We start from the raw sequence: 144,179 nt of genomic DNA on the forward strand, positions 1-144,179 counted from the left end.
TCACCTGGGCTTGGGCTCTCCCACAGGTGAAAATCTACATACAGCAGCTGGTGGAGGGGCTGCAGTACCTGCACACGCACGGCATCCTCCACCTGGACATAAAGGTGCTTGGCACAGGTGCCCCCTCCAGCTTTCCTGACAAGCTCACTCCCCTCCAGGGTGGGGGGGGGGTGTCACTGCCCTTAAACAGCCCCAGCAGGTGGGGTGTGGCTCTGACCAAGCCTAGCTCTCCCCAGATGGCATGACATCAGCCCCTGGACTCTTATCACCCCCATGGGGCCTCACAGGCCCTGGGTGATGCCCTTCGGATCCCAGGTGCACTCTTGCAGGCCTGGACCTTCACTTATGAACACCCCCCCCCCAACTCTGCCGACAGCCTGCCAACATTCTGATGGTGCACCCTGCTCGGGAAGACATCAAAATTTGTGACTTTGGCTTTGCCCAAAAAATCACCCCGTCAGAGCCACAGTACAGCAAGTACGGCTCCCCAGAGTTTGTGCCCCCTGAGGTCATCGAGCAGACCCCTGTGAGCGAGGGTTCTGACATCTGGTGAGTGGATCCTAGGCTGGACAGACCTTCCACCCCCAAGGACCGGAGGCTCTCACTATCACCCACACCCTGCCCACCTCCTCCCCCATCACACATACCACATGCAGACACACACATATACATATATACACACACATGCACATAAACATGCACGCAGTCATCCCTCAGGTCCACAGCTCCCACTCTTCCCGCATCCCCCTCCCCTGCCCCCCGCCTTGTCTGCAGTCCAGGCCTGAAAACTCAATTTGTGGTTTTGTTGCCCACAGGCCCATGGGAGTCATCTCTTACCTCAGGTAAGCAGCTCTGGTGCCACTCCACGTCTTTCAAAAGCTGAGCCTAGTCCGTCCCCACCAGCCACCCTGCAGCCAGGCCCAAGCAGAAAGCCCAGCTTCCCAGATTGGTGGCCTGAGCCGAGAGCTGGCCGCTATCTTGGGCACAGGTAGTCATGCCAGCTCTGATAAGGAGTTCTTGCTCAGGCTTTCTCACATGCACCCTGTGATCAGGCACAGCTCCGCAAGGTCACAGGGTAGAAAACACTGTGCAGTGCTTTCCCCCAAAGGATTCTGGGGTGGCTCCGCCCAAAGTCATTCCTAACAGTTCTGGCTCTGAGGAACTCTGGCAGTGTAGGCTGAGTCCGGATCCCCACCCCAGACTGAGCCCTGAGCCTCACCCCAGGCTGAGCCTTGCTCCCTGTATGAAGGAGCACCTACAACCCTCTGCATAAGTGGAGACACTTGCTAAGTAAGAATGTTGCTAACAGTTCAAGCCCAGTCTGGGCTGAGACACCCAGCTCCCAACATCTCTGTCTGAGACAGCCCATTCTTCCTGGCCATGAAATGGTTCCCGGAGGACCCCAGAGTCCAGGGTACCTAAGGGCCAGAGCCCCTTTCTGGTTTTCAGCCTGACCTGCTCATCCCCATTTGCCGGGGAAAGTGACCGGGCAACGCTGCTGAACGTGCAGGAGGGGCGGATATCCTGGAGCAGTCCCGTGACTGCCCACCTCAGTGAGGACGCCAAGGACTTCATCAGGGCTGCCCTGCAGAGGGCCCCGGAGTGAGTGCCCTGGCCTGCCCCCCTCCACCTGGCGTCCTGCTCAGTCCTGCCTTGGGACTGGCCTCCCCCCTGCTCTGATCTGGGCCCCCTGCCTGCCTCTCATCCTAGGGCCCGGCCCAGTGCCTCCCAGTGCCTCACCCACCCTTGGTTCCTGGTGAGTAGACTGAGCCAGGCCTGGCCAATAAATAGTGCCCCATGGTGCTAGGAGGGAAACTGAGGTCACGGGAGGCTGGGGTCGTGCTTGGGGTGTGTTCGCCACAGAATTGTGGCTGGTGGCTAGAGGACTTGTCTGCAGTGGATTGGGGTGAGGACTGCTGAGATGGCCTCAGTGCTCCATGTTCCCCAGCCCTAGCATGACTGGATCATAGCGTCCCCTCAGCCTTCCTTCTCCATGACCCACCACTGGGACTAACTTGGAAGCACTCATCAGGGAAGGGACGAGGCCATAACCTCTGATCGGCCTCATCCCCCTGCATGGGACCCCCTGCCCCGGCTGGGCTTCCATCCAGGGAGGTGTTCTGACCAGGACTCTAGGGCTCAGTGCCCGCAGCTGGGCCCAGGGTTCCTCCTGGCCTCAGCCCCTCTTTCCCATGCCTGCAGAAGTCCATGCCCGCGGAGGAGGCCCACTTCATCAGCACCAAGCAGCTCAAGTTCCTGCTGGCCCGGAGCCGCTGGCAGGTGGGCGGTGCTGGCTGCCATGCTGGGGAGAGTGGGGGGCTGCATGAGGAGACCCGGGCCTGAGCAGGATCCCACTTCCCGACTGCTGCGCTGGGGCTCTCTGTTCGGCACTGGGTCAAGAGCACATTGTCAGGGATCCCCTCATACACACACACACACACACACACACACACACACAGGACATAGGGTGGGGCCAGTGCACTTGGAAGAGGAGGAAGGGGCCAGGTGGAGGCCTGAGCTTGACACGTGCCCTCTGGCTCCCCAGCGCTCTCTGATGAGCTACAAATCCATTCTGGTGATGCGATCCATCCCGGAGCTGCTCCAGGGCCCACCGGACAGCCCATCCCTCGGGGTGTCCCGGCACCTCCTCCGGGATGCCAGTGGATCCTCCAGCAGCTCCTCCTCGGACAACGAGATTGCCCCATACGCCCGGGCCAAGTCGCTGCCGCCCTCCCCTGTGTCCCACTCTCCACTGCTGCACCCCAGGGGCTTCCTAAGGCCCTCTGCCAGCCTGCCTGAGGAGGCCGAGGTCTGCGTGGCCCCGCCAGCCCCCTTCCTGTCTGCAGAAGCCCCGGTGGCACCGGCGGCTGCTGCGGGGGCCCAAGGCTGCGTGCCCCGCCAGAGCGTCATCCGGAGCCTGTTCTACCAGCAGGCGGGGGAAGGCTCTGAGCGGGGGAGCCCAGCCTCGCCCTCTGTCTCCAGCAGCAGGAAGCACCTGGTGCGGGCCCGGCGGCACCTGCTGAAGGGTGGCTACATCGCCGGAGTGCTGCCTGGCCTGCGGGAGCCCTTGATGGAGCACCGCGCGCTGGAGGAGGAGGCCGCGCGGGAGGAGCAGGCTGCCCTCATGACCAAGGCTCCCTCCTTTGAGACAGCCCTGCGGTTGCCCAGCTCAACAGCCCGTGTGGTCCCGGGCCGCAGCCGCTCCCTGGATCAGGACAGGCTGCGCACCAACAGCCCCTTCCCTGAGGAACAGGGCACATTACTGGAGGAGGCCAGTGTTGGGGGTCAGAGTCCCCATCCAACGCCCTGGGGGCCCGGGACGCCCTCAGGGGACAGCTCTGTGCTGGATCCAAGTCACTTGCTGCTCAGGGAACCCACGACGCCAGCCTCTCTGCACCCCGAGGCCTGGGCTCCAGGCACCAAGGCCCCTGCCCAGGCAACCCCAGAAACAGCCCCAGGCCCTGAGGAGGGGTCCTCGCAGGGCTTGAGACCATTTCCATCGACAGACGGTGACACAGGTTCCAAGGTTCCCCGGGACAGCTCCCAGAAGCAGCCTGCCTCTTCTTTTCACCGTGACTGGGGCTCTGCCCCGCAGGAGGGTTGTGGCCCCCCTGCCACTGCGGCTGCCCCACACCTTCCCTCCTTCCCTCCAGGATCCAGCACAGAGGACTCGCTGGCACCCAGAAGCCCCTTCCTCTCCTCCTCCTCCTCAGCCCCAGTTCCCTCCATGCCAGGCCCTAAGGAAGGAGTAGAGCCCAGCCCCTCTGGTTCCAGAGGGCAGGATCTGTCTCCCCAGGAAGCCGAGCTTCCCTCCCCAGCAGGCACAGAGCCTGAGGCCTCGTTGGATGCTGAGGACACGTCCCCGGAGACTCCTAGGCCTCAGGAACAGGCGACCACTCGGAAGTTCTCCATGGGATACCGTGGGGGCTATGCGGGGGTGGCAGGCTATGGCACTTTCGCCTTTGGTGGGGATGCGGGTGGCATGCTAGGGCAGGGCCCCCTGTGGGCCAGGGTGGCCTGGGCCCAATCCCAGTCCTCAGAGGATCAGGAAGAATCAGTGGCCGAGAGCCCCCTGCCCCCAGCTGATGCAGCCCCTGAGCCTGAAGGGACCAGGTCTTCCCTGAGGGTCTCCCCAGAGTTTACCACGTCATGGGAAGACTTTGGCCAAGGCTCTCAGGTCTCCCTAGTGCAGATCCAGGACCTCTCGGGCGATGCGGAGGCGGCTGACAGGCTGTCCCTGGACATCTCGGAGATAGAACCAGCCTATCTCAATCTCTCCAGACTGTACGACATCAAGTACCTCCCCTTCGAGTTCATGATCTTCAGGAAGGTCCCCAAGCCTCCGGTGGAACAGAAGCCGCCATCCACTCCAACCGAGGCCCCAGAGGAGCTGGAAGAGCTCCCAGGAGCAGAGTGGCCTTGGCTGAGCGAGCTTGGCTCCCCTGCCAGCCTGGCCCCCCGCCCTCGAGTTGGCCTGCAGATCACGGAGGAGGAGCCAGATGGCATGGAGGCCCTGCTGGCCGAGGCTGGCCTGGGCCGGAAGCGGAAGGCATCGCCCTCCTCCAGAGGCCTCTTCCAGCTCTCAGGCGGGTGCTTGCCCCTGGAGGAGCCTGCAGAGCACAGCCTGCGCAAGAGGGTGAAGGCGTCGGTCGCCCACATCTCCCGGATCCTGACAGGCAGGATGGAAGGTGACTCTCCTCCTGTCCCCCTGCCACCTTTTCTGGGCATACCCAAGTGCCCCTAACATCCTACCCTTAGGGGTCACCATGACCTCTCACTCCACCCCCCCACCATGATAACAGATCAGGACCCGGCTCAGCACCATCAGGAAGCCCCCTGTGGGCTTTGGACCTGCAGTGGGGTCTCTGTGCAGTCCTGATTTCCCGTGCCCCCATGGCCCCACGCTGGACATCTCTGATTCATTCCCACAGGGATCCCCAGCCCGGGGTGGACCCCGATGGTCAGGCATGGAGGGGAGAGGGATCAGCAGCAGCAAACTTAGCTCCAGGTTTCAACACAACCAGTCCCCAGAGCTCGGCAGTGCAGTGTGAGGCAGCTCGTGCCACACAAAGAAGCCGTGGCCTCCTGGGCCTTGGCTTTTGTGAACCCGCCCCCCCCCCTTCTCTCTGCAGACCCAGAGAGGGAGGGTCTCTCGAATAAGAAGTCAGGTCTGGCTTCCTTCCGGCGGAAGGGCAAGGACCGAGGTGAGTCCTTGGGTCTCAAGAGGAGACCTCCTTTCAAGATCTGGTGGGTGGCATGGTGTGTGTGGGGGGACAGAAGCAGTGGTCTCTGCCCTCCACGGCACCCCCATCGGTTAGACAAGGTTACAGCCCCGGGCTAGACCCAGGCCAGCGGCCCCAGCCCCGTGGGCCTCAGGAACCACAATATAGAGAGCTGGGCAGTCAGCCTGGCTCCCTGGAGTTAGCGGAGGGGCAAGAGGTGAATCCTGGATGAGCCAGGAGGGGGCAGGCTCCCCACTGCACTCCCGCCTCTGAGGCCACTCTCCCTGGGGAGGACATCTCCTTAAACTCCATCTTCTCACTCTCCCTTTCAGCCCCATCATTCCTAAAGGAACTCTCTGATGAGACTGTGGTCCTTGGCCAGTCGGTGACACTCGCCTGCCAGGTGTCAGCCCAGCCCGCAGGGCAGGCCACCTGGAGTAAAGGTAACCCACCCTCCAGACTCTGTCAGTCAGAGCAAAGCCAGTTCCACACGGAGCCTGGGCCCACTGGGACAGCAGGGATCTGGTTAGACCTCGGTCCCATCTTGGGGCCACATGGCTGGGTGTGTGGTGCTGGTGCTGGTGGAGTAGCCGCCCTGTGCCCGTGCTGATTTGTCCTTCGGCAGACGGGGTGCCCCTGGAGAGCAGCAGCCGACTCCTCATCTCCTCCACGCTCAAACACTTCCAGCTCTTGACCATCCTGGTGGTGAGCGCCGAGGACCTGGGCACGTACACCTGCATTGTGCGCAACGCACTGGGTTCGGCGGCCACCACGGGCGTGCTCCGCAGGGCAGGTAGGAGTGCCACACAGCTCAGCTCTTGGCAGGGAGGGGGTGGCCAGCCATGCCACTGCCTCCTCCTTGAAGCCTCTGCCTGGGCCAGGGACCTGGTCTCTGGTCTCAAGCTGGCTCTTACACGGACTAGGGCCGGAAACCATGGGCCCCCGTGTGGTGACCCTGGACATCCTCCAGGTGTGTGGCCTGGGATGTCTCTGTCCGGTGACCCCAATGGGGAGGAGGAATGAGCCTTCTCCCTGATCTTCTCTTGCCCAGCTTCACATTCCACATGAGCCACTTAAAAACCACACAGCCAGGCGAGGGAGGTGAAGAAACTGAGGACAGGGACATGGACCTTGGGAGCAAGAGACCTAATGGGAAGGGGGAAGAAGTGTCCAGAGGGGCTGCACGGAGCTCTCCATGGACCCCAAGCTGGTCTGTGGCAGAAGCTGTGTGTTCGGCAGAGGGAGCAGGGAGAGGGGAGTCACAGAGGAGGGGACGTCAGTCAGAGAGGAGACACCGAAAAGAGAGGAGGCAGGAGGGAGCTAGGACTGGTTCCAAGAAACCACCACGGGCAAAGCCTCTCAGTTCATACCACTCTCCCAAGAGAAGGTGCACCCCATGTGGGGGACAGAATTAAACACCCCCAGGCACTTGGGTCCATCTCTCGGTCCCCCAGGCCCGCCAGCAAAGGTGCAGGCAGGCTCATGCACTCTTGGTTGCCCCATCAAAACGGAGGCCCCGATCCCAAGAAGGGTGTGGGAGAGCGAGGACAGGGCAAGGACAACCCTCAGACACCTGGCCCAAGCCTGGCCTTGGCAGGCCTCCCAGCATCCTGTGGACCCCAGCAGAGAGGAGGACCACTCCAGAACACAGCCTGCAGCCAGACCTGGGGAGACACGGGGCCTCTTGGCCAGTCCACACTGTAGCAGGACCCCCAAATGACCAGGGCCAGGGAAGGGTGGGCTCTGAGCCTGGGCAGTAGCAGCGGGAGGTTGTGGGGCGGAAGGGGGAGATGCAGCAGCCGGCAGGCAGCCACTTGGGGCCATTATGGTTTCTGAGCTGCTGCCTGCCCTCCCCCCACAGAGGTCCCCTCGTCCTCCCCACGCCCGGAAATTGGGGAGGTGTATGCGGACGGGGTGCTCCTGGTCTGGAAGCCTGTAGAGACCTGTGGCCCCGTGACCTACATTGTCCAGTGCTGCCTGGAAGGTATCTGCTGGACCATCGTGGGGAGCCCCACCCGGGTTCCAGTGGGGGAGGCCATGGAGGCACCAGGGAGCAGGCCGTCCTCTCCACGCCATCAGTGAGCTGGCCTCTCCCTCCCTCCCGCTGGCCCAGGTGGAAGCTGGAGCACTCTGGCCTCAGACATCTTTGACTGCTGCTACCAAACCAGCAAACTCCCGCGGTCAGGCACCTACGCCTTCCGGACGGCCTGCGTCAGCAAGGCGGGCATGGGCCCCTACAGCAGCCCCTCAGAGCAAGTCCTTCTCGGAGGGCCCTGCCACACCGGTGAGACCCCACCTCGGGCCTCCTCACAGCCCCCTGCCTTCGCCTAGGGCAGAGAGCCCGTCTTAAGTGCCGCATGGACAGCACAGACTGCCCACCCCCTTCTTCTACACCCTGCCCTCCTGAAGGCAAATAGGTCCATCCGAGGGTCTCCACTGAGCCCGGGGAGGGGGGGAGGGGCCTAGGGGCCTGCCTCCCGGGGCTGTGCGGAGGGCTCTGGCTGTCTGCTCCGAATCGTGAATGTTAGTCTCTGCTGTGGATCCGGGAAGGGTGGCTGGCGTGTCTGTTAGCTGTGGTCCCACAGGGGCTGCCCCCATTCTGTAGTGGATCCTGCAAAGTCACCGCCTAGACATGCACCCCCCTCCAGGTTTTTCTGCCTGCTCTTCCCCGCCCCCTTAGGGCTGAGCTCTGACGGGCCCAGAAGGGTGTCCCATGAGTTCAGAGGGGGTCCATGCCCGGGAGGGGAGATGGGAGGAAAGGGGAGGGCCTCCCCTACACCAGCTCCTCTTTCCACAGCCTCTGAGGAGGGGCGCGGCCCCGCACTGCCAGCCCAGCCCCTCTCCAGCACTCAGACTTTCGCCTTCCAGACACAGATCAGGAGGTGCTGAGGCTGTGGACGGGGACAATGCTACGCCGATCCCTCAGACACCCAGCCTGGCCTCCCCCACTCCCCCTCCATAGCCCACCCCACCTGAATGTGACTCAAAGCTTCTCCCCACTGCTTCTCCTGGCCACTAGTCCCACCCCTGGGAGCTTCTGTCACCTCCTTGCTGAGTCCCCGCATTTCCACCTGCTGCCCTGAGTGTGTGGGGGAGGGGCGGAGGGCTAAGGGGGTGGAGGGTTACATGGGGAAGAGCCTTGCCAACCTGGTGGTGCTCCCCCTTGCCCAGGGGCCGCTTCAGTGTGGTGCGGCAGTGCCGGGAGAAGGCCACCGGGAGGGCGTTGGCAGCCAAGATCATTCCCTACCGCATGGAGGACAAGACGGCCGTGCTGGGGGAATACGAGGCCCTCAAGGGCCTGCGCCACCCACACCTGGCGCAGCTGCACGGCGCCTACCTCAGCCCGAGGCACCTGGTGCTCATCCTGGAACTGTGTTCTGGACCAGAGCTGCTCCCCTGCCTGGCAGAGAGGTGAGGCGGCGGCTGCTGCGGGGCCTGGCTGCGCAGCCAGAATCAGGGTCCTCCGGAAGGAGGGTGCCTGTGGCCCACTGCCCTCCTCCCTGCTGCCCGGCCCAACCCCCAGGGCCCCGGTGGTCTCAGGGTCCTTTCCCCAACCTGCAGGGCCTCCTACTCGGAGTCCGAAGTGAAGGACTACCTGTGGCAGATGCTTAGTGCTGCACAGTACCTGCACGCCCAGCAGATCCTGCACCTAGACCTCAGGTCCGAGAACTTGATCGTCACGGAGTACAACCTGCTCAAGGTGCTCGACTTTGGAAACGCCCAGAGCCTCACCCAGGAGAAGGTCCTGCCCTCGGAGAAGTTCAAGGATTACGTGGAGACCATGGGTGCGGTTGCGGGAAAGTCCCATCAGAGGCCTGAGCTGGGGGAGATGGAGACCCAGTGGGGAGGGGGGAGGGGGCAGTAGAGCCCTGTCGTCCCTGGCTGCTCACTCCCCTTTGCCGAGTCCTCCCTTTGATGCTCCTCCCTCCCATGTTTATCATGTGTGCCCTGTCCCCAAGACCCTCACCTGTGTCACCCACCGACACCCAGCCTCTCCCCCATGCATGCCTACCCTCCGCTGTGCCCCTCCTCAGCTCCGGAGCTTCTGGAGGGCCAGGGGGCCGTCCCGCAGACCGACGTCTGGGCCATAGGAGTGACAGCCTTCATCATGTGAGTTTTGGCACCTGAGTGTGCGTAGTGCTTTATTGTCTCATTTGGGATCCATTTGAAAGTGACCTCCAGGCTGCTAGTGCCCCCTTTGCCCCGGGATTCCATTCGGGGATGGCCTCAGAGTCCGAGGGTCTCCCCCACACTGCAGGCTGAGCGCCGAGTACCCTGTGAGCAGCGAGGGGGCTCGAGACTTGCAGAAAGGCCTGCGCAAAGGACTCATTCGGCTGAGTCGCTGCTACGCGGGGCTGTCTGGGGGCGCAGTGGCCTTCCTCCGGAGCACGCTGTGTGCCCACCCCTGGTAAGCATAAGCAAGGGCCCCACACCAGTCGTGCCTGCCCTGCCCTGGCTCTGGGCAGAGGCATCTGACCCGCTCTTCCCTGCACCAGGGGCCGGCCCTGCGCGTCCAGCTGCCTGCAATGTCCCTGGCTGACAGAGGAGGGTCCAGCCGGTTGCCGGCCCGCGGGCGTGACCTTCTCCACAGCGCGCCTGCGGGCCTTCATGCGGGAGCGAGAGAAGAAGCGGGCGATGCTGTACAAGAAGCACAACCTGGCGCAGGTGCACTGAGCACCTGTGGAAACGGGAGGGGACTGGGGAGGCCCCTCTGTGTATGTGTGACACCCCAATAAAGAAGTAGAACCCTGTGAGATGCTTTCTGCTTTATTGTCTTGTTTGGAGAGGTGGACCAGGCTTGTCACCAGGCTGCCCCATACATTGTCATTAGGCACAGTTCCATAGGACCTTTGGCTCCTTCTGCAGTGTGCTGGGATGTTGCCATACTCCGACGTGGATTTCCCCGTAACTGCTACATGTAGTTTTACTTTGTCATCTGAACACACTGCTCTTTTTAGCTTGTCATTTCTCGTACACAGCTCCCCAAGCAAGTGGCAGGAGCTGAGATTCTCAATTTAATGCCCCTCCTCCCCTTCCTGGCTACACTCTGGATGGCTCTCTGCTGCCCCTGTGCCTGGCTGGAGTCTATCTGCGTCTCCACCATCGTGCTGGGGTGGACAGTAGTTCTTATATTGGGCATCAGCAGGCAAGTCCATCATAACCTTGACAACTGCTTCTCTATGTTCATTCTTGCCTGCACCAAGTAAACTCACTGCTCTCGAGTCGATGTCTGGCGCTAGCGACCCTGTAGGGCAAGGTCGAACTGCTCAGGTGGGTTTCTGAGAGTGTTGATGGAAGTAGACAGCCTTGTCTTTCCTCCTGAGCGGCTGGCTGGTGGTTTCAAACTGCCGACCTTGTAGTTGGCAGCCCAGTGCAGACGTGCTGTGGGGAAGGTCACGCCCGTGGGCCTGGAACCAGCTGGACCCTCCTCCATCAGCCAGGGACACTGCAGGCAGCTGGACGCGCAGGGCCGGCCCCCTTTTCCACGAGGGTTCCATTCTTGCCCTAAGGAAATTTAAAATAGAAGAGGCAGGGAGAGACGGAGGACTAGGAGGAGTGGAAGGAGCAGGAGGGAGGAGGCAGGAAGCAGAAGAGATGCAGCCCCTGGCACTCCATGGCTGCTCTGCCACAGCTGTGCTGGTCCCCTTCCATAGGGCAGTCTCTGACCAGGTTACGCCGAGGTCACGATAGAAACAAACAAAAGTTCACTGCCACTGCGTCAGTTCCGACTCAGCAGCCCCATAGGACAGAGTAGAACAAGGCCGTAGGGAAGCAGAACGCATCATCTTTCTCTCTCAGAGCAGCCGGTGGGTTTGAACGGCTAATCTTGTGGTTAGCAGCCCAAGACATTACCCACTAGACTCCCAGGATTCCCAAGACTACAACCAAGTGAGGCAAAGCACGGGGATTTGTAATTGCGTCTAAGCACCAAAAAGAAGCCGGGAGGCAAGCTGCCCAACGCTGTCTCTCGTTGCTAAATCTCATTGACCAATCATAGCATAGCTTCATCCTGGATATTCATACAGATGTCCAATCATAAAGTGCTTTCTGTTAGTATCCAATCGAGATTCAATCGTGGTCTCCCTCTATCCTCCCCCAAGTCACCCAATGAAAGCCCAAACTGTCTCTTTCTAAAACCCTCCTTGTGAGATGCCCCACTCACTGTTTCCAGGATGCACATGTATCCTCCATCCCTGCACTGAGTAGCCAACCCAGCATGTTCAATGACAGCTGTGTTCCCAGGGGGTCTTTGGCCAAAGGAAACAAGGGTTAGTTTCTGCCCACTGCTGTCTGGTCCTCCGAGAACCACAGGGCAGAGGACCTGTGTGCTGAAGAATCCAGGCGGCCCTCTTTCTTCTCCAGCCCATTGCTTACATACTGGACACCTCCCCTTGAATATTCATTCAACACGGGATACTTCACCTAAAAATGAAACCTCTCGAAAAATGAGCTGTCCCCTGAGTCCTCCCCTCCCCCCATCCCAAACACCTGCTTGCCAATCTCAGTCAATGGCATCTGCGACCACCTTCATCTCTGGCGTCATGCTCTCTACAGGGCTGGCCGCGCTGACCAGGGTGAAAGGGACATACGAGAGAAGGCAGTGTTCTCTGCAGGAAGACTGGGTCTTGGTGGTCAGAGAGGCACCTTTGATAGCTCATACTCTCCTTCCTATCTCCCTCTCATTTACCCCACCATGTGAGTGGGCTATGATCCGCCTGGTCGTCAGTTCGAAGCCACCAAACCCACAGAGGTCGCCAAGAGTCAGCACTGACTCGAGGGCACTGAGTAAGCCTGGCCTTGGATGCATCAGCAAGGGGCCACCACTGGCCACTTCCTTCTAGGGCATTGAGAGGCTGGGTCAGAGTTGGGGCAAGAAGCTCAGATACCAAGCTGGGACTGAAGTCTTGCTTTCTATCCAAACCTAGTGATCTCATGCCTTTGCCCTTGCCCCAAATCTCCACACAAAGGAGTACATGTAATCATCTCAGTGAAATCAACTTGAATGGATGCCCCCTTTTTAAGATATTCCCTTGACACTCACCCCAGGGGGCGGGGGTGTCCTGTTTCAGCAACAGAGAAGGAGAGAGCAACCCGTGGACCTCAGAGCCACCTCCCCAGACAGGCTCCGAGACCACAACCATGACTTACAAAGGTGTTCCTGATGCTTCATCATGAAAAGTCTCAAATATACCGGAAAAAAATGAAAGAAGTTTACAATGGCTGCCGTTTACCCACAATTCACATCATGAACCCCCGGTGTATCACACATCTAAGTACCCTCTCTATCCATCCATCTTCTTTTCCATGCGCTGCAAGCTTCACGGGTATCAGTCCACTTCATCCATAAACACAACCACACACACTGTGTTAACCATGGTTGGTCCACCGTTGTGTCTCGCAAAGAAAGTCTCACGGAGAATGTCAAAGTGTGGAGCTGGTAAGTGGAATGGAGCCAGAGCATGGCAGGTCACTGCACCTGGGGTGCCACACTTGTCTCTGCTTAAAACAGGCATCCTCCTCAGTCCCGGACAAACCAGGATAGTGGCAAGCCCTGCCTTACCCTATACTAACCCCTTTTGTGCCTCTGCTAGGGCCTGGTGTAGCTCTGAGGGCAGAGTGTGAAAACCAGTAGCCTGTCTTCTACGTTCAGTTCCTGATTGTCTTGGCCTGATGTCTGTCAAGGCAACCCTTTCCAATTCTGAAGCCAAAGACAGTTAGCAAGTAAGTGGTCAGGTAGATTGAAAAGAAGGAGATGGCAGATGGACCAACCCCCTGACTATCTATGGGCAGGAAGTGCCGTGAAAGTTGCTGAACTAACCTGAACCAAAGTCCTGCTTCTCCGCCCAGCCAACTCCTGCCTGTTCCTCCAGCCACTCGAGTATGGTCTGCCTCATCAGAAGAACATTTGGGGAACGTGTGTGCTTCTAAAGTGCATGAACACAGGCTGCTTTGTTCAATCTGGATCGACTGTAATTCTGACATCTGCATCGGGATCCACCTCTCCCTAGCCATCACGCTCACCAAGCCGACGTCAGCCATGTCCGTATCCAGATAAGATGTATGCATATGGGTCTAGGGGAGACTTTCAGCATCCAGCCTTTGGACGCTGGATTTATTTGGTGACCTCCTCTGAACTTGGATGATAGCTATGTTTTGGATCACATGTTTCAGGTTGAATCTGGACAGGCTGTGACTGACCCAGCTGAGGTTCTGATGGGCTTGGGAATACCTGCTGTGGCCCCACCGAGGCAAACACAGTAGAGAGACAGTACCTTACCTTAGAGCAGTGACTCCTTTGGGGTTGAGACAGTTAAAGTTTATTGTGCCAACCTGGCCAATAAGCACATGTGGGATTAATTGAAGGGCGGAGAGATAAATGGCTCCATGAGCCTCGCCTTTCTAGTTCTCGGGTCTCTAGATTTGTGATGGTCAGACCAGGGTGCAGCTGCTTTAGCCAGTTCCCTGCTTCAGCTGGCAAAGCTCACTTCCTGCAAGACATCCCCAAGGAGAAGCCGCATGGACCTACCCCAATACAGACCTGGGTGCTGGAGCAGCTGTGTGGAGACCCCTGCCAGTGCTGAGATGCTTACACGTTTACTGATTCGGCTTTCCTCCTGCAGTCAGCATCATAGTGTGTTATGTGAGATGGAGGAGGGCTTTGTGGATTGGTGTTGGACATATGGGTTAATGGGTTAATGTTGGACTTGTGGACTTGGGCAGCACTGGGTTAGAATGTTTTCTTGATGTGCCCTTAACCTTTATACAAAACTTTCTTTTATACATGAGTTTCTGTGGATTTGTTTCTCTAAAGTAACCAGAGTAACACAGGGGTCACGACCCCTTTGGGGGTCAAACAACCCTTTCACAGGGGTCTCCTGATTCATAACAGTAGCAAAATTACAGGCATGAAGTAGCAAAGAAAATAATTTTGTGGTTGGAGGGGGATCGCCACACATGAGGAACTGTACTAAAGGCTCACGGCATTAGGAAGGTTGAGAATCACTGCTTTAGAGCAATGTTTTCCAAAGTGGGAGACACCATCTCCTGGGGGGTATCGAGGCTACCCAAGAGGACTGCAGAAGCAGATAACTACACTTTATCAGAGAAGCTGGGTTATAGGAAGAAGAATATGCATTGGGATTGGAGGAAGGCTTATTAACACCCTGCAACACTCAGATGTTACAACCTTGCTTGCTGAAAGTGAGAAGAACTTGAACCCCTTGCTGATGAAAATCAAGGACTGCAGCCTTCAGTGTGCATTACAACTCAGTAAGGAAAACATCTTCACAACTGGGCCAGTAAGTAACATCATGGTAAATGGAGAAAAGGTTGACGTTGTCGAGGATTTAATCTTGCTTGGATTCACAATCAATGCTCATGGAAACAGTAGTCAAAAGACGCATTTCATTGGGTGTGTCAGTTCAGGTGGACTACAAAAATAAATTCATATAAATGCATATATGTATAAGAATGAGCTTATATAAAAGAGAAATTGTATATTAAGAAAGCATCCCACCCCAGTACAGATCAATCCAAAGGTCTGATGTGAATTCATATGTCTGATACCAGTCTATAAATTCCTCTTCAGGCACATGAAAACATGCAGTGACACAGAATGCAGGAAGATCAAGGGCCATTGGATGGAAGGTCTTGTGGATCCAGTGGCAGTGGAAGCATCTCAGCACTGGCAGGAGTCTCCACATGGCTCCTCCAGCTCCAGGGCTCTAGCGTAGCTCCATGTGTCTTGTCAGCAGGAAACCCAAGCAGAGAAAGAGAGTAGTGTGTTTCCTGCCTCCAGGAGGAATACAGGAGTTCCCAGAATCCTCAGGAGAAATCCCTGCCCACACGGAGGCCCCATTGGCTATGACCTGATTGACAGGCTAGACTCTACCCCTTTGTAAGTTGGAAGGAGATTATGTAACTGTCACAGACCACTGCTTGTCAGCTTCACTTTCACACAACTCTAGCCATATATAATATTTCAAACAAACGATAATAAAATAATATCTGTAGCTAACAGGATAAAACTAAAATGAATACAATTAAAAATGTGACACCCCTAACCCACCCAAGGAGAGGATATAGTTTATATCTCCACAGGAGATGGGGAGAAGGACCAGACTTCAACCCCATGTGCCAAGACATGAATGAAACATACCAGTATGAAGTAGGGAACCACAGAGAAGTCTGCAGGGCCGGTCCTAATCCCAACTACATGGACCGCCCCCCACCACCCCCGAAGAATGCACTTCAGAAGACAGCACTGACCTGCAGCTCAGGGAGAGGGGTGCTTCTGATCAGGAGCCAATGAAGAGGGAAGGAGAGAGAATGGAACACATTCTGGCCCACCAAGCCCTGAGGACTATATTCCGGCTTGGAGCAGCCAATGCACAGAGAGGACCATAGAGCTGGCCCCACCATGAGACATGACGTCCCTCACTGATCCTTAGTGTTACAGGGGACAACATTGGAGACACAGTGCAGGAATTGTGCCTGTTCTGACCCCACCACACCAGGGAAAAACACTGAGGGCGTGCAACAGAGCCACAAGGGGAGCAAAACAATGAAGTCCCAGAGGAATACAAAAATAGACACTGGGGCCAAGGCTTGGCACTCCATCAGACTCTATTGGAAAACACTCATAAAGGTCAACAGACAGACCTGGAACTATTTATAGGCTTTTCTTGCTGTTGGTTTTTCTTGTTTTTATTTTGTTTTCTTTTGTTGGTATGTTTTTCTTTGCTTATTTTTGTCTCTGCATGTCTATCTAGATAAGATAGGCGGGATAAACAATCCAGAGGAGAAAACAATGGGATAGACAGTTCCAGGGTCACATGGGAGAGTGGGAAGTGGGGGGAAAGGATGCCAACAAACCCAGGGACAAGGGAAGAACAAGTGATTTAAAATTGATGGCTAGGAGGGTGTAGGATACCTAGGGAGCGGCGGGGTGGGTGGGGAGGCTTGATCAAGGGCAATGTAACAGGGAGGAGTTACAGAAACCAGAATGAAGGCCAAACATGGTAGTAGGACAAGAGGAAAGTAAAAGGAAATAGAGGAAATAACTAGGCAAAGGACATTTATAGAGGTTTAAATACAGGCGTGTACATATGTAAATACTTTTATATATAATGATAGGGAAATAGATCTGTGTACATAATTTGTTAAGTATTAAGCAGCAGATGGACATTGTGCCTCCACTCAAGTACTCCCTCAATGCAATGGCACTTTGTTCTAATAACCCGGCTCTATGAGATGCTCACCTTCCCTGACACAATCACTGAAGACAAAATGGGTGCATAAGCAAATGTGGTGAAGAAAGCGGAGGGTGCACGGCTATCAAAAGAGATAGTGACTGGGGTCTTAAAAGGTTGAAGATAAACAAGCAGCCATCTTGCTGAGAAGCAACAAACTCCACATGGAAGAAGCACACTAGCCTGTGTGGTGTTGATGGGATCAGGTATCAGGTATCAAAGACCCAAAACAAAAAGTAATATCAATGTGAATGAGGGGGCGGGTGGAATGGAGATTCAAAGCCCATCTGTAGTCAATTGGACATCTCCTTTCAGAAGGGTCACAAGGAAGAGACGAGCCGGTCAGGATGCAGTATAGCACTGACAGAACACACAACTTTCCTCTAGTTCTTTAATGTTTCCTCCCCCTCCCCCACTACCATGACCCCAATTCTACCTTACAAATCTGGCTAGACCAGAGCATGCACACTGATACAGACAATAGCTAGCAACACAGGGAATTCAGGACAGATACGCCCCTCAGGACCAATATGGAGAGTAGTGATACCAGGAAGGTAAGGGGAATGTGGGGGGAGTAAAGGGGAACCGATCACATTGATCGTTATATAACCCCTCCAGGGGGACAGACAACAGAAAAGTGGGTGAAGGGAGACAGTGGTCAGTGTAAGACATAAAAAAGTAATAATTTATAAATGATCAGTGGTTCATGATGGAGGTAGAGTGGGAGAGGGAGGAAAAAATGAGGAGCTGATACCAAGGGCTCAAGTAGAATTAAAATGTTTTGAAAGTGATGATGGCAACATATATACAAATGTGCCTGACACATGGATATTTGCATGTATTGTAATAAAAACTTTAGGAGCCCCCAATAAAATTATTTTTTAAGTGCCACAATCATTTAAACATAACATTCTATAAGTGAACAAAACAAAAATATTCTATACTTACGTGAACACCTACACCTTAATCCTATAGTCCTGTGGATATATTCCCCCACCTATTAAAGTTTGTAAGCCAGCCACTTCATGTCTTTATACTCCCAATTTTGGGTATCCAATTTACATACTGCCCACTTATATTAACCCAGTGGTCTGAGGAGACTATCTGTTAGGTTTCTCTCTCCGGCCTAAATCTCAGCCTCGGTCCTTGGCTCTGCTGGAGAAAGATTTCACGCTGAAGCCGGGCTCGTGATCCAAGTGAATTTAATGAAAGTTCAAAGAAGCTTCAGGGTTTACGCGGCACCCATAGGATTCCTTTGACCATGCGGCCTGGCAGAGTCTGCCCCAGGTCACCCAAGGATCTCTCCCGTCCCATGAAGACGACCAGACCGCACAAGCAAGCCGAGACCAAGAGCCCTCTCCCTCTCGGTCCCTGCCTTTTCAAGGGTTCCCAGGGGAAGCGTGGTGAACGACCCCAGGTCCATCCCATTGGCTAAATTGCAATCACCCAGCCCAGGTGGGCTGCTCCAGGTGTAACACCCATCCGAGCCCACCGGCGGGAAAATCCAGCTTTTGTCTTTTGCTGGCTCTCCTGGGCATGCGTAAATGGACTTCAATTCCCTAGGCTAAGCTACCTAACATATCCTAATCTTTGTTGCGAAGAATCTTCATTCCAGTTGGAACCTTGTGAAGTCTGCATCCATAAACCAAGTCACGTCAGGACAGGCCATCCATAAAGTCAGCAACAATATGCACCAGTTCACAGGCTCAAAACTCTCTTCACCTGGTTGGGTTCTGGTTAACTCAATGTGGGTTGCCTTACTTATCCTCACCAGGGTGCCCATTGGTCTTCTTGCCTTTAGACCAGCGGTTCTCAATCTGTGGGTTGCGGCCCCTTTGGGGATTGAACGACCCTTTCATAGGGGTTACCTAATTCATAACAGTAGCAAAATTACAGTTATGAAGTAGCCATGAAATACTAACCATAAAAGGGGTCACCACAACATGAGGAACTGTATTAAAGGCTCACGGCATAAGGAAGGAGGAGAACCACTGCTTTAGACCATGGGCACTGTCACAAATTCTCAACACTACCCTCCTTGTGTTAGTTCATGAACTTCAGAGCAGTTAACTGCTCTCATCTTCTCCTCTAGTCCCTGTGAGCCATGTCCACCGGTGTCAGGGGCCAGACTCAACCTGTCTGTTTACTGCTTCATCTCTCCCAGTTTCAATTAACAAGTGCATCCAGGTGGTCACCCAGCAAGCATTTTAGCCTGCCCACAGGCTCCCTTTAACGCTCAGTCCTAGAGTGGAGAGTTTCTCCATCGTTCCAGATTTTACTTTCCTCAAGCACAAACCACTAGTTCAAAATTTTAAAATCTGAAGAGTTCCTTTCTTTCTTTCTCTCTTTTTTTTTTTCAATCTGTCAACAGGCCCCTAGGCAAGTGTTTTCACCTTAGAATGTCCTGAGCACTCAAGATACTGGGTGGAGCTTAGCTTTTCAGATTCTTGTTTGCAGGAATGTCCTCAACCCATTTAAAGATAAAATTGTAATGGCTCAAGGCAAGTGGGCTTACAAGCTCTCTATGTTCATACTTCCCAATAATCTTCTCTATCAATTATTATGTCAATAATAATAAGCAGAAGAAATACATATGAACAAAGTAGAATCAGATACTTAATTCTTAAATAGTCAAGTTCAATCTTTATCTAACTTATCTTAATCCTTATCTGAACTATTCGATTGAGATGAAGTATGGCCTTAGGCCTTTGGCTGCATTGCCTCAAGCCAGAGTCAGGCATTCAGCCATTTTGACCTTCTGTCAGCCATTTTTGCAGGTAGCATGGTCTCTGGGAAACTCAAATGGCTATTTCGTTCCCTGAGCTCAAAATATACATTAATCACATTCACTTTTGCCATTTCAGAGAGGAATAATCAAAGACAACAACCAAACCAAATAATAAAAATTTTAACTTCCCATATTCTTTCCAGAAAACAACCCAGTAAACTCCATGGCCATATCTGACCTCTGGCTAGCCAGAGAAGAAAAACGACCATGAGGCAGAGGTCGAACAAGCATCCACCCTCCATCTTCATGATTTGTTTCTCTAGTGCTGCCACTCCCCAAATAAATGTTTATTTCAGAGGACAGCACTAAAGCTGCAGCTCAGGGAGAGGGATATGTCTGATCAGAGCACACGGGAGCAAATGAAGGGGGAGGAAGAGAGAGTGGAGCACATCCTGGACCACCAAACGTTGAGGATGATATTCCCGCTCAGAGCAGCCAATCCAGAGAAGACCATATGGCTGGCCCCACTATGAGACACGACATCCCTCACTGACCCATAGCCCTACAGGGGACAACACTGGAGACACAGTGTGGGAATTCCACCTGATCTGATCCCACCACACCAAGGCAAAACACTAAGGGCATGTAACAGAACAGCAAGGGGAGCAGAGCAACAAAGTCCCCAGGTAATACCAAAAATAGACTCTGGGGCCAGGACTTGGCACCCCAACAAACTCGACCAGAAAACATTCCTAAAGGCCAACAAACAGTCCTTGAACTAACTACAAGCTTTTCTTTCTTGTTGTTATTGTTGTGTGTGTGTGTGTGTGTTTGTTTGTCATTGGCTTGTTGGTGTTGTTTTGTTTTATTCTGTTGTTTGGTTTTGCTCTGTCTTGTTTTTGTGCATGTTATTATCTCTACAGGTCTGTCTAAATAAGATAGACTGGATGAACAATCTGGAGGAGAAAACAACAGGAACAACAGTTCTGGGGCGACATGGGAAAGGGGGAGGTGGGGGAAAGGAAGTGGTGTTAACAAACCCAGGAACAAGGGAACAAGTAATCCAAATAAGTGGTAAGGAGGATGTAGGAGGTCTGGTAGGGCATAATCAAGGGTAATGTAACCAAGAGGAATTACTGTAACCCAAATGAAGGCTGAACATGATAATAGGACAAGAGGAAAGTAAAAGGAAATAGAGGGAAGAGCTAGGAAGCAAAGGGCATTTATAGAGGTCTAAATAAAGGCATTTACATATGTAAATATATTTATATATGAGGACAGGGAAATAGATTTATGTGTTTATGTTGATAAGTTTAGTATTAAGGTAGCAGATGGACATTGGGCCTCCACCCAAGTACTCCCTCAATGCAAGAATACTTTGTTCTATTAAACTGGCATTCCATGATGCTCACCTTCCCGACATGATCACTGAAGACAAAGCGGACGCATAAGCAAATGTGGTGAAGAAAGGTTATGGAACCCGGCTATCAAAAGATAAAGCATCTAGAGTCTTAAAGAATTGAAGGTAAGCAAACAGCTATCTAGCTCAGAAGCAACAAAGCCCACATGGAAGAAGCACATCAGCCTGTGTGATCACGAGGTGCTGAAGAGATCAGTTATCAGGTATCAAAGAACAAAAAATCATATCATTGTGTGCTCACCTCCCTGATGTGGTCACTGAAGACAAAGGGGTGTATAAACAAATGTGGTGAAGAAAACTGATGGTGCCCGGCTATCAAAAGATACAGCATCTTGGGTCTTAAGAGCTTGAAAGTTAAACAAACGGCCATGTAGCTTGGAAGCAACAAAGCCCACATGGAAGAAGCACATCAGCCTGTGTGATTGCGAGGTGTTGAAGGGATCAGGTATCAGGCATCAAAGAATAAAAATCATATCATTGTGAATGGGGGGAGTGTGGAGTGGGGACTCAAAGCCCATCTGTTGGCAACTGGACATCCTCTTACAGAAGGTCTTGGGGAGGAGATGAGCCAGTCAGAGTCCAGTGTAGCAATGATGAAACATACAACTTTCCTCTAGTTCCTAAATGCTTCCTCCCACCCACTCTCATGATCCCAATTCTACCTTACAAATCTGGCTAGATCAGAGGATGTACACTGGTACAGATAGGAAATGGAAACACAGGGAATCCAGAGCGGATGATCCCTTCAGGACCAGTGGTGCGAGTGGTGATACTGGGAAGGTGGAGGGAGGGTGGGGTAGAGAGGGGGAACCGATTATAAGGATCTACATGTGACCTCCTCCCTGGGAGACGGGCAACAGAAAAGTGGGTGAAGGGAGACATTGGAGAGTGTAAGAGATGACAAAATAATAATTTATAAATTATCAAGGGTTCATGAGGGAGGAGGGAGTGGCGAGGGAGGGGGGGAATGCGGAGCTGATGCCAGGGTCTTACGTGGAGAACAAATGTTTTGAGAATGATGAGGGCAATGAATGTATAAATGTGCTTTACACAATTGATGTATGTGTGGATTGTGATAAGAGTTGTATGAGTCCCCAATAAAATGATTTTTTTAAAGAAAAGAAAAAAAATTACACAGATTACAATGAGTACCAGAAAGAAGAAAATGTTCTCAAATTGACTGTGATGATGATGTGCAACTTCCCTTGACATGATTGTGCTATGGAATCGTATGACGTATGGATGAAGTGCAAAGAAACCCTGTAAAAATGAAAACACAGTGATTACACAGCAGGCTTACAATGACACTGTATACGAGGGGGGTACCAAAAAAACCAGAATTTTTTTCTAAGGTATGTATTTAAATTTTTTTACAAAGCAGCCTTATCACCTTCAAAGTACTCTCCATTACACTTAATACATTTGTCAAATCGGTGATTCCATTCTTGGAAACATTTTTCAAATTCATTTTTTTCCTTCACCTCTTCTGTGTTGTCAAAGCGCTGTCCTTCCGTGTCCCTCTGCATTTTCAGAAACACAAAGAAATGTGCGGGGCAAGAGAGGCAGGTGCATTGTCGTGGTGGCAAAACAGTCCCTCATCTGCCACAAATCAGGCCTTTTTGGTTGCACACTGTTATGCCATTTTTTTAGAACCTCTACAGAAAACTTGATTAACAGTCTGACCTGGTGGAAAGAACTCCATTTGGGAAGTCTAGAATGAGGTTTGTCATCAATTGACATTTCAACCTTTTTGAAACAAGAAAACCACCCACTGATACACTTGAGTTTGTTCCATAGCGCTGTCCTTACAAGCTGTGTTCAACGTCACAACAGGCATTTTTCCTGAGCAGGAAAATAAAATTACACAGCCGCAGGCTGTTGTCTTAAATTGGCCATCACCAAAAAAATGAGGTTCGAACAAAACTGCTTTTATGAAAAAATTCACTGTGACCAGAGAGATCCTTCCCAGGGGACACCACTGAGTGAGTTACGGACGCTGGCCTAGAGGGAAAATGCATGCTGGGAAGAGTGTGACTGGCATCCAACTTGCTACATGGAGAGCTCAATCCCTGGAAAAAGACTTGGGTTAAGTGTAAGGCAGCAAAGAAGACGACGACTCTTAATGAGAGTTACTGGTATAGCGGCCACAACAATGGTGCAAACATGAGAATGACTGTGAGGAAGGAACGGGACGAAACAAGGCATCGTTTGTTCTGTTTACATAGGATCCCTGTGAATTTTAATGGACCTCATGGTGGCTATCAACAGGTTAGTTTCCTACGTTACTTACTGGCTCCCGTGGGAACCCAGGGATTGACGTTTGAAACCTTCTCTTAGCTTAACATTGAAGCACAAATCCTGAGAGAATGTTGGTAGGTAAAAAGCTCCCAAAAAGACAACAAAATACTGTCCAGAATGATGAAAATCAATAAAACAGAAGCCTCTTGACTCAGGCATGAAGGTTTACGTTGAGACCTTTTTATAAAAAAACAAAAAACAAAAAAACTTTTATTGAGAGCTCTTACAGCTCTTATCACAATCCATCCATCCATTATGTCAATCACTTTTACACATATGCTGCCATCATCATTTTCAAAACATTTTCTTTCAACTTGAGCCCTTGGTATCAGTTCATTTTTGGCCCCTCCTCTCCCCACCTCTCATGAACCCTTGATAATCTATAAATTATTTTTTTCTTCATGTCTTACACCAACCGCTGTCTCCCTTCCCCCACTTTTCTGTTGTCTGTCCCCCTGGGAGGGGGTTATATGTAGATCCTTGTGATCGGTTCCCCTCTTTCCTCCCACCTTCCCCTTCCCCTCCTGGTATTGCTATTCTCATTATTGGTTCTGAAGGGGTTATCAGTCCTGCATTCCCTGTGTTTCCACCTCTGATCTGTTATGTTGAGACCTTTCGAAGACTAACAGTATCAAGGAAGTAATCTGTTCTCCCTAATACCATCAACCTGGTTTGTGTTACTTGATCCTGATGGTGTTGGTAAGGGTGTGCCCTTTAGATAATAGGACAGATGGGATTATCAATAGCATAAAAAGAGACCCCATCAAGAAGTGCTTTTCAGTATCCAGAGGGCTAAACTCTGCACTCACCACTGCGGCCTCAGCATCTTCCACTGAGGCTTCACTCCTTCGGATGTCCATCTGTTTGGGTTCTGGTAAGTCCTAGAGAGAACTTTAACCAGAAGGGACATGCCTCCTTCATTTGATAAATCAGTAAGTGCTTTGTTAAATATTTGTTTAATAAGGCTGTCGGCACTTGGGGTCAGGCCATCTGAGGAAAAAAGGACATGAAGTTCCTCTGGATTTGTCATTCCTTTCTTTCACTGCCAGCTCACAAGTTCTGACTCATCATAAGCCTGCAAGACAGCGTAGAACTGCTCCTTTGGGTTTCCAAGAGGGCAAATCTTCACAGAAATACAGAGACTCCTCTTTCCTCCACGGAACAGCTCGTGGGTTCAAAGGCTAAACTGTGGTCACAAATTGTGTTTGTCTGGTTGGGTACCTTGACACCCAAACTGGGGGGTGGGGGGAAGAAAAGAAACAAAAAGACACTACTCAAAGGGTCCCGGGGGGGAAGTGAGCAGAACCCACCAACAGCCCCATGGCAGAACGATGAGGGTTTCTACTCCCGGGAAGATGTACAGTCTCAGAGACCAAAGGGGCAGCTCTTCCCGCTCCTGTAAGGTTGTTGGAGTCAGTGCTGATTCCAGGACAGTGAGGCGTTGTCTTGGCCTTCTAGTACTTCTTCCCCTTACCTCTTGTAGCCTTTGTTTTAATACTTACTGTGTTTTTTAATATTAATTTTTATTGACTTGATTTCTCCTTAAATCACATAAATTCACCATGATAGTACTAAAAGAAACACATATGCATGTTGTGGAAGAAAGAAAATCTTTTAACTTAAAGGGAAGTTGCTTAACACAGGGCTTTGGGGAAAGCTTACATAAACTGATTGGCACTAACCATTTGCTGAGAAACATCAGCACCTGGGGAACTTACTGTATTTCTGAATTCTCTTTTATTCAGCAATCTCTCTTTGTAGACATGGGCACAGCACAGAGATATTCTACTCACAGGCGTGTACCCGTTACATGCATGCTGGGCTCGCCGGATATTACACGGGCTACCCTCACCAAGCTCAATGCCACTGAGCCAATGCGGACTCATAGAAAACCCACAGGACGGAGTAGAACTACTCTTATGGGGAACTGAGGCTGTAACTCATTTTTTTCCTTTAAAAAATCATTTTATTAGGGGTTCATGCAACTCCTTTCCCAATCCATACATACATCAATTGTGTAAAGCGCAGTTGTACATTCATTGCTCTCACCAGTCTCAAAATATTTGCTCTCCACTTAAGCCCCTGGCATCAGGTCATTTTCCCCCTCCCTCCACGCCCCCTCCCTCATGAACCCTTGATAATTTATAAATTATTATTTTGTCATATCTTACACTGTCCAATGTCTCCCTTCACCAACTTTTCTGTTGTCCGTCCCCCAGGGAGGAGGTTATATGTAGATCTTTACCATTGGTTCCCCCTTTCCACCCCACCTTACCTCCACCTTCCCAGTATCACCACTCTCACCACTGGTCCTGAAGGGATCATCTGTCCTGGATTCCCTGTGTTTCCATTTCCTACCTGTACCAGGGTACATCCTGTGGTCTAGCCAGATTTGTAAGGTAGGACTGGGATCGTGATAGTGGGTGGGGGAGGAAGCATTTAGGAACTAGAGGAAGGTTGCATGTTTCATCACTGCTACCCTGCTGCACCCTGACTGACTCGTCTCCTCCCTCTGACCCTTCTGTAAGGGGATGGCTATAACTCTTTAGAGGAGCAGAAAGCCTCATCCTTCTCCAGAGGAGCCACTGATGGTTTCGAACTGCTGACCTTGAGGGACTCTCTAGATATAAAATAGGAGTATATCATTTTAGAATTCTGGTTACTTCCTTAATAGTATGATTCTAGAAGTGGCTGCAGCAATGGGATCGAGCAGAAAAATCATGGTGAGGATGCCGCAGGATGAAGCAGTGTTTCCTTCTGTTGGCGGGAGTTCTAGGAGTTGGAACCAGCTTGGTGACATCTAACAACAATAGCAGTGAAAGACAAGTTTCCTTCCGAATTCCTCTTGAAGTACAAACAAGACGTAATTGCATTACTAAAGCCCTGTTCATTTTCTTAGAGTTTTCTTTTCTCTCCTGGTGTGCTCCTGTGTTCTAGAAAACTCAATCAATAGATCCAATGTACTGAGCATCTGTTGAATATTATGAGCTGTTCTGAAAGCTGGCTACTTTTATCCAGTTAGCAGATTGTTAGATTAATTCTGCCTCCTCTTGTTTAGAGCAGATGGAAAGCACTTTCCCCGTGTTGGCGTGACAGTGGAAACTAGGAAGAAACAGTGTCCAGAACCAAGCACCGGCCTTTCTACCGATTCTCCAGTTCCGCAGACTTCTCCACTCACCATAGAAGGAAGGGATCCAGATTGTTTGTCAGAAAACATGAGCACGGAGGGTGGAGGGCAGAACCTGGCGCCTCTCTTGGCACTGCCAGTGTGTGTGATGCTGAAGATACTCTCCTTCCTCTGCATACAAGAGAGAATTCGAAGTTCAAGGTATGGACCAATATCCAGGGGGAGGGTGTTCCCACTACTTTGGGAAGGATAGACATTTCAGTGCTCAGAGGAGTGGCATGTATTCAAAGGGCTTTATAGTAGGTCTATGGCCCAGATCAAGTAATCTCAGAGAAACACTTGACATAAGAACTCAGGACAGGTTTGGAGCAGGGCATCCAACCACTTTGCAGGTCTTAAGACCACAAGTGAGGAGGAATAGCATCATCAGGTAAACCTTTTCTCTAGTGACATTTGAAGACTCAATTTCCTTCCCTTAACAGGGTTTGCAAGCTTTGGAAGATGCTGGTTGAGGACTTTTCGTTGTGGAGACACATGGACCTGACTCCTCTCAAGGTACAGATGGACTCCATCTGTGAGAGTGGGTGTGGCTTTCTGGGATGGCAGTTGTCCCCTAAGCCCAGACTGCTCTCCTGGGTAGACTATGTCTCACAGTTCGGGGAAACTTTGGGCTTGATCCAGGGCCCAGACTCACCTGGGTGCCAGGTAATTTTAGGCCTTTGATCATCTCCCACGTTTGGCCATTGCAGGTGGAAGTTCCTGTTGTGAAGCAGCTATGCCAAAGACACATGGGACCAGGGCTCCGGTCACTGAGTGTAGGAAGTTCTGAAATCATCCCAGCTTTAATCAAGGAGGTCCGGAAGAGGTGCCCCAACCTGACTACGCTGAAGATACATGTAGCATGCCTGAAGAAACTCCCAATCAGCAAACTACCCCAATCCCTGACAAGTCTGGAACTGCACAATTGTGAAATTTCAAAATCGTGGTTCCTCAGAGAAAGCCGCTTCGCTCCACTACCTTTCCTCCAGCACCTTGTCCTGGACCATGTTCCTGCCTTCAATGACAAGCAATTGAGATCTTTGTCCAAGCTGAAAACTCTGTGTTCCCTGGAGCTGGCGGACATTCCCTCCGTGACTAAGGGGGGGCTCCTGATCGCCCTCTCTGAAATGGAAGGCCTCCACAGCCTACAACTGGTGAATGGCTCCTTCTCAGTTGATGGGCTGCTACAGGCAGTTAGCCGGCGACTCCACAAGTTGCAGAAGCTCCTTCACAGGTTGAGTGGCCTCTCACCCAAAGGCCTGTCTCTTCTACTTGACGTGGATTCCCTGCAGTGCTGGCAATTATGTGGTCTTCACCCGGCTCCAAACTTTAAATCTGCTCATACCCTCTCGGTTGTTCTCAAGGTGCCCAAACTCCAAGCGCTCAAATTCCTGACTGTCCCCATTAGAAGCTTGAACGATCCCGATGCTCTTCTACGTGAAGTGATGCTCCACTGCATGGTCACCGTCAGCTTCCACCAAGATTCACCCACAGCCTGGTAGAAGTGATGCCCCAACAGAATCAGACCCATTCCTCACTCTTCTGCCCACCACAAACTCTTTCATGGTCTTCCTGTAATTTTGTGCCAAATCAACATGGTCCTGGAGTTCCTATTGCCGGGTCATGTGGATCAATGGGAGGGTAAAACACAACAGACTGTGCGTGGTCCAGGTACCGGCTTTTGAGTCATCACGTGATCACGGAAGGTTTCCCTCAATTACACATTACGGATGTGGTTTGATGCAAAGAAAGAGAAATCCTACACACCGTGGTTCCATCAGAGGAAAATGAAGATCGTGGGAATGGGCTTGAGGTTCCAAGTTTTCTGTAGTTGACACGTGTCTACAAATAAATGCATTGTGATTTTTAAACCATTTAGGTGTTTAGTTTTAAACCATTTTGGTGTTTTTAGTTTTGCTGCGCCAGCTTCTGACTAGCAGTTGGATTTGTAAGAGAACAACATGTTTCCATGTCCTATTTCATCCTCACCATCAGGTCTGCTTGAACCTGGTGTTGTAGGCACAGGGTCAATTCACCTTGGGGATGCCCCCTTTCATGCAGACCCGCTACGTTACTAAGCACATGCCCTTCTCTTGTTACTGGTCACTGTGGCAGCTACACAATCTCATGTCAACTTGAGGGTATTATGAGTGAAGGAATCTAGCCTGTCAATCAGATGGTACCTCTTTGTGGGAATGACCTTATAAGGAGGATCTTGGGAACTTCCTTTCACTCTCTGCCTTCACCTTCCTGCGGAGGAACCATGCAGAGGCCTCCGAAGCGTCATCCACCGCCATTAGAGCCTCAAGATTTTGCACCCACTGGCCTGTGATCATCCTGCAAGCTGCATCTTTGTATGTGGCTTCTGAAGAGGGACTTATGGACTAGTACCGGATCTAAGGACTTTATGTGGACTGGGCTCGAATGTGTTCCTGATATATAATTTTTTTTATATTTTATTTTTTTAAACAATTTATTAGGGGCTCATACAACTCTTATCACAGTCCATACATATACATACATCAATTGTATAAAGCACATCTGTACATTCTTTGCCCTAATCATTTTCTTTTTCTCCTCTTTTCTTTTTTTACATTTTATTAGGGACTCATACAACTCTTATCACAATCCACACATATACACACATCAATTGTATAAAGCACACCCATACCTGATATATAATTTTTAATGTAAAGTTCTCTCTTATATATATGAGCTTCTCTGGATTTGTTTCTCTAGTCAACCTGGCCTAACACAAAGGATTTTATTCAGTATTTTCCAATTCAATGTTCAGTAGGTGAACAATTTATTGACAGAAATTATATTAATAGGCAATGCAACCTAACCCTTTGTTTAAAGCTTAAATTCTGTCATCCATATGAAATGAAACATAAAGATCAATATACTAGACATTAATGGGCTGAAATTGACTAGTATTGACCATTTTGGATAAAAAAATCAGGGCTTACTTTGCCACGGATGACACAATTAAGAGGAGTGACGTTACATTCGTTGCCAAATTTTTTCTCAAGGTCTATCTTGAAGTACAGTGTTGTCTGTGATGATAGGATTATACCTATTGAATCTAAGGTAATCTAATCAGTACAGCTATTATTCATATTTATGTACCTACCACTAAAGCAAGCAATGAAGAAATTAAAGAAATCTAATGTCTTTTAGTCCGAGATTGATCAAACATACAGTCAAGAAGCATCGGTAATTATTGGCAATCAGAATATAAAAGTTGGAAACAGAGGAAGCACGGCTGCTGTAAAACGGTCTTGGTGAAAGAAATGAAGCTGCAGCTAGCATGGTAGAACTTTGCAAGACCAACTCTTTGTTCTTAGCAAGTACCTTTTTCAACAACACAAAGGCAACTACAGACACGGACTTTTCCAGATGGCACACACAGAAATCAAATGGACCCTACCTCTGGAAAGAGAGTATGGAGAAGCTCAATATCAGCAGCTAAAACTAGGCCCATAGATGACTGTGGATCAGATCATGAATTTCTCATTTGCAAATTCAGGTAGAAGCTGAAGAAAATAAACAAATCCATAGGGATCTAATTTTGACAGCATCAAGAACAGATTGGCTGTATTGAACACTCATGACAGACAGGACAGTAAGAACATGGTATGTGAAGAATGCAAACTCACTACCATCGAGCTGGTTCTTACTCATAGCTACATTTTAGGACAGGGTAGAACTGTCCTGTGAGTAGAAAGCCTCATCTTTCTTACTTGGAGTGGTTGGTGGTTTTGAACTGCTGGCCTTGTGGTTAACAGCCTGAAACATAACCACGACACCACCAGGGATCCCAAGGAGGCAAAAGGTCATTGGGAAAGACAGGAGAGAAAGAAAGATCAGTGTGCATGTAACAAGAGGCCATGAAACTTGCTATTAATCTGAGAATAGTTAAAGCACATTTAAGAAATAATGAAGTCAATGAACTGATCCGAAAATACCAGAGGCCAGCTTGAGAAGACAAAGCCAAATATTAGAATGAAACATATAAAGACTTAGATAACAAAGGAAGAAGATGCTCAGCATATCTTAAATCGAAAGAACTCACGAATAAATCAAGCCTCGAGTTGCAATCTTGAAAGACTCTGTGGGTAAACTATTGGATGACACAGGAAGCACCAAAAGAAATGGAAAGAAGCCATTACGGTACCAAAAAGACCTAGCGGCTTGAACCATTTCCAGAGGTAGCATATGAACAAGAACCAATTCTACCGAATGAAGAAGTCCAAGCGGAACTGAAGGCATTAGCCTAAAAGACAAGTTTCCAGGAATTGATGGAATATCAATTAACATGTTTCAATTCTTCGATGCCAAGAAATTTGGAAGACAGCTATTTGGTAAGTGACTGGAAGAGATACATATTGGTACACATTCCCAAAAAAGCTGACAAAAAGAATTATAAAAGGATATGGTTAATGTCACTAGTAAAATCTTGCTGAAGATTATACAATAAGAGTTACACGATACATTGACAGGCTGATGCTAGAAAATCAACCCAGATTCAGAAGATGTGGAAAAGGGATATCATTGTGGTGTCAGATGGAGCTTGCTTGAAAGCCAAGAATACGAAAAAGATGTTTGTTGTCAGGTGCCATCTGTGGGTTCAGACTCACGGCAGCCCCGTGTACAGCGGACACTCATTGGTCCTGAGCTACCTCCTGTGTTCGAACCCATTGCTGCAGCCACGGTGTCAGTTCATCTTATCTCCGCCCTTCTACTGGACCAAGCATGCTGTTCTACTCCAGAGGCTGGTCTCCCCTGCTCACATGTCCAAGTATGTCCAAGTGTCTGCATCCTTGCCACTAAGGAACGTTCTGCCTGTACTTCTTCCAAGACAGATCTGTTTGTTCTTTGGGCAGACCATAGTCCTCTTAATATTCTTTGCCAGCACCATAATTCAGGCGCATAGATTCTTTTCAGTCTTCCTTATTCAATGTCCACCTTTTACATGCGCATGAGGCAACTGAAAACCCCATGGCTTGGGTCAGGTGCATCTACTTCTCAAGGAATCCTCCTTACTTGGCAGCACTTTAAAGAGGTCGTGTGCAGTAGATGTAACCAATGCAATACATCTGTTGACCCCTTGACTGCGGCTTCCTTGAGCATTGACAATGGACCCAAGCAAGACCAAATCCTGGACAACTTCAATCTTTTCTGTTTACCTTGAAGTTACCTGTTGGTCCAGTTGTGAGGATTTTGGTTTCTTTACTTTGAGTTGTAATACATACTGAGGCTGCAATTTTTTTTATCTTCATTAGCAAGTACTCTAAGTCCTCCTTACTTTCAGCAAGCAAGGATATGTCATCTTCATATCACAGTTGTTAATAAGCCTTCCTTCAATTCCAATAATGTATTCTTCTTCATATAATCTGCTTCTCTGATTATTTTCTTAGCATAAAAATTCAGTAAGTATGGTGAGAGGATACAACTCTGATACTCACTTTTCCTGATATGAAACCATGCAATAGTCCCTTGTTCTGTTCACACAACTGCCTCTTGATCCAGGTACAGATTCTGCATCAGCACAATGAGATTATCTGGAATTTCCTTTTTCTCAAGGCTAAGCATAGTTTGGTACTAGCCACATAGTTAAATGTCTTTACATAGTTAATAAAAACACAGGTACACATCTGTAGTAGTTATATAATCTGGTGTCAATTTGAGGATTAAGAGTCTAGAGCTGGAGTCTAGCCATCAATCAGGATATAGCCAATGAGGCTCTGTGTGGGCATGGCCTTCTCCTGAGGACTCTGGGAACCCCTGCATTTCCTCCTTGGAAGCGGGAGACACTGTTTCTCTCTTGGCTCACTCCCTGAGAGATGCTCTACTGACAAGAAAAGACACATGGCACTATGCTGATAGACCCAGTGCCCTGGGAACTGGAGAAGCCACGTGGAGACCCCTGCCAGCGCTGAGATTCTTCTCCTGCTACTGGATCCATAAGACTTTGCACCCACTGGCCTGTGATCTTCCTGAATTCAGAGTCATTGCATGTGTTTCATGAGTCTGAAGAGGACTTTATAGATTGGTATCAGACATATAGGCTAATATCAGACTTATGGACTTGATCTGGACTGGGCTGGAATGTTTTCTCAATGTTCAGTTGCTCTTATATATAAACCCTTTTCTTATACACACATTTGAGTGGCTCTGGATTTGTTTCTCTAGTCAACCCAGACTGACACAACATCTCTCTGGTATTCTCTGCTTTCAGTCAATATCTATTTGACATAAGCAAAGATAACCTGCCTGCTGAAAGCCACTTGAAGCATTTACTAATGAAGATCAAAGATGACACAGTCTTTAGTATGGGTTACTAGACATCATGATAAACAGGAAAATATTGAAATTGTCAAGGATTTCATTTTACTCAGATTCACCATACTCTAAAAAGCAGCAGTCAAGAAGTCAGAGACATTGAATAAGCAATTATTGTACTGGCAAAGCTCCTGAAAACTTGTACATGGCTCGAGAGGGAGTTGTGTGGATCAGACAGAGTAATAAATCAGCATGGCTTAAAATCCACAAAGGATGCATTAGTGTTGCATCCTCTAGCCATACTTATTAAATCTGTATGCTGAGCAAATAATCAGAGAAGCTGGATCATGAAGAATTGGAGGAAGGCTTATTCACAACCTGAAATACACAGATGAAACAACGTTGTTTACTCAAAGGGAAGAGTATTTCATCTTGCTTGGCTCCACAATCAATGCTCAAGAAAGCAGCAGTCAAGAGATCAAATGACACATTGCGTTGGATAAATCTGAAGATCAAGTGTTGCAGCCTTCAGTATGGATTATAACTCCATGTAAAGAAGAACAAAATCCTCACAGCTGGACCAATAGTCAACATCATGATAAATGGAGAAAAGATTGAAGTTGTCATGGACTTGTTCTTGTGGATCCACAACCAATGCTCAAGGAAGTAGCAAGAGATGAAGCAATGCACTTCATTGGGTACATCTGCTGCCTCTTTAAAATCGTGAAAATCCAAAGATCTTACAGGTGGGGTTTGGGTCTCCACTTTGGCTACAATCCTTCACGTCAATTTGATTGGTTGGTTTAGAACTTTTGCTACCTATCCCCATCTGACACTTCATGATCACACAGGCTGGTGTGCTTCTTCCATGTGGGCTTTGTTGCTTTCCTGATAAATGGCTGCTTGTTTAACTTCAAGCCTTTAAGAACCCAGATGCTACATCTTTTTTTAAAAAAACCATTTTATTGGGGGCTCATATAGCTCTTATCACAATCCATACATACATCCGTTATGTCAAGCACATAACAACATCACTTGGATGCTGTGATCTGAATGGCTTAGTTAATTTTGTTATGGTAATCAGAATATTATAGTCAATTTTGGAATTGTTTCTTTTATGATAAGAAATGTACCTTGTAATGCATGCTTACTCTTCTTGAAATTACAGTAATCCATAAATTTTGCTTTCTGCTTCTGTTCATGCTTGATTGAACCCTATACAAGTGAGCTTTTTGGCCTTAAAGATGGACTGAAATGTCGAATCGGGACTGCAGTCAAAGAATCGCTTTTAGATTCCAGCAGTCCAGTTATAACCTAATAAAGACTCTTCTACATTATCAAGACATTATAGTGGCTGTCGTGTATCGAATCCGCAACAACTAATCTCCCTGAAGTTACAGATCTGATGAGCACATGGCTACATTTATATAACAATCTTAAAATGGCAAAATTACAGAAATGGAAAAAGATTTATGGCGGTGGAAAAAATGAGAATATGTCACTATAAAGACCATGAGGAAAATGTTTGCAGAAATAATTCTGTATGTATCGCTCTTTCAATGGTGGCTATACAAAAATGTGCATATATGGTAACATGACATAAAACTATGCACCCTGTTAAATAAATGTCCAGGGACATTTTTCACCAGACCAGAATGACGTTAACTTGAGTCTTATTGACTATGATAAGGCATTAATTAGACAGTGTGAACCATAACAAACTATGAACAGTCTTGAAAAGAATGGGTGTCTCAGAACACTCCATGTGCTCATTCGGAACCTACTCATGCATCAGCAGGCAGTTGTGGGAACAGTACAAGGTTTCACATCAGGAAAGGTGCACGTCAGGGTTGCATCCTTTTATCCTATCTAGTCAATCTGTGTGCCGAGTAAACACAGAAGCTGGCTTATCTGCAGATGGATGTGGCGCCAGGATTGGAGGAAGACTTGCTATCAGCCTGCACTTGGCAGAAGGCAGCCTTTCTTGCTGCAGGTGAGGAGGACTTGAAGCACTTTCTGAGGAAGATCAAGGAGTGCAACTTTCAGTATGGATTTCAACACAATGTGAGACAAACCTAAATCCTCACAACCGCACCACGTACGTAACACTACTAATAATAAACAGAAAATATTAAAGTTGTCAAGGATTTTTGTCTTGCTTGGATCCACAATCAATGCTCATGGAAGCAGCAGTCAAGAGATCAAGTGACACAGCATTGGGTAATTCTGCAGCACAAACCTCTTTAAACTGTTGACAAGCAAGGAGATGACTTTGAGGACGAAGGTGCACCTGATCCAAGACATAGTATTTTCTTTTTCTTTTGTAAAAATCATTTTATTAGGGGCTCATACAACTCTTATCACAACCCACACATATATCAATTGTGCAAAACACATTTGTACATTCATTGTCCTTATCATTCTGAAAACACTTGCTCTCCACTTAAGCCCCCAGCATCAGCTCATTTTCCCCTCCCTCCCTGCTGCCCCTCCCTCATGAACCCTTGATAATTTATAAATTATTATTTTGTCATATCTTACACTGACCAACGTCTCTCTTCTGTTGTCCATCCCCCAGGGAGGAGGTTACATGTAGATCCTTGTAATGGGTTCCCCCTTTCCAACCCACCCTCCCTCGACCCTCCCAGCATTGCCACTCTCACCTCTGGTCCGGAAGGGATCATCCGTCCTGGATTCCCTGTGTTTCCAGTTCCTAAGTGTACCAGTGTACATCCTCTGGTCTAGCCAGATTTGTAAGGTAGAATTGGGATCATGATAGTGGGGTTGGGGGGAGGAAGCATTTAGGAACTAGAGGAAAGTTGTATGTTTGACCGTTGCTACACTGCACCCTGACTGGCTCATCTACTCCCGAGACCCTTCTGTAAGGGGATGTTCAAATGCCTACAGATAGACTTTGGGTCCCCACTCCGCACTCCCCCTCATTCACAATGATATGATTTTTTGTTCTGATGATGCCTGATACCTGATCCCTTCAACACCTCGTGTTCGCACAGGCTGGTGTGCTTCTTCCATGTGAGCTTTGTTGCTTCTGAGCTAGATGGCCGCTTCTTTACCTTCAAGCCTTTAAGACCCCACATGCTATATCTTTTGATAGCCAGGCACCATCAGCTTTCTTCACCACATTTGCTTATGCACCACTTTGTCTTCGGTGATCGTGTCGGGAAGGTGAGCATCATGGAATGTCATTTTAATATAACAAGGTATTCTTTCATTGAGGGAGTACTTGAGTGGATGCCCAATGTCCATCTGCTACCTTAATCTATATCTATACATATGTACACATAGATCTAGTTCCACATCATCATATATAAATATATTTATATACGTACATGCCTTTATTTAGACCTCTATAAATTCCCTTTGCCTCCTAGCTCTTTCTCCTATTTCCTTTTACTTTCCTCTTGTCCCACTTCATGTTCAGCCTTCATTTGGGTTTCAGTACTTCCTCTTGGTTACATTACCCTTGATCAAGCCCTACCAGGCCTCCTACACCCTCCTCACCAATGATTTGGATCACTTGTTGTTCCCTTGACCTGGTATTTTCAATTGCTTCACATGCTGATGAAAAGTGGACCTTCCTTCAAAAAGGATGACTGAAAAGGGTTAATACATTGAATTGTGGTGCTGGCGAGGAGTACTGAGAGTATCATGGACTGCCAAAAAACCAAACAGATCTATTTGGAAGAAGTACAGCCTGAATGCTCCTTAGAGACTGAGATGATGAGACTTCGTTTCGTGTACTGTGGGCATGGTGGGAGAGACCGGTCCCTGGAGAAGGGCATCATGCCTGGGAAAGTAGCAGGGCAGCAAAAAAGAGGAAGACCTTTGACAGATAAACTGACACAATGGCATCAGGGAGGATTAATACAGTAGCTTCATCGATGGGCTCAAACCTAAGAACAAGTGTGCTGTGGACGGCACCAGATGGAGCAGTGTTTTGCTCTCTTGTACATAGCGTCCCTGTGAGTTGGAACGGACTCAGGGCCCCTGACATCCACAGACCACATTTTGAGTATCCAAGCACTAGATGGCAGCATAGCCCAGATCACAAGGTCCGCCAGAAAACCAACTTCCCTGCAGTTCAAGTCTACCCCAGTCACCATGTGCTGTGTATCTTGATGGGAGCAGGAACCCCTAGGTTGGAATCGCCGACCTTGTGGTTAGTAGCCAATGCTTAATTCAACGTGCCTCCAGGGCTCCTTTATGAAGAGCCGGCATTCCCAAATCGCCCACATTAATTGGTGCTGCAGAAGAGGAGCACGCAGGGCAGGCCCCTTCAGTGCTTCTCCTTCAGTGCCACCAGGATTGGGGGTGCTGCAGGAATGTTTTTGGGCACCCGATTTCCCTGATCTCTAGAGTCACCCATGCCCCTGAGCGTAAGCCCCATTCTCACACCACTTAAAACGCAGTCACCCGCAGGGGCAAACCAGAGCTGAGCAGCTCACAAGCAATACCTTTACAGGAGGAAGGCAGTTTTCCAAGACTCCAACCCACAGCATAGTCCAGAAAATTCGTTTTTCTATGATAACTTAAGGGGTATACAGTAAATCTGCTCTTGTTTAGAAAAGGAAGTAGAAAACCCTGGGAAAGAAGCGAGAGGAAGAAGTTCGTTGTTTTGTCTGGGGCATCCGTCGATGGATGCGTGTCAGAGTAACACAGTGCGGTGCCCATGGATTGGCAGTGCAGCCGGGATGGCAGCGTGTGCTGGCACTCTGCTGGCTCCTGTAGCCAGCAGCGCCCGTCCCTGTGAGGCCGCAGCCCGACTCTCTGCTGCCCTTTCCTCCCCCTCAGGATACACCTTCAACCACCCTGAGGGTCTTTGTGCTTCCACACTGTCTCTGAGTCCTCAGAAGCCCCAACTCTGAGATGCGGGGACACACGGTCCAGAGGGGTGTAGCCCCACCTCTGATAAGCAGGAATCTCAACCTTACCAGGCCTGGGGGTGGGCGAGGAGGGCTCCCTGTCCAACCCCACTCCTCCCACCCCCTGTTCTCCTCCTTCCCCCAGACCTCCAGGGCTTCCTCCTTCCCTTCTTTTTGCATTTCAGTAAATTTACTGAAATCTAGGTCCCTTAATAGGAAAGCATAATGTTAGTTTATTATCTCACCTCCGCCAAAGGAAAATTAACATGGAAAGTGTTCAAATATTGAACTATATCAGCTCTTCAGGAAAATGGAACAATTATCCACAAAACGTAGTTTATCAGAAGTAAATATAAGACGAGGTATATGTGGCTCACTGCCTTATGTTTTTCAGTGCATGCATATCCATAAATACCCATGAGAGGTCCAAAGTAAATCTGAATCGGTTCCGACCATCTGGGTGGTCTCAGGCTGCACTGCACCGCACCGCACCGCAGTGAGTAACTGGGCATGATGCTTTTACACAGTCCTTCGCCTCACGTTCGCTGACTTACATGGAAAATTCCAAGTACCTCCGCCACGTTATCATTGTTAAGGTACCTACTTACTTTCTGTAAGACTTTATTTGGGCACAATAGGGGCATCTAATGAAAGTATATTCTGTTCCACTTAAACAAAATTCTAAATTAGAGGTAGCGGCAGTGATATATTTTTTAAAAAAGAAAACTTTCAGGGTCCTTAATAAAAAGTTCCAGATTGTTAAACCTAACCTGAACTTGAGGTAATGGGATAAAGCAAGTTTACAGGATGGATTTATTTCGAGTTTCTAACATATAGAGAAAGAGCCCTGGTGAGGTAGTGGTTACTCACTGGGCTATGGTCCACATGGTTGACAGTTCAAAACCACCAGCTGCTCTTCAAGAGAAAGACTAGGCTTTCTACTCCAACAGTTACAGTCTCAGGACCCCCCAGGGGCTGGCTATGAGTCAGCGTGGCCTGGATGGCAGTGAGTTTGGTTTTGTAACATATAGAGAAAACCATTTTCTCAGCGGGGCAGAATCTCTGGCTCTCACCTGAGACTGCTCGCCCCATCCTTTGGCACCTATCTGTTCCATGTGCAGGCCAGTAGGAGTGTGTCAGCTCAGATTGCCTATCTCTGATCTACAGGTTTAGGTTTATGGTCTAGTGTAAATCAGCCACCTCCACCCTTGCAAGGGTTGGCAATTGGAACTCACTAGCTCTGTAGGGAACCCTGTTAGTGTAATGGATTACATGTTAGGCTGCTAACCACAGTCAGGGGTTCAAAACCGCCAGCCACGCCAAGGGAGAAAAGGGAGGTTTTCTACTCCCATACAGATTAACAGTCTTGGGAACCCACAGGGGCAGTTCTACTCTGTCTATGGAGTCCCAGTGACTCGCACTCAACTCAATGGCAGTGAGTGAGACCCACTCCATGGAAGAAAGAGGGGGCTCTGCTTCCCTAGAGATTGTGCCTTGGACTGTGGAGCTGACAGACTCCTACATGGTCAGCATGAGTCAGAATTGACTCAAATGGACTTGGAACAGTGCTACTACTCGGGGGGTACAGGGAGGTGGACTGAACCAGGTGACACTGTCAGAGGAGGTGACACCATATGATTGCCTATGAAATTTTTGTACAGTGTCTCAGCAGAAATTTACTACAAAAAAACAGTAGTTAGTTACAACAAAAACAAGTTTTGCAAGCCTAGTTGAAATGTATCAATGTACCTACAGGCCAAAGCTCTATGCAATTTGCTTTTGGAACCTACCAATGTGCTGTGTTCCAGTCAGAGTTGTCATGACTCCCCAATCACAGGGACGCTGGGAACTGAGTGGCTTCCTCTGCACTGGCTACATGCTGGGCTATCGTTTTCATTACTTCCAATATTTTTACAGCCACTGATTTAATAAAATGTTCTGGCGTTCAAGCTACAATAGAGTGACCATTCGTGCTTGTGAACCCATATAAATAGCCTTTAAATGGTTGAGGTCGTCATTAAAGGAAAAGGAGACTTTTAAAAATCGTTCTATTAGGGGCTCATCCAACTCTTATCACAACCCATGCAGACATCAATCGTGTCAAGCACACCTGTACATGCATTGCCCTCATCATTCTCAAAGCATTTGCTCTCCACTTAAGCCCCTGGCATCGGCTTATTTTCCCCCTCTCTCCCCACTCCCCCCTCCTCATGAACCCTTGATAATTTATAAATTATTATTTTGTCATCTCTTACATTGTCCAACATCTCCCTTCACCCACTTTTTTGTTGTTATTCCCTCAGGTAGAAGGTTATATGTAGATCCTTGTAATCAGTTCCCCGTTTCTTCCCCCACCCTCTCTCCACCCTCCCAGTATCACCACTCTCACCACTGGCCCTGAAGGGATCATCTGCCCTGGGTTCCCTGTGTTTCCAGTTCCTATCTGTACCAGTGTACATCCATCCTCTGGGCTAGCCAGATTTGTAAGGTAGAATGGGATCATGATAGTGACTGGCTCTTCTCCTCCTGTGACCCTCCCATAAGGAGATGTCCAGTTGCCTACAGATGGGTTTTCTTTGGGTCCCCACTCTGCACAGCCCCTTATTCACAATTATATGATTTTTTGCTCTTTGATGCCTGATACCTGATCCCTTTGACACCTCGTGGTCACACAGACTGGTGTGCTTCCTCCGTGTAGGCTTTATTGCTTCTCAGCTAGATGGCCACTATTTTACCTTCAAGCCTTTAAGACCCCAGATGCTATATCTTTTAATAGCCAGGGACTATCAGCTTTCATCACCACATTTGCTCTGCACCCACTTTGTCTTCAGCGATTGTGTTGGGAAGGTGAGCATCATGGAATGCCATTTTAATTGAACAAAGTGTTCTTGTATTGAGGGAGTACTTGAGTGGAGGCTCAATGGGAGACTTTTTTTAAAAAAGGCTTCTGCCCGATTACTAATAATGTCACTAACAACGTTGTGACTCAGTATAGAAAGATTTTACAAAACAATTGAGTTGTTGGTATTCATACAATCTAAGAAAAATCACATTTAAGCAATTTCCCATGGCATTGGTCACATACAAAGGGGCTTCAGAAAGTTCATGAAAACTGGTCTCAAAAATAATAGAATTTTCCCACCAATTAAAACATTTGCCTCGTGTTATTCTAAGATTACAACTTGTTTTAAAATGACTAACGATAGTATAGGTGGCCCATGGGGGAGAGGGGAAGGTGACCTACTGAGTTTATCACACTGGGTGGCAAAAACCCCAGAGGCACCACTGGTTCTGTGCTAGGTTGATCACAATGACAGGAACTCATCTTGTTGGGTCCAGTTTCTATGTCAGGGTGAGCCGTTTCAGATCCCAAGTGTGGGGCCCAGCTATTTGGAAGACAAGGAAGCCCCGCCCTGCTGGTATGAAAAGATCCAGAAGTATGAGGGGTACCCCCCAAAACAGGATTTTTTTTCAAAGCTATGCATTTAAATTTTTTATTTACAAACTAACCCTATCACCTTCAAAGTAGTCTCCAGTTACACTTAACACGTTTGTCAAATCTGCAATTCTATTTTTAAAAACATTTTTCAAACTCATTTTCAAAATCTGTTTGGATGGCTGATGGCACCTCCCTTCTTTTTCTTTTCACCTCTTCTAAGTCATCAAATCCCTGTCCTTTCATGTCCCTCTTCACTTTCAGAAACAAAAACAAGTCACTCGAGCGAGGTCAGGTGAGTCAGGTGCGTGGGGCAAGAGAGGCATGCTGCAACAAGCCCACATGGAAGAAGCACAGGCGCGTCCTGAGGTGTCACCAGGCATCAGAAGATCCACAACAAACAAACAAACAAACAAATGCATTGGTGAGAATGAGGGATGGGGTGGAATGGAGACCCAAACCCCATCTGTGGACAGTGGAACATCCCCCCACAGAGGGGTCACAGGAAGGCGATGAGTCAATCAGGGTGTAGTAGAGCACCGATGGATCACCCAATATACCTCTGATCCCCTGAGGCCTCCTCGCCTCACCCCCACTACCATTACCCCAGTGCCGCTTCCCATTCTGGACTAGACGGGAGCATGTACACAGGTATAGGCAAGACATAAAATTCATGACACATGGAAGCCAGGAACAGGAATGGGAATGCCGATACCAAAAATATAGGGGGAAGGAGGGAGAGATGGGGATGGAGGAGGGGACCCATCACAATGAGTGGCACATGACCACACACCCCCATCCAGGGGGAAGAACAACTGAAACCAGAGGGGAAAGGGGGGCAGCAGTTGGTGTGAGATTTTAAAATAATTAACCATTTACAATCTATCAAGGGGCCATGAGGGTTGGGGGATGGGGGTGGGGAGAAATAAAAAAGAGGAGCTGATCCCAAGGGCTCAATGGAAAGTAAATGTCTAGAAAAGAATGATGGCAACACATGTACTAATATGTCACATACAATTGATGTATGGATTTTAACAAGAGTTATACGAGCACCCAATAAAATGATCGAAAAAATGAATTAAGAGAGAGAGAGGGGCATGCTTTTTTTTGGCCAAAAATTGGCGCACTGAGACGGCTGCATGAGTACGTACATTGTCGTGGTGACAGAACCAGTCTCCCCGGACAACAGAAAAGGGGGTGAAGGGAGACGTCAGACAGGGAAAGATATGACAAAATAGTAATTTATAAATTATCAAGGATTCATGAGGAGTGGGGAGCGGGGAGGGAGGGGAAAAATGAGGAGCTGATGCTAGGGGCTTCAGTGGAGAGCAAATGTTTTGAGAATGATGAGGGCAACAAATGTTCAAATGTGCTTTACACAATTGATGTCTGTATAGTGTATTGTGATAAGAGTTGTTTATGAGCCCCTAACACTAAAATGATTAAAAAAATAAAAGGAACATGAGCTGAATGTAAAAAAAAGCAAAAACAAAACCAGTCCTTCATCTGCCATAAATCAGGCATTTTTTTCCGCACACTTTTAGGCAATCTTTTCAGAACCTCTAAAGAGAAAGCTTGATTAACAGTGTGACTTGGGGGAAAGAACTCCAACTGCACTGAGTTGACATGTCCCTTTGTTTGGAAAGTTGACGGGCATTTCACCCTTTTCAGAACGAGAAAACCACTAGTAACTTGAGTTTTCCCCCATAGCACTGTCCCTGTAAACTGTGTTCAACACCACAAGTCTCCCCTGCCTTCCCCCCCACCCCCCCCACCCCTGCCCAGCAGGAAGGAAGGAGGGAGGGTGTCCTCCAGCGAGAACCAGGACTTTTCCAGGACTCATTTGGGGAGGGAGGGGTCGTCTGTAAGCCGATGACTCGTGGATTTTCCAAATTGGCCCCCAGGAGGTCAGAGATGCTACTTGCGAGGACCGCACCTGCGGACAGGTGAGAATCTCGCGCTTTGGTGGCAACCACCAGACGCCTATAAAGATAAATGAATGGATCTCTAGTGGCGATCCTGCCGGAGGCGCTTTCCACCTCCCGGCCCTCCAGCCCCATCCCCTGCCCTCGCCAGGGCGCGCGCGGAGCCCGCTGCAGTGGCGCGAAAGGTCAAGTGCAGACCCCGCGCGCCGGTTTCCCAAGAGGTTGGCCCCCGCGGGCGGGCAGCGCAGGGGGCGGCGCCTCGCGGACGGCTGCTCCGCTGGGTCACCGCGGGGAAGAGGCTCCGTGCCCCGCGCTGGTCGAAGAGCACGGGACCCCGGGGCTGGGGACCCTAAGTCCTGTCCCTGAGCCTGAGCCCGCACCTTCTAGGAGAGGCGGCCCAGCCTGGTCCGCGCGGGCGGCCCCACCTTCTCCACGTCGACGGCGCCGGGACCCCGCCCCGCGGTGGGGCCCAGAGGGCCGGCGGCCGGCCGGAGGGTGCGATGCTGTCCTCCGGGGGCCCTTACGCCGGCAAGAAGAGGAAGAAGCCGATGCGGAAGAGGTACGGCCGACAACGCCTGTGGCACCGGAGAGGCGTGGGGGGCAACGCAGCCCCAAGACCCTCCGTGCGGTGGGGCTGGGTGCTTCCACCCGCCCTGGGCGAGGGGGTGGCCCCCCAGGTGGGGGCGAGAGGAGCCCCAGCTTCTCTGAGGGTTCCCCACCCTTCCAAGCTTCCCGGATGGGGGGCAAGGGGAATCCTGAGGTCCCGGCGGGAACAGCCGGCCTGTGCTTGTGTTTAATGGCTGGGAGGATGATTTCATGGAAAAGATCTTTTCCACCTGCCCCCTCAACCTGCTGCTGCAGTGTCTTAACCCTTGGCCATTCCCGGCCTCGCTTTCCGGGAAGGAAGGGCGTGCCAGGGTCTCCAAGGTTAATGTAATCCCCTGCAGCTCTGGTGTCCAGGTGCTGCGACCCCGCCCAGGGCTGAGTTTACTGGGTGCAGACGAGGGTGGAGTCAGTCGGGCTCCCCATCACAAGCATGGGAGTGGCAGAAGTGGGGTGGTGGCGGTAAGCCTATAGTGTGGGGCGGCCCCACCCTGTTTACAAATGTGAATGCCTAGGCCCTGTGCTAGTGGAGAACCCACTGAGGATGTGCACCCACGCTGGGACTCACTCGGGTACTGGGTGGGCTCCTTCCTGGGTTGCCTCCCACGGAGGGCGTGATCAAATAGCCCCGCCTGCCGAACTCCTTTTCCTGGCGACAAGTAATTTGGAAGTTCAGAATCTGGAGCACCCGAGTTGGTGCTCTGTACCCACTGCGGGGAGCGACGGGCGTGGGCTCCAGGAGGGACCTCAAGGAGCGGAACCAGGACACCTCACGTCTGCAGGGGGCTGTGTTCAGGGCTCCTGGGGGAAACCTGGGCAGCATAAGCCTGATGTCTGCCAGGTTGGCTTGCTTGAATGCAAAGTAGAGGAACAGTGACGGGGTTGGGGGAGGGGAGGTAAAGAACGACTGTTAATAGATTGCTGGGTCTCTTTGTAAGTCAAACCAAATCAAACCCCTGCCACCCTAAAGGACAGGGTAGAGCTGCTCCTGTGGGACTTTGGTCTTTGAATCGTTAGGAGCGTAGAGAGCCCCATCTTTCTCCTGCGCAGCGGCTGGTAGCTTAGAATTGCTGACCCTTGCGATGAGCCTAGCGCGTTTACTCACTAAGCCACCGGTACTTCTTGCATTCCATAGCTGCGGCGATTGCCTAATACCGTGCGTGCGCTTAATGACAATGAACTGTCCACTTTAAGATAGTAAGTTGTACATTAAATTTGTGTTACCAATAAAGCAAAGCAATGAAACCTTATCACTAGAGAAGCAGCTATCCCAGAATGGAGCTGCTCTCCCATAGCAGTGGAACCCATCATCATAGGTTCATGGGGAAACAACGTTTAAGATGGGGAATTGTTAAGTGCTACTTAGGCATTAAGTTTTTGGTTTTGACTGAGAGCGTGAGTGTCTCTCAGTTTTCCCGTGTTTGGATGCAGGGCTAAGGCTTTAGGTGTTGATGTTCAAATTTATTGCATAAATCGCACCCACAATGGACTATCTACTCGTTCAACACCAACTCTAGCTCGGACCCTCCAGAAGGAAGCTATTATCTCCACCCCCAGCATCGCTCTCAGAAAAACAACCCCGTGTCTTCCTGCTCACTTCATATATCTCCACGGAGTCTAACAAACGAAGCTGACATTACAAGGTGGGGGTGGGGGGTCACTCTCTCAGTGTCTCTTGGTTAGCCTGCAGCTTACCTGTCTACTCCTGGACTCTGTGAGCGTAGGTCAGAGTGGGCAGATGGAATGGCCATCTCGAGATGATAGGGGGGGGGGCGGGGGGCTGAGTCAAGTAGTTGGCAGTCAGTTGACTCATCTAGTGTCATATAACCACCCTTCTCGATCGGCACAGGTTGTGCACGCTCCTTTTCAGAATGATGCCAAGGTTATTGCTGTATTAGATCCTCATGGACGTGGGGACTTCTATTATTCTGTCCATTTTACAGATTAGTAACTGTGAGATGCAGCTGATGCCCCTCGTGGTACTGATTCAGAGAATTTTGCATTTAGACAAGCTTCCCCCAGGGTACATGGTCCTTCAGGAAGAATCAGGGTTGTTTCAGCTTCTGTCCAGGCATCTACTTGTGGAATCGGTCACATCCGTAATTGAAGTGCTCAGGGACACGGGCCTTCTCTTTTGCTTGGGTGCAAACAAGGTGGGAGGTCCTGTTAATGGGATAAGGAGGTACCTGCCAGGTTTGTGTGACAGGGGTGGGCTCGAATGCACCTCAGGTTTTCACCTCCCAGGGCACCAGTTCCACTACACTCTTCAGTGCCCTGCCCAGGCTGAGGGTCACTGAGATCATCAGACCTTAAAAACTGGTCCTTCTCCTTTAACTCCACTTAACTCCCTACCCCCTGCCCCCCTGTGTTAAGCCAGACTGACTAGAGAAACAAATCCAGGGACACTCATATATGTATAAGAAAGTGCTTTATCAAAAGGTCAATATATATTAAGAAAACATCCCAGCCCAGTCTAACTCAAGTCCATAAGTCCAACACTGGTCCATAAGTCTGATCCTAGTCCATCAGACCCTCTTTAGACTCATGAAACCACATGCAATGATGCAGAATGCAGGAAAATCACAGCCCGGCGGGTACAAAGTCTTATGGATCCAATGGTCATAGACGCATCTCCAGGGTTCTGGCAGGTCTCAGTGTGGCTCATCAACAGGAAGGTGAAGGCAGAGAGTTAGATAGGGGAGGTTTCCAGGACTTTCCTTATGAGAAGGTCATGCCCACAAGCAGGCACTGTCAGGCTGTTACCTGATTGACAGACTAGACTCCACCCCTACACTTCTATATCTTCAAGTTGACAGAAACCCACAGGGGGGTTGCCATGAGCCAGCATTGACTCGATGGCAGAGTTTCGTTTGGGGAAGGCATAGTGAAGGTGAGAGCAGGTGGGGCAGTGAGCTCTGTTAGGGACTTCCCCCAGGGGCTCAGCCATCCTTGACACAAATAGCCCAATTAAAAAATGGGCAAGAGGACATCCAGGTGGGCAACAATTTTATGAGGAAATGTTTGTGGTCATTAGCAAGAAGAGAATTACAAATTAAAATAACAATGAGATTTCACCTCATACCAACACTTTTGCCAAAATTCAATAAAAGAGAAAATAATAATTGCTGGAGAGGATAGGAATGCTTGGGCTGCAGAGCTGTACAACCACTATGGAAATCAGTATGGCACCTCCTTAAACATATGCAAGTACAAGTCCCTTGTCATACAGTGGCCTCTCTATTACATATGTGTGTGTTTATGTATACATTATATATGTATGTGTATATAATACAACATGAACAGACTTATGTACACCTATGTTTATTACAGCAATTTCCATAATAGCCAAAACATGGAAATAACTAAAATCCCCAATTACAGAGGAATGAATAGACAAACTCTGGTTTATTCTTTCTATGGAATATTATGTATCAATCAAAAACCATGCCAACTCTTGGGATTTAGTCTGGCTGGTGTTCTATCAGCCTCTTGAATGGTTGCCTGATTTTCATTTATTAAGCTCTAAGAGTTCCCTTGTTATTTTCTCTGTTAACTTCTTTGTTGTTTCTTGTTCCGGTAGTCCAATTATTCTAATATTGTTTCTTTTCATAGCATCAGACATGACTCTCAAGTTTTCTTCAGCTTCTTTGATTGTCTTATTTGGCTGCTTTTCCTGTTTGCTGAGGTCTGCTTGGTTGTCCTCTAGGTCACTGGTGCGATTCTCTGCCTCCTCAAGCCCATTCTAAAAGTCTGTCAATTTGTCACTGGATTTTGATATTTCATCCCTTAACTCTTGTATTTCCATTTGGTGCGTTGCCTTTATCTCCTCTATCATTTCGTCTTTTTTCTGCATTGCTTCCCTCATATCTTTCATGACTTCAAGCAGCATTTTGAATTTTTTGTGGCAGATCAATATCTGCTTCTTCTATGCCCATTATTAGGTTCATGACTTCTTCCGGCATTGTCTTCTGTTTCTCCTGCTTTTTCGTTAAAGCTGTTAGAACTGGTTGTTGTTTTCATATTGTTTTAGAGGAACCTGGAGCCATCTTCCTGAGTCGAAGAGCCCTGGGTTCTCTCTTGGGGGATTTGTATGAGTATGTCTATGAACTACCTGCTGGTAGCTGTTCTGAGGGGTCAGGCTATTGCTATATCTTCCTGTGGTTTCACTCTTATCCTAGCCATCCAGAATTCCACTACTTGGAATGTGTGTTGGATATTCCTCTCATGTGACACTGGTTGGGTTGTTGTGGGCCCACGAGGGTGTTGCTCCCCTGGTCAATCTCTAAGTAGACTTCACAGTTCTTGGAGCACGTTGGCTGGCCTGTGATGTTTTGCTCTTCAACTGTGCTGAGGAGAGCATGTGAGTATACCCTCCTTGGTGTAGAGATCTGTAGCTGGCAGGGGAATTACTGTAGACAGAGAGATCGCCTTGGAGGTTGGGTGAATGTTCCCGCAGTAGTGTGGAGCTCCACAAGTGGTGGTCAGGCATTTCCCCCAGTCACTTGTAGGGCCTCAGGATTTAGGCTGGGGAACCCCCTACTTCGTGTGTGGAAGAGGACTGGTGTGAATTCCCAAGCTGCTTGTCAAGCCCAATAAATGCAGGTGGGAGATCCCCCAGTTGGGCCTTCAGAGTTTTCCTAGGCAGAGGGGAGTGGCCTGGAGACCGCTAGTGGCTTGTGACAGGAAAGAGAGTGAAAGGAGAGGAAAAAGAGAGAAAGAGGAAGACACAGACTGGGGCAATAATGCCAAGCACACTGACACCCACTCGCACACACACAACTAAAATGCACAGAGTAAACAAAGGTGAAAATAGCAACAACAAATAAAAGAAAAGAAAGAAAAAAGAAAAGAAAACACCTAAGAAGGAAAACTAAATCTGCTAAGGTTGTGGTAGGAAATAGAGAAGAGCTAGAAGAGGAGAAAAGAATAAAATGTGAAAGAAGAACACAATGATAGAAAAAAAGAGAAGAGAAAGGAAGGAGAAGGAGAGAGAATTTTAAAAATAGTTAAAGAACGAGCTGACCCTGTGCTGTACTGTGTGTGGCACTGACTCGTCCTGTGTGCAGCACTGTCTTAGGGGTCAGGCTGCCTACTGGTAGGACAGGGTTGCCCTAGGCTGAGTGTAGGGATCTGGGAACCAGCAGTGCATGTGAAAGGAATGAGAGGGAGCAGAGAGAATCATACAAGCAGAGAGAGATGTGAAGAGAACAAAGACAGAAAGAGGAAAGATAGAAAAAGAGAATAAATAGAAAGAAGGGGGGAAATCAAACTGAGTTCACTATGATTGGCTCTGATGGTAAAGAGGGAGGAGAGAGAGAAAGAGGAAATAAAGAATAAAGCGATATCTGATCACTGATTGCTTGAATGTGGGGCCAGAGGGATTTAGACCCTGCCCACAATAGCAGGTTAGTGTGCCCTTTTAATGCCAGACCCAGTGGTGCTGGGCAGAATTGCCTTAGTTGACGAGATTGCCTTAGAGGTCTGATAGAGGTTTCCTCAGCAGTGCAGCATGGTGTAGGTGCTTGTCCCAGCTGCCTTGTGTTGGGTACAGCACTCCCACGGAGGGCAGGCTGGAGTTCTTCCTGCTATTTGGTCTGATTTGCCCTAAGCAGAGGGTAGTGACCTGGAAGCCAGTAGTGGCATATGATAGGAGAGAGTGGGAGAGAAAAGGAGAAAGAGGGAGAAAGGGAAAATGAAGAAAGGGAGCGAAAAAAGCAACACAAACCGGAATTCATTGAGACTGAGTGCGGTGGGATAGATAGAAGGGCTAGTGAATAGAGAGAGAAGAACTAGAGTAGTAGGTAAGGAGATAACTGATACTTGATCACCTGTCCGTGAGACTGGAGGAGTTTCAACTCTTCCTCAAGGTAGCGGAGCGGTGTACCCATTTGATATAAGGTTCCACAGATGCTGTGTGGGATTACTTCAAAGGTAAGATCGCGCCGATGGCCAGGGGTCACTTGAGTTCGCTGGTGTTCCTGCCTTGGGCTGTATGTAGCACTGCAACAGGGGCTGGGAGAGGGACACTGGGGTGTTCCCATAGCCCCCTCTAGGGCCCCAGGACAGGCAGGGCCTCCCCAGCTATGTGTAGAATCACTGAGAGGGAAGCTGGGCTTGTTGTTCTATCTAGTCTGTTGGTGCTTACTAGATCAGAGGATTTTCTTTATTATTTATTTTTTTATCCCCCTGGCCAGCTAGAATAAAATAAAATAAAATTGTCTCCCACAGTCACTTGCCTGCAGCTCTGCGCTGTTTCAAGCTGACACTTGCTACAGCAGGTCTTTGTTATGCTAAAAGCCACCAGGCCCTGTGGCTGAGTTCTGGCATTCCTTCCCTAGGTTGCTTCTTATGCTGATTTATGTTAAGGTCCTCCTCCTATGTGCTCCTTGGAGCTGAGCAACCAGACTTGGGTTTGAGTTTTAAACCAATACTATATATTTCACCTCTTTTTTATTATGCTTGTGATGTGCTCTGATTTGGGAGCTGTCGGGTTGACCCCCAGAGGGAGAGATCTAGCTTATCAAGGGGTTGTTCCCTTCTCGGCCAATTGGAACTAAATTTGCTCCCTGGACTCCCGACTTTCTGCCTATTTTCTCCCACACCAAAATCTACCTGAGGTAAAACTCTGCTTTTTCTTCTACTCTAAATTATGGCTACCCGCCACCACCACTTCCCAGGCCGTGAGCTCAAGGCAGCCAACCACACGAAGAGCTCTGGCACGGGGTTCCCCTCATGTCTGGGACTCTGTCTACTCTCTGGCGTCTGTCTGCAGTAATCACTGCTCCCAGCAAGGGCGCAGCCGGAGCCCGTGGGCTCTCCAAAGCTAGAGAGCTTTAGAGCGTTCTTGGTTTGCTTTGTGAGTGGAAATCCCACACAAAAAGGGGTTCAGGAGATACCCTGGTACCCTAGTTCTAATTTCAGAACTCCACCTCCCCGTTTCCTTCGCCTTACCTCCCAATTTTCTGGTCTGGCAGCAGGAGCTCCGGATGGGTGAGTCCTATCTGGTCGCCATTCCACCCCCACTCCCATGGCAACTCTATTAAACACCACAAGACATGGACAAATCTAGAGAACATTATGCTTAGCAAACCCAATTAATCTTATAAAGATAAATATTTAATAACACCACTATAATAAGGAAAAATAAAGGAAAAACGTGGTCTTTGATCCATCTTGAATTCGCTTTTGTATATGGTATAGATGGTGTTAAAAGGAAACGCCAATAGAAAAGCCTTTGATGACTCAAAGGAGGCCAGGGACAGTGGTCGAAACAGGGAAAGGTGGGGTAGGGACAGCTTATTGGGGAGGGAAGATGGGGGTGATGGTGGATAGATAGGGAGGGTTTAATAGGATATTGTTGCTGATTTCATTTCTTGAGATGGGCTGTGTAAATATATACAGCTTGTTTCTTTTTTTTTAAAGTCCCTCCAGATTTCATATCCCTCAGATCTAAATAGTGGTCTGAGGGGCTTTTTTAAAAAGGAGGGAAGGTAAAATTGAAATGAATTTGGAGTCTTCAGTAACCACCAAGTTCATCTCTAAATAGATAGATAGATGGATTTATTAAAAAAATCAATGGCCACCTTTGGCCTTGTCCTTGGCTGTTTCTGGACAATTTCCCATCGTTTCATGCTCCCTCCTGCCGGTGTGTTCTACACACTGGAGCCCAATAGATCTTTTAAAAGATGAAACATAGACCAGAAACACTAAACATATTTTAAGTCAGTTAACTGGGTTGTCCCATGAAACTATGATCCTAAATCTCTAAACCAAGGAACCAAGTCCCACGAGGTGTTTGGTTGTACATAAGCAGTCTCTGCTTTTGTTGTTGGAAATGTATCTGTCACTTAACTGTTGCCCATTCAGCTCTTTTGAAGGTGTCTAATTTATTGATTGTAATGATAATAATAAGCTGTGAAACCCTGTCCTTAGCCAACGTGATGTTTCCATGACTGTTAACTCCTTTCCCTGCTCACTGCTGACCCTGCTACCAAACCAGTTCCAACTCACAGCTCCCCTACAAGACAGTCACACCGCCCCCTGGGCTCTCCCAGGCTGTACTTCTTTACAGAAGCAGACTGCAGCTTCCTCCCATTGAGCAGTTGGTGCGTCCAAACGGTCCACATTTAAACTCTGCCAACAGAGCTCCTCCTGTCCTTGGTAGCTGCTAATAAACCTGTTCCTTGTACATTTGCCTTTTCTAGTTTTTAAATGCATGTATGCTTTTTATATAAGTGAAGTTCTACAAAATGAGAGCAAATAAAAAATATTAGTAGTAGGGGTTTATTCCAAACAAAATGTTTTTAAACATGTCTGTATGATCAGCGGATGGCTGCAGACAGGTCCTCACAGTGATATACCTATTTGTCTTGTTAGGATGCTTTCCAAAAGAAGATCCTTCCGGTGCCATGACTTTGAGGTCAGGGTTAATGCGCCCTGACTTTGCACCACTTTGTAACAAGTGTACCAGTTTGCTGCCTCACATGAATCAATAGTTTTTAGATGGTTCACACATTTTAAGGAAAGTTGAGAAGACCTTAAAAGGTCTTTGCCAAGGAAGCGCAAACTGTCAACCCCAATGAATGAAGAAACTGACTGAAGTTGAGAAACTAGTGGAGGAAGAGGAAAGGGTCATTATTGATGCAAATATTGACGTTGGGACTTCCCTGGTTCAGCATTTTGCATTTGCGTGAACATCTTGGCCTCAGGAAGCTTTAGGCTCAATGGAGGCCAAAGTGGCTCATGATTCATGAAGCTCAACCAGTTCCAAGAGCTTGTCTTTCCATCAGTCTGTTGAGCAAGATCAAAGTTAATGAAGACCGTTTTGTGGCATGAACTGAGCCTGAGTCGGGAATTGACAATACAATCCAGAAAGCCCAGTCCAATCCAAACAGTGGCTTTCCAGGCAGGGGGGCAGGGGGTGGGGAACCTGCTGGGCTAGTTATTTTCAAACAGAGAGGTCAGCTTAGAAGGTTATGGGAAAGGTTTTTGGGGATCCCAAATAGGGATACTTAATAGACTTTTCTCAAGGGACACAAGATGACCTTGGAGATTTTTATTAGGAAGAGATGTTTTAAGAAACTGGAAGACTGCATCGGTGAGAAAAAGGCCGGGAAAGTTATGCCAAAAATTTCTTCCCACCATGACGTGTACCTGCTCATTCTTTGAAAGCAGCAAGGACCGTCCCACAGGAATTTCATTGCAAAGGCTTATTCCATCCATCCCAGATTGTGCCCCTTCGGACGCCTTTTTGTTCCCCAAACTCAAAGACTACTTCGAAGGAACATGGTTTGGGTCCCTTGAGAATATAAAATTGCTATTTGGCCACGGTGTAAATTGTAGAGTGAATAAATCTTTCAGAAGGAAGGGGTAGAGAGATGGAAACCTACATACCTTCTGAAGTGTATAGACCTTGATGAAGGATACATTGAGAAACAATAGTTTCGTGATCTGATAGTTTATTTCATAAAGGTGGCTATGACTTTGTCGTAATAATTTTGCCTCACCCTCTTATTTGTCCTTCTGTGGTTGAATTATTTCACTCAATACATGCCTTATGGCTTCATTCATAATGTAACACGTATCAAGATGTCGTTTATGCGACCGGCTGAGTAGTATTTCGTTGTGTTTATACACCATGTCTGTCTATCCAGTCTTCTGTTGATGGACATTGAGGTTGTTCCCACTTTGGGCTACTATGAGTAATACTGTAGTGGCCATTGGTATTTGAATCTCTGCTTTCAAGACCATTGGGTGTGTAATTAGCAGTGGAGGCGCAGGTCAATGGTGGGTCTAGCTGTAATTTCTCAAAGAACCACCCCACTGTTGTCTACAATGGCCAACCTGTTTGACATTCCTACCCATGACAGAGAAGGACTCCAACATTCCCACATTCTCACCAACATTTGTCATTTCTGTCTTTGTAAAACATCTGAGCCATGCTAGTGGGAGTGAAATGGCATCTCCTTTTTTTAAAAAAATTCTTTTTAAAATCATTTTATTGGGTGTTCATACGACTCATCACAATCCATCCATCCATCCATCCATGTGTCAAGCTCATTTGTACATTTGTTGTGCTCATCATTCTCAAAACATTTGCCTTCTACTTGAGCCCTTGGTATCAGCTCCTCATTCCCCCCCTCCCTCCCCGCCCTCCCCTCCCTCATGAACACTTGATAATTTATAAATTATTATTATTTTGTCATATCTTACACTGTCCGAAATCTCCCTGCACCCACTTTTCTGTTGTCCGTCCCCCAGAGAGGAGGTTATATGTAGATCCCTGTAATTGTTTCCCCCTTTCCACACCGCCCTCCCTCCACCTCCTGGTATCACCACTGTCAGCACTGGTCCTGAAGGGATCATCTGTCCTGGATTCCCTGTGTTTCCAGTTCCTATCTGTACCAGTGTCCATCCTCTGGTCTAGCCAGGTTTGTAAGGCAGAACTGGAATCATGATAGTGGATGGGGAGGAAGCAATTAGGAACTACAGGACAGTTGTATGTTTCATCATTGCTACACTGCAGCCTGACTGACTTGTCTCCTCCCGGCAGCCCTTCTGTGAGGGAATGGCATCTCCTTGTGGTTTGATTTCCTTCTTCCTGATGGCTCATGGCGTTAAGTATCTTTTCATATTATTTTTCTTTGGTTAAGGCATTGAAATTCATATGTGTATATGTGTCATTAGGTTCTTAACATATATATATAGTTTTTAATATATTCTCCAAGTTAGTAGGTTTTGTTTTCGCTTTTTTGGTAGACTACTTTGATGAACAAAAGTTTTTCATTCTTCTGAAGCTTTACTTATTTTTTCTTATGCTGTTTATGTTTGTGATCCTATTAGAATATCTATTGTTAACAACTAGACCCACAACTATGGACCTCTTCTTGTCTGAAGTAAGGAGAATAAAGAAAGGTGTAGATTCGAGGAAGCAATTAGTCCGAAGGACTATTGACTCACATGAATCACTCTAACCTAAGACAAGATCTAGATGTTGTCCAGATAACACCATCAGCCAGCTCTGACTGTCCTGGTTAGAATGGGTGAAAATACAGAACAAAATTCAAATTCATCAAAAGAGACAAGAGTTACTGGTTTGACAGAAACTGGAGAAACCCCTGAGACTATTGCCCTAAGACAACTTGGAGCTGAAGCCACTCCCGGGGCCCACCTGAGCCCTAGAGGAAGCTGGTCGATCAAAGAAACAAGGACACCCGGGGAAAATATGCTTCTTAGAACTATCAATTTTAAGAGATCACCAGGACCCTGTCTTACCCTGTCTCACATGGCAGGGTCATAACCAGTGTTAGAAAGTAATTTGTGTATAGACTATTGACTTGAACACCTAGTTTCCTATGTAAACTTTCACCAGAAGCATAGTAAAGTGCTAAAATACCAACCCAGAAATCAACAGCTATTCGTAAATAAATAAATAACTAGCTAGGCTAACAGCATTGCCCTATTTTTCTTCTCAGAATTTTAATGGTTTTAGTTTGCACGGTCAGGAGCTTGATCCACGTTGAATTTGTTTTTATGCGTGGTGTGAGGCATGGGTCTTGTTCCATTTCTCAGCTTAGTTATTCCAGAGCCATTGATTAAAGATTCTTCTTTTCCAACCTTGTGAACCCTTATCAAAAAGCAGTTGCCCGTAGATGGGTGAGTTTATTTCTGGACCCTAAATTCTGTTCAGTTGGTCTATGGGCCTATTGTTATCCCAATACCAGACTAGTTTTGATTACTGTAGCTGTAGTATATGTTTTAAAATCAGGAAATGTGAGTCTTTCGACTTTTTCTTTCCTTTCAACATTGTTTCAGCTATCTAGGGCTTCTTCTTGCCTTTCCATATAAGACTGAGGATTGTAAAGATGGTTGTTGGAGTTTTGTTTTGTTTGATTTTTACCAGGATTGTGATTTGGGTAGTATGGTTATTTGATAATATGAAGTCTTTACATCCATGAGCATGGACCATCTTTCCATTTATCTAAGCTTCTTTAATCTCTTTCAACTGTGTTTTGCCATTTTCATTGTGGTGGTGAAGTGAAAGTGGAATCTATCCATGTCTTTGTAACTCCCACCGATCACGCAAATAGCAAGTGTGAAACATCACTAGAAGGAATTGCTCAGGGTTCCCACTCCGCTGGCCATATACGTGAGTAATCTCAGGAGCAGCAGGAGAAAGAATGGCGTCACCATTAAGAAAGAGGAGCCACAAGTGGAGTATGCAAGATTCCTGCCGGAAGTAACAGAGGTGGCAGAGGCCCCGGGAACTGCAGCACCATGACCAAGAGGCAGAGCAAGGAAGTCACACCAAGACTTTGAGACGCATCAGAGGAACCACGCCACGACTGTGAGGCTTATCAACGGAGGCTACCTGGTCTAAGGCACAAGGCAGAGGACAAGGGGCCATGTGGCTGAAAGGCTGAGGACCGGAGAGAGCTAGATATTCCTGCTAACTGGGCTGAGTAGAGGTGTTGCAGACAAAAACTATCCAGCACACGCTATAACCTGTTCGCCTCCCATGAGTTATAAACCTCAGAATTCATGAGCACTGGCTGAGAGGTCTATGTGGCCCTTGTAATGAATCACCAAACTCAGCAGAGCAGCGGGATGACATGGAGGTGGTGGGGGAGGGGAGGTAGTGGGTGACAGAACAGTATACAGCAATGGTTCTCAACCTGTGGGTCGTGACCCCTTTGGGGGTCAAATGACCCTTTCACAGGGCTCACTTAAGATCATCGGAAAACATATCATTGCTTCTCTATCCGTCTCCAGACAGGGCCACCCACATGCAGATACGCCCACCTACGAGTACCCTGCGTGAAGACTGTTACCCATGCTACACCATGCTTCAAGAAAAAATTGAATTTATTTGTCATTAGAAATAAATATGTCACAATGTATAATTACAAATTGTTTTGTGATTAATCCCTGTGTGTTAATTATGTTCAATTTGTAACAATGAAAATACATCCTGCATATCAGATATTTACATGACTTTTCAAACAGTAGTAAAATGACAGTTATGAAGTAGCAACAAAAACAACTTTATGGTTGGGGGTCACCACCACACGAGGAACTGTATTAAGGGTGCGGCATTAGGGAGGTTGAGAACCACTGGCCTAGAGAATGATGGAGGGTGGATGCCTCATGGGAGTCATCGTTGGGCGTGTGCAGTCATCATTGGATGCTCCTTCCCCCTTTGGCAGCCAGTGGAGGTCATTTCATCCATGTGTCACTTCATCCATTGTATGTATCCTTTATGTCCCTGGTTACATGGATCCCTAGGTTTCATCCTCTAATGTCAAACCAAAATTGCATCCCTGGGATAAACCCAACATGATCGGAATGTATCTTTCTGTACCACTGGTTTGGCAATTTATCTACTTTAGGTCCCAACATCTATATTTATGAACGAGATTATCCTATACATAATTTTCTTGCACTTTCTTGTTAAGTTTCGGGATCGAGGTTATGTGAGCCTCATAATAGGATTTGGGGATCTTTCCCCTGTCTGTAAAATTGGGAATTAGTATTCCTGAAATAACCACAACCAAACCAAACTCCCTGCTACACTTATGACTCACAGTGATCCTATGCAGATTTCCAACACTATAACTCATTGTGGGAGCAGACAGCCTCCTGTTTCTCCCATGGAGAGACTGTTTGAAGTTCTTCCAGTTGATTCATAGCCCACTGCCTGATGCAAAGCACGACCAGGGCTTATTCTTTAGATAGCTGATAGGAATCGCCTTGAAAGCATCTGAGATTAGAGTATTCTTTATAGGAAGAATTTAAATTTTTCTTCTCATGTATAATTTTTATTGATCGGTGATTTAGATATAGAGAAAGAGTCAGATGTGAAGAAAACCTCCCATCAGTTTTGATGAAAAAGACATTAAGGTAGAATATTTCCATAACCACACGCAGTCTTTTCCTGCCTCTTTCCTCAACCCCTACTATCAGCTTCCTTGAAGCCACCTCTAATCTGCTCTCTATCATTACAGAGAGGCTTAATGAAATCTAGAACATCATGTAGACAAAAGCTTTTGTCTAGCCTCTTTCGCGGAGTGTGGTAGATATATAATCACTTGTCAATTTGAGGATTAAGAGTGTTTAAAACAAAGAGTGTTGGGGTGGAGTCTAGCTGGTCAATCAGATCATAGCCAATGAGGCTTCTGTGTAGGCATAGCCTTCCCCTAAGGACTCTGAGAAATCCGGTATCTTCCTTCTTGGAGGCAGGAGAGACTATCTCTCTTTGCCACTCCCTGGGAGACAATGCAGCTGACAAGACACATGGGACCACCCTAGTGCCCTGAGTGGACAAGCCACATGGACGCAACCAGACCCCTGAAGCTGGAAAAGTCACAGAGAAACCCCTGCCAGCACTGAGATGCTTACAACGCCACTGGACCCAAAGACTTTCTACCTACTGGCTTGTGATCGTCCTGCACTTGACTTCATTGCATGTGTTTTGTGAGTCTGAAGAGGACTTTATAGACTGGTATCGGTCCTATGGGCTAATATCAAACTTATGGCCTTGGAGTGGACTGGGTTGGGATGTTTTCTTAATGTACAATTGCTCTTGTATATAAACCTCTTCTTTATACAAATATGTGTGTCCATGGATTTGTTTCTCTAGTCTACCCAGACAAACACAGGAGTATACTATTGTGATTCATTCATGCTGTTATTTGTATGTTTATTTCTTTTCAACACCTAGTGGTAGTTCAGTTTATGAATCTATCAGGTTTATGGGTATATTCTGTAGGTAGACATCTGGGCCGATTCCAGTTTTGGGCTATGGTGAATAAATACCATAAATATTCATATGTAGGGCTTTTGTGAGCATACATGTTCTTTTTTTGCACCAACAAATGGCTAGGAGTGGAAAATCTGGGTCATGTTTACATTTTTAGGAACCTGAAAAATAGTTTTCCGATGTATGAGAGTTCTAGTTGCTCCACACCCCTTCTAGTGCTCGCTGGTTTTCATTTTACCACCTTATTATGGAACGAAAGTTAGACTGACATTCTAAGTTTCCTTTCGCTGACGCATTGTGATGCTGGTTATGACGTGATGTGCTTTGGGCTGTTTATATATCTTTGTTAGTGAATTATCTGTCCAAATTATTTGCCCATGTCTAATTTAGGAAAGTCCTTTATAGACCGTATTCTGGATACCGTTCCTTTGTATATTCCGTCCCCAGTGCCCCCCGCCCCAGTCTGTGGCTTGCCTCCTCAGTTTTTAAATTGTGATGAATTTCAGTTTATCAGGTTGTTTTTAATTATTTAGCACAGGGTTAGGTGTTCAAGAAATGTCCGTTAGATTGGCTGGATGAATAGGGAAGTTCAAATTTTGTGTCTTTTATTATTTTTCTAAAGTTCTTCTACCATTAAAGACAAGTGTTGAATCTTCAACTTTAACCAGGAACTTGTCTATTTCCTTTGTCGGCTCCATCTGTTTTTGTCTTATGCATTTTGGAACTCTGTTCTCAACATGCACCCATGTCATGTCCACGGATAAGTTGACCCTTTCATCTGGAACTGGGGTTTCGTTTCTGGTCTTCAAGCCATCTTTGTCTAATATGAATATAGCCACTCCACTTTACCATCCGTGTGTCCCCAGGTGTCTTTCGATCCTTTTCCTTGCACCCCGTCTGTGTTTTTGTATCTGGAGTCCCCGGAGAGTGTTAACAGTTCCTACTTGCAACTTGGAGGTCCCAGCTCACCTGTGCTACTTCTGGAAAATCAGCCATTGAAAACCCGACGGGTACAGATTTGCTCTGACGCACCTGGGGTCACCGTGAGTCGGGCAGGTCTGCACTGCAGCTGGCTTCGGCTTTGGGCTGCATGTTTACTTAAATCTTGCTTCTTGTAGACAGAGGAGTGTTGGGTCTTATTTTTTTCATTCAGTCCAACATCCTTTGCGTCTTTACCTTTCGTAATGATCAATATGGACGGACTTAACTCCCCCATTTTGTTCTTTAGTTTCAATTTGTTCCATCTGTTATTTGGGTCTTTCCTTCCTTTCTGTAGATGTGATATTATTTGTAAATCATGCATCTCCACTTGTGGGTTATTAGCTGTGCTTCTTCATTAGTTTGGCACTGTCTGCCTGCAAACGCTGTCAGGCCACTTTGTAGGTGGTGTAAGGATCTTACATCAGTGATCCTTCTATCTCCTCTCCTGTCCTTTGTGGTAATTTTTAAACATTTTATCTCTATGTAGGTTATAAACCCCACAATGCAATACTAGTTTTCCTTTAGGTGGCAACTGTCTTTTAAATAAATTATAGTCAATGAAAATTATTTGGCATCTAGCCTTATTTGTTTTTCATTTGAAGCATTTTTCATTTTGGGTATGCATCCAAATTACCATCTGGGGGCATTGTGCTTGGTAAGATAGAGGGGCAGTGAGCAAGAAAGAGGCAGACCTTTGATGAGATGGATTCACGCAGCAATGGGCTCAGACATATCATAAATTGGGAGGAAGACACCCAAGTAGGTTGTGCTTTGTTCTGTTCGACATAAGGTCACTGGGGGGTTGGAACTGACTTGGCGGCATCTAACAACAACAATCTTGCTATCTTCTGACTGGCGTTCCGTCAGATAAATCAGAACTCATCTTTGTTCGTCCCCATCTGTGTGTCTTTTACCCTGGCTGCTTTTATGGGTTTACCGTCATCACTGGCTTTCAGCAATGTGAGTGTTGTTCACTTTGGGGGGTGGGGGTAGGATGCGGGTGTGCAAATGCGTGTGTGAAGATGTGTGCTTTTCTTTTTCAAGACATGTTATGGAGGGTTCTTACAGCTCTGGTAACAATCCTTACATTGATTGAGCTCCTCGGATATCTGTGTTTGCAGTTTTCAACATATTTAGAAGAATTTCACCCACTACATCTTCAAATATTTTTCTGCCCCTCCTTTTTCTGAAATTTCAATGATTTGCTATCTTAAGGCCATTGGTGCTTTATTATGATTCTTTTTCTCCCCAGCCTTCTCTCTTGCTGTGCTTCAGTTTGGATCATTTCTGTTGCTGTAGCTTCAATTCACTGATTATTTTATTCTAATCTAATTAAAAGCCCATCCATGTTTTTTATATGAAATATTATACTTTCCATCCCTGTACATGATATTTTAAAAGTAACTTCCAATTTTCTTCTTGTGATATTCATGTGATGCTCTGAGCCTCTTAAAATACACATTTTTGTTGTTGTTGGTTGTTTTTTTTTTAAGTCATTTTACTAAGGGCTTGTACAACTCATCACAATCCATACATACATCAATTGTGTCAAGCACATTTGTACATTTGTTGCTCTCATCATTCTCAAAACATTTGCATTCTACTTGAGCCCTTGGTATCAGCTCCTCATTTTTACCGCTCCCTCCCTACTACCCCTCCCTCAGGACCCCTTGATAATTTATAAATTATTATTTTGTCATCTCTTACATTGTCCAACGTCTCCCTTCACCCAATTTTCTGTTGTCTGTCCCCCAGGGAGATTATATGTAGATCCTTGTAAACGGTTCCCCCTTTCCACCCTACCCTCCATCCACCCTCCCAGTATCACCACTTTCACCACTGGTCCTGAAGGGTTCATCTGTCCTGGATTACCTGTGTTTCCAGTTCCTTTCTGTACCAGTGTACATTCTCTGGTTTAGGCAGATTTGTAAGGCAGAATTGGGATCATGATAGTGGGAGGGAGGAATCATTTAAAACTAGAGGAAAGTTATATGTTTCATCATTGCTATGACACTGCATGCACCCTGAATGACTTGTCTCCTCCCCAGGACCCTTCTGTAAGGGGGTGTCCAGTAACCTACAGATGGACTTTGGGTCCTCACTCTACACTCTCCCTCATTTACAATGACATGATTTTTTTTGTTCTTTGATCCCTGATACCTGATCCCTTCGACACCTTGTGATTACACTTCTTCCATGTGGGCTTTGTTGCTTCTGAGCTAGATGGCCACTTGTTTACCTTCAAGCCTTTAGGACCCCAGACACTGTATCTTTTGATAGCCAGGCACCATCAGCTTTCTTCACCACATTTCCTTATGCACCCACTTTGTCTTCAGCGATCATGTCGGGAAGGTGAGCATCATGAAATGCCAGTTTAATAGAACAAAGTGTTCTTACATTCAGGGAGTATTTGAATAGAGGCCCAATGTCCATCTGCTACCTTAATACTAAATCTATAAATATATGTACATAAATCTATTTTCCTATCATCATATATACATATATTTACATATGTACATGCCCTTATTTAGACCTCTTTAAATGCCCTTTGCCTCCTAGTTCTTTCCTCTATTTCCTTTTACTTTCCTCTTGCCCCACTATCATGCTCAGTCTTCATTTGGGTTTCAGTAATTCCTCTTGGTTACATTGCCCTTGATCAAGCCCTACCAGGCCTCTTACATCCATATAATAAGCATTTTAAAGTCTTTACTTACCCCATTGTTCCTGTCATTTCTATATTGGATTGTGTTCTCTTTCTGTGGGTCACATTGAACCGATTTTACATATTTATCAATTTTGATGGAATGGTAAACACTTGGGATGTTACATGTGTGGGTTTTATTGTCTTCTCAGAGCACTGGGCGTATGATCACTTGATCTTAGCCAAAAGGCCGAGAAGCGATGCGTATGATCAGTACATTAGATGAACACATGAATACATTGGGGGAATGTGATTCAACTGTCTTTCTGTGATCTGTCCCAGGATGAAAATCGGAAGGCTTTCAGAACCTTCTCTGCTTGTCCTTAGTTTATCATAGACAAACTCCTGGCCATCCTGAGAGAAAATCTCTCTGCTCAGAACTGAGATAAGCCAATTCTCACAGCAATTCTAACCTGCACTCGCTTTGGACCTGATCACCGACTTGCTGTGGGAGGGGCCATCGTCCTTTCCTCTCCCTTTGCTCACCTGTGGCCCAGGAGGCCAAAGGCCATTCTTAGCCTCTCAGAACCGAGGACTAGGAGGAGGGGAGGAGTCTCTCTCTCTCTCTCTCTCTCTCTCTCTCTCTCTCTTACACACGCACACACACACGCACACACACACATGGCCCCATGAGAGGAAGATCCCTATTCTTTTTCACAGGAACAATTTCTTAGCCCTTTCCAGAGTCCTCCCGGGTGACTAGAGACTGCTCTGGAGAGCTCACTCCCCTGCATTACCTGTGCCTGTGAGCCTGTCAGAAGGGAACCGTGGATGCTGTCCTGTCACCGGGGACCAGCCTCTGCATCTCTCCAGCTTCTCTCTCTGTGAAGAGGAGGGAGAGGTCAAAGTGAAACTCTCTCCTCACAACATCTTGTCCTAGTCTTTCTGTATCTAAGTGTAGGGTTGAGAGGTGTAAAACCAGTTCTCGGTGTTTTGGTGGGTGGGTGGGGAGGCTGATAACACACCCATCTAGGGACAATTTCTGGAGCTGATGATACTCAGTTGGAAATGAGAGCACCCTCTTATCAAAGGGGCACGTGCACTGAGCACCCACGGTGTCCCTGAGGGATGCTTCTGGGCCACGGGCGCTGTCAGTGCGCTTTTAGAAACTAGCCCATTTGCTTTTCGTCTTTAGAAACAATAAGTAATGTAGAGCATTTGACTTCTAAAGGTTTGGCTGTTTATAATTATTTCTCTTTGGCTCATCAGCGTTTCAGACTTGCTTCTGCTGACTAAAGGCAGAAGGTAAGATGGTGTAAATTGCCTTAGCCTTGTGGTTGTAAAGGAGGAAGTCCTGTGACCACCCTGAAATAAAAACTGCCCCTCTCCGTCCTGTGAGTCAGTGCGAGGCCTGCAGGGCGAGTGGGCTCAGCAAGCAGGTGCGGGAGGGACCCTGCAGCAATGAATCTCTCACGGTGCTGATGGACAATATGGAAATTCCTAAAACTGAAGCTGAGCGGAGGGGTCTGGGGAGGGAGGGGAAAACGAGGAGCTGATACCAAGGGCTCAAGTAGAAAGCAAATGTTTTGAGAATCATGAGGGCAACAAATGTACAAATGTGCTTGACACATGGATGGATGGATGGATGGATGGATGGATGGATGGATGGATGGACTGTGATAAGAGTTGTACGAGCCCCCAATAAAATGATTTTTTAAAAGCCAACAGGAGGAAAAAAAGAATAAAGGGGTGTAGATTGACTCAATAGCTCAAGGGAATTATTCTCTCTTGTATATGACATATTGATGGGAGATAATACACAGTTAGAGATAATAAAAGAAAAAAGTATAAATATATACATATAGATAGATATATCTAAATAGAATATAGATGCATGCCAATGTGTATATGAGTATGTATGTGTATACATGTTTTCTTTCTTTATTTTTATTAAAAGATCATTTTATTGGGGGCTCACTCGGTTTTTAATAAACCATAATTTCCTCAAGGAAATTCCTACTTTTTCAGGTCCATTGGGATAAGCTCTCACTCAGAACTTGCTCACGAGTGTAAACATGTCCGGGCATGGGAAAGCGGAAGGATGCTACCTGTACCAATAGTGGGCTCGGGGCTGCCAAGTCTAACACGTGCACCGTGGGAAAGGGCCCATTTGCCTAAGCCCAACGGCGACGCATGCCCGCAGTCCAAGAGGGCCCTTGGAGCAGCCACGGGGCTTGTAGGATGAGATCTTCCTCGGAAGCACCGAGGACTTGGGTTGGGTTCATCATACAAGCACCACCGTGGCTGGCTCAGCCCTGCAGCCCCCGGAGTCTCAGAATGACATGACATAGGAAGGTGTGACATGACCCTTTATCCTTTCCCCCAAGTCCTAGGCCACAGCCTCCTGACGGAGTCAAGTCCAACCCTTCTAAAAGGCACCGCGATCGCCTCAATCAGGAGCTAAGCAGACTGACCAACTTGCTGCCCTTCCCCGAGGACGTGCGGGCCCAGCTAGACAAGCTCTCCATCCTCAGGCTCATCGTGGGCTACCTGAAGGTCAAGGGCTACTTCTCAGGTAAGAGGCCCTGGCAAAGGTGCCCTGCATGCTTGGGACATGGGTATTTGGATGTGATCCTCTGTGCAGGAGGAACCTGGACTGTCGCTGTGGCTGTCAGGCAGAGGAGGAGAGCACTGTGCTCAGGGCAGGGATTTGGAGGAAGGCTATTAGGAAACGGGAGCTATGCTTGTCCTGCTTAGCGGGACACCCCTGGGCTCGCCTTGGCCTCCTCGAGCTGCTCCCCGAAAGGGAGAGGTCAGATTTCCCTCCCTGGCTCTACCCTTTGGCACCAGCCTTTTCACGGAACAGTGTCCAGAGAGAAGTGCTTGCTCTACCAACCCTCTATTTTGTGGCTTCGTGTGTAAATCCAAGTGTTCTTCCATCTGTATAGCTCTGGTTACACGCAAAAGCTGGGATATGAACTTGACCTCTTGTGTCACAAATTTCTTGACCTTTTTTCTTTTAAAAATCATTTTCTTGGGGGCTTGTACAACTCTTATCAACATCCATACATACATCCCCTTGACCTGTTCTTGAAGATTGATTTATCCTAACTTCTCTATCAGTGCATCATCTCAATGTACTCTCTCTCTCTCCTTACTAGTCAGTTGTGTTGCTGCATAAAGATGTGTACTTTGAACACCTTCCTGAAATGGGAATTGGTTTCTGTGGCTCGGATAACACTGTGGACTCTCCCCTGGTCTCTCGTGGACCTTCCCAAGGACTTTCCTTTTCCGTCGTGTCCTGTAGGACTGACTGCTGGTGACAGCTTCCCTCAACTTTTATTTGTCTGGGCATCTCTTTATTTCACCTTCCTTTTTCTTCCCTCAACATCTTCTGATGAAAAATTTCAAGATGGGTTGACGCGGCAGCTGCGAGAATGCACTGGAGCGTCAGGACAGCTGGGGGAAGGTCCAGGCCCTGCCATTTTCAGTCTGTGTGCCCAGAGCCGCTCTGAGCCCGAGCAGATGGGCGGTCTAATAACAGCACTCCAGGGAGTGATTTCTAAAAGAGAGACAATTCCAGGCTGGTTAATTTTCCTTTAAACATTTTATCTCTGTCCTGCGAATGTCTTCTGCCCGGCATTGCTTCCGGTGCAGAGTGAGCTGCTGTTTATCCTTGTTCTTCCATAGGGGGCTCGCCGTTGATGTCGGGTGCAACACGTCTGTAGGAAAATCCATTACCTTTAAATCTGTGTTCCCGCAATCTTAAAGCCCTGCATCTTTTCGCCAGGTGCTTTTAAGGTTTTCTCTTTGGTGCTTCTTTGGTTTTCCGCGTGGTTTTCCTGATGGGAGTTCGCAGAGCCTCTTGGATGTCCTGTGGGAATTCATATCCAACTTCGTGTGTATATCTTTTTCATTAAAGTTGATAAAACTTCTGACCATAATCTCTTCAAATACCCTTTCTGCATATCTCTCTCTGTCTCTCTCTCCTTTCCATGTGGGACTCAGATTACATGGATGCTGCTAGCTGTCCAACTCATGGTGATCCCATGTACAGTGGAACGAAACGTTGCCTGCTCCTGCACCATTTCAGGATCATGAGTAAGCTCATGCAAGCTACAGAGCTCGGTACTGTTTCACAGGGTGCCCTGCTTAGCTTTCACTAGTTTATCCCAGCTATTTGCTTCAGTCTGCCTAATTTCAAATGCCTCTCTTCAAGTTAGGCACCCTGGTGGCAAAGTGGTTAAGGGTTTTGACTGTGAACTGGAATATCAGGGGTTCAAACCACCAGTGACTCCCCAGCTTACAGCCGACCGGACTGCCGAGGACGGAACAGGAAGGGGGTGTGGGAGGCATCCCGGAGCCTGGCTGGGGGTGGGAATGGAAGGTGGGTGTGGGGTGAGATCTCGCTGGGTGTCTCTCAGGGAGAGGCAGGCAGCAAGGACAAGTCACCCGGGGAGAAAGTGTGAGCATTTTCACTTCAGATCTGGCACAGGGGTCGGGCTTTGGATACTGGATGAAGGTTGAAAGAAACTTATGAGAGTGAAGCGACTTCCCCAAGGACACCTAAGGCCACTTTCCTTCCCCTTGTCCAAAAAAATGACTAAATGGTCAGCTGGCTCAGAGTAGAGTAAGAAGCGATCCCAAGGGTATAATGGGTGGTTGACAGAGTGACACGGCCCTGTCACTGCCCTGCCAGTCCCAACAGTCCCCACGTTCCTGCAGGACAGCCGGGAGCGGACTGTCACCTAACCAGCCTGACCGCAGTCTGACAGGAACGTGCCCGGTGACAGACTGCAGTTTGGCCAGGAAGCGTTCTTTCCCCACTTGATAATCAGAAAGCGGGGGTGCTGGATTCCCCTGGGGGAAGGAGGCACACGGGGCTGCGAAGCCTCCCTAAGTCAGTAAGGTGGGTCTCTCTCCACCTGGAGAAGGACAACCCCGGCCCTTCTGTTCCCCATCACACAGACACACAGCCAAGCGCAAGTGCACACATGTGCCTGTAGTGGAACTGCCCAGTGTGGCCACTGCTCCTCGCGTGCCTGGAGCCTGGGGGTGGAGGTGGATGGGAGCGAGTAGCAGAGGCGGCCTGATCAGAGGGAGTGAGTCACTGTCTGGGCACCACCTGCCCTTCCCCAGGGATTAGAGATCAGAGCAATCCAACCTTGGCCTCTGCTTCCCAAGCTGGGTGTGTGGCCCGTTCCAGCCACATGCATGCTAGGATGGCAGTGGGCTCAGGGATCACCCGGTTAGGAAACCCCCGGAGGAAATGCTGAGCCAAGACGGGAGAGGGTGAGGGTTTTGCCATCCAAGCCAACCCTTGTGATCTGCCCTCCGTGGCCTCGCTGGGCAACTCCTGCCCCTCTATTGACTGGACAATAAGTGATGGGGACACAATGGCTCCTGCCCTTTTCCTCCACTTTAGAAGGAAAACAGGAGAATTACACTTCAGGGAGGGAAAGGCCAGGCCTGGCAGCTTCCTGGTCTCAGGGAGGGGACCTGAGCCTCAGCCAGACCAAATGCAGGGCAGCCATGAAGTCTTCTTCACAGCCAAATATGCTACGAGCGCAGGCGTTGTGAAACCTTCTCCAGACCCCAAGTCCTGGCCAAAAGGGGAGACAAGGGGGAGGGCAGTGAGCCAAATTCAGGCTCTGCCTTCAACCTTCACACAGGCCCTGTGGATAGCCCCCCTTTTCCCCAGCCCCCTCAACCTGGACAAGCCTGAGACTCCCTTTCTCCGCGCACTGCCCACTTCTGGCTCATGCCGTGATTTCACCGCCCACATCAGACACGGCATCAATAGGCCCGCCCTACAGATGAGTATCTGAGTGGCCAACAGCACATGCTTAAAGCATGGTTAGCCTTTGCTTTGGCTGATGGAGCCTGTTCCAGTGGCTGCTAAGTCGGCATCCATTGGAGGACGGAGCTCCTCAAGGCCAGCTGCGGTCTAGAGAAACAACTGCGCAGAAACGCATGTGGGTATCAGAGAGAGTTTCAGCTAAAGGCTAAGTGCACACTAAGAAAGCATCCCAACCCAGAGCTGTCCAGGCCCATGAGTCCAACATTAGCCCATATGTCCGACAGCAATCCACAAAGTCCTCCATCTCCCAAAAAACACACGATGATGCCGACTGCAGGAGGAAAGCCGAATCACTGAGCGTGTAAACATCTCAGCGCTGGCAGGGATCTCCATGTAGCTGCTCCAGCACCCAGGGCTGCATCAGGGTAGGTCCATGTGACTTTTCCTCAGGCATGTCTCACAGGAAGTGAACCTTGCCGTATAATTCGGGAACTGGCTAAGGCAGCTGCACCCTGGTCCGACCATTAGAGAGCAAGAGACCCAAGAACCAGAAAGGTGAGGCTCACCGAGCCATTTATCCCTCCACCCTTCAATTAATCCCACATGTGTTTATTGGCCAGGTTGGCACAATTAACCTTAACTATCTCACTAGCTCATAATCTCCTTCTATTTTGTTGGCCTATAATAGGAAAGACCATTTTCATACCACCAAGGAAACATTTATTTTATGTTTCCTTCCTGAAATAGCAAAAATTTTTAAAGAATTTTTTTTTAACTCATGGTGGAAGAAATTCTAGTTTCTTCCAGTTTTCCTTATTATAATTTATACTCTCCCTTAAAATTCTGTTTCTGCAAGATAGACACCATCTCTTACTCTTTTATGCAACCCTTCTTAGCTAACTTTTCAAATGAGTTACTTTTCAAATGAACTAATTTTAAAAGTAGCTCTTAGATGCTGTTGGCCTAGAGGCACTCACAAACCACCTCTGAAACCCACAATCAACGTTACCATTTTCCCCAATGAATTGTGTCCTGGGAAGTAACATTTGAAGATCTGTTGCCAGGAGACGTCCCCTACACCCATGCCACATGGGGAGCATGGAGCTTGAAGGAAAGGCCTACAGAAGTGGTTCTCAACCTTCCTCATGCTGCCACCCTGTCATACAGTTCCTCATGTGGTGACACCCCCCCAACCATAAAATTATTTTCGTTGCTACTTCATAACTGTAATTTTGCTGCTTTTAGGAATCGGGAGACCCCTATGAAAAGGTCGATCAATCCCCAAAGGGGTCGCGACCCACAGGCTGAGAACCGCTGGCCTAAGAGTATTGTGCAGCCAGGGCCCACTGGCAGGAGACCTTGTCCTTCTCCTGAGCTTTCCCAAAAGGCCAGCTGAACTTTAGTGTCCAGACCTTCTGGATCGATTTCTCCTCCGCTAAGGTTCCAGATGAAAGACATTCTTCTTCTAGAGCGATTACTGTGTTATCGCCCATGCGGAGGTGAGTGGCAGATGCCAGGCGTGCGGTTGACAGCGGGGTCCCTGTTTGTTCATCATCTTTGTTCAAACAACTTCAGCAGATTGTCTCTGACCCTGTGCCCTCCAGCGTCTGCTTCACTTTCCGAGGAATGGCAGCATTTCGTCGTATGTCATTGTGGTCAAAGAGGTAAATTAGGCACACATACATTCAGAAGCATGGCGATTGTTGTTGATGTTGTGAGGTTCCACCCAGGTAGTGCCAACACACAGTAACATTGCGGACAACAAAACCTGCCCTGTGCCGTCCTCATCATTGTTGTGATGTGTGAGCCTGTGTGGTAGGCACGGTGTCAGCCCATCTTGTGGAGGGTTTTCCTCTGCTGCTCTGCTTTACCAACCAGCACGTCCTTCACGGGGCTGGAGAATGCCCAACGGAAGGAGCTGAAGTCTCGCCCTCCTTGTCTCTGAGGGGCATTCTTGCTGTACTTCTTCCCAGACAGATCTGTTCTTTCGGCAGTCCGTGGTCCTTTCAATATTCGTCACCAGCGTCATCATTCAAAGGCATGGATTCTTCTTTGGGCTTCTTGATTCAATGTCCAACATTCACGTGCCTGCAGGTGACTGAAAATACCCTGGCTTGGCTCAGGTGCCCCTCAGTCCTCAAAGTAGCATCCCTGCTTTTCAACCCTTTAAAGAGGTCTTATGCTGAAGAATTACCCAATGCAACATCGTTTGATCCCTGGACTGTCTCTTCCATGAGCTCTGATTGTGGATCCAAGCAAGACAAAATCCTTGACAGCCTCAGTCGTTCCTCTCTGTATCATGGTGTTGCCTATTGGTCCAGTTGTGCGGCTTTTGGTCTTCTTCACATTGGGTTGTATGTGGCAAACAGAGAGTGGGAAGAGAGTGTGTGTAGATGGATCCTTTATTCTCGTATCTTAAGAAGCCTGGCGGGCTGGGGTGGAGAAAGGTCTTCATGCTTGTGAGTTACAGACGAGTCCCAATCACATTCTCATAATTAGTATTGCTCCCTACTAGATCCTGCGATAACTCGATCCTCCCATAATAGTGCTCCCTTAAAGTTCCCTCTTACAAATGCACGGCCAATTGCTATCTAGCCTGCAGCTTTAACTGTAGGAGCAGGCACCCTTGCAATTGTTCTCCCTGATCAGAGGAATGTCACTCCCCCTTACCTGCCCCCAGCACTGGTGCTAGGTTACTCCTCCAAGGAACTCAGGGACCTTTGGGGTTTGAGTACAGCCCACTTGTTCCTGATGTGGTTATCTGGAATTAGGAAGGCTTACATGCCCCAAGAGTATATAAGCTATTGGTGGAAATATAATCTCTCTCTACACGAGCCTGGCTCCTGAAGTCATGGCCGAAGTGAGCCCTTGCATGCTTTATCTTGTCTGATGTCTCTTTAATTTACCTTTCAATTACACAACCGTCCCCTTGGACCCATTTGGTTGTGGGGGCGGGCACCCCACAGTTGTAATCCACACTGAAGGCTGCAGTCTTTGATCCTCTTCAGCAAGTACATCAAGTCCTCCCCACTTTCAATAAGCAAGGTTGTATCATCTGCATATCACAGATATCTGCATATCATTTCCTCTAATCCTGATGCCGCCTTCTCCTTCGTGAAGCCCAGCGTTTCTGATGATTTGCTCAGCATACAGTTTGGATAAGTATGGGGAGATAAAACCCTGATGCACATCTTTCCCGATTTTAGAACATGCAGTATGCCCTTATTCTGCTCATACAACTGCTTCTTGATCCATGTGCAAGTTCTGCAGGAGCGGGGGGCCAGCCCCAATCCCAACTACTAAGTGGATACCTGCCCCTCTCCACAGAAGAATTTATTTCAAGGGACATATCTGATCGGAGCACATGGGAGCAGATGAAGTGGGAGACGGAAAGAGCGGAGCGCATCCTGGCCCACCAGGCCGTGAGGAAGATGTTCCTAATTAGAGCAGCCAGTTGACAGAGAGGATCAATGCCGGCGCCACTAGGAGATATGACGCTCCTTAATGACCCATAGCCTCACAGGGGACAACACCAGAAACACAGTGTGGGAATTGCACCTGATCTGATCCCACCACACCGAGACAAAACACTAAGGGGGTGCAACAGAGCAGCAAGGGAATGGAGCGGCAAGGTCCCCAAGGAATGCTGAAGGTGGACTTTGGAGCCAGGGCATGGTGCCCCAACAGACTGGACTGGAAAACACTTCTAAAGGCCAACTCACAATCCTTGAACTAACTACAAGCTTTTCTTTCTTGTTGTGTTTTGTTTTGTCATTGGTTTGTTGTTGTTTTGCTGTATATTGTTGCGTGGTTTTGCTCTGTCTTGTTTTTGTGCATGTTATTATCTCCACAGGTCTGTCTAAATAAGATAGGCTGGATGAACATTCTGGAGGAGAAAACAATGGGAGCAACAGTTCCAGGGGGATATGGGGGAGGGTTGGGGGGAAAGGTAGTGGTGTTAACAAACTCAGGGACAGGGGAACAACAAGTGACTCAAATCGGTGGTGAGGAGGGTATGGGAGGCCTGGTAGGGCATGATAAAGGGTAATGTAACCAAGAGGGATTGCTGAAACCCTGGTGGGGACTGAGCATGATAGTGGGACAGGACGAAAGTCAAAGGAAATAGAGGAAATTGCTGGGAGGCAAAGAGCATTTATAGAGATCTAGATAAAGGCATGTACATATGCAAATATATTTATATATGAGGATGGGGAAATCTATGCGTATATATTTATATGTTTAGTATTAAGGTATCAGAAGGACATTGGGCCTCCACTCAAGTACTCCCTCAGTTCAAGCATACTTTATTCTACTAAATTGCCATTCTATGATGCTCACCTTCCCAACACAACCGCTGAAGACAAATGGGTGCATAAGCAAATGTGTGACAAAAGCTGATGGTGCCCAGCTGTCAAAAGATAAAGCATCTGGGTCTTAAAGTCTTGAAAGTAAACAAGCATCCTTCTAGCTCAGAAGCAACTAAGCCCACATGGAAGAAGCACACCAGCCTGTGCGATCACGAGGTGTTGAAGGAATCAGGTATCGGGCATCATCAGAACAAAAAATCTTACCATAGTGAATGAGGGGAGGAGTGCGGAATGGAGACTCAAAGCCCATTTGTAGGCCACTGGACATCCCCTTACAGAAGGGTTTCAGGGAGTAGATGAGCCAGTCAGGGTGCAATGTAGCAACGATGAAAAATGCAACTTTCCTCTAGTTCCTAAATGCTCCCCCCCCCCCCCCACTATCATGATCCCAATTCTACCTTGCAAGTCTGGCTAGACCAGAGGATGTACACTGGTACAGGTAGGAACTGGAAAGACAGGGAATCCAGGGCGGATGATCCCTTCAGGACCAGTGGTGTGAGTGGCAATACTGGGAGGGTAGAGGGAGGGTAGGTTTGAAAGGGGGAACCGATTACAAGGATCTGCATGTGACCTCCTCCCTGGGGGGTGGACAACAGAAAAGTGGGTGAATGGAGACGTCGGACAGGGCAAGATGTGACAAAATAATAATTTATAAATTATCAAGGATTCATGAGGGAGGAGGTAGTGGGGAGGGAGGGGGAAAATGAGGACCTGATGCCAGGGGCTCAAGTGGAAAGCAAATGTTTTGAGAATGATGAGGGCAATGGATGTACAAATGTGTTTTACACAATTGATGTATGTATGGACTGTGATAAGAGTTGTATAAGCCCCTAATTTTAAAAAATGCAAGTTAAAAAAAAGTCCTGCAGGAAAACAATGAAGTGTTTTGGAATTCCATTCTTTTCAAGGCTAGCTGTAGTTTGTTACGGTCCACAATTTCAAATGTGTTTACATGGTCAGTAAAAGACAGTCAACATCTTTCTGGCATTCTCTTCTTTCAGTCCAGATCCATCTGATGTTAGCAGTGATGTATCCCTTGTGCCATGTCCTCTTCTGAATCGAGTTGGATTTCTGGGAGCTCCTTGTCAATGTGTTACTTTAACCATTGTTCATTTTCGAATGATCCTCAGCAAATTTTGCTTGCAGTGGTATCCAAGATATTATTATATAATTTGTGCATTCTCTTGGGTCACCTTTTTTTGGAATGGATACAAATATGGATCTCTTCCAGTCAGTTGGCCAGGTAGCTGTCTTCCCAATCTCTTGGCATCGATGAGGGAGAGCTTCAAGTGATTCATCAACTTGTTGAAACATTTCAATCAGTATTTCATCAAAACCTGAAGCCTTGGGGTGTTTTTTTTAAAAATAATTCCTTCAGGGTAGCCTGGACTTCTTCCTTAAGTGCTATTGGATCTTGTTATATGCTACCTCTTGAAAAGACGGAATGTCAACTAGTTATTTTTGGTACAGGAACTCAGTGCATTCTTTCTATCTTCTTTTGATGTGTCCTTCATTATTCAATATTTTACCCATAGAATCTTTCAATATTACACCTTAAGGCTTGATTATATTTTTTCCCTTGAGTTCTTTCCATTTAAGATATGCTGAGTGTGCTCTTCGTTTTGGTTTTCTAACTCTAGGTCTTTTCACATTTCATACTGTGTCTTCCCAAGCTTCTCTTTGGATTTTTCTGTTCAGCTCTTTTATTTCATCATTTCTCCCACTTGCCTTAGCTACTCTTTGATTAAGAGTAAATTTTAGTCTCTTATGACACCCACTTTGATCTTTTCTTCCTTTCTTGTCTTTTTAATAACCTTTTACTTTCTTCATGTGTGTATTTATGACATCATCCCACAGCTCATCGTGTCTCCTGTTATTAAATCTGTTCTTGAGGTGTTCTCTAACTTTAGTTGGGATATACCCAAGTTGTGTTTTGGCCCTTGTGGACTTGTTTTAAATTGCTTCAGCTTCCACTGGAACTTACAGATGAGTAATTGCTGGTCTGTGCCACAGTCGGTCCATGCTCTTGTTTTGGCTGCTAATATTGAACATCTTCATTATCTCTTCCCACAGATGTAGCAATTTTATTACTGTGTGTTTAATCTAGTGAGGTTCATGGGTACAGTTGAAAAAATGGTATTTACAACGAAGCCATCACTGGTCTTGTGAAATTCCATCATGGCAATCTCCAACTTCATTTCTTTTTTTTAAATACTTTTATTGGAGGCTCTTACACCTCTTATCACAATTCAGCTTCATTTCTATCACGAAGGCAATATTTTCCAACTACTGTTCCTTCCTATTTGTTTGCAATTTTTGCATTTCAGTCGCCAGTAATTATCAAGGTATCTTGATTGCATGTTGGATCAATTGCAGACTTACAAAGTTGGTAGAAGCCTTTGATTCCTTCATCATTAGCTTTAGTGGTTGGCGCATGAATGTGGATAATACTTGTATTAGCTATGCTTCGTTGTAGCTTCACTTCCTTATCCTACCAGACAGGCAGGACTCCGAACTGAACGAAACTCCAGGAAGGACACAGAGGGAGGTGTTGGCAGTGAAACAAGGACGAGGCCCCCAAGCACCACTTGTACACAGCACCGCGGCACCCAAGGAGTCAAGCGTTCATGCACTGGACACCCTATAGGAAGGTCAGAGAAGCCCAGTACAGAAAGCAAGGTTCAAAAGAGGCAATGCTGGCCCATCCCCTCTGCCAGAGGCCTCCTGGATCCCCTCCAGCCACATTGGGGTCCTCCCTCCAGGAACTTCTTGGGATCTCCCACAGCCCTGTCAAGAGATCTCTCAGGTCAGAGGTCTCCCCATGGCCTCATTGCATCCCTTAATGATGTTTCTCTGTTCACCACTTCCCACCCCAAGATTATATCTCTTTTACTTTTCCCGGCGCCTTTATCATAACAAATTTCACTAAAAGTAAACATTGGAGGGGAATACAGAGGAAACCGTTAGCATGGTGAGTTATACAACAGCTCAATGGAAATCCAAAAATCGGACTAGCACTCTGTCCTTGCCAAAAGTCCTCTCTCTTCAGGAAGTCTGAGGAGGAAAAGAATTCATTTGGCAAAACATCGAGTTCATAGTCAAGGAGGAACTTGCCGATTCTTTGGCTGGAAGAGACTAAGACACAGAAGCAGGAGCAAAGATTGGGAGGGGATTGTCCATAGTGAACAGTTGTCTCTGCCCTTTCAGAAGGCTGCATCTCTAGGGAGCACTGCATACTCTATAAAATGATATACAATGAGACTTCAATTAATGGATTCTCTGAACCATGAATCCTTTTGTTGCAAAAAATAATCATCCTAAAAAAAATCAGAGAGCCAGGCAACCAAATATTCAAAGTTGATGAAATGATGTTTCCTCAATCCCCTTGGCCCTGCCAATGTCAAGGAGGAGGATGTCCTTGGAGTCCAAAGCTGCTCTATTTGGCATTCCAAAGCCACGTCCATATGATGGAAGGAAAGACCTTTTCCGTGATTTTTAATAAGCTTATTAGTACATCTTTGCCAACAGCTCTCCCGAATAACTTTAACAATACAGTTTGGTGCAATTTTCCATTTAAACTAAAGGAAGGCTTGGCTAAGAGGAAATGTAGAATTTATAGGTTTGGTTTTCGTGTTGAACACATAGGTGTTAATACATAAGGTTATAAGAACAAAAAAAAAAATGCATCCTCTAGTTAGAGAATTTTGTTTTAGATGAACTTTTCCCCATTTTTTCTATTTGCTTGTTTATCTTCAACAGAGCCAGAAATGTTGCTGGTGATCAGGGGAAAGATGCTTCTAGAGTTTTCCCCGGGAGGAGGCATTCACTGTCAAGTGGAATAGAAGCCCTTCTTTACTTGCATGTGTGTTGCTTACGTTTACTCAGCTGAATGCATGTGGGACCTGTGGAGACATACCCGTACTCAATGGTAACATGTAGGAAGGTGAAATGGCCAAGACTTCTTGTCTCCACTTTTTATTTATCTGACATCTTTCCAGAAAATGTATGCAGAACAGAGGTGTGGGCACCCACTGGGGCTGCATTCCCTTCAGTTTTACCGATACACAAAAAGAGGGTTTGGGATTCACCATGTGCCTAAACTCCCTCTAGTTTAGTAGGACAGAGGACCCGAAGGAGAGCCACATGACTAAGTTCAAGAAAGCGAGGGGACAGCACCTGCAAAGTGGCTGGGACAGAACCAGTGGGGCCTGTGTGTGACACAGCATGGATGTGTGGGTGACGTGGGTGTGCAGTCAGTCATGCAACAGGAGGCGTGGTCAGAAGTTCTTGCCTGCTGGTCAGATCCCAGACAGATACTGAAATGAGAGAGCAGGTCTGCCCAGACAAAGGACTTGGTTCCAGACTCCCTTGGTACAAGCATGGCCGAGTGACCGAGTTCTGTGCAACAGGCTCTAAGCAGAGAAGTCAGGCGGCAGCTTCCTAAATAATGGTGTCTCTGGATTTCTGCCCTGGGCCTCCCGCCCTCCACCTTCTCTTGGATCCAGATGATGTTTGGGCCCTGAGGCCAGGCTCAGTGTGAGCTCGAGGGAGCTGGGTCAAGGGAACTTGGTGAGGCAGGGCTGTCACATAGCACTGGATGCCTGCTTCAGAGAACGGATGTAGCTTATAAGCTATTAGTATCGGGGTGTTTCTGGTTACTCGTAATCAAATGGACTCAATGTACCACGATCAGGATGCTAGATTTGGGTTTTAGGTGTAAGGCCGGTGGATAGTTTGCGTCATCGTCCTGCTTCATCATTTGAAAAATGGCCATGTAAGCTGCTGTTTGGAGAATGCCCAGCGTGGGCCAAAGCAGATGCAGGGAGACCCTTATGGTGGGTGCTCCCTTCCCCAAGCCAAAGAGGTGGTGATTCTGACAGGGAAAGTGGGGCCCGGGGTAAAAGCCGAGTAGACCCTCCGGGTTGTACTTTTTTGTAGTATGTGTGTTAAGCCATCCTTCCCAAATGATGGATCAGGCCGAACTGAAACGGTCAGATGCCAAGACAAGCGCTCTAGCGGTAGTGAAAGTGGGGTGCTACGGGAGGAGCCCTCGAAGGGGGCAGCCCCCCAGCTGAGAGTGATTGTAAGAGCAACTCCGAGAGACGGTGAAATGGAGCTGTCTCCCAGGTGGAGGGGCAGCTGTCAATCACATGCGACCATCCTTCCTGGAACCCTCAGAGAAGGGCTCATGGTGCAAACACAAGGAGGCCTCCTGGATTCGCCTCCCCAGCTCTGGGAGTGAGCTCCGTGTTCCTAATTACACCTCTTCTCTTTCTCAGCCACCCTAAAGGGCAGCCCTGCAGGCCATTCAGCCGACCCAGCCGCTAACCCAGAGGGAAGTGAACATGCCTCTCCGCAGGTCGATGCAGAGTGCATCTGTGAAGGAGACTTGCTCCTTCAGGTACCGTATGATATTACCCATCTCTGTTCCCTCTCCGTGGTCATGATGATGGCAGGATCCAGTCTCGGGTTTTCCAGAACGCTCGTGGCTTCAAGTCTTGTTACATTTATCCTTGATTATCCTGTTGAATATCGGATTGGATACAGTCTTGTGTAGATCTGTGCCCTCAGGAACTTCTCTTATCGGAACACTCAAGACAAAGTAACGAATAACGTTCAGAACTCATTTCCTCTCCCCAGGCCCTTAATGGCTTCCTTGTGGCTGTTACCGAAGATGGCTATGTTTTTTACGTCTCTCCCACAGTGCAGGACTACCTGGGATTTCATCAGGTGGGTGACTGTCAAGGGTTTGGGGGGATGGGGACAGGGAAGAGCCGTGTGCACGCTTATCTCTGTGGGGCTCTACGCTGCAGGTATTTGGGATGAACTCTGCCCGAGCTTGGGTTTCCGAGCTTGCTGGAGGGTGTGTTATTCCAAGTCCCCTGGGAAGTCGATGCCATGCAGGTCTGAACCTTGTGAGGAGAAAGGGAAGGGGCCAGGGCCTCCCTGTGGAGAGCAGAGCTCCAGGAGGAAGAGCACAAAGAGGGACACAAGGGAGAGAAATCGAGGCCACGGGGAGGGAAAGAGAGAAGGAGACTGAGGAGCAGTGGGGTTGGGGACGGAAGCAGCCTTCAACCTGACCTCTGCCTCTGCCCACAGCTCTTCCAGGCCAGTAGTTTGAATAGTGGAGGCAGGGCACACAAAGGCCAATTGGGGCTGCTGTGTCTTCACATTGTCTTTCTAGTCCTCCTTGATGGTCCCTCTATAGCCCCTTGATCTTAGCCGATGTGCTGTGCTCCCTCCTGACCCATGTGATGTTCTTGGAACCCCTCCTGATGGTGGGTTTCTCTCCAGGATATTCCTGTGACTTGAAGATTTTCACCCTAGCTGCTCTTCGCCCCCCCCCCTTTGCTGGACTACAGCCTGGAGACCCCCTTGCCAGGCCCTGCCGCATCCTTGTCCTTCTGTAGATCGGACACCAGCCCCTTGTAACTGCTCATCACCGTCCTACACACTGGACCAGAGATGCTCCTCAAGTCCATTTTTCCTGAGTGTAGTGGAGGAAAATGGTTAAAAAGCAGGTTCCTAAATAGCATCATGTATGTTGAGGGTGGGGGTGGGGGGAGTGGTATAAGAAAGGATTAAAGGCAGGAAAAGTGAGGAAGAGTGTAATTTTTTTGGAATGGGATTGGGTCCAGCAAAATGTTCTATTGCTGACAGAGAACATTCAACGCCATGTCTATTGATTCCCTTAGAAGAATCCCAAATCATACCCCAAATCCAACACAATCTTTAACTATAAGCATGGAGAATTTTAATGCTTGAATTAAACCTGTTTGATTTATAAGGACTACACTAATATTTCTCAAAGTAAAAGTGGTCTGAAAACAATTGAACACTAAAGGGGGAATGGATCACAATGATCTACATATAACGCCCTCCCTGGGGGCCAAGCAGCAGAAAAATGAGTGAAGGGAGGCATTTTACAGTTTAAGACATGACAAAATAATAATAATTTATAAATTATCAAGGGTTCGTGTGGAAGGGAGGGGAGGAAGGGGAAAAATAAGGAGCTGATGCCAAGGGCTCAAGTAGAAAGAAATGTTTTGAGAATGATGATGGCAACAAATGTACAAATGTGCTTGACACAATGGGTGGATGGATGGATGGATGGATTGATTGATGGATGGATGGATTACTATAAGAGTTCAGTGAGCCCCCAATAAAATGATTAAAAAGACAATTGAACACTGAAAGCATTATAGAGTCTATATGACACCAGACATATTCAGTCTTATTCTTGAATCAAGTTACTAAGTTTAGCCAAACTCAGTTCCGAAGAAATTGCATTCAGTTTTATATTCCCTCACCTCATTCAACAAATGGCAGAACAAAGTCTGATCTCCCTAGAAATTAGATTTGCATTGTTTCCTAAATCTGTTTAATTTTGTTATCCAATAGAACTGATGCTAGATTTCCAGGGAAGCTCACCTTTCTCCTTTCGTTGAGCTCAAGCCAACTCTCCGGAGCCATTTCAGTAACTACGACCTGTGTCCCCATCTCAGGTGTCTCCTTGTTACGTCTCTGACTTAACCCTTGGACACTCACTCCATGGAGTGCCTCTCTTGTGAGACGTGTCCTAGGTTTGGGGACAGCAGCAGCCCGAGAGGATGGACTGTGAAGACCACAAGAAGGACTAGGGACAGAGTGCAAACACCAGATGCATGAGGCCAGGCTACCAGGTCACCTAGGGAGGCCATCCAATGGGCCGGGCTGGCTCAGAGATATGTAGGGTGACTGCCCTCACTGACACTGGAAGGCAGGCAGTAGTCCCAGCGGCATAATGCCACCTGTGTCCTTGCAGTCAGACGTCATCCATCAGAGTGTGTTTGAGCTGATCCACAAGGAGGATCGACCCATGTTCCAGAACCAGTTGCGCTGGTCACCCCACCCGGAACCCCCCAGCAGAGGGGCCGAGGAGGACACAAGCCGTAAGTAACCCAGGCGTGGAGGAAAATGGGCTGGGATGCCATGTCGACTCTGTACACGTGTTTTCACCCACAGTGCATGAACCTTACAGGCCGAGAGGAGGACACCCGACTGGAGAAGTGGGCTTTGTTCCTCAGCTAGAACATACATGATACTGAGTAAGCATTGATGGAGTCCTCGTTGGGTAGCAGGCACATGAAGGGAGGAGAGGAGGGCCAGGACAGCTGTGTCATTGAGGGATCAGGTAGCGCTGCTGGCACAGGACCCCTTGAGACCCTCTCAAGCCCGTGACCTCATTGATCGTCTGAAAGCAAGACAACAAGGCTAGGGCATGGGGTTGTTGCCTTTACTACCAGGAGAATGTGGCCATGGGTTTTTGTCTTGTCGGTAAACATTTTGGTTATTTTTCAGTTAAAGAAACACCGCTTTTTCCCAGGGCAACCAAAGAACAGAAGCTCAGAAGGAAGCTGAGTACGGGCTTTTCAAAAGCTCTAACTCCAAACCCTTGAAGTGATCAGAGAGAGTACCCCGAGACTGGGAACTCAGAAGCAGTCCTTGTGGGGTGGGTGGGGCTGCTAGCCCATCTTTGGTCACTAGATTGGTCTAAGGTGATTTCCATTTGTGAGAGGGTAGCGTGACTTCCACTATTCTTCTTGGGACATTAAGTGAAAGAATAACACCAGATGCCAATAAGAGAGTGACTTATTTTTCTGGGGAAAGAAAGGAGGAGCCAACAAACCCAGGGACAGGGAACAACAAAAGATCTAAAATCAACAGTGAGGAGAGTGTAGGTTGCCTGGTGGGATTTGGTCAAGTGCATTGTAGGCCAGAGGAATTATTGAAAGCCGAATGAAGGTTGAACATGACAGTAGGACAGGAGGGAAATATAGGAAAAACCTAAGAGGACACTTATAGAGGTATAAATATAGCCACATACATATGTAAATATATTTATGTATAATGATAGGGACATAGATCTATGTACATATATATATGTTAAGTATTATGGTAATATATGGGCATTGGGCCTCTACTCAAGTACTTCCTCAATGCAAGAACACGTTGGTCTAATAACCTGGCATTCTGTGATGCTCACCATCCTAACATGATCACAAAGGACGAAATGGGTACATAAGCAAATGTGGTGAAGAAAGCAGAGGGTGCCCGGCTATTAAAGGATCTAGTAGTGTCTAGAGTCTTAAAGACTTGAAGTTAAACAAGTGGCCATCTATCTGGGAAGCAACATAGCCCACATGGAAGAAGCACATCAGCCTGTGTGATCACAAGGTGCTGACAGGATCAGGTATCAGGCATCAAAGAACAAAAAAAAATCATATCATTGTGAATGAGAGGGAATTGGAGTGGGGACCCAAAGCCCATCTATAGACACTTGGACATACCCCCACAGAAGGGCCACAAGGAAGGGATGAGCTGGTCAGGGTGCAGTATGGCACCAACGAAACATACAACATTCCTCTAGTTCTTTAATGCTTCCTTCCCCCACTCTAATATCATGGCCTGGTTCTATCTTACAAATCCAGCTAGACCAGAGCATGTCCACTGGTACAGATAAGAACTCTTGACTTGGAATCCAGGACAGATAAATGCCTTGGGAACAATGATGGGAGTAGTGATGCCATGAGGGTGGGGAGAACATGGGAGGAAAAAAGGGGGAACCTATCGCAATCATCAACTTATACCTCCCCCCCCCCCACACACACACCCAGGGTGACAAACAACAGAAACATGGGTGAAGGTAGACAGCAGATGGTATAAGATATGAAAATAATAATGTTACCATTTATCAAGGGTTCATGAGGGTGGGAAGGTGGGGAAATGAGTAGCTGATACCAAGGGCTCAAGTAGAAAGAAAATGTTTTGAAAATGATGATGGCAACATATGTACAAATGTGCTTGACACCATGGGTGTATGGATTGTAAGGAGTGACATGATCTGACTTGTGTTTTAACAATGCCACCCTGCCTACCAGTGGAAGACACTGTAGAAGGTGGGGGTAGAAGTACGGACACCAGTTAGAGGACTACGGCGAAGTCATGGCAATAAAATAAAATCATGACAGGACCAGCCAACTGCTCTAGAGACGGTACAGCGCACCTGACCCTGCTCCAACTACTTCAGCTACGTGCATTTCTTTAATGTGCATAGCAATCCTATGGCGCCAGAGAAGAACACTGAGACCCACAGAGCATTAAGTAACCCAAACTGAATCACACAGAAGGCAAGGCTCCCATCTGATTCCAGGATCCATGTTCTCCACCACCGTGGTGGGTGGCCCACTGGAGAGCGAGGGACTGGACAGCAAGTGGAGAGAGGTTTAAGTGATGAGAAGCAGTTGGCTGTGGGTATATTTCAACCATAGCGCTAGTGACCAGGTGCATGTGTTGATGCGAGTCACCTCAGTTTGACCTTGAATCTCACGACCCCATGAAGCTACCGGGCAGGTCTGGCAGCATGATTTAATGGAAGAGAGTGGCTGGTCATCAAGATCCTCCTGTTGGTGACGGCCACAACGTACTTGGTCAGTGGGTTTGTGACCTACATTTTCCTTACCGTCCAGCCGTTTCAGCCCTGTGACAAGGATTGTTCAGGCAGAACCTCTTCCTTTTGTCTCTCTCTCCTCCCAGCTCTTCCTGGAGAGGAACCTCAGCCCCTTACTAGAGCTGCCTCCGACAGCCATCAGCATCTACTTTGGGAAGACCCCTCCTATCTGGAGAGAAGCTTTGTCTGCCGGTTCCGCTGCCTGCTGGACAATTCTTCTGGGTTTCTGGTATGAACATCGTTTGTACAGGTTCAGGGGCTTTCTAAACGGATGACTGTGCTAGTGTTCAGAGAACACGGCCCAAGAGTGGAGCCAGAATTCTTTGCCAATCCAGGAGGGTCTGCTGTTCTTCAGTGCACTGCTCCTTCAGAGAACCCACCTGCTCGACACCAAGCCATCATTTCAATCTTTCTCCACTCAATTGAGACTTAGGATCTATTTATTTAGTGTCCTGGTTATCTAGTGCTAATATAACATAAATACTGTAGTGGGTGACTTTAACATACAAACATTTATTTTCTCACAGCTTAGGAGGCCAAAAGTCTGAATTCACAGGGCAAGCTCTATGGGAAGACTAACTTTCTCTCTGTCAGCACTCTCTTTCTCTCTGTCAGAAAGAGCTCTGAGCTTCTGCACAACCTTCGTGTGGCCTGGCACCCATCTTCCCCTATCTCTGCTCTGCTGCTTGTTTAATCTCTTTTATATCTCCAAAGAAATTGACTTAAGATACACCCTACACTAATCACACTAATCCTGCCTTAATAACATATCAAAGACAACTCATTCCCAAATGGGATTATATCCACAGGTGTAGAGTTTAGGATTTAGAACAGATTTTGGGAGGGACATAATTCACTCTATAACATTCCACCCTTTGACACCTCCCCACCCCATAATTTGTGATCTTGCTACATATAAAACACGCTCATCATTGCAAAAGTCTTAAATCCGCTTCAAGTCCAAATATCATCTTCTGAATCTTCTAAATCGAGTATGGATGAGACTTCCATCCTGGGGCAGAATTCCATCTTGGGCGAAATTCCTCTTCATCTGTGAACCTGTGGTGTCTACACTATTTATGTGTTTCTAAAGTATGATGATGGGATAGACACACGGTAGATAGTTCTATTACAAGTGGAAGAATACGGAGGAAAAGAGAGAAGAGCAGATACAGACAAGTCCCAAGCCCAGCAGTACAAAGTACATGAAAACCATCTGTTTCTCAAGGCTGTCTGAACAATAGGGTGTTAGCCGTGCTCTCTGGATTCCGGGTGGAAACCCCGGAGCTCCAGCTCTACCTCCCAAGCCCACTAGGATAGCGGCTCTTCCTGCTTGGCTGTGGGTGGGCCCATTCCCCATCTGAGTGGTGACCTCATTCCCTAGGCCCCAGCAGACCCCATTCATCTGCCCCTTGGGCAGTCTCTTCAGGGCAACCTAGATTTTTCACTCTCAAAACAAACGAACAAAACCTCCTCCAAGCTCACTGCCATTGCTTTGGTTTCTCATAGTGGCCCCGTGTGCTATGCGTTGGCCTCCTGACCATAAGACCGTTGGTTTAAAGCCACCAACCGCTCTCTGGGAGAAAGAAGCGGCTTCTACTCCAGCTTAGATTCGTAGTCTTGGAAACTGACAGGATCCGTTCAAGTCTGCCCTTCGGGGTTCTCTGCCCTGCAGGTTGCTGTGTGCTTTGACCACTAGGATCCTTCAGCACTTCCAGCCTCAAGCCACCACCAATTCCCAAACCGCTTCCACGTTGTAGTATGGTTAGAACCAACAAAAACGTGTTTTCTCGCATGGAGGAAACTGGAAATCGGAATCCAGGGTGCCACAGGAAAGTTTGGAGGAAAAAGTGTGACTCTCAGCTTGTACTTCTGGGCAAACTTCATGGGCCTTGGAATTACCATACCCCCCACCACCACCCAGTCCACTCTGTTTGCTTGTTCATTCTCTTTGATCTCTTGTTTATCTTAAAAAATACACCTTACCTCTTTTATAGCTTAAAAGAGATTCACTCCAAATATACATCCTACACTCAACCTGCCTAGTTAACATAAACAGGATAAGCCATTCCCAAGCAGGCATGGAGATTAGGATTTACAGTACACACTGGGGGTGACATGGAAGTGAATTTAGAGTGTTGATAGCCATCTTTGTCACCATCCTCAAATCATCAAGCAGGGCATGCTAATTCCTGGGATTGCTAGGCGGTCTTACAACTCAAGAAGCGCTGAGCTGTGTAACTGAAAGGCCTGTACAGGCCACACCTCCTGAGCAACCACGAGAGACTGATCAGAACCTGCTGGTTCCGACCCACAGGCGAGAGTTAGGAGGCTCCCAGCCAAGGGACCTCCTACCAGGCCAACGCCCAGCCATATAGTGTCCTCGCTGTTTGAGCCAAGCTCCTTATGTCTGCGATCTTCTTCCCCTAGGAATTGGATTTCCAAGGCCATCTTAAACTCCTCCCGGGGCAGAACAGCGGGTCAGAGGATGGCATCCTCGCGTCTCCTCAGCTGACCCTGTTGGCCATCGCCACGCCTCACCAGCCTCTCACCATCCTGGAGCTCCAAACGAAACCATTTCTTTTCCAAACAAAACACAAATTAGATTTCACACCTATAGCCTGTGATTCCAGGTATGTGCCTCTTCCCAGAAATGATGACTTCCCGGGGCCTAAGTCTGGGCTTCAAAAGCTCATTGTGGCTCAAATGCTATACAAGGACAACCGGCCCATTCTGCCCTAATGTGTCCTATGAGATGAGCCGGTACAAATCATGATGTGGTTATAGGGGCACTGACCTTCCCATGCAGGAAGATGGGACTTGACTTGGTGTGGGATACAGACAGCAAATCCTGGAAATACTTGTCTCCTGCTGGGAGTAAGTTCTTAGTTGTCTGACTCAGCAGTTCCCAAACTTACTTGACTGTGGAACCTTTCTCGGTGGCATACCCAACTGCTGTGCTACTGGATCAGGGCTTTACACCTGGGACACACTCTCAAACGCTGGCTTACGAGGGAGTACGTCGGGGCAGTATCAGTACTATGACCTTTACGTTCTGCTTCTTCCTCCAAGGCAGTGTTCCTTTGCCTGCTCTGGGATCCCGGGGGTCTTTGTGGAGAATGATGAACTCTCTCCTTCCAAATGCAAGGGAAAACGTCATGGTTTTTTCATTCCATTTTTCCACGAACTTTCAGAAGCCCCCTCATCCGTTGTGCGTCTCCTGCATGAGCAGTGGTGTGTGCGTGTTCAGTGTTTCTAGACCTCAGACAAGCACCTCTGCCCTACAGCACAGCCTAAGGCTGAACTAGGGAGGCGACGTGTGTGGTAGAGACGCTGAGAGGTTGCCACCATCCTTTCATTGTCGAGGCTCACCCCAGCCCAGCTGCAGGAGAGGTGCTCCTTCCAGGCCTGGAGAGCAGGGTCCAGAGCAGGCTCAGAGATGGTAGCCTTTTGGCACTTGAGTCCTGGCTGATATTCCAGGGTGGGCACCAGACTGAAAGGCAGGTGTCAGGGAGAGCTTTGAGTTGTGAAGGAGACGGGTGGGCCGATGGCTCTTATTTCCTTGAGGCAGCTCGCTGGGGGCGGGGAATTTGCAGGATAAAGATACGCAGTGTCTGGTCTACACAGAGGCAGAGTGATCCTGGGCTACACGGAGAGTGAGCTCTGCAGGCATGGATCCGGGTACCAGTTCGTCCACGCAGCTGACATGATGCACTGTGCTGAGAACCACTTGCGGTGTGAGTCCAGGAGGTGCTCTCGGGGTCCAATGCCGTGGATGGTGGCGGAGAGGGTGGGACACATCCCAGGGATCCTCACCTGCCTGCTGCCTCCTCAGGAAGCACTAGCTCCAGAAAGCTCCGCAGGTGGGCACGTGGGCAGCCAGGGTTCAATGCTAGCGCCAGACTCTCTCTCTCTCTCTGCAGTGATGCAAACGGGTGAGAGTGGGCTCACTGTGTTCCGGCTCCTGACCAAGCAGGCCGGCTGGCTGTGGGTACAGTCCAACGCCCACCTGGTGTTCCGTGGCGGCCAGCCAGACTGCATTGTTGCCAGACAGAGGGCCCTAACGTAAGTGCAGCCCTGCAGAAGCCAGGACCCTGCCATGAGGCCCGATGTACTCAATGACCACCTGTGGACGCGCTAAGCCTGCCTTACCCGAAGGCCTGAAGGTCTTCGGTGGGAGGGCCCTGTCCTAAGTGAGGGCCTAAGGTAAGCGAAGGCCTGACAACAGATGTCACCGAGGGTGGCAATGGCCCCGCCGTTCCGGCGTAAGTGAGTCCGGGGTAAGTGGACGGGAATGAGTGCAGCCTGCCGTCACTAAGGGTGGGCCCTGCGGTGTGCACTCTGCCCTCTCGTGATCAGGCTGCCGCGCTGGAAGTCCCTTTGGATCCTCTGAAGCTGATGCCTCCGGTCAGTAGCTGTTACACCTTAGACAAGAGGCTTCCTCTCCGCATGAAGCCTCTACTTTCATCATCTCCTTTCCTGAGTAGAAGTGGCCCCTCAAGGGTGGGGAGTAGGGAGAGGCGAGACCAGTGGTTCTCAACCTTCCTAATGCCGTGACCCTTTAATGGAATTCCTCATGTTGTGGTGACCCCCCAACCATAAAATTATTTTTGTTGCTACTTCATAACGGTCATTTTGCTACTGTTATGAATTGAATGACCCCGGTGAAAGGGGCATTTGACTCCCAGAGGGGTCACAACCCACATATTGAGAACCACTGGTATAGGCGAAGGCCAGCACCCCTCCTGGGGGTCGTGGAGGGCTGAATGAGCATGGAACCAGCCCGGTGAAGTTGGCCTTCTCCAGGTGCGGCCCGCAGAGTCCAACACAAGAGCTTGCCCATAGCTTTGATTTTCGAATGAGACCACCCCCATGGCTCTGCAGTTACTAAATAAAGCTGGTGCACAGGAAAGTTCTCATCCTCCTAGGTGGTGCTATCTGGTAAGCTTTGGACTACAGTAGAACCCTGGACCTCGATGCTAATCCGTTCTAGAAGGAGTGTCTAGATGGGATGCAGTCAAGTTCTGAATCAACGTTTCCCATAAGAAATAGCTGAAAACAGATAATCCCTTCTTGACCACCAAGTCTTACCCTAACCTTATACAAAACATTACACAGAAGTTTCAGAGTAAGTAAGTTCAGAGTTAACTACTATAAATAAGGAACACAGCAGTAAAAAAGTTTTTAACAACTGCAGTATGACCCAGGCCTTGAGATGGATGCGGATCTGGATCTGCGGACACGGATGTGGAGAGGAGGGATGGAGAGAGAGTCCTTGTTTGGAAAGGGAATCCCTTCCATCAAATCAACTGGCACCTGCTTTTCACGAGTTTTTTCCCTTCTTTGCCTTTTTTCCCTAGGACCTGGTTGACTTTTGTCCAATGTGGTCTTCTGTTGGCGTTTCTTTAACTGTTTTCTAAAAAGGGATTACTAAATTATCATCAATAATATCAATAACATGGTTAACCAGTTCCTTATCATGATGATTCTTTTAAAAAAAAAACTCTTTCTTAGGACCCATGTTTTTTTCATCTAAAAACAGTACGAAAAGCCACAAAAACTAAGAAAATTGTAGCAAAACACTTGGAACCCAGCGACAAAATGTTTAAACAACACATACTAACAAGGTCAACTAACATTGAGTGACCGAAACACGAACTGCTTTTGTTTACAAAAGTCACGTGTGTCAGGTGGGATTCCGATGTTTTGTTCGAGCTCTGATGCAAAATTTTCTCGACATTTCAAGTCGAAACCCAATGCTGTCGAGTGCCGGCGTTCTGCTCTATTAACCCCAATGTCAGAGGTTTAAACCCACAGCTGATCCATGAGAAGACGAGACTGTCTCATTCCCATAAAGAACTTCAGCCTCTGGACCTCAGACAGGGCCACCATGACAGAACCGGCTTGATGCAGTGGGTTCGGTGTAGGGGTGGATGCCAATGTGATCTTGGTTCCTTCTGATCTCTCAGATAGACTTCCTTTTTTAACCTGTGCCCAAAGGGCTACAGTTACTAAAGTGCTAGATTCCAAATTACAGAGAATTCCCTGGCTCTACTTGCCCAGAGTTCAAATTCTGAATCTAGAATCTTCTATTAACTATGTTCAAAGGAAATTTTTTCCTCCACTGCCCTCTGAAGAAATGGGACTGTGTCCCTCTCTACAGCGATGGCGTCCTTAAGCCTGCCCTCCGCACCTTTTGCTCCCCTGCCTCTGCTGTGACTGGAGGGATCAAAGCAGCTATGACCTTGTAGGTTCCTTTCGGTGTGGATGGCTGACTGCAGCCCCTGGGGCAGGTGTGACTGGCAATGCTGAGGGTCTAGCCACCACTCGTTTCCAGAAGACTAGAGCTTCGCTCTTCCTTCTTCCACATCCTCTCGTGGACCAATGGAATGATAAAATAATGGAACTTTCCCATGGACTTTTTGAAGCCCTTCAAATAAAAGATGATTTTCCCTTTCCTTAAAATACATGTGATTGTTTAAAGCCTCCCCCAATGACCTTGTGTTATTGACTTTGTAACATGTGAATGTACTGTGTATGAAAACTTTTGTCTGAAGGACAGAGCTGGGGTCTACAGATGGAGCTCTCGTGTGATGCACTCTGAGTAGACAGTGAACAGTGGAAGGTACATATTGTAATTGTGCTTGTGCAACCACACAAATATGGAATGCAAAAGCCATAGCCAGATACCCGGCAAACAAGTGAAAACTGGATTTCTTTAAAAAAAACAAGCAGAGACGGGGAGAGGAACAGAACAAAACTGTACACATGAAAAGCAAATAGCAAAATTAACCGAACCATGATTATGTTAAATGTTAGCCAACAAGGTACTCCCATTAAATGATAGAGATTGTTCAAAGGGATTTAAAAGGTTCAAAGGAGTTCGATCATAGGCCATCTACGAGAGATACATTTTAAATATCAAGACACAGCTGGACCGAGCAGCTGGATGGCAGACCAACAGTAGACTTCGAGCGCTCTGTTGAGGTCAGGTAGCAGAGAACCCAACTTCTCCAATGGGCCCACACTAGCCACACACAGTTCCTTTACTCAGTTCAATTTCCTGCTGGGGCTCCGAGCCCCAGATGGGATTCCAGGTGTGGTCAAGTCAGCAAGGCAAGGGTCCCAACTCTCATGAATTAGTATCACACGACTTTCAGGCAACCCGATAGCAGTCACACCCCACGGATCTGTTGGGAGGGAAGGCGAGGAAAAGGGAAGGAAACACTCTTTTCTCCAGTGGAAAGCAGACACGTACTCCACCCACTGCCATCAGTCACATCAATCCAGATGTATGAGGGCCCGATATAGAATTTCCAGGACTGTAGAGTCAGCCGTCCAAGCTTACCCAATAGCACTATGAGGGCTGTGTGTGTGTGCGCGCGCGCACGTGTGCGTGAACACACACACAAGCACCTATCATCTTATAATTGTGTAATGGTTTATTCTTTTTGAAGTAACTTTGAAGTTTGGGGTCTTGGATTTTAAATAAAATTTTGGAGTACTCCTCACATCACACAAGTAAGCAAATTTCAGAATCTGGAATACATGGCCCAAGAATTTTATACTCCCCACTCCCACCAAAAAAATTCAAAAGAGAAGCTAGTTGAATTTCAGGATGTGTTCTCTTCTTCCTTTTGTTGAAAAGCCAAAGGGATGAGGTTCTGCCTCTCACTCACCTGGCCAGTCAGTTGGTCGCTGCTGTCCCCTAGCCTCGAGGCCCTGCTCTCACTCAGAGCATCATTCCCTGAAGTGCCGTGTCCCCAAGGCAACTCTCGTGTGTGTCTCTCTAACCACAGGAACACGGAGGGGGAGGAGCACCTGAGAAAGCGGGCCCTGCGGCTACCCTTCACCTTCACCACGGGGGAGGCCATCCTGTACGAGAGCAGCTGCCCAGGCCTCCTGACCACGTTCCCGACCAAGAAGCGGTCCAGGGCGAGGAAGGGCCCTCCCACTGACCAGGACCCTGTGCATCCAGGATCCGTGCTCGGAGCCATCATGCAGCAAGATGGGTCCATGTACTTGCCCTGCACTGCCCCGGGCCTGCGAAGCTCGCTCTTGGATCAGAGTGGGCCTGACAACGAGAGACGTGAGGACAGGGAGGGGGACGCCGGGGAAGAAGGCGACTCCCTGGAGAACCTCCTTGAGACTCTGCTGGAGAAGGACACGGGAGACCAGCCAGACCTCTGCTTCACCCTCCAGCACCTGGGGGTCACTGGCCTTGACCAGGAGAATCTTCTCAAGCCTGACTCAGACCCAGCAAGGCCTCAGAACTGCCGGCCGCTGCCATCCAGCCAGACAGGAGAGACCCAGGGGGAGGAAGGAGTGCGTTTTCCTGATCACACTCACGTCAGCTTGTCCCCACCAGCCAGCATGACTCCCCCACTGACGCTGAGGCTTCGGTCTTCTCTGAGTTTGGGCCATCTCCCCATGGAGGTAATCCCGCCTCAAAACCTGGGCACTGGGCCCGGACACGCGCTGGCCCATCTCCAGTGTTTCCTTGGCTCTGGCCCCACCAGCCCCTGCCCAGCACTCCAGAGTCCCCTTCGAAACTCACCACGGCAGGGGCCTCCCAACAGCCAGACCGCACTTACGAACTGTGGCATGAGTCAGGAGCAAACCCTATCTGACCAGAGAGCTGTGACCAGCCCACTGCCCAAAGCCCCCAGTCCCAGGCGCCCTGTCCAGATGTTTGAGATGGGCTATGAAGCCTCACTCCCTGCGGGAGAGATTGTCCCTGGGCACCTGGCTCAGCAGGCTCCTGGTGGTTTGGATTTTTGCCCAGAACCTGTGCCTCAGCCATCCATTCACAGAGGTCAATGTCAGGAGTCCCTGATAACCTCAGACGCATCCTTCTGTGTCAGCCCCTGTGGCTCTCGTCTCTCAGGCAGCATCTGGGATGCCCCCGCCAAGACCCAGTCAGTGGTGGTCCCCATGGAGGTGGGGGCAGGGCAGGGAAAAGGCCAGACACAGCCTGACCCCTTCAGCCACCAGTGGGTGGTCGACGCCTGGCTTCCGTGGACACAGCCAGCCAGAGACATTCCTCCCAACTCAGGCAGGGGCCAGCTCCTGTTGGGGCAGAGGGCACCAGGGACCTCAGAAGAAACACCTGGGCCTTTAGAGTCTCCACCACCCCCTCTGGATGTGGACCAACTTTCAGGGAGCCCTGCCTGGCCTTCCCAAGAACTTCCATGTAGACCCTCAGCCACATGGGGCTCTTACAGTGCAGGCCCGAGGTCAACCGCTGAGCAGCAGCAATGGGTGCCTGTGGGGCTACAGACCCAGGAGCTTTCCAGGTCGGCAAGAGGGGTGCGAGGGGTTTGGCACCAGACTGGTCACCTGAGCAACCCTATACCCCAGGCCCCACGGCCGAGCCCCTTCCCCTCTCTGGACTCCATCAGCAGCTCCCATGGCCCAGCGGAGTCCCCAAGGCAATGCCAGGGCCGACGCTCAGGCCCTGCCCCAGGTGCCATCCACTGTCCTCCTGACCTCTCCTGGCCACCCACCTCTTTGCAGGGCAGCTGTGACATCTGGCTGTAGGTAAGTTTGGGCCACTGTGATCCTGGAGAATCGGGGACCTTCTAGGGACTGAGGGTGCTCCATGGTTCTAGTTCAGTGCAGAGCTAAAGGTAAAACTGAATGTAGGGCCAGGCCCAGCCGGGCCAAGCCAGATTGCCAATATAGAATGGAGTGATTGCCTGCGTTCCAGCCTGGCCTGGGTGCCAGTGCTATGCACACCCAGTGGGTACCAGTGGAGGGATCTTGCACATGGAGCAGTTAACTGTTATTGGTGACCATGTACGGCCAGTGACAATAGGCAAAACTGTTTCCCCAAAAAAATCTCAGGTACAACCCATCCCCCACACACACACCTGCTCTCACTGTGGGTCTCCTGAGCCATCTGAGGCTGATCTCAGTCACTTGGTCCATCCTTGGACACCCAGAGCTTGAATTCATCTTGGTTTGAAATCAGCACCCATCTTCTGCCCAGTGCCCAGCCCTCCCAGCATTGGTTTTCCCCATGCTGCCCGCTCTCCGTAGCCCCATCTGACAGGTGTGAGCATGCAGGATGAGCCCGTCTCCTTGGCCCGATGCCGTGGACAGAGGCCATGCTCATAGAGAAACCTCTCAAAGCACTGTACCTCCTCCCAGGGCAGCACTGGGATGAAAGTCACGGTGACAGTCACATTCTCCCCTCTCCTCTACTTCAAGGACATGAAGAGTGTTCGAAACACGCCCCCGATGGCTCAGTCCCTCAGGTGGCAGCTTCCCCTCAGGCCGAGCAAGAGTGCAGTTGGTTCTCCGAACCCCAAACACCTGCGTTCTGAGCCCTGCCTTCCCATAGCATCGTTGGATGCCTGTCCCTTTCTCCTGCCTGCCCTGCGACATAATCACGAACATTTTCCATGGAATTGGAATATTCTAAATGTTCCTATTGATGTTGAGCTTTTTCTCCATGTATAAAGATGTCTATCTGAACACTTAAACTCGGGGTCAACATCACATGGTTCAGTGCACTTTACACTTAGGGAGAAACATCCACGATTCTGTTGTCTGCTTCAGTAACATCTCAGAGCCCCCGAACGCTCCCTTTCCCACTCACAGCAGCCCGTGAGAGCTGCCTTGATAGGATTTCCCAGATGTAACGCTTTAAGAAAGCAGACAGCCTCATCTTCCACCCCCGGAGCATTGGATTGCTTCGAACCGCCACCTTGTGATAGCAACTCAAGGTTGAACCCACTACACCACCAGGATTCCCATCAGCCGCAGATCAGAAATCTGAGATCCGTGCTTGTCCCGTGTATCTGAAACCCGCGCAAAGAGCACAAACTTTCATCTTTCATAAGCAAGAGTCAACATGCGAGTCCGTGAACTAACCGACTGTTCGTGTCCAGTTGTTTTGTCCTAACGCGATGTCTCCCTTTTTGCCAACAGTGTTACCGAAACGAAGCCCCCTGGATGAGGATGCAGGCCCCAAAGGAAGCGCATTTCCCTCCAAACGCTGATGTAGAAACACAGCACCACGCTTGGCCTATTTAATACTGAACTTTTTTCTACATGGACAAACACACATATCCAAAAGCCCAAGCTCAGGTCCTACAGTGAGACCTGTCCACATCTCCTGATTCTGTGCACTTCACCCTTAAGGAGAAGCATACACGATTCTGTTCTCTGCTTAAAAGGAGCCTCTGAAACCTAAAGGGATGGGGTGAGCTCATGCACACACCCAGACATATCCCAATGTTCGCCAGGGGGAGGTCAGAGATGGGTGGCTTCATGGCCGCTTTTTCCGAGCACAGAGTTGAGACACGGCAGCACCCGGCGCATGTGGGGGCATGAGTGAGGCCTTGTGCTTGCATCCAGAACCACCCCAGAAAGTCCAGGGCTAGGGCCCCCCTCTGTCTTGGAAGATGCTCCTTAGAAGTGAGGCTAGTGAGACAGCATTTCATGGACTTTGAACATATGATCATGCGGGACCGGCCTCTGGAGAAGGACGCGCTCAGTCAGCAAAAGAAGACGACCTTCAATCAGATGAACCAATGCAGATGCGGCCACAATGGGCCCTAATACGGACTTTCTATGAACTGGCCTCAAGGGCACCGAGAGACCGCAGAGGCCGCTGGACGTGGTACCACGAGTCCCCAGAACACAGTGCCCTTGGGTGGAGAAGGAATGTGTCGCTTAGCCTGGACTCCTGAAACGGGCTCAGCCTTCAGCCAAGTCCTTGAACTTGGGATAAGTGGGTCCTCTACAGAGAGTTGCTGTGCGGGAGAGAAGGTGTCAGATCACGAGGAAGGCGAGGGGATGCTTTGAGACGGAAGATCCAGGGAACAGCACACCTTTGAGATTCAGGATGAACGGAGCCTTCACCTCCTGGCAGAGCAAAGAAGCGAGGCGGTGGGGGCTCAGATAGAGCTCCTGCCTTCTCCTTCCAGAAAGGATTCAGAACAATCGACGCTTCCAGTTCCACTTCTAAGTATTACTTTGACCTCGTCCCACAGAATGCTCGTCTGGGAGCTAAAATGAACCTCAGCTGTCACCAAGTATTACTCCATTAGTTTGTATGGTGGCACAGGGCGGGGCCACAAAGCCCGGGACCGCATGTGTTCTGCTCACCGCTGTAGCCTCAGGAGCGAGTAGATGCCTGGCACACCACTGGTACTTCATTAATAGTTGTTGCATGCATGAGTGAGTGAGGGAGCGAATGGAAAACGAAGCAGAGAGAGGGCGAGGGGTTTTAGGTGGAAGCCAGCCGGGTGGCCCTTCTGATGCCCCCTGGGTTCACTACTGCTTATCCAAATGGGGGGCTATGACAGGGGGACAGGAGGAAGCTGTTCACACTGATTTTCCATGAAAATCATGGAGCCTCGTGGTGTTATGATGCTGGCAGCATTTTGCTTACTGAAAGTGTCTTCGTGGAGCCTTGGATCCAAAAGGCTGAGATCAAGGAAGGCCCTTGGTCAAACACAGGCATGACAGATCAACACAAAAGATGCTCACCAACAGTTAAGTGGCTCCTTCTCTCTAGCTGACACTACTGCCTTCCGTCATGGGATAAGGCTAGACCCCTAACCTTATGTAGAATCTGCATATAGCAACACGGTACCCTAACCTGCCCTTGATATTTTTTTCTGCCCTACTCTTGTCCAAAGGAAATACTTTAAATAGTCACGTATTGGCACCCAGGTCCAGACACTCTAAGGCTTGCCTTGATGTGAACAGTTGTTTTTCTTAGGGCTCTTTTGACCTTGGCCACAGGCTTCATAAAACGGCTCAAATTTCCATGTAACATGGGTGATGGATATGTAACAATGTGTTCCTCTTGGATGCATGCTGTTAATGAGACAGCAAGAGCATGCTGTAGTGTACTGGCACAACAATCACGAATTTGCTTCTGATTCTGCAACCTGGGCTTGGCTCTCAGGAGGCCACTCACACAATTTCAATCATCTGACTGCTCAGCTGGGGAAGTCCGCTGGGCATAAGCCAGGGCTGCTTGGTTCTCCTCCACGGGGACCCTGTGTTTTGGGGGGCTGTGACACATTTCAAGAAGGTAGCAGGCACTTCCAACCCACTACTGTGGCAGGTGGGCTGGCACATCATTTCCCAGGCCCAGGCACCAGAGTCAAAGTAGGGGCATGTGCAATGGAGTGAATAGCAGGAGCAGACTTTATCGGGACCTCCATCACCTCCAGCTCGGATGAGAGCAGTGGTCCTCAACTAACAGGTGAGTGGTGGTCATCCCATCCGTTTGGACACGAGCTGCTGGAAACTTGCTCAAAGAAGTATTTCCTGGGTACCAGCTACAGGAAACCACCGGTGGAGTGATAGAGCAGTAGAGACTTAGCTCGTCTCCACACATAGGATTATCTCAGGGAGAACTTGCCCTCCACCTAAGCTAGGCCTTCCCTCCCCACTCGTTATTGTCTCTTTTTCCCGTCTGTAGCCTCACACTACTCTCGTGTCTAAGCCTGGGGACCCAACTACCTCCCTCCAAATTCATGCCAGAAATCAGGAGCACAGAAATTATTAGGCGAGAACCTGACAGGTGAATCCACAAAACGCGTGCAGGGTTGCCCGGCCCTCGGCCCTCCCTGAAATGCTTCACCTGTCACGAGGTGTTGGTGGCTTCATTTGATGTCTCCTTGGAGTGTTCCCCCAAACACAATGGAATAGAATGCCTGTCTTGTGAGGCGGAGACCCTGCCCCCCACCCCCACCCCGGCCCCAGCTTCCCTGAGTGGCCCTGCCTTTCCTAGGAACTCAAAAAGGTCATCTACCTGAATGTCTTCGGGGGGCTCTAAGAGCGACAAGGAGAGGAGAGAAATCTGCTTGTGGGCCATTTGTAGGTCAGTAGGCTCTGGGGACCCAGGTCTGTGGGAAGTGGGTTTTGTAGGGGGTGGGGGTGGGGGCCACCGCGGGGTGAGGGAAGGCACACCCAGGTTAGAAAGCTAGATGCAGAAATTGTTAGTGCACATTTCACACCACATACCAGTGTGTACGTGAATAGAGGAGGCGGTCAGAACTCAGCACGAGCATGTAAACTCTGGTTTACACAGCCCCTAGTTCTTGTCAAAATGAGGGCCCACACACCGTGATGGACTTGTGCCCTGCGAGTCTGCAGGGTCCCCAGTTAGGAAAAGCACAAAATCAACCCCCTGAAGCAGGACAATTGTCTCAGAATGAGACATCACTCACACAACAAAATCTGTGTCTGGTACACTGGGTGCACAGCATGCTGACGGCTACCCGTGGTTTACTTAATACCTTGGCAGTCATCACTCTAACCAAACCCCGCCAATGCCCTTGTCAAAAGATTCTCTATTCAGAAAGAAAATATGACTCACTGTACCTTCTCGAGTCTAAGCCAGCCCGAATATCAGCCAAGGCAGCTAATTTTACCACAAAGCTGCATAAAAATGTGCTGGGAAACTTATACGCGAGTATATATGGTATATGGCCAACACCATCCCCTCTTTCTGATGCCATTCATGATTCAGAGTACTGAAGCAATTATATACATGTGTATACATGTATATGTATGTCTATAGGTTGGACCCACCTTTGATGAAGTGCAAGTTTTGGGTTTCCTTTGTATTTGTGATCTGTGACAAGTAGGAAGAGATGAAACAGCTTCGTATGTGAAAAACAGGCTGACTAATCAGAACTGATTATTAAACTTCTTCCTTCTTACTGAGTGTGGTTTTTAAATAACTTGATGCTCCGTTTAAAGTAGCACGTGCTTTCATGAAACACTGCGCACACGCTTCCAGGTGAGAGAGACAGTTCCTGGACATTTTTACAATATTGTCATTCAGGAGTAGTGACAGTGCTATGGCAATGCTAATGGTAATCAATGCAAGGGACTGAAGGGCCACTCTGGGGCGTCGGGGTCAACTAGAGGGGAGGCTGGCCAGGTGGGGCTGGGAAGGGTGACTGCTGGGCTTGTGAGATCATGAAGGCAGCCAAGGGGTACCTGGGGGCTTTGTTGAACTTAGCCTCCCCTAAGGTGCCACCCGCAGGCCAGGGAGGGAAATGCAGGTGACTCTTGTACCACAACTCAAAGGAGAACATAGAAAGCAGCATCCCACCCTTCCGTGGATGTCCAAGATACCATGGTGATGGCAAAAGGACCCATACAAAGCAAGGCCATTTGCCTACGACAAGGTAACATGCTCCATCTCAGGATGCACAAATGTGTCACCTGACTGAGCCACGGTGATGGGTACCACTCCTGGCGCTGGATGAGGGGCTCCCATTTACAAGAGCATAGACTGGGGTAGGGGGTGGATTGAGAGGTGACTTTAAGAGGTCCTCAAAGGGAATGTTGGGGATGCCAGTTACTCAAAACCCCAACTCAGTCTCAGTCAAAGGTTAGACTGTGGGTTGCCCCCACAACTGGAAGCCTGCGGGCAGGGGAGGTTCAGGGGTAACCCAGTCTTGGTGCTTCTCACCAACTGGCAGTGTTGGCCCATGCAATGCGGCTGGGCAGAGCCACAATACAGAGACAAGAGAGGGCATCTTTCCTTTCCCTTCCTCTCTTTCAAGAAGAAGTAAACTTTCCCCAGAAGTTCCCCGCAGTCAGCCTACACTAACCAAGCCACGAGAAAGTCAGGGGAGAAAAGGTGACCTGAATTGTCTTGGAGCCGGGCCCGTATCTCATTCCCAATAATCGTTCCTCCATGGAGGAGCAGTCTGGGTGCCCAGGTAGTACAGTGGTCAAGCACTTGGCTGCTAACTAAAGTCAGCCGTTTGGCCCACCGGCTACTCTGGAGGAGAAAGAGGTGGTCGTGTGCTTCCATGAAGATTTAGCCTTGGAGTTGTAACTCTTCTCTGTCCTATAGGATCACGGTGAGTCTGAATGGCAATGAGTTTCTTGTTTTGTTTTTGTTTCTTTGGGGGGGGGGGTTTGGAGCAGCCATGACATGGACAGTGATGCTTTGGGGACCCAGTGGCTCCCTAAGTAACCACAAGAAATGTAGTGGCTCCGGGACCAGGGTCCAAGCAATGCTGACTCTGAACCCAGAGGCTGCTGAAGGACCAGGACAGTGCTGACTCCAGTTCTGATGGTAAGGCTCGCTGCCCTCAGCTTGACCTCATCCCAGCGGATGTGCCACAGAGAGCAGGGTGAGGGGTCAGTCATGGAGGTCAGAGCCCAGGTCAGTTCTGAGCCCCACTCTTAATCAAAGCTGACAGGTTGCCCCTAATTCTTATTTTTTCTACCTGACCCCACATGGCCTTTGCCTGTTCTTACCCAGGCCATGGACCCTGTGACCGCCTTGGAGGAAGCTAAACTCTTTTCCATTAAGTGTTTCCTGAGAGGCTGCTGGTCCTTCGTAGCCAGTGACCAGTACTGCTTGCTTCAGCCTGGTGTTAGGCCCACGTTCTGAGCCCACCTGATCTCAGCCCCCAGCCAAGCCCGTGGCGACTCGTGTGTGACCTGTAACTTCCCAGCCCATGCAGACCTCATACCAGTCCATGTGCACAACAACTCCTTGAAATGGAGAGGAATTCTGCGAGTCCCATTTCCAACAGAAGAAAGCTAGAAAATGAGGCATCGTCAAAAGGACTTGCCAGTTCTTCCTCTCCATGCCAACCTGAGCTGCTGCCCCTCATGGATGAACTTGGCTTCCTCAATCACGACAGAACTCAGGATATACCAATGTACCAAACTATGGCCCAGGTAATAGCAAATATAAAGCAGATTAGAGAGAATAAGAATTGCGTGTGATAATAGGAGTCCTCCCAGGAGAGTCTTTCCTCACCAGCCAGAAAATGCGACCTTCTCTAATGGTCTCAGGCCAAGAGCATAGTAAGCAAAGTCTCCTAAGGGACCTTGACTGGCTTTTGTCAACCAGTAGGTCAATTAAGTAGTAATTATTCATGCTTCATAAATCCTGACTGTACTTCTTCACAGTGACATACAAGGGGGTATGCCCCCCAACACACACACACACACACACACACACACACACACACACACACACAAAATGGAATTGCACTGGGCAGAAAAGAGTTTTCTTAGTATGCATTCCCACCCCCTGCCCCCACTCTGAGTTAATGCATTGAGTGGTGTTGCCTGGGAAGGTTCTCTCTGGTCACAATGAACTTTTTCATAAAAGCAGCTTCACTTGTTTTTTGTGATGCCCAAAAATAAGAGAACAGCATGCAGCTGTGAAATTTTGCTTCCTACTCGGGAAAAATGCCACAGACTCTGTTGTGATGTTGACAACCGCTTACAAGGACAACACCATGGGAAAAACTCAAGTGTATGAATGCGTGGTTTTCTCATTTCAGAAAAGGTGAAATGTTGATTGACGACAAACCTCATTCTGGAGGTTTATCATTTCCCCACAGAAGGGCTACAAGGAAGGGAGGAGCCAGCCAGGGTGCATTAAAGCACTGATGAAATACACATCATTCCTGTAGTTCCTGATATCACCAGATAGATTCCGTAGTGGCTGCACTACAGGACCACCAGCAGTGGATAAGAGTTCCTGTCTCACCACACCTCCTCCAACAGTTGTTGTTTTCTGGGATTTTTGAATTCGGCTATCTTTGAGGGTTTTAGGTGGTATCTCACAGTTGCTTTTATTTGCATTTCCCTTACGGTTAAGGATCAGGAACATTTTCTCCTGTGTTTATTGGCCATTCAGATTTCTACTCTTGTGAAACTTCTGTTCAGGTCTTTTACCCACTTCCTCAGTGGGCTCTTTGTTTTGTTTTCTTGTTGTAGTCAGAGTATTGTATGTAATGAGCCCTTTGTCTGATATGTCATTGCTAAAGATGTTTCCTGAGTCTGTGGGTTCTGTTATGTGCACAGGTGTTTTATTTTCAGTATATACCACTTGTCAATTTGTGTTTCCTGTGTGTGTGTGTGTGTCCTTCCCTATTTCTGATCGCCTGTGTATTCCCTGCACCAAAATTCTTAGATTGGTCCTCATTCGCTCTTTGATGGCCCTAATAGTTTGGAGTTTTACCTCAAGGTCTGTGATCCACCTTGACTTTATCCTGTTCATGGAATGAGGTAAGGGTCTTTTTTCCATTATTTCCAGCACCACTTTATCCATTTTTTCCAGCACCACTTCTTGAAGAAAGCGTCTGATTCCCATTTGATATTTTGGGGGCCCTTATCAAAGTTCAGTTGTTTATATGCTGATGTTTTTATTTCTGGATTTTCTGTTCTTTTCCATTGGTCTGAGTAGCTGGTGTTATACCAATACTATGCAGCTTTGGCCACTGTGGCTGTATAATAGTTGCTAAAGTCAGGTGAAGCAATTCCTCCGACCTCGTCTTTCTTCTTGAGGAGTTCTCTGCTAATTCTGGGCTTCTCTCTCCATTTGAAGTTGGTAATCGGGTTTTCCAATTCCTTGAAAAAAATGTTGGTATTTGTATCAGGATAGCATTAAATTTATAGAGTACCTTGGGGAAGATCGACATCTTTACTATATTGAGTCTTCTGATCATGTGCTTGGGGTAGTTTTCCATTTGTAGAGATCACTTTTGGTTTCTTGAAATAGTGTTTTGTAGATTTCCTCATAGAAATCTTTTTGGTGTTTTTGGTTAGGTATATCCCTAAATACTTCAATTTGTGCCTGGCTATTGTTGATCTCCTCTTCTGCGATCTCATCCAGTGGATATAGTAATCCAAGAAGTAGACTTCTGTTTATTGATCTTGTATCCTGCTACTCTGCCGTATTCCTGTATCACTTCAGCACTCCTCTTATGGAGCTTTGGGGGTTTTCAACATATAAAATCATATCATCTGCAAATAATGATAATTTCACCTCTTCTTTCTGTAATGTCTTTCTTTTGCTTTATGTTTTTAGCTAGGATTTCCAATATGATGTTGAATAGAACAGGGGACAAGGGGCATCCTTGTCTGGGTCCCTTTTTCAGTGGGGATGTTCTCTTTTCTCTATTGACTACTACATGGGCTATTGGTTTTTCATATATGGCTAGTATTATATTGAAGATTTTTCTTTACATTCTTGTCTTCTTGAGTGTCTTAAACAGGAATAGGTGTTGAATTTTGTTGAATGCTTTTTCTGCATCTATCGATATTATCATGTGGTTCTTCTTATCTTTTTCTTGTCAGTGTGACAAATAATGTTGACGAAATTTTGGATGTTGAACTATCCCTGTGTCCCTGGAATGAATCCCACTTGGCCATATTGAATCATTCCTTTTATATACTTTTGTATTTTATTAGGCAATATTTTGTTAAGGATTGTTGCATCAGGGTTCATTAGCGATATCAGTATCTAGGTTTCAATTCTTGTGGGATCCTTGCCCGCTTTCGGTATTAGTGTTATACTAGTTTCATAGAAAGAGTTTAGGAGTTTTGGGTCCTTTTCTATGCTCTGGAAGAGCTTGTGTAGGATTGCCTAGGGAGGAATTGTTTTTCCAAGTATTTTTCAATGTCTTCCAAGTTATTGAATTCATTGGAGTGCAGTTCTTTGTAGTACTGTGTAATTAACCTCTTAATTTCAGTAGGATCTGTTGTCATTTCCCTTCTTTCATTCAACATCCTGGATATTGATGGTTGTTCCTTCCTTCCTTTGATTAGGTTTTCCAACAGTCTCTCAATTCTGATAATCCTTTCAAAGAGCCATTGTTTTGCTGCATTGATTTTTTTGCATTGATTTCCCACTCATTTTTCTCTGAACTATTATTTCTTTTCTTTTGCTAATAGTAGGATTATTCTGTTGACTCTGATCTAATTGATGGAGGCTTTGTGACAGAGTAGCAACCATAAGTCTCTCTTCTTTTTTCATATGTGCATTTATCATTATCAAGCTTCCTCTGATAGCTGCTTTTGCTGTGTCCCAAAGGTTTTGGTATGTTGTACTCTCATTCTCATTGGTTTCACAGAATTTCCTAATTTCATCTCTGATCTGGACCAATACTCACTCATTTTGCAGTAGGGAGTTATTCATCCTTTGTTGATTTCCAGTCTTATTGTATAGTTGTCAGAGAGGGAAGTCTGAGTGATCTCTATGTGCTTGAATTTACTCAGACTCGACTAGTGCCCCAGCATATGGTCTAGTTTCAAGTATGTGCCATGCGCACTTGATAAGAATTGGATTTTTCTTTTTGCATTTTGGTGAAGAGTTCTAAAAATGTCTATTATGTCAAGTTGCCTAATTGTAGCGTTTAGTTCTGTAGCTTCCTTGTTAAGTTTTCCCTGTAATCTATCTTTCTTGAAGAGTGGTGTATTAAAGTCATCTACTATGATTGCTAAGCTTGTGATTTCTTTTTTCATCTTTTGGAGTGTTTGACAAATTTCACTGGTTTCTCATTGGGCACATATATATTTATTATGCTCACTGGTTCTTATTCTACTGTACCTATGAGCAATATATAGTGCCCCCTTTTAACTCTTGTTATGGCTTGCACCTTGAGATCAGTTTGTCAAAGATTAGCATTGCAAACCCCTGATTTCTTTGAATTATCATTTGCTTGGTATATTTTTCACCAGCCTTTAATTCTCAGCCTATTTTTGTCTGCGAACTTGAGATGTGTCTCTTGTAGACAACAGATTGATGGGTTATGTTTTCTAACCAGTCTGCTAGCCTCTGTTTTTCAATGGGTGAGTTCAGCCCATCGACATTTAGAGTTATTGCATCCATCTGTGTACTCTGTGATGTCATTTCATACCTTTCGTGATGGGTATTTACCTACCTCCCTTCCTATCATTGCATTTTGTGGGGGTGACATGTGTTCATTCTTGCCTTGTTTTCACCATTGAGCTAATGTTATCTTGGGGCTGTTTTCTATGTGTTGACCTCTTGGTGGAGTTGCTCTATGTGGTGGTCCTCTATTTGTGCTCGGTGAATGTTGTTCTTCTGACCACAGAGGGTCAGTAAGAATTTTTTGTAGAGCCAGTTTTATTTTAATGATGTCTTTGAGATTTTCCTTGTCCGGGAAGACTGATACTTCTTCATCTATCTTGATAGATAGTCTGGTGAAGTAGAGGATTCTTGGGTTGGCATTGTTCTCTTTCAACTTTTTGATGATGTTACTCCACAATCTCTTCTTCAGGGCGTCTGCTGCTAGGGCTGAGTATATTCTTGTCTGAGTACCTTTATAGATGACCGCCTTTCCCCCCCTTACTCCTCTTATGATTTTCTCCTTTCTTCAAAGTTGGATAATTTAACTATTATGTGCCTTGGGGACTTCATCCTGGGATTCAGTCTAGCTGGTGTTCTCTCTTCTTCCTGAATGGTGGCCTGATTCTCACTCGTTAAGCTGGGGAAGTTTTTCCCAGGAATTCCCTCACTATGTTTGCAGTTGACTTCTTGGTTGTGTCTTGTTCTAGTAATCCAAGTATTAGGATATTGTTCCTCGTAATGGCATCAGAGATTGTCCTTAGGTTTTCTTCACTTTCTTTGATTAATTCATTTGGCTGTCTTTCCAGCTTGTTGAAGTCTGCCTGGCTGTCCTCGAGGTCACTGGTACACTTCTCTGTTTCTTCTAGTCTGTTAGTGACTGTTAACTTATTACCTCATCCCTTTACTCTTGTATTTCCCTTTGGTGTGTGACTTTTATCTCCTCTTTCATTTCATCTTTTTTCTGTATTGCTTCCCCCATATCCTGTATGACTCCAAGCAGCATTCTGTATATTCCTTTCTTTGGCAGATCAATGTCTGCTTCTTCTATGCACATCGGTAGGTTCAGGACTTCTCCCAACATTACATTTTGTTTCTCCTATTTTTTCATTGAAGTTGTTGCGGTGGTTGCTGTCAGCGTGTTGCTTTACAGGAGCTCGGCACCATTTTCCAAAGAGTCAAAGGGCACTGGGCTCTCTCTTTGGGAGACTCATAGGAATGCTTCTGTGGACTGCCTGAAGCTAACTGCACTGGAGCAGGGGTGGGAGTTGGCTATGGCTTTATCCCACTGGGGTTTCACTCTCTCGCTAGCCAACAGGTATTCTGTTATTTGGAGGGCAAGTTGGATGGCCCTCTCAGGGGACACTGGTGGAATGGTTGTGGGTTGTAAGGATGGTGCTGCACTGGTTGATCACATGGGAAGCTGCAGTAGTGTGGGCCACAGCAGCATTCTTCTCAATGTCATTCAGTTTATTATGGTCCACACCGTCAAATACCTTTGCATAGTCAATGAAACACTAGCAACCATCTTTCTGGTACCTTCTATTTTGCGCCAAGATCCATGACATCAGCAATGATAAGCCTTGTTCCATGTTCTCTTCATAATCTGGCCTGAACTTCTGGCAGCTCCCTGTCAATATACTGCAACAATTGTTGGATGGTCTTAGCAAAATTTACTTGTGTGTGATATCAATAATATCATTCTATGGTTTGAGCATTCTGTTGGGTCACCTTTCTTTGGATTGGGCACAAACATGGATCTCTTCCAGTCAGTTGACCAAGTAACTGTTTTCCCAAATTTCCTTACATAGACAAATAAGTAACAAATAACTTCAGTGCTTCGTCAGCTTTCTGAAACATGTCAATGGGTATTCCGTCAATTCCTGGAGCCTTGTTTTTGGCTAATACATTCAGTGCAGTTTGAACTTCTTCCTCAGCTCCAATGGTTCTTGCTGCCTCCTGAAATTGTGGACTGTTGACTAGTTCTTTCTGGGACAGTGACTCTGGGAGTTCTTTCCGTCTTTCCATAATATTTGCCTCATTTAATATTTTGTCTACAGAATTCTTCAAAATAGCCATTCGAGGCTTGAATTTTTTCTTGCGTTCTTTCAGTTTCAGATATGCTGAGTGTGTTCTTCCCTTTTGGTTGTTTAATTTTAGGCCCTTGCACATATCATTATAATATTTGGCTTTGTCTTCTTGAGCTGCCTGTGTTGTCAATTTGAGACTTAAGAGTGAAGGGATGGAGTTTAGCCTGTCAATCAGATCACAGCTTGATGACCTCATTTGGAAGTGCTAAGGAGATAAATAGATCACTAGAAGCAGGAGACACTCCTGTGAGACATTCCTGTTGGGAAGACACATGGAGCTACACTAGAGCCCTGGAGCTGAAGGAGCCATGTGGAGACCCCTGCCAGTGCTGAGATTCTTCCACTGCCACTGGATCCACAAGACTTTCCACCCAATGGCCTATGATCTTCATGCATTCAACATAATTGCATGTGTTGCATGAGACTAAAGAGGAATTTATAGATTGGTACCAGATATATGGTCTAATATTGGACTTACGGACTTGATCTGGACTGGGCTGGGTTGTTTTTCTCAATATTCAATTGTGGTTGTATATAAAGGTCTTTCTTATACACAAATAAGTGTCTATGAATTTGTTTCTCTAGTCTATCCAGACTAACAAACTTCCCCCTGAAATTTTTCTATTCAGCTCCTTGACTTCATCCTGTCTGTCATTTGCTTTAGCTACTCTATGATCAAGAGCAAGTTTCAGAGTGTCTTATGATATCCACTTTGATCTTTTGCTTTCTTCATGAATGATAGTCTTAATGTCCTCCCACAGCTCATCAGGTGCTCTCTCATGAGTCTTCAATGCGTCAAAACTGCTCTTGAGATGTTCTTGAAAGTCAGGTGGGATAGACTCAATGTTCTGCCCAGCGGTGCTCAGGATGTGTCTGTGATTGCTATGTGGGCTGCTCCACTAGCTGGTGCTTTTTCAGCAGGGCAAGCTGTGTTCCAGGGCAAGCAACTTTTGGCAAAACTCCCACTATTTGCAATAGATTTTGGATTAAAAAAGACCTTTTTTTTAAAAAAAAATCATTTTATTAGGGACTCATACAACTCTTATCACAATCCATACATACATCAATTGTGTAAAGCACATTTGTACATTGATTGCCCTCATCATTCTGAAAACATCTGCTCTCCACTTAAGCCCATGACATAAGCTCCTCATTTCCCCCTTCCTCCCCGTTCCCCCCTTCCTCATGAACCCTTGATAATTTATAAATTATTTTGTCATATCTTGCACTGTCCAATGTCTCCCTTCACCCACTTTTTGGTTGTCCATCCCCCAGGGAGGAGGTTATATGTAGATCCTTGTAATTGGTTCTCCCTCCCCCCCCCCTTCCTCCCTCTACCCTCCCAGTATCGCCACTCACACCACTGGTCCTGAAGGGATCATCCGACTTGGATTCCCTGTATTTCCAGTTCTTATCTGTACCAGTGACCTTTTTTTAAAAAAAATCATTTTATTGGGGGCTCGTACAACTCTTATCACAGTCCATCCATCCATCCATTGTGTAAACAAGACCTTTTAAAGGAACACCACAAGGACTTAAAGTTTCTCTCATAAGAAGAGCATTAGAAATTACAAATATTTCTTAGAAATGTTATCCAAGCATTAGGTGAGCATCTTAAAATGAAACAGCAAGTTACTGTCACTGCTGTGGTCTATTTCAAGAGACTCTATGACAGGTTTTCTCTGAAAAGTGCAGATCCTGTAGTGATGGCTCCTAGTTGTGTTTTTAGGACTCCAAAGTATAAGAATTTCAAGTAGTCTCAAATACAAGATTGATTTACACTGTTAATTCTGTATGAAAAACGAGATTTTCATATGCCTTTCCAAAGGAGTTTCCTTATAGGATGAATCATATATTAAAATGTGAATTTTATCTTTTAGAACTGATGGGTCATTGCTTGGTATTGCATCCTCCTTTTAGACTTTTGCTCCAGTATGTGCAGGACATGGGCCACGAAGACCTGCTGCTTCCCCTTGCATGGAGGATGGTGAATTATAACTACAAAATGGATCTTTGCCTACAGGGTCCTCATTTCATGAAGGCCTGAACTTGCCTGAATGTAGGCTGTATTGTACAGCAGACGGATGCCAGGCAATGGTTTGATGAGCTTTCTGTGGACATGGAGATTTTGAGAACAATCAGGGTCATTTTAAAAGTGTATGAACAGTGGATCAATGTTGATGAGAGAAAAGAGATGACAACGATTCTTAGGAAGATGCCCAAACCAAAATGACCTCCAAACTGTGGGGAAGAGCAGAGTCCATGTGGAAGTCAGAAGCCCAGCTCCAGCCAATCATGAAGCGCTCTGGAGAGTTCCATAGTGGACCACTTGGGAATAGACCATTGGACAGGTTTCAATAATGTCTTCAGTGGAACACAAATGAAAATTAATAGCCGGTTTCTGTCGAGCACTTTGGGGAGTGATTTTATTTTTGCAAAGCAATTTTCCTTGCCAGTTTGATTTTAATATATCATTGATTAAAACCTCTGAAATATAAAAATTTTGAAAGATTCCAAGGAACCTGCAGACAGACAGACATAAGCATATCATGGTTCATAGCTCTTTTATTAGTATGAATTTTAATTTGAATAATCTAGTTTTATTAATTTGGATTTGTAGCTTCTTATTAAGTCAGGAACCATGAAGCATAATTTTTGTTAAATTCCCTTGGGTCATTGAAGGGCCAAAACAAGGACAATAAAAGTCAAACATCTGAGGGCTGTTTTCCCTCCTTAAGTTAACTATAAAGCTGTATTTAATGAATCAAATCTTACAAAATCCTCGAAGATTTTGTCATGATGTTAATAATTTCGAGGGAAATAGTCAATTATCTATTGATTTAAACAAATATTGTATTCAGGAACTTTGGTGTCTTGCCAGGGAAGATACTAGCCGAGTGTAGCAGAAAAGGGCAAGATGAATAGCAAGCATACTTTGACATTTTTAAAAGCTATACTTGTATTAATTCTGTAAACATTTTGAAACCCTGGGCTAACTTTTTAAAAAACAGAAAGTATTCTATGTGAAGTTATTTGCAATCGAGTCACGGTTAATCATTTAAACATTTTAAGTGGTTACAGCACCATAATATGGTTGAAATTTGGTAAACTTTAAATGTCAGTTTTTACAACCCCCCCAAAATTTAAGACATACACACTTATTTTTTAATTTTTTTTTGTTTCACTGTGACTTTGCAACTTTACTACAGGTATCCTGAGTCAGGAACACAATCAGGTTTCAGGGCCAGTTTGTTACTGACTAGTCTTAATTCTGACATGAGTAAGGAGTCCGGGGGAAATGTTGTCAGTGGGACTGACTGTGCTCTCTGCGGAACAACTAATCCTTTTCTTCAGACTTGAGGGAGAACGGTAAATAAGATTTGGAATCATAGGATGTTGATGTACAATTTCAGGATTAATCAGTTGTGAAAAGTGGATTATTAAATGTTGACTTCCGAGTATAAAGCTATAAGGATCAAAGAAAGTTCCTCAGCTTTAAAAACAAGAACTCAGCCCACATTGGTAAGTCAGCCAGCAACAGACCTGATTCTGCTGTTTGCTCACACGATACACCAAGTCTCTCAACCAGACACACCCTCGGGACTATGTCTTCCCTTCCCAGGCACAAACCAAGTGTCCTGACGGGGACCTAAATGCCAGTCAACACCCTGCGGCACACAGAGTGGACAAGAACTCCAAACTCAGCCTGCAGCACCAAGAAAAAGTTGTCACAGGTTCCCACTGACACTTGCAAGAATCTCAACAACAACAACAAACAAAAAACAACCCCCCGAAGGCTAAAAGCGGCACCTCAGGTGATCACGGTGACACCTGTTCTGACACCAGGCAGGAGACCTCACCTGAATCCAGTACAGATATCTCCACCACCCGGCCATACTCCAAACCAACATCTCAGAAATGCCTCGTCTCCAGATTGAACATTACAATTTCATCCAACCTCAGTTTCATCCAAGAAACCAACCCCTTTGTTCAGAGCCTTTATGTCCTCTTCTAAGCTCCGTTGTCCCCATGCTCCAAGGAGCTTCTCTGGAAGCCTTTTTGTCTCCTCCTCTGAGGAGAGTGATGGAGACTGAAAGCCTTCGTGCCAAGAAAGACAGCCTCGATGTCTTTGGGTAAATGAAGAACTGAGGAGGGGAACAGCCATGTGTCTGTCTGGTCTTGAGTTTCTCAGCAACAAGGTTTCTTGGCCTCTGTCTTGTTTTTGAGCCAGAAAAACCATCTGCTGCTCTGCCTCACTGCTGTCTGGCCTCAGTGGGGGCAGATCCTCTTTCTCGGCCATCAGGGGCATCTTCACGGTCCCATTTCTGAGATAGCACTGATGTTCAGAGGAATAGCAAATTGAACCTGTCTCCAAGTAAGGTCTTCTTCACTTTATTGTCATGCTCACTATGTGAGAGTTACCAAAAAGGAAATTGTCGATATAAAGTACTGTGTAAATTAGAAATTTTATAAGAACATATGTGAAATACAGCAGTATGGGATTAATCTGTTTATAGTGTTAACATTACGCAGTTTGGAAAGCTTGGGTAAAAGGCCAGCCTATCGGTGTAAAAGGGCCTGCACACTTTCACTGCAACATTTTGAAGAGAAATCACAACAGAGGATATCCCCTTAGCCTTGTACATTTTGTTGTTAAAATCACTGTAATTCTAAATTCAATCAGTTTACACTAATGTGCTAGTGAGATAATTTTATGTCAACTAGACATTCCTGGCTAAGGGTGGATTCAAATTTATCGATCTGGTCAGTCTGATACTGTTACCTTGGAGGTATGGCCTTCTCATGCTGCCTTCCTGCTTTCTGGGACTCTCTGCTACTGACCCTGAGTGCTCTTTCTTATACATATGTAAATGTCACTGGATTTGTTTCTCTAGTCAACCCAGACTAACACATTATGGTACCTTGGAAGAGGGGTGCTAGAGAAACAAATCATGAAGCTGGAGAGCGGGGGCTTGCCTGCCTTATGGCAGTTGGGTGGAATTGGATTTTTCTTCTTTGGATAGCCGGAGGTCAGATGTGGCCACGTAGTTTATGTGGTTGCTTTCTGGAAAGGGCATGAGGAGTGAAACTTTTGATTCTTAGAAGCCATCTTTGGTTATTCCTACATGAAATGGAACAAATGGATGTAAAGGATGTTAACTTGCAGATCTAGGAGCGCAAATGCTTCTTGAACTTCTCTGAGGCAAAAGCCCTGCTGCTTAGTCAAAATAGCTGACAGAAGGCCTCGCCCTGGCTTGTTCCTATTAGAGGTCTAAAGCCATATTGCATATGAATGGGATAGTTTAGATAAGAAAAGATTGAGTTTGACTGTTTTAAGAATTTTGTTTAGGATTTGATGGCACTAGGATTACATTAATTTCTTCTACTTACTGTTAGTGATATAAGGTTTGGTAGAATTGATTATTGGGAAGTCTGAATAGAGGGAATTTGTAAGCCCACTGCCTTCAAACATTAAATTGGATCTGTTAATTGAGTATAGGAAAGGCTTAGAAAAGGTAAGCCCCACCCACTGCCTTGAGTGCTCAGGACATTTGTACCTGAAAAGAGTTGCTACTAGAGCTCTTGGCAGACTTTAAAAAAAAATGGCTACTTTGTTTTGTTTTGTTTTGAGCAAGCAGTTTGTGCCTAAAGCTGAAAAAAAATTGGAACCCTGAAGGGACACTTCTCTCTAGGACTGAACATTAACGGGAGCCTGCAGGCAGCATGAAATGCTCACTCATCATCTAGATCCACTTGTTGATTGACAGTGCGGGAAATTCAATAATAAAGAGACGGATTGAATCTGGCCCCTGATACCCGGGGACCTCTTTCAAAGGGACTAGAGGAAACATGAGAGGGGCCTGGCCGGTCTGAAGTTTAAAGAGTTGTAAAGAACCTGAGCCTATGGCATGTCCTAGCCCATGGGAGCTATGGTTGTTGAGAATTTGTGAATGGGCCCATGGTCCAGAGGTGAGGCAGCCAATGGGAAGTTTGCATAACTGCAGTGTACAGGCATTAAATATTTTTGTTTTGTTCCCTTATAGAATGTAAGGTTAAAATGGAGCTGGTAATTTTCAATTGTACTTGTGTTAGGCGCAAACATGATTTTATTGTTGTTTTTGTTTAAAATTATGCACAGCTAAGGAGTGTGTAAGGGAGTCAAGTTGACAAGGGGAGGTCTGTGGTAGTTAGATCATTTCCTGTCAATGAGGCACCCCTGGTTACCAGTGGAGTCAAATCTGTCAATCCGGTCACCGTCTGATGCAGTGACCTTGGGTATGTGACCTTCTTACTCTGCCTCCCTGCCTGCTGGGACTCTGCCACTGATCCAGGCAGCTACCAGAGCCCTGCCATGTTTACATCCATTTCGGGTCCACACAACTCTGCACCCTACCACTCTCCCCTCAGGGTACTGCTACCCCCACGACTGTTCCTGAGAAGTTTATCTGTCCTGAATTCTCTGCTTTGAGCGTTCTTATCTGTACCAATGTGTATACTCCAGTCTAGCAGTATTTGTAAAGAAGGACTGAGGTCATAGAGTGGGGGGAAGGGGGAGGGAGGAAGCATTCGAGAACTAGAGGAATGCTGTGTGTTTTGTCGGCGCTATTCTGCACCCTGGAAAAACTCTCTCTGACACATATCTCCATCATGGAGGTTCAATGCAGGTATCTTGGCATCCAAAGGGCATGCTCCACGCCTGACACTTCTGTCTTGCTGGTGATAAAATCCACCCCACCTGCCTTTCTATTTCTGAGATGGCTCATTTTCTACCCAGCTGAACGGCAATACCAATTAACCCTGCTAACAATCACTCAAAGCTGAATCACATACTCCAATCAGTATCTTCCCAGATCACTTCCAGACACTTCTCAGCCAGACCTATCAGGACAATGAGGGCCATTTGGCGGGAGTAACTAAGACTATGCCTAGAAAAATCTGTATTAAATAATGCACTCTATTATACATATCGATAGATAGATGTCGATAAGGTGGGCCTCTGATAACAGTGGACTTTCAAGTCAACAGGAAAGTATGTGTTATTCGATAAGAGGAGCTCACAATTGCCCACGAGTTGAAATAAAAACTAGCAAGCACACCCACATACATGTCCGCACAGAAACAGAATTAATGATTCAATATAAAAAAGATGCTGTTAGAAGAAAATATTGACTTTTTATATAACCTGAAGTAAAGATGCCTTTCTGAGTCTTCTCTTAAAAAGTCGCTGCCACTGGCAAGTCAGCTCTGACTCATAGCAACCCTGTGGGTGAGGGCAGAACTGCCCGTGTGGACTGCCAAGACTGTCACTCTTCATGGGAGTAGAAAGCCTTAACTTTCTCCCATGGGGTGACTGGTGGTTTCAAACTGCTAACCTCACATTTAGCCGCCCAACGCATAACCCACTAGGCCACCACAGTTCTTCCTCTAAGCTGTCTGGTAAAAGTGAAAAATCATAAAGGAGCAGATCAAATCATATAACATTTTGTCAACCTCAGTATTTTCTCCCTTTCTCATGCAAACAAACTGAAGGTCCTGAGCAGAGACACCAGTGGAGGGAAGGACCATTGTAAGTAGCAGCCAGTACTCATTGAAGTCTCCTCCATACCAGCAATGGCCTAGCCGCCCCCACCCCCCCACCCCCCGCCACCCCACACAACCGCAGTCCCACACTCAGGCCATCCCCATTTTACTGAGGAAGAAACAGAAGCTCAGAGAGAAGAACTGCTGCCCCAGACATTAGGGGTGAAGCTTGCACCCCAACCCAGGCCATTGTGATTCTGACCACAGCCCTGGGCCTCTAAGGTCCTCATCCTCTGTGGACTTCAACACTCCTGTGACTGATGCCTGTGTTACAGTGAGAGAGCATGGTCAGACACCTCAAATGCCACACAAGAAGGCCTCCACTAGAACCACAGCAGGGAGCCAACCTCTGGAGGAGCCATCCCCCTTACCTCCCAGGTGGCCTTCAGTGGCCCTGACCAAGCAGTCAGAGGCTGCAGTGTTAGGGAATACCTGAACCTTCATGGGGCTGCACATAGGTGGTTGTGGTAGGCTGGGGATGAATGTCCCAGGGACCCCCCCCCCAGGTAGTCTGGAAGACTGGGTGGGCCCAAGCATTCACACCTTCAACAAACGAGACACAGGACCATGCCTAGATGGGCATATCATGGTCTGACCTCTGCTCACTCCCCCTGAGGGCAAATGGCAAGTGACAAAGGAAGGACAGTCTTGGGAAAGAGCCTGAACTCGGATTTGGAAAGGGAAGACCTGAAGTGGTTGTGAGCACACCGTAGAGGGGCCAGGTGATCCTCTGTGAGGACGGAGAAGGGCCAGGGAGGCAACCTGGGCAGAGTGTGTGCCCTATTGGGAGGGGAGCATGGGGCAGTATGGGGGCCAGCAGGGACACGGCACTGTGAAGGGGGCACTGAAAGGCCAAGGAAGGACATCACCCCAACAGGGTGCCCATCCCTCTGGCCCTAGCTAGACAGAAGGTGGTGATCCTGGGAGCAGGCCCACGGGGGACTTTTTGCTTCTCTGATGTTGCTGCCTTCCCCAAGTGACCCATCCAAAAGAGCATTTATTTGTGGAATGAAAAAAGAAACTCTAAGAAAATGAAGAACTTAAGAATGCCATTTTTAAAAATGTAAGGAATCAAAACTTGTAAAGTAGTGTTCCACTCATACACCAAAGCTCTTCCTCTCGGACGTCAGATTGCTCCCATGCCGCCAGCCCAGCTTCTGGCCCCAGCCAGCCTTCACCTTTTTGCTTTTGTCAAATGAGGCTTCACATGCTGGGAAACACAAGAATTGTTTGACACCCCTGCTGCTCCCCTTTCAGCTCCATGACTCTGCTCTCACTCCGTTCAGGGGAATTCTAGTGAAGAAGATGAAATCTGAATGAGGTCCAGTGATCCAGTCCATTTGTATGGTGGCTGTTGCTATCATGTAGTCTGGGAGCCTTCCCTCTCGCTGGTACAGAAAGTGACACCCTTGTAACTCAGCAGGGGACCAGGGAAGCTTTTCGGAGAAGCAAATGGTAGCAGGCTGTCAAAAATGTTGTGCAAAAGACATGATTTCCAAAACTTGAAGAAGCACTATGCATCTTCTTATTTCTTCTACTAGGAAACTTTCTTGTTTAATTAGAATAATGTCTTTAAAGATATACAGCAGAACCCCGGACCTCGACGCTACGCCATTCTGGAAGGAACATTGGGGTGCGATGCAGTCGAGTTCCGAATCACTTTTTACCATAAAAGATAACTGAAAATGGATTAATCCATTTTCGACCACCAAGTTTTTACCTTGCCTTTTTATACAAAACGTTAAACAGAAATTTCAAAGTATATAAGTTCAGAGTCAAATAACATAATTTAAATAAGAAACCCAACATTTAAAAAGTTTTTAACAACTACAGTATGGCCCATACCTTGAGATTGATAAGGATGTGGGTCTGTGGACAGGATGTGGGGAGGAGGGATGGAGGGAGAGCCATTGTTTGGAGGGAAATCCTCTTCCATCAAATCAACTGGGAGCCGCTTTTCAGGACTTTCCCCCCTTCTTTGCCTTTTTTCACAGGACCTGGCTGGCTTTCCCTAAAAAAAAAAACAAAAAAAAAACAACCACAATTTGCTTCTGGCGTTTCCTTAACTGCTTTCTAAAAGGGTTTACTAAATTATCATCAACAATATCGATAACACGTTTACCCAGTTCCTTATCATGATGATTCTTTAAAAAAAAACTCCTTCTTAGGACCCGTTTTTCATCTAAAAACAGTACAAAAGGCCACAAAAACTAAAATTATAGCAAAACGTTTGGAACACAGCCGCAAAAGGTTCTAACGATGTGTACTAGCAATGCAACTAAGGCTGAGTGCTTCGTTTACAAAGATCACGTGCGTTGGGTGATTTCCGATGTTTTGTTCAAGCTCCGATGCAAAATGTTCTCAGCCTTTCCAGTGGAAATCGGATTATGTCGAGTACTGACGCAGTCGAGTACCAGGGTTCTATTGTAGACGTATCAATGTGGGTCATACGTGTTTTTAAAAGTTTGGATTGTGAATTAGGTGACGGTTTACAGAGCAGAGCATCAGTTTCACATTCAACAAGCCATTCGCATTTCTTTTCAGCTCATGCTTAATCCAGTCCTCTCAATGCACCGCCACCATCGCTTTCTTCCCTGTGTTTCCAATTTCCATTACTGCTTCTCTCCTAACCCTTGGACCTTTGTCGTTGGATCCGTGCTGCCCTTCATGCTTTTGCTTTGCTTGTTCGGAGCTAGCCACGTGCCACGAAAGCATTGAAGTCGGTTCCACTTTTACTTTTCCTCCTTTGGTCACCGCTCAGACCAACCTTCACATCCGCAGCTCTGGTGGGAAGGAAGCGGCAGAGTACCGAGGATGTCATGAGGGGCCGCCATGGAGAGCGTGGTTTCCAGAGGGCAGCTCCTGCTGGATCTTGTCAAGATCTACTCTCTGGGGGTGGAGGGGGTGCACAGGTGGCGTGGGCAAGAGACCAGTTTGCCCTCGTCAAAGTCAAAGTCATGTGATGAGGAAGGTGCATGCGACGAGGGAGGGGACCACAGGAGCAGCACATGGTCCTTTCTCAGTCTGGACTGTGAGTACCCAGGAGTATGTCTCATTGTCTGTCTACTCTTAAGGTACACGCATATACATCTTAGTCCGAAAGTGCATATGCATCTGAAACAAAATCCCCGCTGACCCTGCCACCTGGGGCCACTTGCTGCTTCCGCATCGTGAGATAAGAGCTGGCCTGGACAGCCTGGGGAGCAGCTGGGAGCAGTGGGAGGGGAGATGGCAAGAGCAGGTAACTCTCTCATGTCTGAAAAAGCAAAGACACTTAAGGTGGGAAAGAACAGAGAACAGGGACTGAGAAGGGCACTAGGAGTGCAGTGGAGGTGGGGCTTCTGGAGACACGATTGATGACAGGCACTGCAAAAATATCTTAAAAGGCTCTCTGAGAGCCACTCCGGCTGCCCTGAGCCCTCAGGACTGCACTGCACACCCAGGGATTTATGAGTGGAATTTTAGGAAATTGAGGCGCCAAGCCTGTGTTCTAAAAAACAGAGATGAAAACAGCAAGGAAGAGAACGGGGCACACAAGGCCATACTTAGAGGAAACAAGAATGATGAGAAATGACCGATGGAGAAGAGGCGTGCTAAGAATTCACCACACCCACAGGAAGTTCTTTGATGGCTCAAAGCCAAAGATAGAAGTGTGAACAAAGAGCATATGAGGCTCAAAGAGCCTTAGCAGGCATGTGAGATTTAGTCAAAAATCAATTACATCCACAAAGCATACAATTATTTTCATTCCTATCCTAGAACTTTTCTCACCAATAGTGTAATGTCACGTTCGTGTTTCAAAGTATTTTTGAGTGATTCATATGGAAGGTTTGATCAGGGCCAGAGGGCGGCCTTTAATAGGCACACAGCTTTTCCCCAAAGACAAAGCTTGTAGGCAGAACTACCACAGTGGCCCCGGCAAGGGAAGGCAGTTCAAATGTCCATAAAGCATGTCAGAGGCCCTTAGAATGCCGAGTCTGTGGCAGGGTGGAGGCTGCTCCAGTGGAGCAGATGGAGAGCTTGGAACCACAATTGCTACGACCCTATCTGTATCCCGGTGAAAACGTGGACTTACAATGGACCAGAGACTGCCCTGTCTTGGAGTCCGTGTTACATTTCATGTCCTGTTAACATATACGGTGCTCTGCTCCTCACACAACCCCCTGAGCCTGCATGAGCTCCCACTGAACCCTTGCCCAACCCTTGCAAATGACAGAAAATATGCTTTCCATAAATAGAACCATGCTCCTTTAAGAAATAAAGAAGTCATCAAGTTTGTGAACAATCATAGGAGCCCCTGTGGTGTAATGGTTACACGTTGGGCAGCAATTCTCATGGTCGGCAGTTCAAATCCCTAGCAGCTACTCAGGAGAAAGACTGGGCTTTCTACTCCAGTAAATAGTTACCATCTCAGGAACCCCCAGGGGGGTCACTACGAGTCACCACTGACCCAATGGTAATGAGCTTTTTTTATGAACCATTGTGAGGTCGGCACAGGACCAGGCAGTGATTCCTTCCGGGGGGGACAGGGTCGCGGTGGGTTGGAGCTGACTTGGTGACACCTAACAACGACCACAACAGAATCATCAAACCAGGTGGGATCTGGATCGAAGAAGAAAACTACAGCTCTAAGATGGGATAGCTACTAAAAAGAAGATAAGGCGACACTGGGGTTGAATGGAGGCTGGAGATGTCAGGTTCAGGGTGGAAATTTGCCGCCTGACAGAACAGTTGGGGAACTTAGTAGGAATACACGCCCTACACACATGCAAACACCCATGCACACATCACAAACACATACAGAGATAGATTTTATACTGCAGCGAGATCTGTTTCTGCAGAGTTGTCTGAGCCTTTATTAACCACATCATCAAATCTAGAAAGTAATTTCTTGACTAACTAGGCCGTCAGTGTATTTTGTGTCTCAAGTCAGTCCCATTTGTGTGATATTTGTCTAGAAAGAATATATCCACATAACTGTAATTTTGCTCCTCTCTTCTTACCAGGGCCAAGATGATTTTATTTTACTAAGTTTGTTTCGATTGTTGCTCCAAGCCTTTGAGGCAGCTGACTCAGAACAATCCCATGTCCAACAGAACCAAACCCTGCCTGGTCTGGGCCATCCTTGCGATGGTCACTGTGTCTGAGCCCATTGCTGCAGCCACCGTATCAAGAGATGACTTTGATGGCCTTCCTCTCTTGTGCTGATCCGTGAATGTCCTTCTCCAGAGATCGGTGCTTCTTGCTGCATGTCCAAAGAACATGAAAAACGGCCTTGTAATCATTGCTAAAGAGCATTCTGACTGCATTTCTTCCGAAACGTATTTGTCTCTTCTTTTTACAATCCATGGTATTTCCATATCCATTCCCTACCACCTTCAAAGAACAGTTTTTCTTCCTTCTTCCTTAGTCATTGTCCAGCCAACTTCTGAGGCAACTGAAAAAGACCATGGTTTGGGTCAGGTTCATCTTAGTTCTCAAAGTAAAATCTTTCCTTTTTAGCCCTTTAAAAAGATCTTTTGCAGCAGATTTGCTCAATAAAAGCTATTATTTGATTTCTTGATTACTGTGGATCCAAGTTAAATGAAATCCTTGACGACTTAAGCAATACAGGTTTACTATTGTTATGTGCCGTCCAGTTGGTTCCAACTCATAGCGACCCTGTGTACAACAGAATGAAATACTGCTCGGCCTTGCACCATTCTTGCAATTGTGGATGTCTTTGACTGTCGGTCCATCTTGCTGAAGTTCTTCCTCTACTTTGCTAAGCATAGTGTCCTTCCCCAGGGACTTATCGCTCCTGGCAACATATGCAAAGCACGTGAGATGAAGTTTCGCCATCTTTGCCTCTAAGGAGGATTCTGGCTCTCCTTGATCCAAAACAGAGTTGCTTGTTCTTTTGGTACGTTCCGTATTCTTCGCCAGCATCATAATACAAATGCAACCATTCTTCCCCGGTCTTTCTCACCCAACGTCCAAATATCTCACGTGCATATTAGGTGATTGAAAATCCCATGGCTTCATCCCAGAGGACGATATTCCTGCTCAGAGCAGACAATGCACAGAGAGGGCCAGAGAACCAGTCCCACCATGAGACACCATGTCCCTCACTGACCCATAGCGCGATGGGGGACAGCACTGTGAGACACAGTGCGGGATTTGTGTCCCATCTGGCCCCATCACACTGCGGTGAAACACTAAGAGCATGCAACAGAGCAGCCAGGGGAGCAAAGTGATGAAATACCAAGGGAATACAAAAAAAGGAAAGAAACATTTCAATCAGAGTCTTTAGTGACAAACAAGTTCGTCGCAAACAAACAAAAAAAGAAACATTTCTATGGGTTTTCCATAAATTCCTGGAGCCTTGATTTTGGCTAATGCCTTCAGTGTAGCTTGGGCTTCTTCCTTCAGCACCACTGATTCTCGCTCACACACCACCTCTTGTCATGGTGTGATGTTGACGAGCTCTGATTGGTACAGAGACTTTGTGTAGTCTTTCTGTTTTCTTTTCTCTTCCTCTTTTTTATTCATTTTCTGTTTTCTTTTGATGCTTTCTGCATCATTCAATATACTGCCCCTGGAGTCTTTCCATATGACAACTCAAGGCTTGAATTTCTTTGTTTGTTCTTTCAGTTTTGGATATGCCCAGCTGGCCGCTTTTAGCTGCTATTGAGCTTCCCCATTTGTCTGTCAGTCTGCTGTACTGTGGTGGCTTGTGTGTTGCTGTGCTGCTGGAAAGTAAGTCAGCAGTATTTCAGATACTAGCAGAGTCACCCCAAATGAACGGGTTTCAGCAGAGCTTCCAGGTTAAGAACAAACTGCAAAGAAAGAATAGGCTGTCTACTTCTGAGGTAAAAGGAAATAGAGGAAAGACCTAGGAAGCAAAACTATACATAGAGGTACAAATATAGATATGTATATTTGTAAATATATTAATACATAAAGATAGGGGTACTTGCCTGTGTACAAAGATTTATAGGGCAATACATTAAGGCAGCAGACAGACTTTGGGCCTCTACTTAAGTCTTCCTTCAACACAAGAACACTTTGTTCTAATAACGTGGGACTAGGCAATATGCACCTTCCTGCCATGATCACTGAAGACAAACCGGGTGCATAAGCAAATATGGTGAAGAAAGTGGGTGGGCCCAGCTATTAAAATGTATAGTGCCTGGGGTCTGTAAAGCTTGAAGTCTAACAAGCGGCCATCTAGCAGGAAAGCACCTGAGCCCACATGGAAGAAGCACTCCATGCTTCACACAACTTGTGAAAATATTAGTAATCTTATGGATAGCATCAACAACATTGTCAGATCATGAGTACAGGTTTAGTGATAGAAACAAAGGCATATGTGGTACATGGAACATCTATTACTAAGGAAATTACTAAATTGATGTTTTCACAAGTCATGCGAAGATAAACAAAATCTAGAGGGTAGGGTACAATGAGAAATGATGTTGAGATGTTACCACCCAAACAAAAACCATCACATATAATATGTTATGTTTTGCTATGTAATAAATGTCTCCAAAACTTAACATCCCATGATTCTGTGGGTCAGCAGTTATGTCTGGGACCAGCTGGGCATTCCTTGGGCTGACGTTCACAACCAGAATCAGCTCACAGACAGCTCTGGGATAAGTGGCATGTGGTGGCCTGAAAAACATCTCCCGGAGGACATCAGGTCCTAATCCCTGGAAGCGGAACTACCTTTTATGGAAAAAAAAAATGTCTTTGTAGATGCGGCTAAGTAAGATATCTTGAAGTGAGAACATTAATCTGAATTATCTGGGTAAGCCTTAAATGCAATTTTAAGTGTCTTTAGGAAAGATAGAGGGATATTATTTAGACATAACAGAGGAAAAGACTGTGTTAAGAGAAACAGAGAAAGATTGGAAGCAAGCCCCAACGCACAAGCTGTTTTCAAGCCTCTGTTTGGGTACCATTTTTTGATGTCCAATTGGTCAACTGAAATCACATGGATGAGTCTAGAGACAATGTGGCTGTGAAAGAAGGGTGGTGGGGGACTAGCCTTCACCTCTTAATGTTATTTTATCAATGTGGGAGTGGAGAGGGCTTGTAATCATTTCAAAATCCACTGTACATTAGCTCATTCTTTCCCCACAGGCAAGTTGAATGGGCTTCCAAAACCAGTTTTCATCTTAAAGCATTTTCACTTTACGGCACTCTTTCTGCTTCCTGGAATTATTCTCCAATTTCACAGACTGAGTTTCTTTCGGGAAACCACATATTTATTTAGTTTAACGAGAAAGGTTTACTATATAAGCTGGAAAAGTCATCTCACACACCCAGACTTGACTCCACCCACCTTTGCATCCTACTCTTAGACCTTCTGCAAGAGTTGTCAGACCCACCTTAAATTTCAATTATAGGCACCCTTGGCAACCTGTTCCAATCATCTCTATCCCTGCACCCTCTCATGGCTCCTGCTACTACCTGTGTGTTCCCCTGGAGGCCTCATTGAGGCCCCTACACTCCACATGCAAGACCGTGCCTCTCCTCACCACACCTCGCAGATCTTCACAGTTCTTAATCATTACCTCCCAGACTCCTAGGGGATATAGGAAGCCCACCTTCCCCCCAACTCTTCACTCATGACTGAGCTGAACCTACCACGTGCCTTCTTAGAATGTGCGTATTGAACATCTGTTTTACTAGACTGCAGGCGCCCCAGGAAGGATTCCTCCATCCTGTTCACGGCAGCCCCAGCGCCCAGAGCACCACAGAAACTCCGCATTGGTGCAATGAGTAAATGGCAGCAGTGAGAGCACCCACCCATGGCCAAGTTCTTGCTCGGGAGGAGCATCATACTTGAGAGACATCAAGAATGCCAAGGAACATTGTTGAGTGTTGGTTGCTGTTTTGTTTGAATGCAGCAGGGAAAGAAACTGATTTTCTCAGACCTTATGTACAACCCCCAAAGCTGGTAAATGAAAAAAAAGGAGAGGACATGGGTGGAACGGTGGCATGCCTTCAATCCCAGCTTTTGTCCATAGAGTATGACTTGGGCTCGGCTTTTCTAGGGGTCCCCAATAGTCGTGAGGCTTGGACCGAGGGGCAGAAACTGGTTGGAAGAGTGAGCATATTCCCTTAAAACGGCCCTGTGCTTGCTTTCTTGGGGGGCTAGGCAGCGCCCTCTCCAGCTCGGCCGTTCCCCTGCACTAATGATCATGCAGCTTCTCTCTGGCCACGCGGCCCGTGCTGGCCACGTGGGAGAATGACCAGAAGCAGAAGTGCAGGGTCAAGGTCTTAGGTGAATAAGCAATTAACCGTTTTCAACTAAATCAGAATGCATTTGGATCCTTTTCTGCTGGCTACATGGTCTTAAGAAATAACCGATAAGGAACTTTGGACAAAAAACAACAAAAAGGCTTACTGTCCTCAGGCCAATATTTGGCTGAGTAATTTGGAGTTGACCAACTGTAACTCAGTTCCGAGCTCCTTCATGTCATACCATTTTATGATAGAAGGAGTTTAAGGACACACCCAGAAGGACCTTAAATTGATTTTGGTTTATTGAGTGGTATTTGAAACGTGAAAAGACTTTAGAATTGGAACACTAGAAGGGAATAATCCCCTCAGCAGATCTTAAACTTAGAGAACAAGAAAAAATTCATCCTCAAATTGCAATCTTGAAACATTGCATGGGCAAAATATTGAATGATGCATCGATAGGAGAGTGAAGGAATACAGTAATATTCAGAGTCACTGTACCAATAGGAACTGGTTACATCCAGTCATTTCAGGCGAACCAACGTTACTGAAGGAAGAAGTTCCAGCTGCACTGAAAGCATTAAGCCAAAAAGCAGGCTCCTGGGATCCTTTCAACAAGCTGCTGAAGCACTAGAAGCACTCACTCATCTGTGCCGGGAAATCTGGAAGACAGCTATTTGGCCAATTGAGTGGAAGAAATTAATCTGTACCCATTGCCAAGAAAAGTGACCCAACAGAGTGCTCAACTTCTGGAACAATATCACTGATATCAGATGCCAGTAAAATCTTGCTGGCTTCCAGCAATGGTTGCAGCAGCCCATTGACAGGGAGCTGCCAGAGGTTCTGGCTTGACTCAGAAGAGGACATGGAACAAGAGCTGTCGTTGCTGGTGTCTGATGGATCTTGGCTGAAAGCAGAGAATCCCAGAAAGATGTTTGCTTGTGCTTTGTTGACTACACCAAGGCGTTCATCTGTGTGGGTCATAACACCCTGTGAATCAGCTTGAGATTAACGGGCATTCCAGAAACATCATTGTGCTCCTGCAGAGCCTGGACATGGACAAAGAAGCCGTTATGCAAACAAAACAAGGAAAGGCTGCATCAGGAAAGGTGTGCACCAGGGTGGCATCCTCTCACCATACTTATTTAATCCGTATGTTGGGCAAATAATCAGAGAAACTGGATTTATGATGAGGAATGCGGTGTCAGGATTGGAAGAAGGCTTTTTAGCAATCTGTGATATGCAGATGACACAGCCTTGCTTGCTGAAAGTGAAGACTTGAAGCACTGGCTGATGCAGATCAAGGATTGCAGCCTCAGCATGGATCACTACTCAATGTAAAGAAGACCCAAATCCTCACCAACAGGTAAAATCATGAAAAGACAGAAGTTGTCAAGGATTTTGTCTTCGTAGGACCCACAATCAATGCTCATGGAAGCAGTAGTCATGAGGTCAATAGATGAGTCACATTGTGTAAATCTGTGACACAAGACCGCTTCCGAAGACTGGAAGGCAACAACATGACCTTGAAGAGTAGGGTGCGCCTGTCCCAAGACATATTTTCAGTTGCCTCGTGTGATGTGAAAGTTGGACATTGAATAAAGAAGACCAAAGAGGAATTGATGCATTTGAATTGTGGCGCTGGAGAAGAACTTTGAAAGTACTCTGGACTGCTCAAAGGACAAGGCAATCTGATTTGGAAGAAATCAGGCCAGAGCTCCTTAGAGGCAAGGATGGCAAGACTTTGTCTTACACACTGTGGACAGTATTGTCAGCAGAGAGCAGTCCCTGGAGAAGGACATCGTGTTAGGTCAAGTGGAGGGGCGGCGAAGGAGAGGAAGTCCTCAGGAGATGGACGGACACCGTGGCTGCACAATGGGCCAAAGTACAGGCACACTTGTGAGGACGGCGCGGGGCCGGCAGAGTCTCCTTGTGTTGTGCACACAGCTGCTCTGAGTAGGAACTGATTCACTGGCCCGAACAACAGCAACATTTGCATGAGGGCCAGCTTGAGGGAAGTTTGGCATCTCTAAAGGGACATTCAGCTGAGAGCTTCATGAAAGTGCCTTTGGAGCCTGTTAAAAACAACTCGATATGAGTTTATGTAATTTCCACCAGCAATCTTAATATACAATCTCACCACGTTACTGTATTATCAGGTTTACAAACTGTATAAATTATAAACAGAAATTCTGAAAGAAAGACACAGAAGTGAGGTCCTAGTCATCCATTAGTTACTGGAAAAAATGGGTTGTTTCTGTACGAGGCTGTATTTGATGGAAAGTTTACTCGCATTTATTCAATGTTGGTGTACAATCTAGATATTTTGTGGGATAAAGGTGATCTGTCATTGTTGTAGGTACTCGGGCATATCAGTGAACTAACAAAAATGTTTCCTCGTGAAATGTGCATGCTAGTGATGCAATTCTCAGATTCTTTGCTCGGGATACAGACGGCACAAGTGTGGTGAAAGGATCCAACCCTCATGCACACCTTTCTTGCTTTTAAAACACACGGCATTCCCGGTTCTGTTCAAACAGCTGCCTCTCGGTCTACGCCTAGTGTTTACATGTAGTTTAAAGCCTGTGACGTGCAGATGACACAGCCTCGCTTGCAGAAAGTGAAGAGAACTTGACACTTTGGCTCATGAAAATCAGAGACTGCAGCGTTTTATGGATTACAATTCAATGTAAAGAAAATAAAACATCTTCACAACTAGACCAATCAATACACAGCACCATGATAAAAGAAGAAAACAATTGAAAGTCTCGTGGATTTCATTTTGCCTGATGCTCATGGAAGCAGCAGTGAAGAAATCATATGATGATTTGCATTGGGCAAATATGCTACACAAGAACTTTTTAAAGTGTTGAAGAGCAAGGATGTCACTTTAAGGACTAAGGTGCACCTGACACAAGCCAGGTATTTTCAAACGCCTAAAAGCATGTGAAATTTGGACATCGAATAAGGAAGATGGAAAGAATCTAAGTATTTTAATAATGGTGCTACAAAGAATATTGAAAATACTGTGGACTACCAGAACAAACAAACATGCCTTGGAAGAAGTACAGCCAGAATGTTGCTTAGACAGAAGGGTGGTGAGACTTTTTCTCACGTGTTCTGGACATGTTATCAGGAGAGACTAGCCCCTGGAAAGGGGCATCAGGAGTGGTAAATTTCTCTGACAACTCTTTGCTGTGTCCCAAGGGTGTGAGTATGTTGTGTTTTCATTCTCATTTGCCTCAATAATGTTTTACATTCATCCCTTATTTCATCTACTACCTTGTAGGTTTTTTAATTTTTTTCTAACTAGGGGCTCTTACAGCTCTTATCACAAGCCATCCATGTGTCAAACACATCTGTACAGATGTTGCCATCATCTTTTTAAAGACCTTTTCTTTCTACTTAAGCCCTTGGTATCAGCTCCTCATTTTCCCCTCCCTCCTCCACCCTGCCTCCCCTAAGTCCCGTTTATAATTTATAAATTATTCTTTTTTCCATGTCTTACACTGACCGTTGTCTCCCTTCACCCACTTTTCTTAACCCAGTAGTTTTTAAGCAGTGTGGTTTTCAGTTTCTATGCATTTGAGTTTCTGTCCTTGTTCTTTCTTTTATTGAGGTCTAAGTTACAGCATTGTGGTCTGATCAAATAGAGTACAGAATCTTGATATGTTTTAATGTGTTAAGGCTTGTTTGGGGACCTAACATATGGCCTATTCTAGAAAACATTCCATTTGCACTGGACAAGCGTGTACACTGTGCTGCTTGGGGTGGAGGCGCCCTGTGTGGGCCCAGCAGGTCGAGTGGGTCAGCTGTGTTGAGTTCTGTGCCGTCATTGAGTGTCTTTCTTGAAGATCAGTCTTCTCTACAGGGTGGTCTGTTGAAGGATCCTACTACCTTAGCTGCATCTCCTAGTTCTCCTTCAGCTCGGTGAGAGTGTGATGAATGTATTTGAGGCTCTTTCACTGAGTGAATGTATGGTTATTGTGATGACATCTTCTTGCCCTCTTGCTCCCTTTTTTGCCTCTCATCATAGATTTTGCCTTGAAGATTGGAGATTAATATTTCCACTCCTACTTTTGGAAGGTTTATCATTAGCATGGTAAATATTCTCCACGCTTTGATATTTAGTACATTTTGGTCTCTGTTTCTTGTAGACAATATATCAATAGGTCTTATTTTCAGTCTGTTACTCAGTTTCTTGACTGGTATGTTTAATGCATCAGCATTCGGTTTTATTATTGATATGTGTGGGTTCGTTGCTGTCATTTCGCTGTGTGTGATTTTTTTGGTGGTTTATTGATTCCTTTGTTCTTTCTGTATTTCTGTCCAGTCCTGATCACTATTTTCCGTGTGCTGGATTTTGAGTGGTGTCATCTTCTATGATCATTTCAGGTTTGTCTCCTCTTCTTGACTTTCTATCCAAATTGTTCCCTTTAGCATTTTTTGGAATAGTTGTCTTGTTTTCACAAGTTCCTTTCATTTCTCCTTGCCTGGAAATATCCTTATTTCTCCCCCCTGCTTGGTTCAGGATTTTTAATATGCATTCTATTGTCTTCTTGCCTGCATGGTTTTGCTGAGAAATTTGAGTTTGTGTTTATTGGCTTTCTTTTCAGCGGACTATTCTTTTGTCCATAGCTGCTCCTTTCCCTTCACAATGGAAAGATTCACTCCTTTCCCTTCACAATGGAAAGATTCACTCCTTTCCCTTCACAATGGAAAGATTCACTCCTTTCCCTTCACAATGGAAAGATTCACTCCTTTCCCTTCACAATGGAAAGATTCACTCCTTTCCCTTCACATTGGAAAGATTCACTCCTTTCCCTTCACATTGGAAAGATTCACTCCTTTCCCTTCACAATGGAAAGATTCACTCCTTTCCCTTCACAATGGAAAGATTCACTCCTTTCCCTTCACATTGGAAAGATTCACTCCTTTCCCTTCACAATGGAAAGATTCACTCCTTTCCCTTCACAATGGAAAGATTCACTCCTTTCCCTTCACAATGGAAAGATTCACTCCTTTCCCTTCACATTGGAAAGATTCACTCCTTTCCCTTCACAATGGAAAGATTCACTCCTTTCCCTTCACAATGGAAAGATTCACTCCTTTCCCTTCACAATGGAAAGATTCACTCCTTTCCCTTCACAATGGAAAGATTCACTCCTTTCCCTTCACAATGGAAAGATTCACTCCTTTCCCTTCACAATGGAAAGATTCACTCCTTTCCCTTCACATTGGAAAGATTCACTCCTTCTCTTTCATATTGGAAAGATTGACTATGATGTGTCACAGCGTTTTTCTGTCGAGGTCTATTCTGTGTGGGGTTATCAGCTTCTTAATATTTATATTCTCCACTTTTATGATGCTTAGGAAGTTTTCTTCCATGATTTCTTGTACTGTTTATAGTTTTTTTTTTTCATTTTCCCCATTCCAGAACCCCAGTGAGATACGCGGTGCTTTCTGGACCGTGCCCTCCTGTAATTCTGAGGCATCCTTGGGATTCCTTGGCTCATTCTGTTGACTGTCTCTCACGTCAGTTGGAGTTGAGAGAATTGCCTTCAATCTCATTAATCCAGCGTTCCATTTCTTTGATTTTATTACTCCATTCTTCTACTGTGCAGTCTACTTTGGTTATGCTATTTGTCTTCCAGAATTATATTTTTGTGTAGATCTTCCAGCTTTTCTATTTTTCCCATTGTTTTCTCAAACATTTCCTCCCATCGTTGAAGGCGTTTGAACATCATTCTTCTGGATTCTCTTTCTGGCCGTCCTGGGCCTTTCTCCAGGATATTCCGTTGGATCTAGCTGTTGCTATGCTGACTGTGCCGGTTCTTGCTTTCGAGAGGGGAGGGGCTGTCATTTACCACCGTTGCCACGGTGTCAGGGTACAACTGCTAGAGTTGGGAGGGCTGTCGAGTCTTGTGGGCATAGTTGGCTTTCTATAGTGGGGTTGGAAAGGAAGAAGAAAGGATGAGGAAGAAGGAAATGAGTGGAAAGAAGAGGAAAGGGGGTAGAGAAAGGTAGAAGTGAAGGAAACATATGAAAAGAAGAGGGGAAAAGAGGAGGGAAGAGAGATTAGAAAAAGAAAAAATGGAGACAAGGAGGAGGAGGGCTCTCTTTGGACAGCTATTCCTTCAGTAGAGGAGCGTTGTGACTATAGACACCGAGCGTGCGGCTGAGTTAAACTAAAAGGGCATGCTACGGGCATGCACCTACAGGGGTTGTGGGCGGGGCTGGTGAAGAAAGCACTATACCAGGCCTGGCCCTACTTACTGGCAGCACATAGAAAGAGATCGCAGGGCCAAAGCCTGGTCCTGGTTTCTGGCATGGTGCAGAAAGAACACCTAAGCTGGACCTGACACTGCCTGTTGGCAGAGCACTGAGAAATTGCCAGGACAAGGCTGAGTCTTCTTGCTGGCAGGTGTGGACAGAATGCCTAAGTCGATCTAGGCTCTCCTTGCTGGCAGGGCATCAAAAGATTATTGGACCTGGAGCTGAGCTTGGTTGCTGGCAGGACTCTGTTTGTTGGGGGAACTGAGGCTGTGCCAGGGCTGGGACGGGGAGTGAGGGGAGCACTGGACACTCACAAGTAGGCCTGTCCCTCCTCCCTTTACCCTGCTCAGTCCCACAGATTCTGGGATGTCGAGGATTGGGTTTACTTAACTTTCCAGGTGTTCTCTGAAGTCACTGGCCCCATGGTCCTTCCTTCAGGTAGATGCTCTCCTGGGTGTTGTAGAAGGATAGAGTTGTTCCATCTTCCATGGGAAGTCCTATTGTGGGGTTCTTTAAAAGTACATTCCAAAGATGTCATTTTGCCTTCAAAAATACCTTTTGCATCTCAGATTTTAAAATAATTTTTATTTAATTATAATGGCATTCTTACACCTATGAAAATTAATATTGTTTTATATTCACTTCATATTCACATTGCCCAAAATTTTAAAAAAGAAAGTGTTCTTTCTTGGTCTTACCCAAAATCCAAGACCCAAACAAGGTCCACAGTGTCGCTTTTTTGTTCCTATGTCTTTTAAATCTTCTCCTATAGATCACAAGACTCCTTCCACACAAACTCACACACACACACACACACACACACACACCCTTCACCCACCATGACTGCCTGCCCCTGAGTATGTATTTCCCTGTCATCGGCTCATTGAGATGCCTGAGGGGGTTGTCCCACAAACTTTCCATGTTCCTATCTGGGCTTAACACTATGCTTCCTGAAGAGCAGAAGTGAACCCTAAATACCTGATTAGGTACCGATACAAAGAAATGCAAGAGTTAAAGGCACTAGGGGTAGATACTGTTATGTACACAATGCCGCAGCAGCAAAGACCTATGAGGAGACATGAGGATGAGCCAACAGGCTGAATGGGTATGGGAAAGAGAGTGAGAATATACCCATGAATCTATGACAGAGGATAATTTTTACATGGATATTCCCTTTGCCACAAGTATTTCCATGAATGTGGCAGAGAATACAGGGAGAGTAAAGTTATGCAAACGTATTAGACATAAGCAAACACGCTGAAGGAATGAGTCGCTGGGCCTGGGGCTCAAGTCTATCGTCTCAGAAGACAACTAGGTCAATTGGCATAGCATAGTCCACAAAAGACACTGCTCTACATCCCACATGGACAAGTAGTGATTAGAGTTTTACAAGCTCATGAGCAAGCTGCTAAAGTGAAACTCTTGGTCTCCCTGTGCTAAGGATAGAAAAGTGATGTAAATCAAACACACAGAAGCGATCTGTCCCGTGGACTAATGGATCGCACAAAAGTCAATTCCCCCAACCCTGAGACCAAATAATACAATAGAAATAAAGAAAAACGGATGAAAAATAATTAGGCATCCACACCTTAGAATAATTAATCAGTTGAAATCAAAAGGACAGCATTTACCCAAGGCCTAAATTCAAAAAAGTTAAACAATGAGAAATGAACATGTAAAACGCAAAGAGGAAGTGGGATAAATGATGTTGATTTTTTGTTGTGAATGAGATAAAAACAATGCATTTGAAATGTTGAGTGGAAAACTGATCTCTGTAAACCTTTGCCCAATTTACAATAAAATGTTTTTTAAAAAACAGATTCAGGGATAGATTTTGAACTAGCACTTACTCCTAGCTCCAATCTAAGACAATTCATTTTACCACATGGCCCTGCTCAATACTCGCCCTCATGAAGGAAACACAGAAAATGTGGCTGCATTAGCAAAGTGTGGTGAAGGAATTGTATGGTGTCTGGCTATCAGGAAGAATGGCGTCTGGGGTCTTCTTAAAAACTTGTTTTCAAAGAAGCAGCTATCTAAGGGAGATGTCAGCTAAGCCCACATAGAAGAAGCACATCAACTTCTGTGATCCAAGGATGGCAAATTATATAATCCAAATCCGAAGGAAGGAATGGTGTCAGAGCTTAAATCGTGAGTTTCCGGTGAGCAGAAAGCTGTGGATGACAGTGGAAGCCCAGAATTCCTTTGCAGGATCCACGTGGGGAATACCCACCAGTGATTCCCCTCTGACCACACCTGGGGGTAAGAACAACCTGGTGATCAGACAGAGAATATCATAGAGATGACCATAGTAGATTTAAGTGATACATCTGACTCTAATCATTAAAACGGTGTCATCTGATCTCCCTTTTGATATACTTTGTGCTTGATCTGGTTTTTAATATTCTCTGTGGGGTTTTTTCATATAGGTATTTATCTCTGCTGTATTTTGGCATTATTAGTAGCTTTCTTGACTCTCTTATGTATTTTTCTATGTTTTTCGGTATATAAAATCCAAAATTGTTGAATCCATAAAGAGAGTAACTAGAATAAGGGTTCCTAGTGAGTGTGGCGGGGGAGGGGGAGGATGGGATGGGGTAATAGGAGCTGATATCAAGGGACTGGAGAAGGAATAAAATGTCTTGAAACTGATTTGGGTGGCAATGGTACAACCCTGCCTAAAAGGATTGCAGAGTGGAATGGTATGATGTCTGAATTACGTCCTAATAAAATGGCTTAAAAGGGAAATAAAATAATTTAAAAATAACTCAATATGATTTTTAGAATCAAATGAATTGTATTTTAAAGAGACCCTTAATGGAGAGTCTCTAAGCAAATCTCCAGAATTTGAAAAGTAAAGATAGACCATCCAACTCCTGGAAATGCAGCTGCCCCTTGAATACTGTGGGGGTTAGGGGCACTGACCTACCTCACAGTCCAGATCTTCAGGTAATTTAGTTGACCATTGAATAACAATGTGTTGAACTGTGCTATGTGATGCTAAATTGAGGTGTAGGTGGATCCTGGCAATACCCGCACTTGCCAAAATAGCAACGGGGGGCAGGGAGGAATCCATCTGTAAGTGAACTTATTCCGCTCAGACCTGTGTCGTTCAAGGGTCAACTTTGATGTATCAAATGTTGAAGTTACATTTGGCCACCGTTTTGTCTCTTCTTTGTTCAACCTCAATTTTTATGATCTCTTTAGAGTAAACATTTGTCCTTGGATTAAAAAAAAAAGTAAATTGTTGAAGACTAGGGTGTGTTTCCCTACTTATTCATGAGGATAAGTCAAAAACTCCTGCTACTAAGGTTCCAGGTTTATTTCCAACAAAACCTGTCTTAAAATGTCTCTGAGATGAATGAGTGGCTGTGAACACGTGCTTGCATGAATAGACCTGTTTCTGCCTCATAGGCTGCCTTCCAAGGAAGGTTCCATCCAAACAGGGACTTCTGAGAGGATCTGCTGTTCCAGTTAAATTCAAGGCAAAGAGGTCAGCTCAGGTGGTGAGGTGGTTAGTTTATTGTGCCAACCTGGCCGATAAACACATGTGGGGTTAATTAAAGGTGGAGAGATATATGGCTCGGTGAACTTTGCCTTTCTAGTTCTTGAGTCTTTTGTTTTTTGATGGTTGGGCCAGGGTGAAGCGGCCTTAGCAGTTCCCTGCTTCAGCTTGCAAGGCTCATTTCCTGTAAGACATTCCTGAGGAGAAGTCACAGGGACATACCCTGATGCAGCACTGGGTGCTGGAGCAGCCGTGTGGAGACCCCTGCCAGTGCTGAGATGCTTACACATTCACTGACTCGGCTTTCCTCCTGCAGTCAGCATCATTGTTTCTGTTTTGTGAGATGGAGGAGAATTTTGTGGATTGGTGTTGGACATATGGGTTAATGTTGGACTTGTGGGCTTGGGCAGCGCTGGGTTGAGGTGTTTTCTTGATGCGCACTCAACTTTTATATAAAACTCTCTTACACATGAGTTTCTGTGGATTTGTTTCCCTAAAGGACCCAGACTAACACAGGTGGTTATGGCAACTGTTGTTGTTGTTGTTGCTGCCCTTTAACCAACGGGATCATCGTGATTTTTCAAAGGACAAGGGACCATCGTGAGGGCTTGTAAGGAAGAAGTTTGAAGAAAATTGAGAACAGCCTCTCAGGAACTCCTCTCTGCTAGATTACGATCGATCCAACACCACCAGGAACTCTACACCCTCCCTGCTGTCGACTTTAGATCCCTTGTTGTTCCCCTGTTCTTGACATTATTGGCTCATCGCTCCCTTTCCCCCACCCACCCACCAATTCCACTTAAGATTTCATCTACAGTTGTAATGTTTTCCCTCTTGCTTTTCTTGGGAGTTGCATCATTAGCACAGATTTTCCTCAACTTAACACTTTACAATTTCTTCATATCAAAATCTCGTTGCCTAAGTTTTCGAATTTCCTGCTTCTATGATGATGTCTGGAATCTCCAGGCCATACCCCTCCTATTGTGGCCGCTCCAGCTCCATTGTCTGCTTGGTAACTGTCTCCTAGGAACAGTGTCACCATCCCTGTCTGTGATGCTGTCCTGTAGCTCCATGTCCTCCAGCTCATTGCTGAATCAATTTGGATAACTTTCAGTTAGTGCACAAGGGACTTTTTTCAACGATTTTACTTTTGGCATCAAGATGAGTTTGAAACTGATAATGTTGAAATCCAAGACTTTTTCATCCTTCCATGGTTTTCATTTTGTTCTTGCTTGGAGATCTCTCCCGATTAGAGTTGCTTTTCTACGACTGGATGGGTGACTTTTCCCCTGTCCTCCACTCGTCCCTGGGGTGCTTTTGACATATGTCCATCCTTGTGGGCGCTGCACACCCCGGAGCTCCTGACGGGGCGACCTCACACAACCACAGCAGCAACCGGGACCGAGTCTATCCTGCACCCCAAAGAGCATTGTAAAGCATCGCCGTGTGAGTCTCTCAGGGGTGCCCAAACTGCCTTTTGGACATGGTGTGTATCCCTCTCTGGGGAAAGCTTAGATGAAAACGCAACTTCAGAATTATGGGCCTAGATGGTGGCTGTTGTGAGAAACCATAGCTTCCCCTTTGGGCGGTTTGATTAATAAAGAGGTATGTGATTTTTTACTTACCCTCGTACTTTAGTAGCAGTCCCTTAATATTGATTTTGCTCTGGTGCATTTTAAAGGAAGCATTCATGCCTGTTATCATTTCATCTTAACCTCCATTTGTATGTATCTTGAAACATACAACCCATCCCTTCATGTGAACTTGGGGATAGTAATGTCTGCTTGAAAGTGTCCGAAGGAGCCCTTGTGGCACAATGGACTACTCGCTGAGGTGGTAACTACAGGGTCTGCAGTTCGAACCACCAGCCACCCCGAGGAAGGAAAATGACGCCGTCTACTCTCATAATTCCCACGTCTCAGGAACCCAAAGGAGCAGTCCTGCTCTGCCCTACAGGGCTGCTGTGAGTTGGATTCAACTCGGTGGTCGTGAGTTTTGCGGTAAAACTATCACACGCAGTCTGGAGCCAGGTGGCAACGAGGGGTCGCGACCGCCATTATCACCAGCAGCATCCTCACACGACCACCCCCTCCCCCACCTCTCCCCCACCAACACCATCCTCACCCTCGCCAACCTGACCCTCATCGCCTCCCCATCACCATCCTCTTCACCTCCCTCACTGCCACCATCCTGTGCCATCTCCCGGGATCCATCACCCTCATTACCACCACCGCCATCAGCGTTGCCCTCGCCCACCTGGCACTCATCAGTGCAGAGATTCTACTTTATCAGAACGCTCACCTGCCCGAGAACGCCCTGGCTCTCAGGGTGAATGATTGAGATGATCGCCCATTGCCCCGTTTCCCAGGCCACCCTGGCGGCACCGGGCAAGCCTTCCCTCAGCGCTGATGCCCGCTCCTCCTCTGTGACTCACCGCCCTCTGGGCTGGGCTGTGCAGTGGAGCAAAACAGTTCACACGGGGCTTCAAACATTAGGGAGAAAGCAAGGACTTCCAGGGGCAATAAAGGGACCTGCTGATGCCTGCTCATCCCCACCCCTTTGCTAGGCCACAAGGCACCTGCTCGTACACACCCCAAATCCCCATCACTCCATTGCCTGTCACAGCATGGGATCAGCCAAGCGCCTTCCTGGCAGCTGGGTGACCTTGGGTAAGCCTCTTAACCTCTTCAAGCTCCATTTATCAATCTGTAAATAAGGGATCATGTGACTTTCAGTGATGCGGTGGGTATCACTTTTGTGAGTGTAAATGGGACTGACCCAGGCAAAGGGCTTAATAGAGCTCAATACAGACTTGGGAGATGGGGGATGGATTGATGGATGGTTGGATGGGTGAGTGGACAAATCGACCGGGGTGTTTTTTGCCTCGAAGATTCTAAAGCATTTCCTGATTCGCAACACAACCTTGTGATGTAGGGCAGAGGAAGAATAATTTCCTCGCAAATAAGGAGAATGTCCTAAATTGGGGGGAGGGGGGTAAAAGAAGGGTGGCAATTGATTTACACAGAGAAGTGTAGCAGATTAATGCCACATTGCAAAGCTGTACACGTGTGTTCATATGTTAGTACAGCGTTTCCTGAATGAAAAATGTATGGACAATACTTGAAAAAATTTTAAAAGCTCTCCTAAACCACTAATAACAATTTACCTTTATCATAAAACCTAAGTATTTAAGTATAAACTAAACAGAAAAAATTTTAAACAATTAAATCCATACGAACTGTGACATTCAGGCCACAAGGCAGATTTATTAGGCAAATAGTGTGGTGAATGAATTCCCATGATGTGCCCTCCCTCCTCCTGCCTTCCAGGCCTGGGGATTCTGGTCCCCTTGGAAGGTCCTAGTGTCCTGTGGCCCTCACCTTCGATGTGCACCTGTGCTTTCCTCCCTCTCTCCCTGTGTTTCAGAGGGAGGCAGGCCTGAAGCCTACCAGCTTTGCTCTCACCCCAGCGCCCCTTCATCACACTCCTGAGGTGCCCTGGATATCACCCGTCAGAACACAGTAAACAGCAACTCGGGGTCACACATGATGGTTGATCACAAGCCCCCTCCAAAACTGCCACATAAGAGCGGGAGGGATGGAGGAGAGCAAAGGCTTCCGGTTTGACAGGGAGAGGATGCCACTCCCAGAAGCCCATGAAGCAAGAGCCCGCTATCTTCTGAGTCCAGCAGGCGCTGGGGCAGCCTCTGTGGGGTTGGCAGCAGGTGAAGTGCTGGCTGAAGGTGGAAGGATGGATCAAAAGTTAGAATACGACCCAATCGCCTTCCACGTGCCAGGATCCAATTCACTAAGGAGCCTCTGAGATTCTCCTACTTACAGAAAAGCCTCCCAGAATGCTTCTTCAAGCAGAGACCCTTAATTGGATCCACAAGGACTGTGAGGTGGTGGACCCTTTCTTTAAATGGATCCTCTGCTGTGCTGTCTGCGTCCCTGTGGTGATAGATGAAGCTCCAGGTCAGGCCATGGCACCTTTGTTACACCTTTGTTGCCACAGCCTTTCAACCTGCCTTCTTTTACCAGGGCTGCCTTGCTTTCCCTGGCTCCAGCCCTGTCTGGTCTTTGGTAAAGGCGTGTGCTTGTGTATCCTCAATGTCAGCCAGTAGAGCCTGTTTAGTGCAGAAGACTCAACCCACGGGGGTGAAAACTCTGCCTTGGAGTTGGTGCATCTCCCCAAATAGATCATTTTACAGGGGCCCCCTCCCATGTCCCCAGACATTAATTGAAGTTGTAAGGTTCGCGTGTCCTCCTGCGAGCCCCATCCACACTCAGAGAAGACAGGAGAGAGCCCTTGTGAAAGTGGATGCCCACCTAGCCACCCAGAAACAAGCCTTGGAATATCCAAGAAGGGGGCGGGGGGGCCCAGGAGAAGGGTGAAACCATTCTGGGTGATTCCCCTTGCTGCTGGCCAGCTGGTTGATGCCATTAAGTGGCTGCACATGCATTAGCAAGCCCCTGCTGTGAGAAAAGGCATCAAAGGAAGCCGCTGGTGCATGTCCCAGCCCCCTCGGGGCCATGGGTGTGCGTGTCCGTGCCCAGCCAAGTGCATCTCCACCAATCCTTCCTGTCACAATATTGAGGTTGCTTCTTGTCGCTGTTTGCTCCCCTGCAGGTCTCTGGGGCCAGAATGTGCCCAGCTTGTCAACTCCACTGATGTAAAGGGCCCAGGGGCGTAGAAAGCGCACAAAGGAGGCAGAGGCCGGAAACTAGCCTTCACCTAAAGCCGACCGACTAGACTCTGACTACCACCAGGGAGCCTGCAGAGGCAGCCCTCTGACAAAGCCAGTGACCAGTGGGGTGCACAGGGCCCCGTGGCAGAGGCTCTGGGGGACATCCCCACCTGGGGTCCCCATGGATGGGGTACGGGCTTCTCCAGTGTTGACGTATTCTTTTGTCCCTCCTGCCTGGATTTCCATCTCTCATATTCACCGCAGACGTTTGTCAGTAAGAGAGAGTGTGGAAGGCATTGACCACTGGCTTGGGACCTGGTGGCTGAGGCTCTGCAATCAGGAACTCGTCCTGAGCGGGAGCTGTGCAGGCTCCAAGGGAGGGAGGGAAAAGTGCTAGAACCGCAGCACTGAAGGGGAAGAGAGCAAGGGACGCTTCCCAGGCAGAAGCACACATGTGTTTCCTTTGTCCTCACAACACACAAACACACTCATAACCATGCCTCGTTCCCATGTTCTCACTACACACACATGCACGCAAGCATTCTTTCATTCCCATGGACACACTACAGACGTATACACACTCCAGCCTTCTCAAGACCCTGCCCGGATACCGTCCAGCAAGGTTACCTAGAGGGGACTCTGCTTCCTCTTCCCCGGCAAATCTGCCCGGGCCATCTGCATTTCCCAAATTGCACTCTCAAAGGATGAGGCACAGACGCATCACCCTAACCCTTTAGAAACATTTCCTGCCAGGGCGAGAGGCTGTTAGGACGGGGAATCAATTTGATTATCACTAGAATCCGAGGGGTTGTGCCCAAGGACCCTGGATGATATAAGCAACGAACTCCCTTGGCAGCTAAGCTAAAGGTTGGCGATTTCCGTCCATCCAGAGGTGTCTCAAGAACCGGCCATTGAAAACCCTACGGAGCAGAGTTCTACTCGGACCCACAGGAGTCGCCACCAGTCAGGATCCACTCAACAGCAACTGGAGGGCTGGACCGCAAAGGCTGATGGGTAGGAAAACTAATGGCCAGACATACATTCAACATCAAGTTACCCGAGGATCCCCTGGTTAGGGGTCACAGGGAGTGACGGGCAGCCATCTGCAGGGCAGGGGTCAGCCTCCTGGGATAGGCCAAGGACAGGCCGGGCGGAGCAGCAGGCAGCATGTGGGGCAGGTAGTGTGGCAATGACCTCAAGGGACACAGGTGAATCCACCCCCACGTTCATCAATTGCTTACTCTGATTACCAAATAATCACCTTTTGCTTTGCTTGCTTTGCTGATTTGCTCTCCTTTGATATTTACTTTCTTTTTTTTTCTCTTCTTTTTCTTTTTCAATTTCTTCAGGTGGAAGCAGGGGTAATTGATTTGAGGCGTTTCTTCTGTGCAAATATTAACTTTTTTGGCTAGTATTAACTTTTAACAGTATAAATTGACCTCTAAATACAGCTTTAACTGCTATCCCACAAATTTTGATATGTTGTATTTTCCTATTCTTTAAAAAAAAACACCTTTCTAATTTATCTTCAGAATTCTTCTTTGACCCATGGGTTATTTAGAAGTCTGTTTTCCAAATATTTGAGCACTTCCAGAGGCCTCTCTGTTATTTGTTACTTCATAAATTAATTTCTGTTTTTATTTTTACGTGTGACTTCTTCCTGCTTTGCTTATTTTTGAAATGTCCTTAGTCGATGGTTTCTTCATTTATGTTCCTTCTTTTTCATTTTATCATAAAAGCATCTGCGAAGTATACTGATTTTCAACAGGGATCCACTAAGACAATTAATTTGAAAAAAATTGTCTTCACAACAAATGTGCTGGGACAGCTGTACATCCACATACAAAAGAATAAACTTGGACCCCTCTCATAACCCAGACAAAAAAAGTCCATTCAAAATCACAAACCTAAATACAGGAGCAAAGATTGGAAAACTCTTAGAGGAAAAATGGACTAAATCTCCATGGCCTGTAATTAGGCAGTGTTCTATGAGGTATCATGCTAAAAACAAGTGAAAATTAGATCATTGGACTTCACAGAAATTAAAAACATTTCTGCAGCAAATGATGACATTAAGGAAGCTTTTAAAGTCCACAGAAATAGGCATGTCCCCAAAGACATACAGAGGGTCAATAAGCACATGAGAAGATTCCTAATAAAGTTAGCCATCAAGAAAATGTGTATCAAAACCACGAGACACTGTTACATACACACAATAGAATACTGTGCATCACTAAAAGACAACGGCGAATCCATGAGGGACCTCGCCCCATGGGTGGACCTAGTGGACATTAAGCTGAGAGAAGTTAGCCAATCACCAGAGGACAAATATCATATGAGCCAATTACTATAAGGACAACCACCACGACATGAAGACTGGCATGGCAAAGGGACCAGACTTTGGAGGTTTCCAAGAGATGAAAGATGGGTCAATGGAATAGAAGGCCAGCAAGTGTAGACTCTAAAGTACAGGGAGACAAACGCCCACATGGGACAAACGAGACCTCAAATGAGGGGAGATGGATAGAAAATGGAGTGGAAGTTGATGAGCGGTTTGAAATGAGATACCAAGTTGCACCCACTAGAACTGGTGGTATAGTGGTTACACATTGGGCTGATAACCATAAGGTCAGCAGTTCAAAACCATGAGCTACTCCTTGGGGAAAAGATGGGCTTTCTACTCCCATAAAGAATTATAGTCTCAAACTCACAGGGGCAGTTCTACCCTGTCTTCTAGGGTCACTATGAGTCAGCATGGACTCAGTAGCAGTGAGCCCATGATTGTTTTTCTTTTCGAGGATAGCTGTACTAAAAAAAAAGACAATAACAAAACTTCACAAGAGTGTGGAGAACCGGCACGCCGCATCCTGCTCGCTCACACAGGCACAACAATCCAGGTTTACTCTCCAGACGGACAGCACCAGCAAGGACAGACAGGCATCATCGAGCTGCATAACCTGCGTTGTGTGCTTTGCCACAGCGCCTCCCTCCGAGCAAACAGAGCGCGTGACTCCGCCCCACCGTGTGCGGCGTCTGGGTCCTCTGGCAGCGACGAGGGCCTCTCTGTTCAGTGTCTGAGCGCCGTGAAGATTGTACACACAGGTCCAGGTGCCGTTCGCTTTGAGAACATCAATGGATACACCAGCTGCTGGTTTGGACTTCGTCGGTTGGCGGTGGTTGATCCACTGTTTGGAATGCAGCCAATTCGACTGATGAAATTTCCGTACTTGTGGCTCTGTTACAATGGTGAAATCTACAACCATGAGACGCTGCGTCACCACTTTGGATCTGAGTATCAGACCAAGTGGGCGGTGAAATCATCCTCCATCTTTATGACAAAGGCAGAATTGAGCATCCCTCTGCTGGATGGGGTGTTCGCGTTCATTTTACTGGATACTGCCAATGAGAAGTTGTTCCTGGGAAGAGATTCCTATGGAGTCAGACCTTTGTTTAAAGCCATGACCGAAGATGGATTCTTGGCTGTGTGTTCAGAAGCTGCAGGCCTTGTTAACTTGAAGCATGCCGTGACGCCGTTTTTAAAAGTGGAGCCTTTTCTTCCATGACACTACGAAGCTCTGGACTTCAAGCCCAATGGCAAAGTCGTGTCTGTGGACAGGGTCAAATATCATCACTGTCGGGATGCGCCTCAGCACGCCACGTATGACAATGTGGAGAGACTCCTCCCAGGTTTTGAGATAGAGACCGTCAAGAACAACAGCTTGAGCATCCTCTTGAACAGTGCTGTGAAGAAGCGTTTGAGGACGGACAGAAGGATAGGATGCCTTTTATCGGGGGGTTTGGATTCCGGTCCAGTTGCTGCCACCCTGATGAAGCAGCTTAAAGAGGCCCATGTTCAGTCTCCCTCCCAGACATTTGCAATTGGGATGGAACAGTCCTGATTTAGAGGCTGCTAGAAAAGTAGCGAATCACATCGGAAGCGAGCACCATGAGGTCCTCTTTAACTCTGAGGAAGGAATTCAGGCCCTGGATGAAGTCATATTTTCCTCAAAAACTTATGGCATTACAACAGTTGGTGCTTCCGTAGGGATGAATTTAATTTCCACAAACACCCAGAAGCACACAGAGAGTGTGGTGAGCTTCTCTGGAGAAGGTGCAGATGAACCTACACACGGTCACGTATATTTTCCCAAGGCTCCGCCTGCTGAGGAAGAGAGTGAGAGGCTCCTGAAAGAACTCTATTTGATGTTCTCCGTGCAGGTCGAACTATTGCTGCCCATGGCCTTGAACTGAGAGTCCCATTCCTGGATCACCAATTCTCTTCCTACTGCTTGTCCCTCCCACCAGAAATGAGGACTCCAAAGCGTGGGATAGACAAACATCTCCTGCGAGAGGCCTTTGAGGACACTAACCTGTTACCTGAGAGATGCTTTGGCGACCGAAAGAAGCTTTCGGCGACAGGATCACCTTGGTGAAGAAGTCCCTTCCACACTCTGAAAACGAAAGAAGCTTCCTACTGCCGCCAGATCTTTGACCGCCACTAGCCTGGTCGGGCTGGCTGGCTGACCCGCTACTGGATGCCTAAGTGGATCAACGCCACTGACCCTTCCACCCGTCCGTTCACCCATTACAAGTCAGCCGCCAAAGCTCAAGTGCTCTCTCAGCAGAGTAGTCCACGGGGATGCTGCTTGTTTGTTGTTGTACAGCACCACCGCTGGGTCCTGGGAACAAGGAGCCAACCACCCAAGTTTACTTGAGTCAAATAAAATAAAGTCTTAAGTCTGAAAAAAAAAAAAAAGAATGTGGAGAACCTAGAACCTCATATATTCCGTAGGATATATAAAATGGTGTAGGCACATAGAAAATGGCTTGGCAGCACCTCAAAATATTAAACATGCAATTACCATATGACCCAGAGATTCCACTTCTAGGAATATAGCCAAAAGGAAGGAGAACAAATGTCTATATCAAAAGGTGCAGTGCGGTACTGGTGACCCCCGGGTCACACTGACACCCTCCAATATCTTCTTCAGTGCTCCAAACCACAGACACCTGACACTGAGCACCTGTCCAAGTCAGTCCAGGCGGCTCCTCTAAGCTCTGCCGCTAGCCCACTGCTCTTAGTACAGCGCTGCCCTGCCTTCTCGGGCCTGGAGCTCTTCCAGGTTGACAGCTCACGGGAACCATCTGTTGGTATCTTCCAGACATTGCAAAGGCGGCAGAATCTCTTTGTCCCGAGTGCCCACATTTCCCCCCAAACCCACCATGGTAATCATCAGGAAAATGCCCCCAAAGGCCCAAGTTTAGAACAGCAGAATATAAGACAGTACAAAAAAAAAGTAGCAAATAGTGCAGTAGAACATATCTAAAATATAAAATAATAATAATGGAAAATCGAGATGGAAAGAATTAGGCAGGGCATAATGAGAAGTTTTTTAACTAGTGCATAATTAAAAAGTAAAATTCACAGAAGAGAAATAAAATAGTGCAGAAACAACACACTAAGTAATAATGATCAAGAATTTCCCAAGACTGATAAATGATAGCAAGCCAAAGATTCAAGAATCTCTGTGGTCTTTGGAATATTTAAAAAGAAAACCACATATAGACCATAGAATGGGCAGAGGTGATACAGCAAAACTGCTGGAAACCAAAGCAAAAGCAAATATTTAAAACATTAAAAACATAATATCCTCAAAAAAGCAACAATAAGGCTGAGAGTTGACTTTAAAACAGAAGCAATGAAATCCAAAAGACAATGGAGTCAAACTTTAAAGTAAAGGGGAGGATGTAACTGCCAACCTAGGCTTTCATAACCAACAAAGACGTCTTTGAAAATGAAGATATAAGAAGCAAACAAAACTAGAAGAATTTATACTAAGACCTGAAGTCAAATGCATGTGAGTATGTGTTAGTGTGGGTTGACTAGAGAAATAAATTCATAAACACTCATATGTGTGTAAGAGAGAACTTTATATCAAAGAGTAATTATCTATTAAGAAAACATCCCAGCACAGTCCAGATCAAGTGCATAAGTCCAATATTAGCCCATATGTCCAATAGCAGTCTATAAATCCTCTTCAGCCTCATGCAGGAAGATCACAGGCCAGTGGGTAGAAGGTCTTGTGGATCCAATGGAGGTGGAAGCATCTCAGCACTGGCAGGGGTCTCCACGTGGCTCCTGCAGCTCCAGAGCTCTGGCTCTATCAGCGTAGCTCCATGTGGCTTGTCAACAGGTATATCTCGCAGGGGGTGAATGTATCTGAGCTCCAGTGAGCTATTTATCTCCTTTGTGCCTCCAAATGAGGTCATCAGACTGCGACCTGATTGACAGACTAGACTCCACCCCTTCACAAGTTGCCAGGAGATTATGTAACTGCCACAAAGTATTAAAGAAAAAATTTCAAGCAGCAGGAAATTACTTCAGAGAGAAACATGGAAATGGAAGAAAAACTATAGAATAATGAAAAAGGTAAAAATCTGTTTAGTAAGGACACATTTAGTATACAAAGGGTTTCCAAGAGTTTGTAGAAAAGTGGAATTTAAAGATAATGGAATTTTCCCATGAGCCCTTTAAAATCCCTCATACAAAGCAACAATAATATAGTGTGGGTTTTGAAACATGTATATAAGTAAAATGTGTAAAAATAGTCACATAAAAGACAGGAGAAGGAATACATGGATGTAATGTAGCCTAAGGTCCTGGCATTTATGCGTATGTAGTAAAAGTAAATAATACAGATATATTTGAAAGTAGAAAGTCAAAGATGTATGTTGCTTGTTCTACAGTTCCCCCAAATCAACAGTCATTCCTCCCAGACTACTTAGTGAAACTTACTAAAAATTCAAGTCAAGAGGGGGTGGGGGCATGTCTGTCTCGGAGAAGATCTTACACTCCTGTTGGTGGGTAAACCAGGTGGGTAACGTACAATGGGGAAAACCTCTTAATATTACTTATCTAGACCCCCCCACCCCCCAAGGGGAGGACACGCCCAGTATTGTGTCCCTAAGTGGACACTCGTGACCTGGCTTCTGTCCAGCTTTTGGTGACAGAGGCCTCATGCTGTAGACAACTGAGGCTTCAGGCTCTGTCCTGTGGAGGCACAAAACATTCTTCATGGGCCACACCAGAAGCATCCAGTGACTGCTTCTAAGTAAAATGAACTTTATACTTCCTTGTACTTAGGACTGGAATGCCCTAGTGGGAGAAGCAGATGACCGCGATGTCAAGGTTATCAAATTGGTGGTCGTTGGACTTTGAGGCTCTCCCACACATGGTGGCCCAGGACTACCATGTATTTACCATTTTCATACTCTCTTTACTGTATTTATGACATGTGACCGTCTACAGGCAGGATGATTCTGCCTTTGTGAATAAGTGTTATTGGAAGTTTTACCCTACTCAAGGAGAAAGAAAATGCTTTGAAAGTAATGATGGCCATCCTTCTGCAAAGAAATGGAAAAACTGATTACCAACTTCAAATGGAGAGGCAAGAAGCCCAGAATTAGCAGAGACTCCTCAAGAAAAAGGACAGAGTGAGAGGGCTTGCTTTACCTGACTTTAGCACATATTACACAGCCACGGTGGTCAAAATCGCATGGTATTGGTATAATGACAGATACTCAGATCAATGGAAAAGAACTGAAAACCCAGAAACAACATCATCAGCATACAGACAACTGATCATTGATAAGGGCCAAACAAACATCCAATGGGAAGCAGATGCCCTCTTCAACAAGTGGTGCTGGACCAAAAAAAATAGATATCTGCCTGCAGAAAAATCAAGCACAAGAATAAACTCAAGGTGGATCACAGACTTTAGGTAAAACCCTAAACTATTAGGGCCATCAATGAGGGAATTGGGACCAACTTGAGAACTTTGGCGCAGGGAGTACATAGTCTATCAGAAATAGGAAAAGACACAAATACAGATGGGTCACAAATTGACAAGTGGGATCTACTGAAGATAAAAGACCTGTGCA

At 47.0% G+C, this 144,179-nt stretch overlaps 2 protein-coding genes and 2 pseudogenes across 2 annotated transcripts in view; all 4 read left to right on the forward strand.

The window, feature by feature from the left end:
- The window catches only part of OBSCN (obscurin, cytoskeletal calmodulin and titin-interacting RhoGEF), a 192,372-nt gene extending 182,465 nt beyond the window's left edge, over positions 1-9,907 (forward strand). The window contains exons 98-115 of the mRNA XM_075542891.1: positions 27-104; positions 377-549; positions 816-842; positions 1,450-1,602; positions 1,711-1,756; positions 2,203-2,280; positions 2,546-4,688; positions 5,133-5,204; positions 5,555-5,665; positions 5,848-6,015; positions 7,084-7,206; positions 7,336-7,506; positions 8,020-8,104; positions 8,394-8,633; positions 8,784-9,007; positions 9,257-9,332; positions 9,481-9,630; positions 9,719-9,907. Coding sequence (XP_075399006.1) covers positions 27-104; positions 377-549; positions 816-842; positions 1,450-1,602; positions 1,711-1,756; positions 2,203-2,280; positions 2,546-4,688; positions 5,133-5,204; positions 5,555-5,665; positions 5,848-6,015; positions 7,084-7,206; positions 7,336-7,506; positions 8,020-8,104; positions 8,394-8,633; positions 8,784-9,007; positions 9,257-9,332; positions 9,481-9,630; positions 9,719-9,896 — 4,296 coding nt within the window. The 3' untranslated portion in view covers positions 9,897-9,907. The remainder of the gene's footprint in view (positions 1-26; positions 105-376; positions 550-815; positions 843-1,449; positions 1,603-1,710; positions 1,757-2,202; positions 2,281-2,545; positions 4,689-5,132; positions 5,205-5,554; positions 5,666-5,847; positions 6,016-7,083; positions 7,207-7,335; positions 7,507-8,019; positions 8,105-8,393; positions 8,634-8,783; positions 9,008-9,256; positions 9,333-9,480; positions 9,631-9,718) is intronic.
- Positions 9,908-41,331: 31,424 nt separating this feature from the next.
- LOC142440461 (aryl hydrocarbon receptor-like) lies at positions 41,332-96,058 on the forward strand. Its single transcript, XM_075542892.1, has 12 exons — positions 41,332-41,341; positions 43,003-43,174; positions 63,986-64,173; positions 77,045-77,166; positions 77,406-77,495; positions 79,570-79,696; positions 82,341-82,483; positions 84,685-84,887; positions 85,882-85,991; positions 86,178-86,319; positions 90,054-90,579; positions 96,014-96,058. Exons 1-12 carry the CDS (start codon positions 41,332-41,334, stop codon positions 96,056-96,058), a joined length of 1,878 nt encoding a protein of 625 aa, XP_075399007.1.
- A 10,603-nt stretch (positions 96,059-106,661) lies between these two features.
- LOC142441295 (cyclin-C pseudogene) lies at positions 106,662-107,254 on the forward strand (annotated as a pseudogene).
- Positions 107,255-139,257: 32,003 nt separating this feature from the next.
- Positions 139,258-140,953, forward strand: LOC142440462 (asparagine synthetase [glutamine-hydrolyzing] pseudogene; annotated as a pseudogene).
- Positions 140,954-144,179: the final 3,226 nt, after the last annotated feature.

The sequence above is a fragment of the Tenrec ecaudatus genome, chromosome 2, assembly GCF_050624435.1.
Source record: "Tenrec ecaudatus isolate mTenEca1 chromosome 2, mTenEca1.hap1, whole genome shotgun sequence".
In the NCBI taxonomy this organism is placed as follows: Eukaryota; Metazoa; Chordata; class Mammalia; order Afrosoricida; family Tenrecidae; genus Tenrec; species Tenrec ecaudatus.

Coding starts and splice junctions, on each gene's coding strand:
- LOC142440461 (XM_075542892.1), top strand. Junction 79,697..82,340: donor GGCCGAGGAGGACACAAGCC/GTAAGTAACCCA, acceptor CTCTCCTCCCAG/CTCTTCCTGGAGAGGAACCT. Junction 82,484..84,684: donor ACAATTCTTCTGGGTTTCTG/GTATGAACATCG, acceptor TTCTTCCCCTAG/GAATTGGATTTCCAAGGCCA.